This window comes from Tachypleus tridentatus, chromosome 12 (genome assembly GCF_004210375.1).
Source record: "Tachypleus tridentatus isolate NWPU-2018 chromosome 12, ASM421037v1, whole genome shotgun sequence".
In the NCBI taxonomy this organism is placed as follows: Eukaryota; Metazoa; Arthropoda; class Merostomata; order Xiphosura; family Limulidae; genus Tachypleus; species Tachypleus tridentatus.
In genome coordinates, this window is record NC_134836.1 from 88,777,126 (window position 1) to 88,899,021 (window position 121,896).

Sequence of the window (121,896 nt, forward strand, 5' to 3'; positions counted from 1 at the left end):
ACGCCATAGCTACTAAAACAAAAATTCCACGTTTTGATCAACTTAAAATTTGTGGCTTTACAGATTCCTTAACTGATCGTCACCAATTGCAATTAACTTAATCGCTGATGTTTATTTCCTTCACAAAAGAAAGATTAAACATAAGCAACTTATATTACATTAGTATGATTATCTACTTCTAGCAAAGTGTTTTAATTCCTTTTACCTCATAAACATCTTTCACACTGGTGATTTGATTAATAAGTGTCTATAATGAAAGACTTAAGTGATAAATTTATAATCTCTCTCAGTGACATTTTCGCAATCAGAATTAGACAAGCAGCATATATTTATTTCGTAGCCAAATAGCTCTTAAACAGATTTTTGTATGTACATTAAACAAAAAAAAGTTCTAATTATAAAGTTTTACAAGCTACGAAATGAACTGTCTGTCTCCTTGTTTAACTCACTGAATTAATTATTTTCATTGCGTAAATATACTGTTTTCCACTTTTCTGCATTCATACGACTGTAAAAACATCTACTCTCTAGACCGTAATTTTTTTTAAAGGAAATTACATACTTATATCGTAATATTACTTTATTACAGTAATAGTCTCTCATTATTTTTTCTTTTTTTTTCTGTATTTGGATCTGAAACCGCAACATATAATTACGATGTTCTACTCTGTAAATATTCGAATACTGACACATAACATTTCGCCCTTTCAACAGTTGGTATATTGTAATAGTGGTCAATATAGTCTATCGTTTACAAGTTCGGGACGACTAGCACAGATAGCCCTGGAGTGGTTTTGTGTAAAATGAAACTAGAAATCTGTGTAAATATAGAAAATTAAATATAAAATATAAAATTTTATTAATTATTCGTCTTCTTAATGCATCGTATGAATATTTAAAAATAGATTCTTACATATAAAACATAATTGTTTCCTTCTTATAGAAAAGTTATAAAATTGGTTATCTGCAATCGATCCATGACAAGAAATCGAACTTCAAAGTTTATAATATCGTAATATTACCAATTACCCACTGGTAAGCATTACAAAACTAATAATTAACTTCTGAATTAAGCCATTCTTAATGTTCAAAGCCTTCTAGTAGCTTAGTGGTGAGTTGGAGGCTTATAAAGCTAAAAATCAGGTTTAGATATCCGTGATGGGCATAGCACTAATATCCTATTCTGTAGCTTTGTGCTTAACTATAAAGAAACATAATTAGCAAAGAAAATGTTATTGTATTTAAAAAACATAAATACAAACTGAGTTTCAAAACAAAGAGGCGTGAAAGCATTCTTTGTTATTAAAACCCAAAACTTCTAGCCTCCTTTTACTGATCTTATTTTAGGATGTGAATAGATAGCTCGTTTATAAATATAATTCCAGCAATGTGCTTCTTTCATAAAGCACCTTAAAATGGCTTACAACTGTTCACGAAAACATGACATCTTACCTTTCTGATGATATGGCCCCACATGGCCAGATGGGTTAAGACGTTTGACTCGTAATCTGAGGGTCACGGGTTCAAATCTCGGTCGCATCAAACATGTTTGCCCTTTCAGCCATAGGGGCATTATAATGTGACAGTCAATCCCACTATTTGTTGATAAAAGAGTAGCCCAAGAGTTGGCGGTGGGTGGTGATGATTAGCTGCCTTCCCTCTTGTCTTACACTACTAAATTAGGGACGGCTAGCGCAAATAGCCCTCGTGTAGCTTTACGCGAAATTCAAAACAAACAAACAAAGTCTGATGATATAACGTCCAGATCTGATCATGCTGAACCTACATTACCTATACTGAATAACACAATGTTGTGTTTAACATAACAAAGAAATAAGAATACATTTTAATTCAATTTCAGGGAACACACTTAAAGTCGGATTTTAAAAATTCTGTCCCTATTTTCCTAATATATTACTGAAAATAGTGCACTGCCTAGAACACATTGTTGTTTTAAATATTGTGAAGTTTTATTTACGTATACATAAAAATTGTAGGGCATATATTTATATATAGGTATTTGTATTTTCTTATAGCAACGCCACAGTGGGCTATCTGCTGAGCCCACCGAGGGGGATCGAACCCCTGATTTTAGCGTTGTAAATCCGTAGACATACCGCTGTACTAGCGGGGGACATTTATATATATAGGAATGATTTGTTATTTTAACTCAAAATCAAGCTGAAACAAAAGCAAATTAAACAAAAAACGCTGCACCAATGGAAACGATTTCAAGCTACAACGCTGGATTATAAAATGTTCTGTTCATGAAGCGTTTTTTGTTTAATTCATTTTTGTTTCGGCTTGTTTTTGAGCTAAAATAACAAATTATATAATTGATCAGATGTTTGAATTTGCTATTTTTAACGCAGTCCTTCCTTATGATTTTACTTATTTTACTATTTAACTTCATTAAAATGTAATTATTTTCACTAACATGTATGAATGACGATGTATAATGGTACCTGGAGTACTATCGTTACCCACAATCTGTATGATTATACTTTACTTTCAAATTCTATGTAGTCATACTATCTTATCCATAGTCTTTATAATGATATTTTTATCCATGTAGTTACGTCATCTTATTCATAGTATGCATAGTTATATTACATTATCCATAGTATATATAGTTAACTAGAACTTTGATGTTATTCAACATAAGTTTTAGTTATTATCAAACCTCTTCACATTACTCAATTATTTTAGATAAATTGTCTTTTTAACTATTCTAATATGTTTGTGTATTTAATGGCTTTTATGTTATCATGTATTTTACTATTATATCGACCTTTTTATAATATAGACATAACATAAAATTAAACTTCAACTTATTTTAACTCCATGATAAATAGATTATGATATCCTTCTTCGTATGGTAAATGAATCATCATTTTTTTTTCAGTATTACTACTCACACGTATTCAGATATTTTTCTCCAAAAAAATTTCAATTTTTTACAAGATTCTATACTTACATAGAGAGTGATTTATGATTGAGACTGAATTAGTTCACGTTATATATCAGTGAAACTTTGTACTATTGGAAAATGCATCATAATCTGAATCAAATATCTCTAGAAACGGGCCTGTTAAGGCGTGCGCTTCGTAATCTAAGGGTCGCGGGTTCGCGCCCGAGTCGCGCCAAAACATATTTGCCCTCCCAGCCGTGGGGCGTTATAAGGTGACGGTCAATCCCACTATTCGTTGGTAAAAGAGTAGCCCAAGAGTTGGCGGTGGATGGTGATAACTAGGTGCCTTCCCTCTAGTCTTACACTGCTAAATTAGGGACGGCTAGCACAGATAGCCCTCGAGTTGCTTTGTGCGAAATTCCAAAACAAACAAATCCATAGAAACTGTTTCTTCTCGTGACTTGTTCATCCCTCTCTCTGGTGGGCCCGGCATGTAATTACACTTTGTAACAAACTTTTTACTTTTTCTTGTTCCTAGGCAGAAAATGTTACTTCCCAAATGCTTATGTCTAAAGTAAATGGAAAATACCTCTTTTTCTCAGTCAAGCTTTGCTTTTGTGACGTGGGTAATGATATTTTCAAATTTACCTATTTTCCAGAACATTCCAGGTAGATTTAGTACTAAATAGCTGATAGAGAATTTTCTCGAACTTAAAAGATCTTTCTAGAATGTTGTAGAACTTACAAGAATTTTTCAGAATATTGTAGAACTTACGAGGATTTTCTAGAACTTTCCATAGTAATATATACACAAGGACTCATCACTCATCACTTCAGTTTAGTTCTAGCTGCCTAAGTGAACACATAGACCTATCTGATTTTATCATAAATGGCATCTAGAAGCTGTAAGCATTCTCCAGAAACATTCTGCTACGTATGTGGCTAATTTATCAAGACAACAGCGCAAAAGTACTCTGTGACAGCATCTGCTAAAATATGTGAAGCCTACAAGGCATATTTTGGCATGCCTGTCAGGGATCAAGACACACCATGGGCACCTCATTTTATCTGCGAGCACTGCGAAAAAACTCTAGAAGGTAAGATGAACAATTTTTACTTGTTTGAATAGTAAGGTTTTATATTATACAAATTTTAGAAGTTTTAAAATTCGATGCATCTCAAAGAGGAATACAACAGCATCAAAACCTTACTAGAAGCCTTGAAATATGATGAGTATGGCTAGGAGGTTATTGGAGACTTCAAAATGGTGACATTCCTGATGGGTTTCTAAGGAGGCTTTACCAAGTTTCCCTGTTATTTTTGTTTTTGGGACAGCAGGGACACATCAGCCCACTACAACAGGAAGCACTGGCCGCAACAAACCGAGTTCTCTGTGGGGAGGCACAATGTCAAGTGTGAGCCATTAGTGGACCTCTAGAAGGTGTTGTTCTCACCATTGCACATAAAATTGGGTCTTATGAAACAATTTGTCACAGCTCTTGATAAGGAACCTGTAGCCTTCAAGTACCTTCGAGACGTCTTCCCTAAGTTGTTTGAGGCAAAGGTTAAAGTTGGTGTCTTCGTTGGACCACAAATAAAGATCCTGGAGCGCACAAAATTCCTCAAGAAGCTCAGTAGGAAGGGAAAAAAGCTTGGGGCAGCTTTGTTGCAGTGGTTTGAGGCTTTTTGGGCAATTACAAGAGCAAAAATTATATGAAACTGGTTGAGGATCCGGTGAAGAACTTCGACAAAATGGGTTGCAAGATGTTCCTAAAAGTCCATATCCTCAACGCTTATCTTGATAAATTCAAGGAGAACATAGGAGCCTACTCAGAGGAGCAAGGTTAGCGCTTCCACCAAGATATACTGGACTCTGAACGCCGCTACCAAGGATCGTATGACGAAAACATGATGAGAGACTATATTTGTTGGATGATACGTGAAAGTGATTTACATTACAGTCGCAAATCTCGAAAAACTACTCACTTATAAACATTTTTGTATAACTTTAATATTAACACATGTAAATCTTGATTCATATGTTGTTTTATTCAGGCTTTATGTGAATGGAAATGTGCAAATTTGCTCGTTTTTACAAAGAAAATAGGTTATTTTCTAAATTTCATTATCCAGTTTGAAGGGAATAATGGCTATTTTCTGTACTTTTACAACATAAGCAATTAAGAAATGACACATACTATTCAGGAACAAAATTTGTGTTACGTAGTGTTATTTATTTATCTAGAGTAATATTCGTCTTTGTTTATCACGTAAACACAACACATTTAATTAATTTACTTACTTATGTAAGGTGTATTACGCCCTACATGGCGAGGTGATTAGAGCGCCCTACTCTTACTGTTAGAGTCGCGATTTCGAATCCCCATCACACCAAATATGCTCGTCTTTTCAGATGTGGGGGCGTTATTATGTGAGGGTCATATTTTTTGGTAAAAGAGTTGACGTTCTGTGGCAATTACCAGCTGCCTTTTCTCTAGTCTTACACTACTAAATTAGGGTCAGGTAGCCCTCGTGTGACTTTCAAACAGCAAACTCGTCACGCTGGTGTATTTTTTCTCTAAGCTGAGGCTTCAGTAACCATGGTAACTAAATATTTATGAAACAAACTGTAATTAACTTTGTTTCTAAAGCTCATCCACTGTCAAAAGGAAAAATGCTTACTCTTTTCGTAGACGGCGACTTAATTTAACTAGAGATTTTTATCGAATTCATCATCTGTTAGCGCCATCTATTTGTAGCTGAGGACTATAAACTAGTCATTACGTAATTTTTGGCAGTTTTTGAATACTTGTGTTAGAAAGCATTCCTATACAAACAACACCTCAGACGCTAGATAAATCTAAACAATATTGACAAATTCTACACTTTATATTTTAATTAGCCTGTTCGCAATATTTCTGAAATTTCGGTTTTTTTATTTTACAGATACATATATATCGATAATTTTGAAAGGTTATTTTTTAAACAAATTGTGGCTAATAACAACAACTTAAATTTATTGTTTTCATTCTAAACGAGCATGTGTTCCCCTTAACTTGAAGGAAAGTTATATTAAACAAACAATGATACAATAAAGATAAGAACAAGCATTTTAAAATTAATGATGACTTCATTTATCGACAGTTAATATATTTAATAGATATGATAACATCAATGGCTTAAGTTCTGTTGAATGTTAGGATATATTTAAAACACCTAAGTTTATATCAACTGTTTAATATTCAGCAGATATTGACGCCAGTTACTTTACGCAGATGCTAACATACATTATCATAAGCAATATTTAGTTTCTTCTGCTCATCTCTAATACATCCGTCAGGTGTCCACAAAAAGACAATTCTAGAAATGACTATAGCAGAGGTTCTTGACGTTGTGAAGTAGTGGTGGTGGTGATCTCACGGTGTAAAATGAAACTTCTTCCAGGACTCGTGCTCAAGACGGAGACTTCCATTTGTAGCTAGCTTTCTTCGGAATGAAAAATACCTTCAAGTATGGAATCTTTCAGGTCATGTGCACGCTGTTTCACACTTATTATTAGCTTGTGTGCAGCATTATGCCACACATTCAAATAAACATGAGCAATTATTTTTAATGCAAAATAGAATATAAATTAATGGTGAAAATTTTGCCAAGTTAAAATAATTGTATGGATAAAATTTGCGTGTGTTTTCTTATAGCAAACCCACATCGGGCTATCTCCTGAGTCTACTGAAGGTAATCGAACCCCTGAGTTAGGTGTTATAAATCCATAGACTTAACGCTGTCCCAGCATGGGACGAATAGTTTGTACTGGATGTATCGTGTATCCACTCTTTTCCTAATACTATTTATGATAAAGTGATAAACAGTTATTAAAAAAGAATTTTCCCGTGATTAATTGTAACAGACACTGGTACTGCTACTAGTTTTCACCAATCAATACGTTTGTTCAAAACTACAACAAATTAACTACAATTATAGCCTCAGATAGCGGAATTATGTTTACAACTCCTTTGTGATACCGATTTTTCTTCTAATGAACCCTTGTTATGTGGGTGAGTTGGAAAATACAAGTTTTTTTTTTTTTTTTTTAGAATTGTTATGATATGATGCCTTTTCTAGCCTGGTAAAGTCTGATTATAATTAATTATGCTTGTTGAAAGACATTAATATTAGGTCTATTATATTTTTATACTACATTCTTAATTCAGCCCCTTATGGTTTATCAAGAAGAAAAATAGTGCATAAAAGTACTTCATCCACTCTGTGTCCGTTATAGTTGTCGCCGTCGAAGCGTTTCTTCATCTAGCTGCGACACAACCAACACAATAATGGTCGGAATATTGTCCAGATAAGCTATTTTTTACAATAAAAATTTTATAGGGAAATGCCCTTTCGAGCTGACGAAGCATGATTATAACAAATTATGATGTACATTACTGGAAACAGTACATTTTTATGTTCTTGCAGAAGTAATGCTCAAATTCCAATGCCGAAGGCATCAGTCTGAACACTGAACAATTTGTTGAAGCTTGACATTATAAGGATAGGTGAACTTCCTAGTATGTTCTTCAACTTCTGGGATGCCACCTGTTATGGTTGTTCTCATTTCATCTTGTTCGATTGGCCTTTCTTGATCAGGTCTGTCCGTAGTGCAGTGACTTCATCATAGTTTGAGATGAACTTCCTGTAGTCTCCAACTAACCCAAGGGAGAATCTAACTTACTGTTTGTCTCTTAAAGCTAGTGCATCTTGTACGAGAATTAGCTTCTCCTTTTCCATTGCTATTTGTTGGTCACTTACCATTTGTCTACAGAATAATTAATATAGATAGCACTGTTGCTACCACTTGTCTGAACAGCTTCAGGTAGTCTTACAGGCTAACTGGGTGAATCACAATGTCATCCACATAATGTATGATGTTGATGGTTTAGTCAACATCTTTCTCATCACCTAGCTGAATGTTGCTGCTGAGTTGATTGATCCAAGCGGCATCCTCTTGAGCTGGAAGCAGCTGTATGGTACCATAAAGGCTGTCTTCTCTTTAAATTCTGTATCTATCAGGATCTGCCAATAACCTTTACTGAGATCAGTCTTGATTAAAGAACTTGGCATAATCTAGTTTCACCATGATAACATCTGAATTGCTCGTAGGTCTAGAGTCGAACTTCGTTATGAAGTTTTGCTTCTTGAAATCTATGTGGAAGAAGTTTGAGTAATTTCTCTTCTTCACAATTACCTCTGGTGAATGACAGGTTAAATTCAAAGATTCCAGCTTCTAGCATTGTTACAACTGTGTGTTTGATCAGGCTTCACGTTGTATAAAACATCTGGTATGGCTTCACCTTGATTGCATCCTTGGTCATGGTCTTGATCTTGTGTTGCATAAGGTCTGTCTGGTTTATCTGTGAATTTGCATACTGGCACAGTAGATCTTGTAGCTCTTTCTTTTACTTGCTATTCAGTTCTGTACTCACATGTAGAACCTCTCGATAAACAAATCTTATTGACTGCAGGTACCTTTTCCAGTCACATGGTTTCTCCTGGTGCATCTTCTTCAGCATAATCTTTAAGACTCTACTGACTCTCTCACAAAGTCCATTACATCTGGAGTTGTACAGGGTAGTAAAGAGCTGCCTGATGGTGATGAATCTGCGCACCTTTCTCTGAGGTAAAGGTAAACTGGGTCACTCTCTCACTCAAAACTTCTTTTGAAAAGCCTACTCTACAAAACACATTCTAAGAGGTTTATCCTACTCTAACTGTCTCTATCTTCGGCAATGCTATGGTTTCTGAATAGCTGCTCTTGTCAGATACAGGCGCCAGTGGTTTGATCAAGTGCACGCCTACTGGGTTGAATGGTTCTTCTATGAGAGAAATCTCAACTACTGACACCTTAGTTATTTTCCCTCTAAGTATTGTATATGGCAGAAACTGGTCTCATTTCTAATGTGGAATCTTGGTGATTCTGTCTGCCATCTTCTTTGCACCCAGGTGTTCTCCCACAATCAACTTAGGTGCCAATTTCATCAGTTGCGTCTAGTATTATGTGTATACTATTATTTAAATTCACCAGTAGAATTGCCTTGATATATCCAATACAGCACCCTTTTCTGGTCCTGTATTCTATACGTCTTTTTATTCTTGAGCTTGTGCCAAACTTTCTCCCAGTTTTTGCAGTGAATGGTTTTTCTCTGTGCTTCCTTTTTAGGCTTCCATGGACTTGATATCTTGCTTGCTTTGTTTTTGTTGTATGCTTTTGTGATGACAGTAGATGTCTCACCAGTCTCCTTTCTGTCCTGTTCCTCCAGATTCCTACTGCCAAGTATATTGCCTATCATCAAATTTTATATAGGTGCCTTCATACACAGACCCTTAAGGTCTCCCATATACTATGGAGTTCCGCCTTTATTGTTGCTATGGAAAACTTACTCACTGTACATTCAATCAGCATGCACAGACGCACTTTGCCTGTCATCCGGTCATTAGATAGGAGATTTGTTGTCACTGATTCACCTGGTTTCTCATAGGACTTTCATTTTCTCCTTGACGTAGCTTTCACCTACTAGCGTATCGTGGTTTGTTGGCACCTCTCGATGTTTGTCGCATGCTTCAATCACCACTTGCACTGTTGAATCTGTTTGCTTGCTTGAGCTGACCGTAAATTTGTTCAATTAGTTTAGAACCCGATTGGAAAGACAAATTATTTCTTCTTTACTCTGTGATTACAATATAATATGTGGCAATTTACTTTAGAAATCGCCACTATATGCCCTTATGGCTAAGATCACAATCACCTAGTCTGGATCTACTTTTCTGTCTCATTAATTATGTTTAACTTTGTCTTTCTTAAATTATATTTTGGGTGCGTATTTATAAAATGACCAACTGAAGTCTAGAATATTATACACACTACCAAATTATATGATGTAACAATACTCGATCAAAACAAAAATAAAAACTTTAAAGGTTCTAGTGATATGATACAACAATACAACAAATACTAATTCACAATAAATAAACAACCCAACATACTCGTATGATTCATACACATTTGTAAAAACAAATCTGCATTAAACTGTCAGTTCTAAACGTCTAAATTTTACACTCTCACATTGAACTTAAATTAAAACAGTCATGTAAATATCTAACAGAAAAGTTGTTATTTCGTTAAAGATGATTGTCCAAACCCTGAAAAACAAATTTAATATATGAGTAGCACTTTTTCTAATATCATTTTAAAAATCTTTGAAAGAGCATTACTTATTCACAGAAAAATTTACCTATATACTGCAGTTTTACTCTATCAAAACGTAATACTTTGTTTAACGTATTAGGTTGTCCAGAAATAAATGTTTTTTGAACTGTGAAGTTTGGAAAAGTATAAATCAGTGTTTTAAAACATGCTTTAATCAAAATAAGCACAATTTCTTCAACACACTTTTACCAACGTGTAACGATGGTGTTTATACTCCTGCTGCAAGAATCAGAGTTTCTGTGGTCAATGAACTTTTTAAAAGCTTCTTGCAGCTGCCTGGTTTTGGAAGCGTCTATTGTTCAAAAAGTTGTCAAAGTGCTTGAAAAAATAAAGATCTGTAGGGGAAAATGGGAAAGGTCTGAAGAATAAGGTGGATGAGGCAGAACCTCTATTCCCAATTCCTTCAATTTTTGGAGCATCGTACTTGACAGGTCTCATAATGCCGATTTTGTTGATCTTCAGTCAGCTCATGCGGAACCTACATATCCAACTTTTTCATCTTTACAGTCACACTCAGATGGTTGACAATGCTTGATTTGCTTGTGCCTAGTTTTCCTGTAAGCTCACGTACTGTTGTAGGAGGGTCTGTCTCAACTGCTTCCTTTAATGTGTTTTCATCTAAGGATGGCTTCCTTCCACGACTTTCGTGGTCTTCAAAATTTTCATCTTCATGTCTAAACCTTTGGAACCAACGCTGAACTGTACGTTTATTAACAGATCCATGGCCGAATGTCTGGTTGATGTTTCGTGTAATTTCGGTAATTTTTCGTCCATGTTTGAAGTCATACAGGAAAATCAGATGAAAATCCTTCTTGTCCATGCTGCCTCGAGTAAGCGATAAACATTGGATCACACCAACCAACCAACGACAAGTTACTCAATATTCAGCTTCTAAATATCATCGTGAGAATTCCGACATGTATTTCTGAGCAACCTAATACATCCCAGATATTTTGCACATGTTAACTACACGGATATGATTTTTAAGTATGTGAATCTATATAAGATGAGCATGGTTACGAAAATGCACCAAATTAAACATTCCCTTGTTTCTATGAAAAAACACACAATTGGTTATGTAGTCAAGATCATACAAAATATTTTTAGAGGCCTTGACAAATGAATATTCTAATAACTTGTCAATTTTACTACAAAGAAAGAGTAGAGGTGTATTGATAAAGGCATAATTAAGTTCAATCAAACAAAAGAAAGTTGTTTTGAGAGGATCGTGAATTCAGCTTCCCCACCCCTCAGTGGCTCAGTATAAGTCTAAAGGCTTATAAATGTTAAAAACCTGGTTTTGAACCCGTAGTGCACCCAACACAGGTAGCTCATTCTGTAGTTTTGTACTTAACTACTAACAAAGTCCTATAGCTAATAAATTGCCGTGTATTATAAATTGCTACTTTTATGGTAGTAGTTTTGAATGCAATTTTCGCGATTTAAATGTATATGTGTTTTATTGTACATTAAGACAACCATGTTTAAAGTTTGATATAGTGTTTTATTATGTGTTATATAATAATAAGAATATATCATCACCTTACTAATAAACAATTTGCAAAAGTTGCTGGTGAAAAGTGAGGAAGCTTTCTGAGGTAATTTTATTTAAACATAAGTAGTTTTAAAATTATAAGAAGTGAAAAAGTATTTTTTACAGAATACAAAATTTATAGAGTGCAACTTTACGAACTTTCAAATGTATATATCATGTTTGCCAACCAATTATCTAATAATGTATGGCATTAAATGTAATAAAATACATAAAAATATACCAGTGTAATTTAACTTTATCCAGTAGTACTTATACCTTATTAACCTATTTGTGTATGCATATGGTTTTAAAAATAACGCTGTAACACTGTATTGACAAACAATCAACTACAGCAGTAAAAGAATTGTGCTATTGCGTTATTAATACTTGCATTATGTTCATACTTCACCACAGATTAGTACAAACTGACATAGAAATTCGTAACCTTATTTAAAAAAAAAATATAGCAGATAACAATAGGATCAGTATATACCGTGTTTCTCCGTAAATAAGACAGGGCTTATATTAATTTTCACTCCAAAATATGACACTAGGGCTTATTTTCGGGGGATGTCTTATTTTGATATATTAAAAAAATGAAGTTACAAAGTAAAACTATTAAACTAACCATTTAAAATAAACTATTATTAAACTATTAAACTAACTGATTAATACTTAAACAAACTAATTAACTAACTATTAAACTAATTAATAAATTTTTTTTTTTTATTTCTTTCCTCTTCCTGCCACTCTTAACTAGGGCTTATTTTAAGGGTAGGGCTTATATTAAAACTATCCCCAAAAATCACACTAGGTCTTATTTTATGGGTAGGTCTTATTATCAGAGAAACACGGTACCAAGACAGTATTGTTAGTTGTTGCTCTCTTTATTTTTTCAATGTCACTTCTACAGACAAATATTTGAACAATTTGTATATCTATAGCTAATTCGTTTTTCAAAGAACAAACAATAAATTATAACGCACATAGTGAAATGACAAGAAATGGCGTAAAACTGAAGTCATCAAAAGTGTTTGCTTGTTTTTTGATAAACACAAACCAAAAAATTGGAGCCTCTGTGCTCTGCCCTCTACGAAGTTAGAAACCCGCTTTTTCGCGTTATAAGCCTTTAGATTTACCATTGAGCCAGTGGGGAAGGGAGGGAAGAAAATGATAGTCTCTAATTATTCCAAATCATTGAACGATCACTTCGTACCCATCATACTTCACAATTAAGGGACAAATAAAATGGCTACACTTGTAAACAAGTGTCAATACAATAGCATTGACGAATACACAGTTCATTTCAGTATAAGGGTAAGTTATGAGAAACTTGTGTAATGTACTTGAATACCTCATTTCGTCTAAATAGAGAATAATAAAAAATCAATAATTAAAGAATATAGTACTAATTAACCAAGGAAATATAATACACTTAGAACAGTCTCGCGCTGCATTATATGCGTGTTTTAATTACACAGGCAAGGCAAGTAAAGAAATGAAATTTAAAAGTGTTTTAATTTCGTCTTATTTGTTGTTTTCATTTCCCTGATACATCCATTACGTCATCCTTTGTATAAGAAAGAGAAGGTAAGTTCAGACCAGTAGTATTAACGTTGTAGAGCAGTGGTTCCCAACCTTTTTTATGCCCCGCACCCCTAAAAAATTTTAACATGTTCTCGCACCCCTCACAGTAATTATTTATTTAATAATAAAGGTGAAGGTGGCCAAAATAAATGTTATCTCGCACGCCTGGTTGGGAACCACTGTTCTAGAGGAAGGTATTTTCTGGTTGTTGTTTTTTGTTGTTTTTTTTTAGTGTTGAGATATTGGTACGTAACTTTCATGATTTTATACGTATTATGTTATTAAATGCATTACAGCACTGTTCTTGTTAATCAAGTTCTACTAGTAAGATAATTTACACAATACGAGGTTTCTTCAGCCACAGTATTAATTCCAGTCTATTATATTAAACATCATTTATTCTGATGACTCGAATGCATTTCTTCTAACTAAAGGTAATTTGTAAATTATTTGTGCAGCTTGCAGATTAATCTAGGTTATTCTTTAATACTTCAGAATCTTTACTACAGCCATATTTACCCTAAAGTTTAGTGGTATCTGTACATTTATTAGTATCATTAATATAAATAATAAAAATAAAGGCCCATGAGTTGAACTTAGGTTTTTTGCTAGTAATGAGGGTTTAGTTGACTGTATTCTTTAAATAACTATTTTGCTTTTCCTTTGTGTCAATTTTTTATTATAAATTAAGAAAAATTATTCTATTAATAATAGTAGTCTTAACTAAAGAAGAGTATGCATTTGAACTTTTACAAGCTGAACAAATTTAGCTTAAAATTTTAAAATGCTATGCCCAGACTTGTAAACAAGACAACTGAACTCCATGGTTCTGATTCAAAATAATTTGACACAAAAAGGAGGAAAAAAGAGCAAGAAAGAAAATGCCTAACTTTGTAAATTTTCACAAGATTTTTTTAATACAAACTTCTAACTTCAAATTGAGCTTCAAACAATATCCAGTCTAATACTCCACATTCTCAAGCATTTAGCTTCAAGCCCAACACCAAGTTCTCTGTGTTAAGTCAGTTTATCCAGTAACACTTAGGAGAAACAGGTCTAAATTTAACATGTTACACTTTTTTTTTGTATAATAGATCACTTAAAATGTAGTTTACGACTTGTGAATAGTTTCTGCACTAGTGTAGGGTTATTAAATAAAACTCCATTTTTGAAGTAAATGCAAAGTAAAAGATTTGAAACTGATAGTTTTTTTACTATGACTACTAATGATGTCCATGGTTAATTACGTGGTTCATTTAAACCAACATTAACTATATCACTTATTTATAATTTAAGTACCTACAATTTCTTTGGAGGATAGTATGTCCTACTTTATACAGCACTTTCATTAGTAGTATCAAAGTTGTGTTTTGACCAAATTATCTAATCCTAGTAATTTGTCACAAGGTATTAGAATATTTTGGATGTTAAGGCTGTGTTTGCCACTCATCAGAGATTTGCTGAACTGTTCCTTTTTCACAAAACAGTACAAGTTCAGTACTGCACATAACTATCTTAAGCAGCAATTAAGCTTTATGGAGATGAGGAACAGTCTTGTATTACCCAACATATGTGACAACTATTGCATTTTGTTTAGGATGTTAGATGTGTATATGGGCTTTGCTCCTTCATAACCTGGGTACTAGTACACATTTTTGCAATTCAGATTACAGATATTGCAAGAAGCTGAAATCTGTTTATACCTTTAAAAATGAAGAGTTTGGGAATCAATCCACTAAACACGTCTCCCAACCTTACAAACTGGGTTTTAATGGCAGTAGAAGGTTTTACTAACTTTAAAGTGAAATGCTGTAAACTATGCTAAGATATTAAGAATGTGGATTATTTAAAGAAGATTACATAGGTTCAGTTCACCCAAGCAACAGTCATACTAAGTCTGGAATTTTTAAATTTTAAGTACAAAAAGAGTTTTATAATAAGATCACATTTCAGGATTTTTCATACATGTACTTACACAGCTGTTCTTGAACCCTAGTTCAGATGCAGCATTTGATTTAAAACAGGGGTTCCCAACCTTTTGGCACTCGCGACCCCTTACCTAAAAGTTTGAAACACATGTGACCCCCTACATGATAGGGCTTACTATCAGCAGCTTAATTTTTATTTTATTTTCTGTGAAGGAGAGGGAAAGAAACGTCTAAAAAAAATATTTAAAAATTCTGTAATTATTTATTAGCAAATTAAATCACATTGGTCCAACCTGAATTCACAAAAAGAACATATATTTCTTAAAATAATATTAACATAGGTTTGAACAGCTATCCAACCCAGCTAGTGAGATGCCTGATGTTGCATTTCAGCAGCAAGCTTTGAAATTCGTGGCTGAACCGTTTGTTATAGCCAGTCTCATGTCATCTCCAACATCCAATCTGTTCCTATTCTTTGTTTTTATATTGACAGGAGTGGAAAATCCTGCCTCACACAAGTAGGTAGAAGCAAATGGAACAAGGACATGTAAAGCTATCATGCTGACTTTGGAGTATCACTGATATATAGCGCACCAGAACTGAGTCACTTGAAGAGATCACGAGCTGAAGAGCTCTGGATCGTTCCTTAGATCCAGAAATTCATCTTGGATGTCATCTGGGATGCTGGATACATCAAGTTCAGTACAAAATGGGTTCCTTACCAGGGCCTCCTGTTCCTGTGATAGCTCAGGGAAGTAACGCTCGACTTCCTTTTCTAGAGACTGAAGATGTTCGGTAATCTCATCCTTGAGGAACTGATCCAGTTGGATCTGAGACTCGTCCGTCACTCCACAAAGTTTTTCAAACATAGCAATGCTTCCAAGATTGGTTTTCCGACGCCAGTTCTGCAGTTTGGAAACAAAGGCCCAAAGACTATTTTGAAAAAGGAGAACATGTGTTTCCCTTCCTTGAAGCTTCAAGTTGAGCTTGTTCAGCTGGTCAAAAATGTCGGCTAGGTACGCAACCCTTTTATTCCATGCTTCATCTTCAAGTGAGCTACAAGATCTTTTCTTTCTTGAGTCTCCAGGAATAGCTTTATTTCATCTTTCATTTCAAAGACACGATTAATACCGTTTCCTTCCGACAACCAACGTACTGCTGTGTAGAAGAGAAGGACTTCGTGGTCAGCATTCATGTTTTTGCATAATTCTTTAAATAGGCGAGTGTTGAGTGCTTGAGTCTTCACATAATTTACAATTTTGATTACAGATTCAAGCACTTTCTGCAGAGAGGCAGGGAGAGTCTTACTGGCGAGAGAGCATATCGGTAAATCATGCAGTGGATGCCCTTTGCTTGAGGAGCTAGCTTCTTCACTCTCGACTGGAATCCTGATTTCGATCCCAGCATAGCCGGTGCCCCATCCATACAAACCCCACACACATTTTCCCATTGGAGATCTTCGTCTTGAAAAAAAGTTGAAACGTTTTGCTTTGCACCGAAACAAAAAAAATGTAAGAGCATGAAAATGTAATTGATAAATAAAATTAATGTTATCCCGAGCTACTTCTAACAAGGCTACGCGACCCCCCTGGGGGTTGGGAACCCCTAATTTAAAAGTTTGGATAAAGGTACTTAAGTGACTTTGGTGATACAAGCTCTCGATAAAATACTTAACCACTTTGAGATAGTTGTTAACAGTTAATTACTCAATGAAGTTTTCACTCTTTGTTTGTGTCAGGCATGATAAGTTTAGCAGTGTGAGATAGGTTTTATTAGCTGGTTGTTTAACTTTGGCTTTAAATGAGAAATTAGGAGTGTTTTCTTTTTATTAATACCCAACCCCCTGTTGTTGAGTTTATTATTTTGAAGTGTTCAGTGTTAGGGTACTTTAGGTCTTTGCTCAGAAGGATATAAATTCCAGCATTGTTGGAAGGGTTGTTATGTGCATGTTTCTTAACACTGGTAGATATGGTTCATGTCATTAACTGAATGTAGACAGTCGCCATGCTTACAACATGAACACGTGTATTGATGCACCACCAGAAATTATTTTTGAAACATCTTGTCTTTAGAAAGGAAAAACTTAAATATTTATTTGTTCCATTTGAAGATCACTCTTAGGCTGAGTTTAGGAATAAGTTGATTACAGAATGTTCTTGATTCTTCTTTTTAGTCTGATGTTATGAGAACTGGTGAAGAGTAACACTAAGGTGATAAAACATTTAGGAATTTTAAAGTCTGGAATCTTTATATATTCACAAAAACTTTTGTTGATAAGTGCTAGAGGGAAAATATTTTAAATCATATTTTTTTAATACTGGAAACTCATCATGTAAATTACAATAAGAGTTAATAATTTTATACATTTTAGAATTAGATTGCTTATCAGATTGGTTCCATGACATTCAGGCATGAATGTGCTAAAATGACAGTGCAGACTAAAAAACATTGGTTTGTAGTAGTATGTGGTTTTAAACCTATTGTTCAGGTTGATGACCTCTAGACCTAAAAAAAAGAGAAAATTTATGTTTTTGTTCTTCAGCTGTAAACTTGATATTCTTATGTGTAGAATTTAAATAATCTTAAGTTTCTGATGTAGCACTGCTGCCTGAATATAATAAGTGTCATCAGTGTATCTCTTGCAAACTAAAAGGCTTAAATTTGGATAGCTAAGATTGTAACCAGTTAGTTTTGTGATAGGACAAAAATAAATTAGCTATAATTGGGAGTAAGTGACAAATCCACATCAATGAACATTTGCACCATGTGGAAGACTGTCTGAAAATGTTCCCACTAGTTTAGATGGAAGTGCATATAAGACACTACAAGGTCTGTTCAAAAAATACGTGGACTGTTTGAATTGTGATGCTCCAGTTGGTTCCAGGGGAATCTGCTTGGTGTCGCTAGGTTCGCACAGATCAGCTGATTATGACGCCATTTCCCAATTGCAGATATCTTTATTTGTGTATTAGCTACGCGGTTTTAAGTGAAGTGCGATTTTTTTTTTTTTTTCGTTTGGCGGATTTCAGAATGAATGACCTGAAGGAGCAACGACTTGCTGTGAAATTTTGTGTTAAACTTGGAAAATCTGCGACTGAAACTTTTGCTATGCTTAACACGGCTTACGGTGATGTTGCTATGAAGCGTACGGCATGTTTCAAGTGGCATGAACGTTTTAAGAATGGTCGACAGTCCATTGAAGATGATGAGTGTCCTGGACGTCCTTCCACGTCAACTGACGACCCACACGTCGACAAAATCAACACCCTGGTGCGGGCAAATCGACATCTGATTGTCAGAGGGCTTGCTGAAGAGTGTGGGATATCAGTTGGATCTTGTTACAAGAGTTTGACCGCAAAATTGAAGATGCACCCCGTTGCTGCGAAATTCAGCCCTCAGAACTCGTGAGTTTTTGGCCAAACACTCGATCACTGTTCTTCCCCACCCCACCTCCCTACTCACCTGACCTTGCTTCTTGCGGTTTTTTCTTGTTCTCCAAACTCAAAAGACCCTTGAAAGGAAGAAGATTTGAGACGATTCCCGAGATTAAGGCAAATGCAACGAAGGAGCTGGAGGACATTACAAAAGAAGCGTAACAGGACTGTTTCAACAAGTGGAAACATTGTTGGGATAAGTGTGTGCGTTGGGGAGGAGAGTACTTTGAAGGGGTCCCAGACCTGTAACTTCTAAATAAAGTACATTTTGTTTTATGACATCAGTCTGCGTATTTTTTGAACAGCCCTTGTATAAGATATCGGTTCTGGATCTGGAAACATTATTTACTTAAATAGCAAGTGCAATTGTGTTTAACTATGGAGATGTTGGCATATACATAAACAGTTTGATTACTGCTTTAACGTCATTTGAGCCATAGATCTTTCCCATTTCAAGATATACTAACAGCACTACTGGCCACAGACATATGAGATGTTAACTTTGTTTTTTACAGAAAATTCCAACTGTTTATCATGTGTAAAATTACAAAAACTATTTGTAAATGTAAATTTTATAACAGATTTAAAGGCTTGCATTCTCAAGACAGCTGGTATAGTTATTAAAACTTTAATTAAAATAAACTAGAGAACAATGTTTTGACCTTAGGTCATCTGCAGGTTAACAAAGAGTTTGCAACTGACCATTGTTGGACACGTCTTAGGGACGAGAGTGTAAACAGGTACAGGATTGTAGGAGTGTTGTAGGTGGATGTTAGGCTATTAATTAGTATAGGTATAAATGTGTTCCTTTATATTGGTTTAACTTTAGTTTTAGTTGTTGTACAAGTTTATATTTGTTTCCCTACTTAGTATATAGGTGTTTTTGTGGTTATATTTTGTTTATTCGATTTGCAGTGTTAAATGTCTGAAAGTTTTGTTTTTTTTTTGTGTGTGTGTTCTTTTAATCTTGTTTCCATTTTTCTTCTTTTTCCAATGTAGAAGTCATGGCAGTTATTATTAGTTGTATTTTATAAATAATGTTGGTGTTGTGTTTGTCAGTGTAGTTTTTACATCGTATGAACTTTAGTTTTGTACCTGGGTTTTGAATAAATTGGTGTTTATTGGAATGTTGTTAAGTGTTTTTCCAAATGTTTGTTATTTTTTCACTGATAGTGGAAATCAGTTTTTGGTGTTAAAACCATAACCATTATCTTATAAAGCTTTTATGGTATTTAGTTATCCCATGGTCACAACAAACTTAGTAAAATATTAGTTCATGAACATATTTTAAAAGATTAAAGAATATTAAATATTTTCTACTGATCTTCCTCCTCAGTTTTGTTTATTAAAGAGCTTAGCTGTTATAATTTTGTTTGTTGCATTATATTCTATTGGAAAACATTATTTTAGCCTTAATAATTTTAAAGACTATCTATCCAACAGTTACTAAAATGAAGCTATTTCCATTCGTGTAAGGAAGTGGTTTTATTTATAATGGAAGGGGTTTGGATATTTGTGACATGAAATAAAAAATACTAACAAATTATTCGTTTGTAAATAAGTTTTGAGATAGCTTGAGTGGGTAATGAAAGAAGTATTATAAGTGTATGACATTTTGACAAGATTGTCATCCTCAGTTGCAGATGGTATGTATGTATCTATAAATGTATAAAATGAAACATCCTCATCAAAATGTTTTTTAGTGTAAATTAACAACATATCTTAAAATTAAACGTTAATAGGTTTAGTATCTTTACAATTTAAAAAGCAAATTTAAAGTTGAAGTCTGTTAACTCTGTTTAACATAAAGGTTTAAATTATTTCAACTCTTTACTTGAAAAATAAGTGATTCCACAGCTGCTGCTACAAAACTGGAGCACATTTACTGCTTAAACCTGGCTTTTAATTATGCATTGTAAATTGTTGTTTGACTTGCTGGTATTAGAATTCAGATGATTTTTGTATTTCTTTTTCACTTATGTACAATTTTAGTTGATTCAGCTCCTAGTTACTATCACTGAAATATTTTAACGTGTAATATACAGATGTAGAAAGGTGTCCTGAATGTCAAGAACAGTATAATCAGAATAGACTTCTAAAGTTGAATTTGACCTAATAAACATTTGGTTTTTTTTGGGAGATGTAAAATATGTGGTAATTTTATATATATTTTGCCTATCTTGTAAGTTTGTCATCAACAGATTAATTAACTAAAGATAGCCCTAAAAAATAAAAATCTCAGGCAAGTGACTTCATAATTTAACCACCTAGGACCACCAAGTTTAATGTGAATATTTTATGAAGTTTTAAAGATGTTTGTGTGGTAATAATGCAGGAAGAATATGACAATTATTCCTTCTTTATGTATAGACTCGGCTTTGCTGTAAGAAAACACGCACACCTTCTTTATGTACAACATCATCTGTTGCTACATTAGCTTGTATAGTTTGTACCTAAATAACTTGCAGCTTAGATTTTATAAATCCATTCATGAAGGTAGTTTTATTTGATAGAAAAAACACAGCTTCCATTTTATAAAATTTTTCAGCAGTTTTAAGCTATCCAAGTACTATAGGTTTTATGTGTACATTGGATGTAACATGGCCAGGTGGGTTAAGATGTTCGACTCATAATCCGAGGGTCACGGATTCAAATCTCGGTCGCACCAAACATGCTCGCCCTTTCAGCCATGGGGGCATTATAATGTGACAGTCAATTGCACTATTTGTTGGTAAAAGAGTAGCCCATGAGTTGGCAGTGGGTGGTAATGACTAGCTGCCTTCTCTCTAGTCTTACACTGCTAAGAGACGGCTAGTGCAGATAGCCCTTGAGTAGCTTTGCACAAAATTCAAAAAAAAAAAAAGTATCTACATATCTTTTCTATATATAACGTAATTTCAACATAATGTTTAATAATATTTCACTTACTAAATCACTAATATGATGTGAAGATATTGATGGTTGGTTAACAAGACACTTACAATCCAGAAACTTGTGTATGTTTGAAGAGAAACAAAAATTGCACTTTTTGTATGTGCACACAATGCATCATTATGCTAAATGTAATGTAATTAGCTTAATATGCATGTATGCTAAAATAATATTTTATGATAATGTGTATTTTAATTTTCTCTATAAGAAAAAAATGTGAATACTAAGAAATTGGTTTGTTTATTTCAAACATTTTGGATACAGTATATTTATTAAGTTGACAGTCAGTATTGTACATATATATATTAATACTGTAAATTAAGACATTGAGCAGTCTATTGTCCCATCAAAGATGTGCTAATGCCCAATTTTTCCCAGAAAATGGAGAAAACAATTGCTAAGTCCAGCTGCAATTCCATAAATAATATTCTATTTTTTTTGTAAACTTGCAGCCTCTGCTACCCTGAATAAATTTGATCAAGTATGTAATGTTTAAATTCCAATACAAATACTGCTATACATTTCCCCAAGGATGTTAAGGATTGGATATGTGAACTGCCATTATTTTGTGTATGTGTGCTAGTCCTTGATTATTGGGCAAGACTGTTTAGTTGAAGAGTCATTATCTAAATTTATTTAGTGATTTGATAATTAATAATAATTTGTTTCATAACAAGTGTGTTAAAAAGTTGATTATTTTAAAAGCAATAATTGTGACAAGCTGCACATTGTGCATGCAATTTCAGGGTTGTACTAGGCATTAGTAATATCATTGACATTGTCTTACTTGAAACTTCCAAGTTTTTCTGGTTGTGTGTAATACTGTTGCTACTAGAGGGATAGGTAGTCCTATTTTTTTTCTGTTGTATGTTACAAATACATGGAGATGAAAATTAAGAAAGATAATGTTAGTTAGTAAAAGAAAACATTTAAGTTAACCAGTATGTGCATGACTAGCCTAAACAGATAGGAAAAATAATTTGTTTTAATCATTTGGGTTGTGAAGTAACTGAACTAATGTGTGAACATTTGATGAAAAAATTAGAATTATTTAAACCTCTGGACAAAACTGTGGTAACAAACAAAAGAAATGAAGTTGGAAGACATTAAGTTAATGAAAGTGAAGTTAAATTGTGTGATTATTAGTTTAGTTGTAACAGGCAATATTTTAAAGTGAGTTTTGCCTAGTCAAAGGGCATTCATTCTAAAGTAATTGAACAAGTCTGTGTGGGCTTTGAGGAAAAGGAGGCAGTTATTTAAAGTTCTGTCTACAATCCAGGGACATTGTAAGTAAATTTATTATAAACTGTACATCGAGAAAGAGAGTAAGACAAATCTGATTTGTCAACTGGGTTCTAAAATAAATGAACTAGCCTGTGTGAACTTCTGATAAGAAACAGACTTGAGCATTAGATATAATTTAGATATCCTGTAGTGTAAATAATTATTGTATGTATGTTTGACTTCTTTTGAATATATTATTTTAAAACAAATAGATTTTGTATTGTCTGTTGTTTGAATTCATTGCCAACAAGTCGCAGACACCTACTATAAAGCTCAGTTGTACTAAAATCCTAACACTAATATTACTCATCTTTTTAAGGGAGGTGATAAAAATTATCCCAGTAACTATAGGTGTGTTATTCTTATATCAATTGTTGGAAACATTTTTGAAATCTCACTTAATAAAGTTTATAATTTTATTGAATGATTAGCATAGTTTAAGATAGTCTTACCTTACAAATCTTTTGGCTTTCTTTTAAAAGGTTACTGTTTTTATGTAGATGATGGTAAGGAAAAGGTGATTTGGTGTATCTGGATACTCAAAATGTTTGAGAAAGTGTTACATAAGAGGCTTGTAAAAGAAATTTATATCTAAGTATGAAGGATAAATTAGATAACTGCTGGATGAAATAAAATGTGATTGTTATAAATGAAGTTCAGTCAAATTGGATTATTGTCACAAGTGGAGTACTTCAGTCTTAGGACTTTGCTCTTTTCTGATTTACATCAGTGGCATAGATGAAGGAATGCTAAATAAGTTACTGAAATTTGCTGATGATATCAAGGTCTTGAGTCTTACTGACTGCAAGGATGCTGCTACTTTACAAAATGACTTGTGTCATTTAGTGGCCTGGGCAAATAAATGGTAGATATGTTTTAATTATTAAAAATCAAGATAATGCATCAATCTTTGTCTTCTTACCATAAGGAAAACATTAAATTATTGAAAAGGAATCAAAGAAGGGTTATTAAAATGTTGCCTTGGATGGAGTGTATGTCATATGAGGAAAAATTGAAGTCTCAACTTATTTATTCTTGAAAAAAGACAAGTTAGAGGGGATATGATTGAGGTATTTAAGGTTGTAAAGGGAATTGGTAGTGTTGATGCATCATCTCGTTTCTCAAAAGTAAGAATAAGAGACACACATACATTTTGGCAGGGTGGGAGTCATCATTAGCTGAGAAGGCTCTATTTTTCTAACAGTGTGCCTTAGGATTTTGTAGGGGCAACAAATTTAAGTGAGATTAAGAGAATTATAAGAATGATAAATGTGAGTTATGAGTTTTCTTTAGTTTAGAGGATGGTATAACCAAGATGAATCAGTAGGTACCTTCTTGTTCTTAAACATTATGTTAACACTTTTTTTTTTTTTTTATAAGAATAATTGAAAATAAATTCAATATGCATACCAGGCCTGAATAACTGCTGTACTGTATTACAGAGGTAGGGCAAGTTAAACCAATAATAATGTAATTGCAAGATCAATACTGCCAAACCAAATAAAAGGAAAGAGATTATTAAATAATTAGTTAAAATGAGTAACCAGATAAATAGCTAAACTTACTTTGATGTATTGGGAAAATAAGTTGAAATATTATGGCAGCTTTTAACCCGTTTAATAAATTATGTTCAAATGATGTACCTGCATAAATTCAGTTTAAATATACTAGAATTACTTTACAAGCTGTAAGGGTAGCACTTTAAGATTGCATTTTTAACAGTTGAAAAAAACATCTGCAATATTTCATTTTTATAGAACTTTGTATATTTTACAGTTACCCGTACTAACATAAATGTTGCACAGAAGGTGGCTGTACATGCCCTATAAGCAGCTGTCTGTGCCAGTATCCAGTATTCATTAAACAGTGCAACAAGTGTACATTATCTGGGAAGTACTGTACTGGAAGTGTTTAGATAAATGCTCTTTATTCATACACAATCCCTTGCATTGCAATGATTCAATGTACAGAGTTCAATTTTTATATATGGGAAGTGCTACCCTTTACTGTACTAATTTACAAAGTACCTCAATAAGATATATAATCAAACAGTACAGCCCTTGTGAGAGTCAAGTTCTTGATGCAAGGAAGATTAGAACAGAACACACAATTTTAAATAAAAGTAAATAGTTATTTTTCTGATTGTGTAAAATTTTTATGGATGTTTGTTTATGATGCCATTCAATAGATGGCACTTCTGACATTGAGATCTGTAGTAATTTTGAACAAAAGGTGTCATCTTTCTACAGGGTGTTTGGAAAGTCACTGTGCACTTATGTATTTATCAACAGACATGTTTCAATATAGAATACAGGAGGTAAATATGAATGACAATTATAAACAATGTTGAAAGTGACCCCATGTTGGCATCAATACAGGCCTGGATCCTTCTTATTTTGTTTCTAAACATCTCTATCAGTTGCTGGCTTGAAATAGACTGAATGAATGCTGTTATCGCTGATTACAAAACTGCACAGTGACTTTCCGAACACCCTCCATTTATTATTTCAGTTGCACAGATAAATTGCCATGCCATTGCCATATTATAAATAGATTACATCAAAGACATACAGGAAATTACATGCGTGCCATTTTTCCGCTGAAACTTGGATTTCCGCGGTTTTCAAATGGCCAATGATCACCCACGAGATTCGTGTAAATTCGAGGAGAAAATATGAGCGATTTGGGGGCCGGGTAGGTGGTTTTTGAGGAGAAATCGTATATTTTCAATGTTTATTGCAGGAAAAAAAAAATCTGACCGCCATCTTGGAGGCAGTCTTGTTGCAGGTCTCGTGGTCTGGTATCGTGTACATACCAGACGATAAAATATTCTCTATGCTCCAAAGAAACAACAGCGATTTGAAATGTTTAAAAGGAAAGATGTTCATTTTGATCCTGTAGACAAGAGAATGTGTAAGGACATTAGATCAGCAGCTTCAAAGTATACCTCAAAGCTGAGGGAGAATCAGAAGAAAAGGGCAGAAAGGCTTGAGGCCTATGGTTCTGTGAAATCTGGCCCAGCCACCTTGGCTAAAGAAAAAGTCCAGAAAGCTGCAGAGGCACAGAGCTGCCCATTCAGAGAAGGAGAGAAAAAAAGCTCGGAAGAGAGCACTGGAAACCCTTGTCTCGAAAAAGAGGAAAGTAGCCAAGATTGATTAAAGGAAATTAAGTGATTTGAAATTTGACTGTAATTTATGCAGCAGAGCAGAAGTTGATATCAGTGACTGAAAAACATTTTATTATTATCTGCAGCATACAGTGCCAGTGGTTTATTTTAAAGCATATCATTAATTTTATTTTGAAGCAATGTCAAAGCTTTCCTTGATTTGCTGTTTCAGTTTGTATTATGAAAGAATGAAAAATATACTGATATTGAGGTACCAGTAATTTACTGACAAGATTGTATAGACGAACAAGTTTTACTGTAGGTAGTCATGTAGAGTAATTTTAAGTAATTTGAAATTTTAATGGAATACATGCAGCAGAGCAGTAGTTGTTGATGTCAGTGACTGTACAAAATTTAATTTCTGAGGCATATCACTGATATCAGTAGTTGAATTTTTAAGCAATGTCATAGCTTTCCTTCATATGCTGTTTTAGTTTGTATTGTCAATTTGTGAAAGAATGGAAAATTCACTGACATTAAGGTACCAGTAGTATAATGACAAGATTGCATAGATGAACAATTTGAATTGTAGGTAGTCATGATTAGTCAAAAGAGTAATTTTATGTGATTTGAAAATTGTATGGAATATATGCAGCAGAGAAGTAGTTATTAGCAATGACTGTAAAACATTTAATTGGCAGCATACCAGTAGTTGATGATGATGATGTTATTGATGACAAAAAGGATAATAATGAAATGATTTGTATTTGAAATATTTACTGAGTTATTTTGGCTTTATTAACTCATATTACTAATATATTTTGATTTAGAAACAAATTAAACTGAATAAATAGCAAAAAACAATCTTAAATTTCATTTATTTACTTTTTATTTTATTTGTTAATTTTAGATATTTTGATATATCTTCTAAAAAAATGAATGCAAATTAACAGAATAAATCAATCTGCTTAAAACTGTAAATGAAAGTTATAGTTTTTATTAGTTTGATTTAGTCTTTTAATTTCCTTTTGTTATTTTATATGATATATATTGTGTACTTTTCCAACATTGCAATGTCAAAAAACATAAAGAAATTATGTCCCAGATTGCAACAAATCACACCAAATAGCATCCATTTTTTTTAAATTTCCCGGGGGTGCATGCCCCCGGACACCCCCTAGTCAGGCTATATACCTTTTCCTCTTTTTTTCATAAATGTTATTGGCATGCCTAAAATTATTACTCTACAAAGCCATGATGGAATAATTGTGTAAAAATACAGTTGTTGTTATGTATGCACTAACAAATATATTGCAAAACAATATAAAATTACACTTGTCATGCAAATTGTATTGTTTAAAAAATGTTAATATATTTCATTTTCTAAAGTAAAAGGTATAATTTTACATTTTATTACAGCTTTGCTAGCTTGATTTGTGTAATTTTCGACACACAAATCTGTGGTACCTTTTTGCAGCAGTGGAAATTCAAGTAAAATTCTTAAAGTACATTTCCCAAATAGTAATTTTCTTTTTTGACTAGTTGTACGTATTATGACTTGTTATTGTGAAGAATGTGAAAGTTACTTGCATAAATCAAATTTTGTTCCTAATTTTTGAATATAAATTTATTTATACGAACATTCTAGTAGCATGATGGAAGTAAAGCCCAATGGAATCATTGTGACTGTACGTCTCATTCGTTCCTTTGAGCATCACAATGTACGTCCAGTGGTGTTTAAAAACATTGATCCTAATCAAACTGTCAGCTCCTTTAAGAACACAGTCCTGACAGATATCAAGAAGAGAACTGGTTTGCCACCACCAGTAAAAAACTATGATTATGACACACTTAAGATACAACATCAAGCCCATGGGGCTAAAAGCAATGACCCCATCATCAATACAGAAAGGGATGAGGAGCTGATTCTTCAAGATCACAGAACTTTAGCTGAAAGCAATGTAAGAACTGAAACTGAACTTTCCTTCTTCAAGAGAATGGACTACATCAAGTACAAAGAAAATCCACATTTAAGTTGGTGAGAAAATATAGTGATGGATGAAAGTAAAAATAATTAAATAAACAACATTACTCTGAAATTGTTAGTACTTTTACATAGGTAATGCCACCTTGAATGTTTCACTTTCTAAAATATCATTTCAGTTGATTAGCAAAACTAGTGTATTCTTTTTGTGATATAGAATTTGTATGAAATACTACTTATCTTTTAGCTGCATTGTTCTGTATAAGCTCCAGTATAATCTAATTACCTTACATTCTGAACAGATGGATCCAAGGGAAATCTTTTTGTGGCAATGTGTGGAGATCAATGTTTCTCAACTGCTGATCTATGGACCATTGTCACACCACATAATGGTTGAAATAAGAGGTTTTAAAGCATACAGGGTCTGGACAAAAAAGTGCCCCTTCCCCAAAACAAATAGTAATTCTTTTATTACATAAAAAATATGTAAAACTGTTTTTAGAATGCACTCAATGAGATCTGTTCAAATATAATCTCAAATCCTAATTTTAACACTGACTTTTTTAAGTACTTTAACTTATCATGATTTGTGTGTGCATGTTATAGTTGTAGGTTTTCTTATCCCAGTTACCATACAAAATGATTAAACAAGTTTCACAAGTGTATATTTATTTAGCATTCCCTTAGATTTCAGAACTGCTTCACATCAATGTGGTATGCTTTCAGTGAGCTTGTGCAGATATTTCTGATTGATTAACTGCCATACTTACTTCTTAAAGTTCGTCATTGGCTTATGATCTTTCATTGATTGGTTTAACTCAACCCATGAATTTTCAATTGCACTGATAGTAGGTGATTGACCTGACCATTCCATAACATCAGTTCTCTTATTTCTGAGATCTTTTAATGACTCCACAATTGGAGAAGCTTATTTTATCATTTTGTAGGCTAATTTAAATAAGACAACCTAAGAAACAACAGCAGGTGCACAACACTTTTTATGGGAAAATTTAACTCAAATCATGAAAAGTTCAGGTAGTTGCAGAAGCCAATGTTAAAATTAGGACTTGATCATATTTGAACAGATTTTAAGTGTATTCTACAAACACATTTTACATATTTTTCTGTTATCTAATAAAAGATTGTTTCAAAAGGGGGGGGTACCTTTTCATTTATCCCCTTTAAGTACAGAATTATATTGTTATACATTGTAATTATATGAAGCAATTAATAAAATTTTAGGATATAAACAAATGGCTCTCACTTGGGAAAAAAAAAAGCTACTAATTTAGATCATGTGACTACAGAATAACATGTATTGACAGCATGTTTAAAATACATCTTTTGGTTTATCCAGTATCAGATGCTTTATGTATACAGCTGTATATTAGAGTTTATCAATAAGAAACTTGAAAAAGAAAAGCAAAATCAACTTTTGTTTCATTTGAACAAATTTCCATAAAAAAACAAAACACAGAACAATCAAAGTAATGAATACTGCAGAAGCCCATGAGATAGAAATACCTGTAAAATTATTGTACTAAATATATAAAAATTCTATAGTTGGGATAAGTATGTTTAAAAGTATCACACAATTAAGTTTTTGCAATTTCATACAACACTTTTACCATGAAACACTGCAAGCTGTTTTAGTAGCTTCAAAACTATAGTAACAGCAACATTATAATAAAATTACTACAATTAAAAACTTGTCCTCAGAAAACTTATCACAATATAGATGTTACTAGAGAGAAGAAATCTAAATAGTTCAATATTTAGTCTGTATTGATTATCAAAGATGCTATAAAAAAACATTGGATATTCTTAATTTAGTGAAATGTTTTAAATACTGTTTTACATACATAATGCACACAGATGTGTTAATAAAACAATGTGGTTTCTGTTTGTCCAAACACTAATTAACTCACCTTCCTCTGTGTAACTTAACATTTAAGTTGGATGATTTATACAGTGTTCAGTGAAACTATATTGTAATGGTTTAAAACTTTTTTGCTTCAATGTATTTCTGCATTGTTTTTTAACAGTCAGATCATCTTAATTGAAAGTTCAAATTGGGATGTATAATTATTTTTTATTCATACATACACTGAAAACTTTGTCAGTATCTTTTAAAACAAGAATTAATGTGGTATAATTTGTATGACAGTTTAGTTGTGGAAAAATATCGTTATCTGGATCTTGTATTTTTTTTACTTTTGTTACTTGCAGTTTTTAATTGAGTGTTCTCTAACAATGTATTTTTGAAAGGAGCTCAGTACTAATACACAATGTAACAGACATCATTGGAGGAAATAATCCTGTATTTAATTAATCACATCATTTACAAATATACCACAGTTAAAGTGGATGGTATACAAGAAAATGTAAAATCTCATTCCTCGTACAAGTATTGACAACAAAATGTAAATTAAATCACAAGTAAAAACTGAATAAAGATATATACAAATACAGACCAGTACTACTAATGTATACTGTAATTGATATATATCAAAAACAAATTGGCAGCCTTCAAGAAAAGCATTATCACACACCACAATCAAATTACATGTAGTTGCAGTAGCAACAAAAAAAAAAAACTTTATTTAAAAACTTACTAATGAGCCTGATTTTTTACATTCGGAATGTTTAGTGTTACAGTGAACTAAACTGTAGTTAAAAATTTTAGGTAACTAAAATATTTGCAAAAAGGTTTTCCACTTTCATTTTCTTCTTATAAGTCAAGACATCCACTCCTTAAATGATCAAATTGAGAAGAATCCCAGCAGTGAGATTTATTAAAACTTTCTGAATTGTTTAAAGGGCTGGGACATAAATACAAGTTTTGAAATTCTGGTGTTTTGCACTAATTTCAACTTCACTGAACTTTGCATTGAACACTTGCATATATTTTATGGTTAAAAACAGTTTTTCATATTAAACCCAATAAAATAACTTCCACCAAACTCTTAAAGGACAAATTCCATAACCTTGGCTAATAAGAATAAAAATAGTGACCTCTTGTAACATTAAAAACGTGCTTGCACTTCAAACCCCATTAAGAACAGAGCATTACAGATAGATGTTATCAAAATATTGTTGCATTAATCACTAACTGAACAAAACCAGATTAAATTTAGTTTCGAAATAGTAATTTCTTCATTGTACAAAAATTAAAATATGCAAGCTATGTACAAAGTTTACCAATTAAATTTTCCACAGTTAATAATGTGTGTCAATCCATCTTCTGAAACCTTACAGTGAATTACAAAGTAATTGTTATAATTTGTGCATTTTTGTGGTCTTTCTGGTCACTACCACAAGTTCAAATTTAGTGTATTAACAAAATTGATTTTTATATAATCCAATTGCTTTAAAATTATTTAATGAAAACATTCATAAAAGAATGTAAAAACCTAACTATAAATAAGTTTGGAACTCTTTTTTTTTTTTAAAAGTATAATTTTATTGCATAGTAACACTACAATGAAACTATGCTGTTGGAGTAGCAATTCCAAACTAAATGACTTTACAGTACTGAAAAAAAAATGAAAATAATTAGAAAATTGTAGTAATATTTACACTAATCTTCAGATCACTAACACCAATAAAATGATAGGCCATTTATTACACAGCGTAGTTTGTAAAACAAGTGACACCAACTGTATGTACAATGTGAAGGGGAGTTCAGCACTAACTTTAGTGAATCTGAAAAGGCAAACAAAATATTTTTAACCTACAATACTGTGATCTACTGCAGAGTAAGAGCTGTAAAATTGACAAACTATTTATGACCTAAGTTGAGAAAAATGTAATGATCCTGAAATGTTACTAATGATTAGTTCTGATTCTTGCTTGCAAAATAACTGAGCATGAGCTCTGTTCAAGGGACTTACCTCATAACCATTTGTGCTTATTACAATTTATGCTACTACGTTTTAATGTATTAAGTGTATCTTCACAAAATTTAATACACTTTCAGTAAGTAGTAACTAGGCTTTTGCATACAACAAAATTTGATTTTTTATTGATATTTGTTTGTGAAATCTTACATTTTTTAAAAACTAGTATGAGTGTAAAGTGATTTTAAGCTTGAAAATACTTTTGTCTCAAAAATTTCACGTAACCTCTTAAATACATATATCTGTTTCTCTCAGTGAAACTATATTTTATGTTATTACGTTTATTTCAGCCTCTAGGCAACTCCAATATAATGAAAACAAAATTGTAATACCAGAACTAAAATGAGCAGCCTTTTTCATTATTAATCATATGGTGTTAAGGTATGAACCCTGAGCGTTCCAAATATTAAACATAGCCCATTAATATTCTGTTTATTTTACTTTTAACATCTAAAGTTGAAACCCACTGTAAATAAAGTTTATATCACTGACTGTCTTTGCATATGTAATAAACAAAGCCAATAAATGCAAACACAGATTTACAAAATATTACTCATCAGATGTTTACCTTAATTCTTCAGTGCTGTTTACAAAGTTTCTACTAGCACTGCTGTGTAACCTATGAAAGAACCTGCACATGTTGAAGTAAAAACAGTTTCACTAACTTTTACATGATAAAACTTTATGCTTACAATTGTTAAGAGATCTTTAGACTTTTGAATAACAATATACAAGAAAAGGAAACAGAAAATGTTAATTTCACAGAAATTAAAATATGAATATTTAACATTTTGGTTCGTACATTTGCCTTCACTCTAATGTTGTCTTCAACACAGAAAAATAGATTCAGATTACATTAAAGCCATCTCTGAAATATAATACACAAAGGCAAAATGTAGTATTTCTAAAAAAATATGTAAAAAAACTATACTATTTAAATGACAAACTATAAACTAAACTAAGAAAATATAATGTTCCTGATGTTAGCGGAAACCTTAATCGTATATTTTTAATGGCACTATAGAGTAGTGATAAAAAAAAAGGTTTTAAAAAGTAAGATATCTACTGACTGATACTGAAAAAAATTACAAGATGTATTGGTAACTGCTAGTTTTAGTCAAAAGCATGTTACTTTTGGTAATGATTTGTAAAGTAAAGCAATGCTTGATATCGGTATAGCAAGCACAATAGATGTGGGTGTAAAACTATAAAATTCTCTTCTAGGCATCATACAGCAATCATTATTCAAGATTCATCTTGTCAAGAACAATAGCCCTATATATCTCCTAAATGAACAAGTTAAGAAAGATAAAAATTTATGATAGTAATAGAACTTTTTAAAAGCAATTTATAATTTTAAAAACAAAATTGTAAAAAAAAATACTGCAGAAGTTAAAAGTTATTGATGTATATAATTTAAATTACAGGAAGTTCTTCACAATGCAAGCTGTTAGAAACTTGTGAATTAACAAATTTTCATGCCACCAAATTAATGTGCCAAACTACTAATTTGCAACCAAGGATAGGAAATTCATTTAGACATTCCTTTAATACAACACATATTGTTTTAAACCCATAACATCCACAAGTAAGATTTACCAAATGACAAATACCTTGCAGAGTTAACTAAAAGAGAGAAAACCAGTAGTGTAAAATGTATGTTTTATTTGAGTTTTAAACCTATGGACTTCACACATTTAGTTTCTGATGTTTTTTGTTTCTTAGTTTTTAAATACAGTGTATTTATAATATAATAACAGAAATGTTACCAATTAAATGTTTCTATTCATTACATTACTAAGGATTGTTTTTTTGGTACAGAGCTACACTAAGGGCTATCTATGCTATTCATCAAACCCTTGATCTTAGCAATTTAAGTATGTAAGCTTACCAGTGGATCCACTGAAGGATGATCACTATAGTATTTATTTTTAACAAAGTTCTTACATGATGTTTATTTGTTGTTGAGCATAAAGCTACACAATGGGCTGTTTGTGTTCTGCCTAGTGTGGATATCAAAACATGATTTGTATCATTATGAACTCTTCAGACTTACCAATGAGCCACTGGGAGGCCTTAAAAGAAAACGTACTTCTGAGAAGCTACAGATTACCAATACATATTAAATCATTTCTAATACTGCTCAATATATATGTTTAAGATTATTTACTGTCACTAGCTTCTCAAGTATCATGTCTACTGAGAAAACTAAAATTTCTGTAAACTTACATGAAGAGAAAATATCACGCACATTTTAAATAAATTTGAAAAAGTTTATCTATTTACATTTAATCATTTACGAGATTTAAAATTTGTTAAAACAATAGCTATAGAATTAAACAGCCAGTCCCATTATATTTATTTACATATATAAAGTCACAATGTAATATTCTGACCTTCTGCCACCTAATGTTTTTATTTTGAATTGTCTTCAAAATATATTGTCTTAAACCTTCCAATTGATTTTAATTAACGCGTTCAAGACTTTGTTTATATAGGTTCCCTGTAGTTGTGTATATGTAAAAATCTTATCTTTTGTTAATTCGATAAAAGTTATTATAACAACTTACTCTAACTGTAATTCCCTCTTGTATATAATGGTGTGTGGATCAGTTGCATTTTATAAAAGAATAGATTTATTAATTTTCTGCTCACCATATAAACTAACAAGCTCTACAATATGTTTATATTTCTCAGCTGCAATACTGCATCCATTCCACACACCACATTCATGTTGTCATTTACCTAAACCTATTAATGCCTCATCCATAAGATCATCATCTATATCGCATGGAGAGGGACGAGACATTGAACTTGTGACTGACTGATTAGATGGAGGAGTACGAACAATGCCAGGAGATTCAATTGGAGTAGACTGGAATGGAGACTTAGCAATAGTCCTACTTGGAGATGGTTCTGTTTTTTCTGTTGATTCATGTGTTACTGTAGTGTTTGGTGGCACAGACTCAGATTTTGGACTAGAAATTCTGGCCTTTTTCTCAGGAGACTTCTGAAGTCTTGGAATTCCAGGACAATCAATAACTAGGCCATCTTCAGGACTGCTCTCACTATCTGAGTTCTTTCTTTTAACCTTTCCACTTCTTGCAGGTATTGCAGATGGAAGCTTTGATGATTCTTCAACATTAGAAGAAGTACTTGTAACAGCATCTTCTGCCCGAATAGATGATGAAACTTCATTTTTCTTTTGATTTTCCAACATGTCTTGATCAGTGATTGATACAAGATCTGAAGGTGTTACAGGTGGCATAGATGGCTTTACATCTGTGCTACTTGTAACATAACTTTTGTCATCAGATACAGATCTTACAGGACTCACTCCTTTTGAATTTTCTGGTGCATCTGATGCTCTTGCAATAGATGAATTCTGTGAATCCATCTTTGTTTGAGCTAACAATAACCAAAATACTTTCTCACTCTCACTTTCATCAGCACTGTCTCTAGTTGGAGTGTGTCTCGGAGAATGCCTCAAAGGAGATTCCTCAGATCTTTTAGGAGTATTACCTCCAGTTATTCTCAACTCTGAAAGAGGCTTACTGCTTTGAGGTGGAGGCATGAGATTGGTACTTCCTGAAGTTGTTGTTGAACTTTTAATTTCTTGTTTACTTTCTGAAAATGAGCCCTTGCTCTCAGATACAAGTACAGAAGTTTTTGGTTTGTCAACTTTTTCAACCATCTTGGATGAGGAAGAGTTTTTATCTTTAGATGAGATGGAGACTTTAGTTGATAGTTTCACAGATGAACTGCTAGTAGAACTAACTTTAGAGGAAGAAGATGTTGATGAACTGGCAGATGTGAACAGACCTTTCTGGACAGATGAACTAGATGATTTTGTTACACTTCCTCCTGTAGCAGATTTATGAGATGTATTTGGACTGCTGGAAGGTGTATTTTTTTTACCAGAAGGACTAACATTTTTCTGCACAGTGTTTCCAGATGAACTTACTGGCTTATTTGAATTTGAGATGGAGCTTGAAGTTACAGCCATATTTTTTGAACCTGACTGTACCTTGTTCTTACTTGATGCTTTGTAGTTTCCATCACTTGAGCGTGTTTTAGTAACAGTTAATTTAATTCCTTGAGCACTTGGCTTAACGGTGAACTGATCAGAGCTGGAATATTTAGGTTTGGATTCCCCACTTCTTGAAGTAGAGCCCTCTCGCTCCTTTCCTGACTCTTTAACAGATCCACTATCCTTTTTGTCAGGCTTAGATTCTTTTCTCTCACTAGTGGTGTCAGGTTTACTGCTGCTGCTCTCTGCTTTACCTACAGTTGTAGCTACTTGTTGGGCATGACTTGCATTTACTCTCAATTTGTCAATTACATCACTCAAAGATCCCTTTCGAGAGCGAATTCCAGTGCTTGTGGATTTGTAACTGCCTGATAAAGTAGTGGAAGATGACTGTTGAGATTTAGCTACTGTTGTACTTACAGAAGGAGTTGAAGCTGGAATAATGGAAACACTGCAAGAGATGACTGAGGAACTTGTGATATTTGACTGGCCAACAGTTGAACCTGCTGAAGGCTTGGAAGCAACAGGTGTTATGGTTGTAGAAGCAGGCAAATTTAGATTTTTCAATTTGAGAATGGCTGTCCGAGGAGTGTTTCCTTTGCTAGGAGAAGACCTTCCTCCACTGCTAGATCCACTTCCTACTTGAGAAGATAATGCAGAGATGCCTACACCTCCTGATCCCCAAGTGCTGGAACTGTTACTTTTGGAACTAGATCCTTGTTTGTGCTTTGTTTGTATTTTCAGAGATGGTGTAGAGATGATCATTTTTGTACTACCTTCAGAATCAATATTAGTTCGTAAGTTTCCTGAAGTCTGAGACTGGGATGCTGGAGAAGATTTAATGCTTCCTTTTTCACATATCATAGAAACTTTATTTGAGGAAATCGACTTTGGAGTTGGACTGTTACTGCCACTTCCTGACCCAGAACTAGTAGATGACTTCTTGCTGGAAACTGCTGTAGACTTTGATGTTCCAGAAGAACTAGAAGAAACTAAAGAAAGGGGTTTCATGTTCAAGGTTATGGGACGAAGAGGTTGAGTTTCAGTACTGGCAGAAGAAACAACAGATACAGACGAGGTTTCTGATGAAAGTGAAGCTGGAGGAGGCATAAGAGTAGTTTCCAAAGTCAATTTGATAGGAGATTTCCGATCAATACTGTCAGCACTCTCAGCACGTTTCTTTTTTCGTTCTTTTTTAGCATCTCCTTTACGTTTCCCTGAAGAAACTGTAGGGCTCTCACCAACGCTGGAAGATCTACGGCTTTCCTTTTGTTTACTTTTGCTTTCTGTTTTGGATATCTTAAGACTATCACCAGATTTTGCTATTTTAAAAGAAGTACCTAAAGGGGATGGAGAGCTACGTGTAGCAGGAGGTGTTTTACAAGGTATTTCTGTATCTGACACAAAATATTTATCTTGCTCTAAACTTCCACCTATAAGTTTTTCATTTGTCTTTTCCTCTTCTGAAACATTATACAAATCCTTTTCACACTTCAACTCCTCTAAAGGAGAGTTTCTTGTTTCTGACTTTGTCTCACTGTCATTACTTTTTAATCGTTTCACTTTACGATTCTGCCTATCCATTGATGCAGCAAGTTTAGATGCCATTATAGCTGGGTTAAGATCCATACCAAATGTGCCAGCTTCTGTCAAATCCATGTCAACATCTACTCCTTCTCCAACAGTACCTCCTGTATTGTCCTCTGAACTTGTTGCTATAGTATCCAAATCTAAGGGACTAGATGTTTCAGAATGCTGTATTTTAGCTTGGTAATTTGTTCCCAGTGATTCAGCCTGTGATTTATAGCTACCACCCTCAATGCCTGAACTTCTTCCAGCTGTTGTAAATGAAATACCTAGTAATGCATGAGTTGGATCAGAAGGAAAATTTATACCTTCATCAGCCAAAACAGGATATGCTGGAGAAGTTTCACCTTTCACAAAATTACTTTGTGTACTTGGTGGTCTAACATACTGCTGTTCTGTGAAAGATGCTGACATATGAAAGTTATGTTCAAAAGACATTGATGTTTCTGTGCTTTCACTATCAGGAGTTGGTAAATCTCGACTATCATCTTCACTTGCTCTTTTCCCTCCCGATCTTCCTGGGCTACGAAGCTCTGAAGTTGTCTTCCGTTTTCGTTGCTTACGAGGTTTTACAGTTGTAGTAGTCTGGGATAAAAAAGGAAAAGAGGTAGCAAGAGAATTGGCTGCTGGCACATCACTTAACATATTCATTAACATTGCATTTGATCTACCCTGCTGTTGGTAGGCTTGAGTTGTAGATGGTAGGCCAGAGGCAATTAAATTTCTACTCAAAGGATTTGAGTCACTTGTCATTCCTTGTTCATGGCCAAAAGGAAAAAAATCCTGATCAGGTGCTGTGTTAATAGCCTGTGATCCTCCAATCTGCATGTGAGATGCAGGACTAAACCCCATAGATGTTTCCCCACTAGGTGAAACTGAACTTGACAAAGGATACTGTATTGCACTTGTATTTTGAATTGCATCTTTAGGTTTAACAGCATCAGGTTGATTATTTGCATTTTCAATCATCCTATCAACTACATTACTACTCATCTTATTTGTTAAATTACTGAAGTCCCCTGCTCCAAAACTGCTGTTACTTCCAAGGCTACTTCCAGCACCATAACCTGGTAACTGAGAGAAGTAAGGCAGTCCTGGCTCACCAGGAACAGGACCATAAAAGAAATCTCCTTGAGCTGAAGCTCTTGTTTGCTGTCGTTGCACATGTGCTTTCCGCAAAACTGCTCGCATAGTTACTGGGATGGACAAACACCTGAAAAAACAATATACTTTAATGATGATAACATCTACTGACTTGATATAAAAATAACTTATGAAACTTGTAACTTTTAACTTTAGTACTGCATCCAATTCTACAACCTACAAATATCAATGCTTTTATGTATATATTCTTCTGTTAATATATTTCTCCTTTTTTTTTTTTTGCATATTTCATTAAAAGTAACTAGTTACATTATGGCCTACTACCATCCCAAATAGTGCAAGTTTTCAAGTAATATTAAGTACTTAATAGACCATTACTTTATTGAACTATTATGCAAAACACTGTTGTAGAAGAAATGTCATACAGGATTCAAACCAAATTACATGAACAACTCTTATTAAGCAATGAAATCTCGTAATTGTCAGTATCATTTTTGCATTTAAAAAGGGAAATATGCTATATTAATTTTTTCAAAGAAAGTTTCAATTTGACAATGTTCAACCATAAAAAAAATATTGTACATTTGGGTGTAAAACCACTTAACACCAAACTGAATTTAAATTTTAAAAAAATATTGTACATTTAGGTGTAAAATCTCTTGACACCAAACTGAATTTAAAGCTCCGTAAAAGAGGCATGTCCTTAGAACATATTAGACTCAATTTCAACTGCATACGTATGTAATGTAAAATGCATACACACCGTTGCATCACTTTGCTTGTATATTCATCAGTGCAAAGCGGAGTGTCATTGGTCAAGGTGAAAATTTTGCACTTCACATTGGTAATATCTCGTAGATCAACATCAACTAGAAAAACCAACAAGGAAAAAAAAATTTTCAATTCACTGAATGTGTTCAGTCAGCCAGCACAACTTTATGTAACTATTGTATCAATAAGTTATGGAAATTTAAAAACTTCTACTTATGCAAAAACAGAAAAGACTGAAAACAATGATACATTATAATTTTTTTTCAAATTATGATTTTATTACTTAGCAGAAAAAGAATAAATTATAACTGGCATTTTTTTTTTCATTCAGGTAGTGCCTGATAAGCAAGTCCAATGCAGCAAAATGGTAACTGCCTTGTTCTAATACCATATAAGTGTTAAGAAAAAGTAAAACAGGTTACTTTCAATGAACAATAGAAAGTGAAGAAGCATCAATATTTTATAAATCTTCATATTTTGTATAACAGAAACTTAGAAGAAGTGTTTGAGTTCAGTAAGCAGTTAATATTTTGTGTCCCCTTCAGCTTTAATAACTACAGACAGGTTTTCATGCATTGTTATAAAATATTTAGTCAGTATCCTTTGTAATTTTACTTCAAATGTCTCTAATACACACACACAAAGTTTATTTGGAAGTAACTTGATTTGTTAAGTTTTTGATCTATCAAATCTCAGAACTGCTCAGTTGAGGTGAGATTGGGACTCTGTGTGGGCCATTGAATCATTAAAATGACTCCAGCAGCTCCTTTCGTAACTAAGTAATTTCTTAATAGGTTGGATGAGTGTTTGAGTTCATTATTTTATTGGTGGCAGAATTCTTTACTAATAATACGCAAACTACTGGTATACTATGACAAGTCAGTATCATGATATTTGTGTTGGTCCATAATTCCATCTATCTTACAAATATCTCCTGTGGCCTCAGCAGAAAACACCCCCAAACCATCACAATACCTCCTTTATGCTTTCTGTTAGGTGCTATGTGTTATTGTATCTTTCACATTCCTTCCACTGGACAAACAACCTACACTTTGAACTATATATTCTAAACTTGGACTTATCCATGCAATAATAACTTTTCCATTCATCAACAGTGCAGTTTTAGTCCCTGTCAACAAATTTAAGTCTCTTGTCGACAGTTATAGATCAAAGAAAAGGTTTATTAACTGTTACACAACCAAATATTCCATTAAATCCTCCCTCTTGGTACTCCAGATATCAACACTTTTCTGTCTTTTGGTACATGGTTGACTATCTTATGCTTGAGATCAGTGGCAGTCTTCCTTCTCTTCAAAAGGCTGCATAAATGAAGATACTTCACATCAGTATTATTGAGTTTAGATGTTCTTCCTCTTCCTATCCTAAGTTTACCTGTCTTGGTTTCATGATCTAGGATGTACCTAACAGTGTTTGGGGAGAATTTCAAGTCTGCAGCAGTTTATTGGAGAGTTCAATCAACATCATGTAAATATTTTATGCGAACTCTATGTTCTAGTGACAATTCTCTATGCTTTACAAACTATGACAAAACAACAAACCTTGATATATAGTATTAAACTCTGTTTTTATCAAGGTTTATTTGTGGAATGCTATTAAATTGACTTCTTGTAGCATGTAGTAATGGCACCATATGTCCATGCTTTGCTAGCTTCTTTCTATGAAGTTAAGACACTGCATGTGGTGCTATGACAGTTATTTCAGACCCTGAATTTGATCAGCATGTTCATTTAAATAGAACCCTAATGGAAAAATTAGCCTCATAAGATTGAATGACAAAATATTCTCTTCTCCTAACATTTTTGCACATTATTGAAAATTGTAATTTCCCCTATATAAAAAAAGCAATAAAAAGACATCTTTCTACAACTTTAATTTATGAGCTAGAATGCAACTTTAACGTAATGTAAATAATGGTACAGAAATTGAAAACTTAAAGACAATTATAAATAAATATTCAACAAACTTTCTTGAACTCATATTCTGGTTTCTTCTCAATTTATCCTTTTACCAAATTAAAGCATTTGAATTTATTGCTTGCCAGACAAAAAACCCTAAGTCATTTTTTTCTATTTTGTACCAAACAATATTTTGTACAGCTACTACCCAGTGTTTGTAACATAACCAAATTAAAAACTAATTAATATACTGAATCTGACCTACAGAATAACTATGAACTTTAGTGTACAACTAGAATTAAAAACTGCAACCTAAACATGACTGAAAACAAATTATAAAATACTGTGAATCTATCAATGAATTTGATCACTATGAACAAATTAAGACACAAGATTTATCATCTGATTTAGGCAGGCAATAAAAAATTAAAATATTGACTGTGATATTTTGTCATACTACTGTTTTTAAAACTCAGCAATTTTTTAACCAGTTTTTGTATATTTAAATTGGAGAATAGCAACTGAATAAATACAGCCACCTAAATCTTTTTGTGAGTCCTGAGACTGTTTGCAACCATTGGGGCACCTTACGTGTTAATCCATCTCTGGGTATTCTTGTGCAGACTTATCTGATAGTGCCCACAGATCCATTCCTAATTTAATAGTGAAAGACTAGAGGAAATGCAGCTTATTAACAACACCTAACACTACCTCTTGGGCTGTGTTTTTACTGAAGAATAGAAGAATTAACCATTAGGCTATGCTAGATCTCCTGAATCAACTTACCAGTAGCCAAAGATTCCTCAAGTGGATGTTCAAAGGAAATGCTGAGATGTGTGGTTGTTAGAACAGAAACTTCAAACAACAGGGGAGAATCCACATCTATAAAAAAATGTGTACAAAATTTTGCATATTTAATAGTATGGTATTTACAATTGTGTCACAGCATTAATTAGGTACTATTAATAAAATACGCTAATACGTTCAGACTTGATCACCACAACACAAGTTGAGAGTTAACTGTAAGCAACTAAGGAAAATAAACAACAATATAAATTTAAGAAATCTCAAAGCAAATTACTCAAATATGACTTGATATCAAATTTCTAGTCACTGTTACAGTAAACACAGTATATCTTGCTGTTAAGGCCAATAAATAGAAACATCATTTGAGACATTCATAAATATGCAAGTCTAGTATAAAAAGAAAAAGCTTTTATGTTTAATGTTTGTGTTTCCAACTGTTGAAATCCTCCATACCTGTTTTACTTGCAGGCCTGATACAGCTACCTATCACAGTATTGAACAAGACTTGCTGTCGTAGAAAAACCAGAATTTGGGGAACATGAGTAGGATGGGTAAAAGGGACCCCAGACACTAGAACTCCCTGAAGATCTGTACTGCTACTCAGATAGTAACAATGATGCTGATCTGGAAGAGTCTACAAGATAAAAACAAGCTTTATAATTCATGTTCACATTATTTTAAAATCATAAAAGTAATGGGATTTAAACACATTTTCCTAACAATGTCCTATGGAACTTTTTTATTTGTTGTAATACAAAGTTACAAAATAAGCTATATGCATTCTACCCACCACAGGGAACCAAGACCCAGATTTTACATTGTTAGTTCATAAACTTACCACTCTTCTACAAGTGATGATCTGCAGAAGTAAAGCATAGAATATTCTTCATAAGGTATATAATAACAAAAGCATGAAAATATTTAAATGCATACCAGGTTATCATACACTTGAAAATTCAGAAGAATAAGCAAGTTTCTATCACCATTATTTCATTTCAAGAGGATTTTACCATCAATGGTTTTAATGAGCACCAGGGAAATTGATCTGTTAAGTAAAGGTTGAAAAACACTCTAAAATTATCATTTGTGTTTTTCAAAAAGAAACAAGTTCTTTAATTACTGTACTTCTTAATTTGGTAGAATTAAAATTATGCAAGGAACCTAAATGAAAAAAAAATCATATTTAAATTTCCATAAATACATTATTTTACTAGAAACTAAACTGTAAGTAATATATTGATAATTTGAATTTTCTATTTTAATACTTAGGCAATGAAAAAGCAAAAACAAACATTCACAACAAAGGCTCTTTCTATGCTTTATTAAATTTTCAACATCTCTCTCATCAACAAAGCAAAAAATCATACCATCATAACTATGTTTAAAAAAAAGTCATGGAATTTTTTACAATTGTTAATATAAGATTTGTAAAAAAAAAAATAATAATAATAAAACTATGAAATATTCCCTTTAAAATGTATATTACAATGGAAATTTACAGATATACACAGATTTATTTAGACTATGACAATTATTCTTGATTTAGATGTTCAATGTTATCAAATCATATTTACAATTAACATAATTAATGATTTTTCAAAGTATTCATGTTTTTCAAAACACTTTATGATAACACACAGATTGTAGAAATGCTAATTACTCTGAAATTAAACATAGTTCAGTACATAAATATCATTACTGACCATATAAAAATGGTCATTTGCTAATCATGTAATGGAAAAAAACTGGTGTTAAAACAATAATCACTTCTCTTATTAAGAAATACTCAAATATTGAAGATAAAGTTTTTCAAACAGCTTTTGGTGGATTATTACATTTAATTTTTTGAGCACAATTTTTCATCTTTAAGAGTAAGATGTAGTTGCATACAAAATTCTTACTCTTTATATGACCGACTTTTGGTCAATGTTTGGTGCCTAGTCATTATTTTTAGCTATGATATTTTCAGAGAAATTCCAAAATTAAGTCTGTGCATTACCAGAAATATTCATTCTGATACTTGTTTTAAATGTACTAAGAAATGCTTACCACATAGAGACCATGACTGCTGCTATACTGAAGTTTACCCTTTGACGATTCCTTTGTAATCAAAGACAGTAATGACTGAGAAGTTGACATATCTGCACATTCGATGCCTAGACATATTCAATGTTAAAAAAAATGGCTTTTAGTAGCTTATACTCAAATATTGTCTTTAATAATTTACATATGCCACTACTTAACATCTGCAAACAACAATAAAGGCATACTACTTCAGAAGTTACCAAATTGGAAACAAAAACCAATTTTACTCATGAGCATGTAATAAACTTGACTCAACAAGGTGGACATCTTTTTTCGTGTATATCAATTACATTGCATGCATGAGTATTTTCAACTCAACTTACTCAATAACTGCATTTTACTAATCATGAAATAATATATATGAACAGTAAATCATTATACATACAGACTGCTGGTGCTGCTAAAATAAACTGAGAAACTCATAGGTCATTCCAGGCAACAGGTAGAGAAAACAAACAGTGATGGAATGACTCAAGGAAACACTGATGGCTACGGTAAAGACAAGGTGTGCACATGTTGATCAACCAGCAGTGCCACCACACCATGCACTTATCCATCACACAGCCTGTCATTTCTGTATAATGAAAACTGCCAAAAGGTGACTGTATTCGCAGGTTTCAGAAATGCTTCCTGTAAGGAAAGACATACAGGATGGTAGGAAGCAATCAATGCTTTGATGTCATCTAGATTAGAATGTAAACCTCAACAGTTCCATTGTATCCAGGTAGCCACTTTTATTTATGTGTAGGCAAATTGGATGGAGAGCCCTTCTGTTTACAACCACATCTTTTTCTTTATTATCTTTATTCGAGGGAGGTCTTTTGACCTCCATGGATCCTTCCCTGGGTCGAATGGGCAGGTCTTTGTTGTTGAATGCAGATTCCAGCAACTGAGGACGTGAATGAATGATCATTTTGCATCTTGGGGTGGGAGAAGAAGAGACAGAGAGATCTACCTGCACTCCCACTGTAGGTGGAACAAAGTGAAGCAACATACATCTGAGATGAAGTGGTGAAGAGAAACTTTCAAGCCTCAGGGTTAATAATGTTTTGAATCGTTTTCAAATGCTGCACCTCTTTTTCTTCCAACAATTTAGGGCAACAGCCATTGCAACTGATGCAATGAAAATCCATTTCACACTCATAGGCATTGTGGTCCTTGCCACAGCAACGAGCACACGTTTAGGAACCATGACATTACGTTTTCAAAGTGAATGAACTGCTGACACTGGAAACCTCTGAGAGGGTCTGGAATGTATTACCATACCTTGCAATTAAGATAACCTGCCTTGATAGTGGCAGGTGGATGCAGTGATGTAAATGTCAGAATGAGGACATTGGTCTGCATCATAATTCCATCTTTGAGAGTGGAGATAAGCCTCACTGCAGAAACTTTTTGGATGGAGAAACCAGAGAGAATCTCTGACTCTGGGATGTTCTTCAAATCCCTCTCAACAATAACTCCTCACGATGAATTCAAAGTAGCATAAGGCATAACCTCAAAAGGTATATCCCCAATTGCCTTTGAATGCACGAGGAGTTCACTGTGTTGAACCGTAGATATTTCCACCAACATATTATGAGAGCGAAGCTTCTTTACTAACTTTGGAGAGCCAGCAAGTCCCTCAAGTCGATTCTCAATGAAAAAGGGAGACATCTGCCCTAAATGTTTGTCTGAAAGTGAATGTAGTATAAGAAAATGAAGTACAACAAGTGTTACAGATGTTGAAGATTGCTGCTCAGAATCTTCAAAACATCATTTACCTATGGACTGTTTTTCACTATTTTACTTAAGTTTTTATTTGGAGGATCCATAATAAAAAAAAAGAATACTTAGGTGTCCACTGACCCCACCCATCATGGAGCCCTATGAAGGGATGCACTACAATACTAAATAAGGACACTGCAGCAAAACCATGGTTTTGTGAGCACTATACCCAAACACTAGCATCAAATACAATGTCAACAGCACCTGTTGAGAACATCCAACACTGGTACTGACCCAAGCCCAAGTGGACCAGCTAACTGACTCTAGGAGGGGCCACCCCAAGGCTGTCTGTCAACAGGAATTTAAGGCCAATGTAGCATGTTAGGGTTAGACCCACAACCACCAGGACCCTCTCCTCCCCTTCACAGGTCACCATGCACGGCAAACACGTGGGTGGGTGTTTAGATCCCAGAGGAGGTAAACTGAAAGAACAGAACCTTCCCTGGGAGATCCCCTCACCATGTACAGCAATCCACACCGAAGGGGGTTTAAATGAAAGATATTAAATCATATAACTTTAAATTATACCTAAAATGATGACTGTCACTTTGTACTGCTTTCTTACTATTCGTTATTTTTATTTTCAAGGTGAACTAATTTTTTGTTTTATAATCTCTTTTGAAAACAGTATGTCTGAAAATGACATAAAATTTTGCTTAAAAAAATTCTTTTTTGTGCTTTTTTTACATTCACTATATCAAAATAATAATTTTGTGGCAGAATTCATTATTTTTGTGGTATCTAAATAGTTATTTTCTTAGTGTGTTTTTATATACTATATACAATTATCAGGTTAATAAAACAAACTAAAACTTAAAATAGATGGACTTAGAAAAGAAATGTTGTTCTGATGTTCCACTCTCATTTGTATACAGAGCCATTATGTTCCAGCCAATAAGTGGTGCTTAAAGGAAAACAGAGCACGATTCACTGGTGAATCATGTGGGTCTTACTAGAAAACTATCAGGTCCCATCAGTTGGTTGTGTGGTAGCCAACATGTTAGTGATCAACCAGAACCATGTCTCATTTTGGAACCATATGTGGAGGAAAAAGCATGTAAAAAACCATAAGGTTATGCATGAACTGTACAAAACAATGATGAATTACACAGTAATTTTACAACTAGAAATGTAAGTAAACAGTACACAATATAAAAACAAACTATTAACAACAACTTTCAGTATCATCCAAAAAGTCTGTGATAACTGTGAACATCTTTTACTCAAAATATTATTGAAGGCCTTCTGTTCAAAGAATATGTTTTAGGTGTTTTACTCACTATACTAAACAAATAATGTGCAATGTTCTTTACCCCACTGCTCTAGACAAAAAAAATGTATGTTAGGTGCTTTATATAACTGTACTAGACACCAAATCAAGAGAAAAGAAAAGCAAATATCTTAACCTGCTCCCATGTGATCTTATTACACCAGGTATCAACATAGTAGCATTCCTCTTAACCCTTTACAACAATTCAATATCCTTCCTAAGGTAAAGATCCCAAGACTGAACACAATAACTCCAAATGTTGCCTAACAAGTGACAATGAAATTATAACTTCTTTTAAACTTGTATTTAATAGTTATGTTGATACAACATCCTTGGCAAATTATGCTTCACAATAATAGAAGAGCGAACATCAAAGGATCAAAAAACAATGTTGCCTAGAAGGCTTGGCCATCACTAGCCAGTTATCCTTATGGTAACTTTTCTGACATATCTTAATTAAAAGTACTATATTCAAAGGAATCAAGAAGTTATGTTAATACTTTCAAATGATAGAAAATTCTTCTTTGGCTCTGGGTTTCATGCTACCTGATTAAATCTGATGTATGAGGAATGTTTAAAACTGAAAAGATAAAACAGGCATCAAATCTCCATCTATAATAAATTTGTTTTATCTTTTAAGCAATTATTAAGACTCATTAGATTCAAGTTTAATTAAAAGATATGAATATAAACTAGGAAAGTATGATGCTAAATTTACACCAGATAATCAAAGACAACATTTTTCAGAAAGATGTATTATTGCTAATAACATTTAACTGTGATGATAAATTCTGCAAGAAAACAAACACTTATTTAAAATTAACTGTCTTACCGGTTAAACTTTGAATTTTGTCTATGACACTGTTTGCCATCGGAATAGGAGATGACAAACGTAACATAAAACTAGCTGGCAATGTAGTGCTGTTTAAATTACTAAATGCAGCAAAGGAAGGTAAACTGAAAAATAAAGCAGAAATAATATTTAGCATTTAAATTAACTTAAATTATAAATACATTGCACAAAGTCTTTAATTTATATTCAAACAGTATAGTGGGGTGTATACATTAAATAACAATGGCATTTACTCAAACTACTACATTTGCTACAGTACTATGCAAAAATGTTAGGACAAAAGAACATTTTATCATTCAATTTTATGAGGCTAATTCTTCCATAAGGATTATGTTTAAATTCAGGGTCTGAAATAACTGTCATGGTACCCCATGCAGTGTCTTAACTACACAGAAAGAAGCTAGCAAAACGTGGACGTATGGTGCCATTACATGCTACAAGAAATCAATTTAATAGCATTCCACAAATAAACCTTGATAAAAACAGAGTTTAATACTATATATCAAGGTTTGTTGTTATGTCACAGTTTGTAAAGCATAGAGAATTGTCAGTAGAACATAGAGTTCACATAAAATATTTACATGATGTTGATTGAACTCTCCAATAAACTGCTGCAGACTTGAAATTCTCCCCAAACACTGTTAGGTACATCCTAGATCGTGAAACCAAGACAGGTAAACTTAGGATAGGAAGAGCATCTAAACTCAATGATACTGATGTGAAGTATCTTCATTTATGCAGCTTTTTGGGGAGAAGGAAGACTGCCACTGATCTCAAGCATAAGATAGTCAACCATGTACCAAAAGACAGAAAAGTGTTGATATCTGGAGTACCAAGAGGGAGGATTTAATGGAATATTTGGTTGTGTAACAGTTAATAAACCTTTTCTTTGATCGCTAACTATTGACAATTTGTTGATAGGGACTAAAACTGCACTGTTGATGATTGGAAAAGGTTATTATTGCATGGATAAGTCCAAGTTTAAAATATATGGTTCAAAGTGTAGGTTGTATGTCCAGTGGAAGAAATGTGAAAGATACTTACCATAACACATAGCACCTAACAGAAAGCATAAAGGAGGCATTGTGATAGTTTGGGGATGTTTTTCTCTGAGGCCACAGGAGATATTTGTAAAATAGATGGAATTATGGGCCAATGCAAGTATCATGATACTGACCTGTCATAGTATACCAGTAGTTTGCGTATTATTAGTAAAGAATTCTGCCACCAATAAAATAATGAACCCAAACACTCATCCAACCTATTCAGAAATTACTTAGCTAAGAAAGGAGCTGCTGGAGTCATTTTAATGATTCAATGGCCCACACACAGTCCCAATCTCACCTCAACTGAGCAGTTCTGAGATTTGATAGATCAAAAACGTAACAAATCAAGTTACTTCCAAATAAACTTTATGTGTGTGTATTAGAGACATTTGAAGTAAAATTACAAAGGATACTGACTAAATATTTTACAACAATGCACGAAAACCTGTCTGTAGTTATTAAAGCTAAAGGGGACACAAAATATTAACTGCTTACTGAACTCAAACACTTCTTCTAAGTTTCTGTTATACAAAATATGAAGATTTATAAAATATTGATGCTTCACCTGTGATTTACCTTCTATTGCTCATTGAAAGTAACCTTAAATCCAATTTTTGACTTTGTCCTAACACTTTTACACAGTACTGTTCATGGTTATTAAATTTGAGGTCAAGAATGAACATGAGAAAATAATTTAGTATTAATTCTTTATATTAAAATAAAGTAACATTTTTATGTACAACAGAGACTGTGTTGCTCCAAGATCTCTCCTAATGTTCAAAACATTTTTATACTACACTAAAAATATTTTTCTTATATTTTGAGTTTACAGTTTTGTTTACTGTATATTGAAAATCACCATAATTAAAATACAATTTTCACAATAACACTAGCAAAAAATTAGAAAACCATAAAGAAATCAGTAAAATCACAATATGTAACTACTAATATTAGCAAAAACAAATCAGTCTGTGTATCTACAACTCTAATTTAATATAAAGAACTCCTTGTTGTTCACTGATAAGTATGAGGGCTTGTAACACTAAAAGTAGGGTTTCAATACTCATGGTAGGCACAGAACAGATAATCCACTGTATAACAAACAAACAATAATATGCTGAAATGCATATTTTTACACCATGCTTTACTCTGCTCAATGCGTTTACTTAAATTACTACCAAGAATTCCATGATGTTAATAACCTTAAAAGTTGCTGCACTCAACCATGGGAAGAGCAAACAAAATTATGCTCTGAACTAAGGAAAAATAATTAATGATCATCTTTTAATAATTATGAAGACACTAGCATGTGAAGATTTTACATGAAAACATTTCCTGAAATATTATTCAAGATTATAAAACAAACATTTCAAATTGTACTTAAACCTTTTAGTTTGCACTTCTATAGATATCAAAGTAGTTTTTCAAGCTGTTTACACTATCTTAATTTTCACTTATAAGCATAAAAGTAGTTTAAATACACATAATGAACAATTTCCAAATACTTTAAAAAGAAGGGTACATACCATTAGATTCACAATCCATTTCTTAAGAAAAAATATATAGCTATTTCAGGTTCACTGCCTAATTTTGTTTTGCAGACAATCAAGTTAACAACTTAACCAACTCATAAGATCACAATAATATTGGGTGATAAACAGATTTCTTATGCCTTCAAAAAAAAAACAAAAAACATGTAGGTTTTATTTACCATTACAGTGAAGAACTTCATATTTTTCTGTAAAGTACTGTTTTTAACCAATTTTTATTAATCATCAAAATATATAAATGCAGTATAATACTTCAGAAGTTATGGTTAAATGTTGAAAGCCAGCAAAATAGCAGGAAATGAATAGGCCTAAAAATGTTTCCAGAAAGAAAAAAAACTACAGAGTTTTGTTTTTGAAATGCCTTTTTTTTTCTTTTACAAATGTACAAGTTCAAGATACAATGGATAAATGAAATAAAGCATTATGCAACCCAACTGATGAAATCTGACACCAAATGAAAAATTTATTTGGCAGTGTCTTATGGCAGACTTGTATATCTGAAACATTATTTTTACACAACTTTTATTTCAAATCACAATACACAAATTGTGTAAGAAATTTCTTTCACAATTTTTAGGTCTATTTGTTTGCCAATAATTGTCAGATTTCAACATGTAAACCACAGCATAAAAATACACAATTGTTCTTAAGTTCGTTTGCGAAAATATGAGTTTTATACATCATTTTAACAAAAAAAAGAAAAAAATGTTGACTTTCTTTTTAAAAGTTTTGAATGGTTTAAGAGTTTACTGAGATGCCTGTATCACAGACAGCATGAACATTCGAGGCAGTATGAATACAACATCAGTTTTAAAATACTGTACTGTGCATTACCAATATTTCTGTGCCTGGACCCAAAATGGTTCCACTGGTTAAATTTAGTCTATTTCCACTCCCTCAATCATAATTTATAATGTATGCATTTCTCTGAATTGTCATTAGTTATGTTAGAAGTTATCTACAGTTGTTTTCAATGAGAAAAGTTTTAATCACAAATTAGACTATAACATGGTAAGCAGCTGGTAGAAGATGCAAAGTGAAGAAAAATTTAATTTTTTATTTCATTTGAAATGTTGTCAAAACAAAGAAGTTTTATTATTATTACAATTTCTTAAAAATGCTACATTCATAACCAAACATTTGACTTCTGTTACATTTGTATTCTATTTACCAGAGTTGATTATTAATTACTGAGGTGTTAAACTAAAATGAATGTAACTTTGATTTTAATGGATTTCAAGAAGGGTAGATGAAACAATTTTTTTCTTCTTTTTCTGACATAGTATTTTCTTGAAAAATTTAGAAGCACGCCATAATATTAATTAAAAAGTATTTCTTATTTGAGCCTGTGAAATTAAGGATGCATCTTGTGCCCCTGATAAATACAAACAAAAACAGATTGCGATTCACAGAGATGCCAACTATTTCAAATGACTGAGCGTAATGATTGTAGACAGAGCCCTTTATCATTTGCAGCTGCTAGGCTTGACCAATGTCTCTAAGCTGTTTATTATTATAATTATTATTATTTATTACTGCTATAGATTGCTCATTTATGACTGTGTTTTGTGTATTTAATAAATAAATTTAAAAATAATTTTTTTGAAATTCTTTTTCATATTCTGAATTCTTACTCATAAATGTCGTTACCTGCATCGTTTTTGTCTTCGCCTCAGCCTTTTGTTGGTGAGATGCCGATTTTGTATGTCCAGAACAGTAGTTTATTCTGCCATATGCCACAAAAAAATCGAAGTGACAAACTGTACAAAATGCATGACTGTCACTGACTTTTGATGCAATGACTGGATATTTTGCACTATACTCTTTCCTAAATTTTTGATTCACAGTTTTAGTCCTTTTAGATTTGCCAGAAACAAGACAATCTGGTGAACGAGGCATCTTTTTTTCCATCTTGTGAACAATCTTATTGGTGTTTCTATGCCGCTTAGAAAACAAGAAGTACCCATCTACGCGAGCGCTGATTGGCTGACAAGCACTGATGACGTAACTATGGATTCCCCCACATACCCAGTATGGAAAAACACCGCACCCAAAATATATTGGTAAATGTTGGAGATGCAAATATTTTTTATTATTTCAAGCACAAACATGATTATCGCAAGTAGCCATTTTGACTACGTCTTTTATTTATTATCAAAATTTATTTGTATCTCACTAGAAATTTTCTTTTCACCCCTTTCAAGCCCTGGGGGAACAATTTATCACTTTATTGTATAGGACTATATAATATATAATAATTTGGAAGTTGTAACAAGTTATAATATTTGTCTGTATAAGTGTATAGTCGTAATGTATACACCAAAATCGTAATGATTATGCTCAAATCGTAATGTTTGGCATCTCTGGATTTAGAAACATATCATGTAAAAATTAGAAATGAGTATCTCAGTCTCAGGCTTTAATGCTATGGGCCAGAAGGAACAAAGCATGCATATCAAAATCTTTCTTAGAGTTACGTTTGAAATTTAATTGAACTATTTTATAATCAAAGCATGTTAATAAAGTTGGGGTTAAAATGTACTTCATAATTAAAATGTTTATATTACCTAAGCTTTAAATTCTTAATATCAAAAATAAATATTTAAATAAATTCAGTTTGCACCACTAAGTCACATGACATGGTTGTGTTCTGCTTTTTCATTCATAAAATTTTTTTCTTCCCTTATAAAGGCTTCAAATTGTTGAACCAATCAGGAACGATTACTGTGAATTTTTTGCAAGCCAGGATACAAAATTTAAACCTCTATCTCTTCCCTTATAAAGGCTTCAAATTGTTGAACCAATCAGGAACGATTACTGTGAATTTTTTGCAAGCCAGGATACAAAATTTAAACCTCTATCTTTTTTCTTTACTGCAATATTTGTTCAACCTTCATGACATGCCCCTCCTGTATCCTTTCTTTCTTAAGACACATCAATAATTCTCTCCAACATTGCTTTTCAGCATACTTACTCATACAAGCTCAATAACCACGATACTCAACACAATGCCTGATTCACTCTTTTATCTTCAAAAACTATTTATCTATCCTACTTGACTACCTTTAAGCTTACTCCACTCTGACAACTATCTGCTACTTATAATCTGGCTCTTAATATACTATTACACTTTATGTCACATCCTTAAACTTTCCAGGTATTCTAGGCTTACATTATTAAACCTTTTTTTGTCTGAACATAATGTTATAACATTAAGACCTAAGCTCCCCCTAGCTAACATAAAGAACAAATTATGAAATTGTGATAAAAATGCCGAAGCATGAAGAAACTTAAACTTGAAGAAATACCATAAAAATTATTTTAGAAATAATAATAATTGATAAGTTAAATATTTTGAAAGATAAGAATAAGTAAACAGGACATTTTTCCAAACTTTTACAGAACTTGTATAATAAATATAGTTACAATTTTTCTCAATAGCAGTGACCAAATTCAATAAACATGTTTGTAAACTGACAAGGGGAGTAATACAAAGAAAGGAAGAGAATACCAATTAATAACATTAGATTATTACTTTTCAAGCTAACAACCTGTAAAATTCAGAAACCAACCTTTTCCCTTCAGATTTCTTTGACAGACTGCTAAGAGAATTAATCTGTAGTCGATGAGCTGTTGAACTTTCAATACAAACAGTCACAGAATGACCAAGCTTCCTCTCAGTTATAGCTAGAATAAATAAAGCATAAAACATTAAGTCTAATGTTCAACCAAACCACAATTGTATAGAAGTTATAAATACTGTTTTAGTTCATTAAAACAAAGACTATTCTGAGCATCAGAACTCAGTTTGCTGTTGTACAAAAAAAAATTTGTCAGACTCAAAATAATGTTAACTTCAAAAAAATTTTTAAAGAAAAATAATGAATACTATGTTACAATAAACCTGGTTTTAATCTCCAGCTAGGAATTACTAACTATTCACAATTTATGAAACATCCCTTTTGACAAATGTGATACAATACTTTCTATTTTTTGCACACAGCAAAAACGATCAGTCTTATGCCTGTATCCAGATCATTATTTAAGAAGTGTTTGTGTCTGTTTAAAACAGGAGAACTGCTCAATTGATTGTCATCAAACCTACTGGGTACTGTAACAGCTCCCAAGGGACTGAATAATTAGTTAAGTGTTTGTGTCTGTTTAAAACTGGAGAAATACTGAACTGATTGCCATTAAATCTACTAGGTACTGTATCAGCTCCCAGGGTACTGACTGACGGGTTTTATGTTATTTCGTATATATTTTGTATTTTTCCTTAGCTGGTCTAATGAATATTCTAATCTCAACATTACAAGTGTTTGCATCTTGCTGTAAATGTCACTAAGAATTGAACAAACTTAGTAAATCATGATGTCTGCAAACTTATTAGACGACATCTCTATCTCACATATGATGCACATGATAATGCTGCTGTTTTTAAATACAAATGTGTGTGATTATAATACACAGACACACACACAGTAATAATTATGATTTTTTTATGCTCAGCTTTTTATGGAAAGCAAGAATTTTTTTCAAATGACTTTGTAGGTTTTACATAACTATTTGGCCTAAACATAGAACTAAATCTTATATCACCATAGTAACAATGATATTTAGTTGTAGGCTTATTCATTCAACAAAAGTGTATTACAGATCAAAAATACATAAGCATTGGGATATTGGTGTAAACAGATTCTTATCCTAGGCAATATTAAAATCAGTTAGTCATATGTTAGTATTCTACATTAAATATTCATGTTTTAAATTGATGATGTGTAACAGTATTTTAATCCCTTAACAAACCTTTATAATTAAAGGACATATAACTATAAAAACTAGCACAAATTCAACTGAACAAAATTATCAGAAATCCTGAGAAACATTGTAAGTTCAATCAAAAAACAATCACAAATTCAGCAGGGAATCAGTATGATCTTAACTGAAAATAATCTAAGCTGTAGTATGTACTGCAATAAAGATACACAAGAAGGAATATACAAAACTTTTAGAAAGAAATGCCACGACTTTTTATAGGCTTTTCCCTGATAGTTCAACTTTTTATATGTATATAAAGGAAATTAGCTTTGAAATCACCATATTAACTACTTCAAATGAATTACTCACCTTATATAAAATGCATAGTAGTTAGCCATATAATGAATAGTTATTAAAGTGAATAATATACAATTCATGATTAAAGGTGATGTTGTGAAACACTTAAATGCTATTACACTGAATAAAACTTTGTTTATTTAAAAAAATTCTGGAAAATTTAAATTGAAATAAATTTTACAAACTATTTTTATGAACTTATATTAAAATAAAGCCTTTATTATGAATCTTGGTGAGTTATAAAATATTGATAAAATATTTCTGTGATGACAATTACACATTTGCTATCACTCACGTTTCACAAATACAAACCAAAACTGTTGTAATGAGATCAAACACAAAAAGCAAAATAATATAAGAAAAGGGAATATAAAAAAAAAGTAAACTATGCACCTAATTTGTTTTTTTAAAATAAAATACATTTTTCAATTCTGAGCAATGAAAATATTTCATAAACAATGTCTATTTCTATATTTTGATTTTAGAAATCAGGATATTTGGATCAACAAATTCACAAGTTTTACAGACTGATATTCATTTTTATATTCTTAATTGAAATAATATTTCAAGAATGTTTTTCCTCACACTTCTTGTAAAATATTTCACCAAATCAAGAGTTCCTTTGACTTCTAAATACTTTTTTGGTAAAATTTAAAGGGAAAATTCTAGGATGAATAAATTATATAAAAACCTGAAGGAAACCCTAGAAGATATGTCTGAATATCATTATACCTAAGAACTTAAGCATCTAATAATAATTATCTAAAAATAAGTAAAGAATCAGAAAAGCCAACTTTCGGTAATATGAAATGCAAAACAAAAATAATCATTTTATCAATAAACTGACACAGTTTTCAGTAAGTTTGTACTTAAGCTTTAAATTTTCTATAGAGTATAACAAGTCTAATGATTGAAAACACTTTAGTTGGATAAAACTTGTGAATATATGTAATTGTTTAAATTATTAGTAAAGAAAAATATTAAATCCTTGTAATTTCTTAGTTAGTCTCAATTTTCATTTAACTATCAAAACTTTATTAGAAAGATATTCATCTCATAATGCATACAAAAAATATACCACATTCAGAATTTACATAATCGTATTTTCTTTAAACACTTTGCCTCATGCAGAATGTAAGCTAATTTTTATGTTTATGTTGCTCTTATACGTATATAAAAATAGAACAAATTTTTTAAATAAATTAACTTTACCATCAACTGTGAATGGAATGGATGTTTCTGTCTCAGAGTCTAGAAGATCATATGGAGAAATGAAGTAAGTTAGCTTCATTGGATGACCTGGAATAAGCATCATAAATTCTATCTGAATAATTGTCTACACAAAAATAAAACTTTGTATTTAAATTATACTTGACCTTTTTTTTTGCTCCATTCAAAAATTCTAATAAATGAGAAAGGAGTCCCTATTATAACCTAATAATTCTTTATACTAGATAAAAGTAATCCAGCATTTAAAATAATCAAATTAAGACATACTGCATGGTGGTGTTTATAGGTTAGCCAGCCATGAACAAAGTCAAGAAAATGTATTTAAATTTTGTATTTACAGATGATGTACAAAAAACAGTAGACCCCTTGAAAATGTCATTAATTTGTTATAAATAACAGAAAAATGTATATAATATATTTTTTTAGAACACACTTCACAATATCTGTTCAAATGAGATCTTAAATCCTAATTTTAACAAATTTTATCCAATAAACAATATACCAAATTAATATTTTCAACAGGTGCCCCTTTTTTGTCCACACCCTGTACATATGTAGCAGTTGCTTTCAATACATTGAAACATGTGACAAGAAAATTATATGATCTCTGTAGAAGTTTTGGGGTTTGCAGAAATCAATAATTTGTCAACTCAACAGTAGTGCAATGTAATGATATATATATATATATATGTGTATATAGGCAAGAAAAAAATAAAATCTGCCTACAGAAGAAGGTGAAAGATTTAACACTGAGATCCAGGTAGACAAAATGCACCACTGAATTACAATAACTATAGAAAATGAACTTGGTGTTGTTCTTGCACACACACTTCAAAGATATATACTTTAGTGATAAAATTTATTCAAAAAATTTTTTATTTATTTAATTTTATTTATATATATAGATATACATACATACATATAAAATTTTTCACAAATTTTGATTTTCCCCTTATTTCAATAAGCTCTGAATGAAACATAGTGTTTATGAAATTCCCATTTTTTCTTCAGAACTTAGAGCATCATACAAAAAAAAACTAAATAGCTGATAAGATTCTACTGGTTTTTACCTTTTTACAATATCAGTATAATTTTAAGGATTTTAGTCAATCACTATTTCTTAACAAAATATTAAAAAAATGTTGTTCAATATTCACTTGTGTATGTCACGCAGCACTTACAAACTAAAAGTTGTTCAGTTTACATTTTATTACTTCTACAATACAAATTTAATGGTGCCTACCCAATTAGAAATTAAAAATTTCACTTCTAAGAAGCTAGAATATAAAATAAGAACATATTATCTTCTTGCTTCTTTGAGATATCAATATATTTAGTACTCTTACCAGAACAACCCATCCATTTTTCTTTAATCTTTTGAAGACACTTATTTACTCATGTATATCTGCCTTAAGTACATGTTTACAGACAACAAAAAAAGCTAATTCAGATGAAACTCGTATGGCTAGGAAATGTTAGAGTATACTCACTGAAGTTGTTGCTCAAAAGAGAAATGAATTATTCTCAATTTATTTACACCTTAGTTAGGAAGCCTGATAATAGTACAGTAGTTTTGTGATGACCTATTCCAATGAGTAATAAACCTTTTGTTTTCTAAAACGCATGTTTAAAATTTACATAAATTGTGTTCATCTCAATTTGAGAATCAACAAGACATAAGTAGTCAGCAACCACATATTCCAAGCAAAAGGAACACCATAAGTATTAGAAACTGTTTATGTTTATTTTTTATTCATTGTCATATGTTTTAATAAAGTAAAATTTAAGCATTTACTTACAAATAGCAATAATATGTATATGTATATATGTAATACACAGTAATCAAAGTGTCCTGATATTTGACAACATACTCATATGCCACTTACAGATTTGTACTTCATAGACCAGTTTTATGACTGCTGAACATGCAGGTCAACCTGTCCATTTTAGAGTTTATTTACCTATACCAAAAATACTCCTCAGTCATAACACAACTTTCCCTCAAGCTTTTTGCTTTATTGAGAAATAACTATGAATATAAGTAATCTGTAACTTGAAGTCAGTCCACACTCAAAAGGAAGTAGCTACATTACTCAATTTATTTTGTTTTTCAATCATTCTTTTCAGCCTACTTGGATGATAACTCTAAAGACATTGAAATCAGATATGCTGTTTGTGTACAAAGCTACATATAAATTACATAGTTACCTAAAGAAACTTTTAATATTCAATTGAGACTTCTTATACAAATGAGGTTTAGAAACTTTAAAATGTTAGTATCTGTATTTTCATTCCTATCATGAAGTTCGCCTTTCTTGAAAACTCACTCAGTGACATCATTTGTAAATATAGTTTATTTTCTTTAAATCTGATTTAAGGAATTATAGTAATTGTTAACTCTCCAGTCCAATGAACCAATATCATGTACAGAGGGTTAATACTTTAGAAAGGCATCACGATTCAAGTGATTGTCTACATACTTATAAGAGGTACTAAAAATCAACCTGTCAATCAGTACAGCTAATTAAATATAGCTTTCTACTTCCAAAGGTTAGAATATGCTATTTCATTAGATGGGTACCTTCACTATTATTAATATTTACAGTCATAATCCTAGTATCTCATGAAGTTTAGCCAGCTTATGGGATTTAGGGCAGTCTTAAACACACACACACACACACATTAAGATAACAAAAATATATATAATAAAGTATAAGAATACAAATTAAAAAAGTTATGAAATTTGAAATACTAAACAGTATAACCAATCCTGCTGGTGAAAGTGATAATATATATTACAGTATACCTTATGTTACATACTCAAAAATTAGTTTCAGGTACATAAATAAATCAATACTATATTATTTACGGGTATTTTGAAAGAGTTATTTTAATACAGTTTAGTAGGACCATAAAAAACATATTATTCCAAAAAATCCTCCACAAACATGCTTATACAATAAAACCTTTTGCCTTTATTTTCAAAAACTTTAAGCAAAAATCAAAAGACTGAACTCATTGTAAGATTATATGAAAAATACAAGATTATTTGCCCACTTAATATCAAAACGTATAACCATACCACTTGAATCATTACACAAGTCATGCATGCTATTTTCTATAAATGAACATATTTGTTCCTATTGTTACCTACAAGTAGTTACAGCTTGATGGAAACTTTTAGATTGTATCTGAACAGTGTAATATAAACAACTTTTTTCTTACTTCTGCTTACACAAATCATAATAAGTGAATAATTGCTCCCAATCTTTAAATTTTACAAATTTTTTAAAGGACTATAACAACATCCAATGCCATGTTAATTCTTGTAATATTTAACTACTAACACAAAAAGCAAATTGTTGAGTAATAAATATGAATAATCAAGTTTTACCAAACTATTGTAACTTGAAATTATAATTAGTATAAAAGATAACAAAACACTCAGGCACTTAAAGATGTTTTTAATCCAAAAAATTTATATACACCAGAGTATAAACACTATCTCTTGAATAATATAGAAAGAAGGCATTTAAATTTTCTTGCTGTATTTAAACTGTACAAGGTAATTCTAAAAATCCTATATAACTTGACATTCATAATGCATAGTGATGCAAGCATACCAATGACATTTATGAAAAAAAGAGGAAAGGGTATATAGTCTGGCGCCAGAGGAGCCACATCCACGCCTGACTAGGGGTCCAGGGGCAATATCTGAATCAAAAAACGGTTGGAATAATAATAATAATGGGGAATACTAATTTTGTTAGTTGATTTTTTGTTTTGGTCAATCACTTTAATCATAACTTTGATTATTCAATTACTTTGTATAACACTAATCCATGTTTACAGGCAATCAATTATACTGAACAAAAAAGTTGTAAACATGTTTCACTACCACAGCTAACTTGATTTTCATAATTTTCTTAATTTTGAAGTTGTATGTACACTTAAGTGTAATCAATTTTGTAGGATGGAAAAAAAAAGTTCATTCTTTCTCATGTAAAGTGATCAGTAACAATTCTGAAAACCAAATACTGATTAATTGGTTGTCAACAACCAGCCAGATGTTTTATTCAAGTGTTTAAGTTGCATAAAAAAATCAATTTATAGAAGTAATCTTTCTTTTAAATTGGAATCACACTTTTGACTGCATGAATCTTTTATCATTGCTCCATACACTATGTAACTTCAGACAGAGTCTTAACCATAAGTCACTTATGATGCCATATATTTACTTTTATCTTCAAAACAGTGATCAACACTATAACTGACAAGCTACCAACTGTTGCATTAAAAAACAAATTATATATATGAATGATCTCACCCAGGATAAACTTTTTGAGCATGACAGAAAGCTTGTGTCTGTCTTGCATTTAAAATTTTATTAAATTGCTTTCATGCTATACCATTTAATATAGCACAAAATCTTAGATAATAATCCATATTTTAGCAAGTTCTTAATATTAAAAAAAATTCCTGATTTTCACGTTCTGACATATGTGACACATTTTACCTATGCATCTCTATTTTATCTACCCACCCACCACCCAAGAAACTATAAAATTAAACACAAGTTATTCAGTATAAAATATCACTGCTCAGACAAACCATAATTTTTATAGCCTTTGATTTTGTTTGGTTATAGAGCTATGAGGTAGAAATTCAGAACCCTCCTGTCAAATCCTCTCTTTCAGGATTTGTTAATAGTTCTTACATTTAGTTATAAATTACCTATAAACAACAGAAATAAGGGTTTTCATCTATCAAGTAATGTATTGTATAAGATTGTGTTCTGAATAGATAAGCATTAATTTCACTTACAATACACACTTGGTTCCCATGGGAATCACAACATTTAGCTTGGGTGAATTTGTAACCACTCCTGTCACGTAGTTAGAAAGCCAGAAAATTTTGACAGTTAGGAGGAATTGTTTTATTTTTCATGTTCTTAGTTTATGTTCTTTGACTAATTCTTTGATTAGATAAAAATTTAGTACGTTACTACCATTAATATAAAAAAGTAGGCTTAACTGTCCTCAACAACTGACAGCAGAAAAAAAGAAGCTTGAGCAAGTACTTTATTTCATGTTTTTCATGTTTATTATGAAATTAAGTAAAATGTAAAAATAGGGATCTTTTGATGTTAGTTAAGATTAGTATATTATTATTTGTTTTACCAAATTTAATGTTTCACAATGTATGCACATGAATAACTCATGGGTAATGTAATTCAACAGCATAACATGAGCTACATGTTCCTCAAGTGATTTATAACCTATAATGGCATAAACAGTAATTAACCACTATTCCAAGGGCAACCACAAATTCAATAAAACATAAAAAATGTAATTATATTGTTATGAGTTTAAAGCTTATGAGTTTCATGTTACAATTTGAAGTCATTCTAGAATGACAAAAAAAAAAAGAGTACTTTAGATTTATTGATTTATTTCATTTGTTGTCATTTTTTTTGTGTGGTTATATGGTCAGTGAAATTGACTTGTCCTGTATTGTGAGAGGGTAGAAGAACTAACACTTAAAATATAATAAAGTTTTACTGATAAAACATTTGAAACATGTTTATGCATAAGACAAAATAAATTTGTATAAATATTTGTATGATGTTGTATAAATAAATGTTGAATATTTATTATTTGAATATAACCTCACAAGTGAGGTATCTTACACATGCATGTGATTTCTACTTCACAATTATCCAATTGTGAGAAAACTCACCCTATTCATAAGTGATAATTCTATTTACATAAAAACTCTAATATCCACTATCAAACATCTATATATAAAATTTGAATATTTATAGCCTAATTAGGCTACCATTATGTCACACACTCAGAGGATGAGCATCATTATTAATCCATATTTTTACAGCATTGTTGTACAACAGAGGAAGTCAGATAATTTAAGTAACACAACTCCAAGACCTTTGAAATAATGAAATGTCACAATCTACAGTAAAGCAAGTAATAAAAGTTAGTTTTAATATTCCAAATCTTGATGTCACTCGGTTCTTGGTCTCGGTCTTTACAAATTATGGTGTGTGAATGTTTGTTTTTTTTAATACTCCATTACTGAAAACAACTTAGTGCTTACTTACATAAGGCTAAGCATTAAATCCAGTAAGTAGTCATCATGAAACTTCCTATACAGATTATAAAGCTTGCCATTTAAAGATAAAAACATTTTTTTAACATTTCCCTTATATTAAAACTTTATTAAATTATGACTTCCAATTTAATTTTTTCAAATAAAAACTTTATTGAAACAAAACTACTAGACACTAATTTGATTATTTAAATTAATTTGGTTAGGTAAAATCATTTTGACATGAAGTGAAATAAGCACTCTAATTTGAACCACAGTTGAAAAGTAATTTTCTCTTACACCTATGGCTTGTAATGTCTGTACTTAGAGGATATTTGTAGTGTAGTTACTTTTAATAAAATTTACATAGTATGGAAATGAAGTCATTTGAACACAGCAGCCAATATCAAACATGTTTTGGCAATATAATCTAAATTATATTGATATTACATACAATGCATTCTATCACTGCAAATTTTGTGTTAAATGTAAATAAAGCATCTGGTGCATCTTCATTTCAGGCTCTATTTCTACTCCCAATAAATTTATTATAATCAATCACAAACTGTGTCTTTCAATAATTTTTACAGGCTTCACAGATTGATTGTGTGTCTTGTGCTTGTAATCCTATAGATGTAATTCTGAATCTTCTCCAAGTTCAATAGTCACCTACCATCTTCTACGTAAACACTTTATTAATGTATGTTCCAATATGTCAAAATCTAAATAAATTTGTTATTCATCTTTAATCCTTCCATCTCTGATCATACCAAGATTTCCATCCCATAGATGTAATATGCAATAATTACTGAAAACACAGTTATGAATATAAAAGAATACAAGTTCATAAAGTAAAACAAATGAATTACAGGATTTGCAACTTCACTTGTCATGAACAAGATAATGACCACAGTGATACCTTACCTCTAAGTAGTGTCTTTTGAACTGATCAATTACATTTACTCTACCACATTTAGGATAGACATTCATATGCTCTATGTTTTAAAGTCATTAATTAAAATATTTAACACTCACTTAATTTTAATAAATGTTTCAAATTACAAAAACTTTCATCATGGCATTTGAATCTGCAGCATTTTCATTCAGAAATTTACCAATCAAAAACTAAAATCACAAACATTCTTTTGAACTTTCAAATTTCAAATGTATCCAAAGAATTTAAATTAAGTTCAATAAAATTACTGCAGTTGAACTGAAGAAAAATATATTCTTCATTGCAAATTATACTTCTTTATAAACTATCATATCTACTATTGTGATAAAACAGCTCTTTGATTTATGGTACACACATTGTAGCATTCAATCATTTATGCCACCATCCAGCATAAAAGTAAATATATTGAATGTCCTTTTGAACTTCATTAATATATTTCTTAACCATGTCATACTGAATTAGATTTGTTGACATTTATGTAACCACATATTAGAAGTTCCATTCTGTATCACTACACTGCATCTTCTTCTATTTCTAAACATAACACTCATCAGTCAATTTCCAAGAAATAGCCCTATAAACACGGATTACCACTTATTACATAATAAACATTATTTTGTATCCCAATCTCTGACAGTAATTCCTTGAAAACTCAATATACAAACAAAAACTTTTAATAAGAGGAAATAATCTATCTTCCAGTTAGACTAGGGCAAAAAAACTCACCTCCTTGTCGAGGTTGTAAAATCCCAACAGGAGATTTGTGGACTAAATTGCTTGGATCATTAGCATAACTTGACAGAAAAACAAAACAAAACTTACTATCATTTAAATATTCCTTCATACCTAAAGAAAGAATTTGATGAGACAATTTTAATATAGTACAAAACTAAGAGAATTAGCAACTAGTATGCTTCATTTAAGTTTTCAAACCATGAGCAATACAAAATAAAAATCATTAAATACTGGTATACATAATTTCAATGCATTCTTTTAAAGTATTTAAACTTAGTTAAACCATGAGCAATACAAAATAAAAATCATTAAATACTGGTATACATAATTTCAATGCATTCTTTTAAAGTATTTAAACTTAGTTAAACCATTCTATAGCAGCCTGTATTATTTTAACATAATATTTTAAAAATAATAAAATAACAGACTAGTTACACATTAATTGTGTAACTCCCCAAATGATGTAAATAGTTTGATGGTATCAATGTTATAATGTTCATACAACTGTACAAAACTAGCCAAACTGTTATGGCTCACCTTTGCTGAACTTGTGCCAATGTACTTAAGTCAGTCTCCAAAGCTTGGAGTGCCAGGTATGCCTTAGTCTTCTGTTTTCTGTCCAGAAATTGTTAAATACTTTAATAGACTAACATTGAAACTCTCAGAATAGGATGTTAAAAATTAAACTGGTCATATTTTAAACAGATAAGCACATTGTAGAATAGCTCAGCCAAACATTATAGCAAAATAAATTACTCTGTTTAAAAACTCAAAATATAAATAAAACAATGATAACTGGAATTACTTTTTGTATTTTTAGTGTTCAAAACAAACATTTCACTGAAAATTAAAATATACTAAGATAGAATTCTAAACTGGCACAACTGAAAAATAATAAATTTAGTTCAAAAGTCTTGTACTACTTTGAAATTTCATCTCAAATGACAGTAATCCAAGAAAAATATTACATAATAATAATAAATAGTACTGGATTATAAAAGCTTTAAATAAATATCCACAGACAAAAAAAAAAAAGTTGGCTGTAATTTACAAATAAAATTCTCTTCCCCACCCCCACAAAAGAATTGTTTGCTTGTAAACCAGATGCAAAACAAACCAATATAATACACAAAACCAAAAAAATAAGAGAGACCACATTTGACTCCATAAACAACTAAAATGTTTTGTTTGTGAAGTGCGAGAGAAGTACCATTTAGAATATCAAGGAATGTACAAATATATTTTAACAATGCTATGGAAACCTAGCACTCTTTCAAGATATGAAACTGAAGACAATAATGCAAGGTCATCTCCTAAACAAATTCCAAATTCAAACAATGTATTTACATATATAATAACAAAGCTGTTTTTTAGCAAAAGATATTGGCATATCTATTTAATTTTTAAATATTATACAACACTAAACAACATTGAAGGAGAATTATTTTTATTTCTATCTAATATTTCACTTCGCAGATCTGTCTCACGTATAATAATGAACAGTAATTTTACACTGCATAAGAAATTGCTCTGAAATAGAGGTTTTTAATTTTAAAAATTTGACTGCCCAGGTATTATTACATAGTTAAGATATTATAATGAAGTACATAACATTTTATAAGAAATTCCATGCTTTCAAACTTTGTCAAAAGTCATCAAGAAATTATTATTAAATACTCTCATTACTTAAAAACAATTTTAAAATGACTTAATGATAAAATTAAAAACATAATTTAAAACAATATGTACTTATCAGCATTCAACTGGTAAATAGCTGACAGCCCTTCCAAATGAGAAGTGAATTCACCAAAGTTCCCTTGTCTGTATGAAGATGAAAAAAAGTAAAATCAAAACTAACAAACAAACAATAAGAAGTTACACTACTTGATCAGATTCATAAAATAGGACAAAGTAATAGAATTATTGTACCTGTTTACACTTCTTTCTGATTAATATTTACCCACTACCAAATTTAACTTTCCAAAACACATACAATGCTTTTATTCTGAGTAAACAATTACCTCTGATAACCTGGAGTGCAACCATAGGTTTAATATTTTTTCTATGAATCTCAGCACCGTTAAGATTATATTTACAAAACAATAAAAAGCAACAAGCTTACAAACTGAGGAAGTGTGAAAGCTATCATCAGAAACAAGAGAATAACTGTTGTTCACCTTCAGCTCAATTAACTTTAACAAAATGTGTGTTAAATAATATTTCAGGTTCATAATACTGTAAAAAATTATTAAATGTCTTAATGTTTGTACTTTTTACTTCACTGGTGTGTAATCTTATACTGAAATATTCACACAAGTTTGTTTTCAGGTTAAATTTTAAAATTTTCAAAAATATTAACACCAAAACATCTTTGAAATCAGGTCTTAAAGGAAAAGAAAAATACAGAAAAAAACTTTACAAATTTTTCATAGGTTTTCAAAGGAAGTAAGATTGAGAGTGAAAATCAACATTTATCTTCTCCTTATTCATCTTCTCAACTTAAGAGACACCAAAAATTCATAAACTAGAAATATTCTTAAACGAATTTGTTTTACCCACAGATAACTAAGCCAAGTTTTTATCAGCAGTTTCAAAATCTTTAGACCAAAATTCTAAATGCCTCATCAAAAACTTAAACTGTTAATATTAAAATAATATGGTTAATGACAGGAATGTTCCTGAAAGATGTGATATCCTTCACAAGAACTTCTACTACTGACACAATTGGGATTTCTTTCTTTTTTTAAAAAATATGGACAATATATTCCCTAACAAACCACGACACCTAAAACATTGCTAAACCTTTTAATTTTATACAACCAAACACTGAAACTCTGTTCTTCATAATAGCAGATGGTACACCAAATAACTGGCCCTTTTCTCCTGTCCTTACAGAAAATTACATGTAAAATTTTGAAGGTGCATTCACTACATCAGATTTTCACCACTCTCAACTATGGCTGCAATACTGTTTTCATCTTATGGTAATATAGAAAAGAAACAATATCAAAACTTAAAGTTACATTGAAATTACCTAACACAGGGTGTTAAAAGTTTGGTTCAAAGACCATGGTGAAAGATTCAGGCCTAACTTGGCCACCATGGTTACTACATTTAAAAGTATTTGCAATCTTTATGGTGAGTTCTTGAAATCAAGTTTCTAAGCAGATTTTTACCATCAGCACTACTTACCAATTAGATGAAACTTTGACTAATAAATAATCAAAAATACTGTTTAATGAAATGTTCCATTAATTCTAAGTCACACTGATGATGTATACTGTGTTTTTCATGGATGAGCTCCATAGTAATTAATAAAATAGAAAAATTACCAGGTATGTCCATTATTTTGTCCAACCATTACGATGTATGACAACAGTACAGACTACATATATTAAATTACTATAAACAGCATAAAAGCCTTACCTTAGTACTTTGGATAGTTCAGGACAGCTCTGTAACAAAAGAAAACTCTTTATCAGCAAAACTAGTTCAATATTTAATTACAATTTCTTTTTTCAATTAAATATATGACTTATGTTGCTTATAAAATTATACTAAAAAATTACATATTGTGAAGCACCTTTGTATTATAACAAATATTTTGGTTTTAAACCAAGAAAATACTATATCCTAGCTATGCGTACATTAACAATATTAAATTTCAAATATCAACAGCATAGTGTTTAATATTAAAGGTGTCAATACAGTTTAAAAGAGTGTATCAAGAGTAACCAAAAATTTCATACATCTTCAAATAATGATGACAAACAAGCCAATAAAGCCCTTTATAATACAGGCTTCTCATTCACTGCAATTCAGATGACTTGTTCAGAGGTCTGGATATCCTATTAAAACTGCCCTTACCAATACTCAAAATTGACTGTCCAGATACTTCCATTAGATTTACGAAAAAAACTGACAGAGGAAGCAGAGAATTAAGTGGCAGTGATTATGTCCTACTATTATATATCTGGTCAATACATGGAGTACATTTAACATTAGAGTACTGCTACAAAGATGATTTTCTCATTATGTAGCTAATTTAATAATGGTTTTAAACAACATGCTAAGGACTACTGTGATTTATGTAGTCATTACTAATAACTTAAAATAACAAATAAAACTACCTACTTAAATCATAACTAAAAATTATCCTAGTAAATTGTGCAGTTTATTTAATATACCTTTCCAAGTAAGAGTTCAAATATAAAATAAACACTGATAATGATCATAATGCATTGATTCATCGCTTAAATATCTTCACTGTTAGTGGCATTTTGCCATTAAAGTTTTGGAATTTGTGTTTCTAATATTACCAACCTATAACTATGGAAAATAAAACCTATGCAGATCGGACTAAAAAAAAAAAAGGAGAGGGATAAAGTAATTACACAACACAGAAACCATCTCCCATTCAACAAATTCAAGTAGAACAATAACAACATTGAATGATGCCACCATGATAAAAATAACTATCACTAACTCTGAGCAAAAACATGTTTGTTTTTTTGTTTTGAATTTGAATTTTGCACAAACCTACTTGAGAGCTATCTGTGCTAGCCATCCCTAATTTAGCAGTGTAAGACTAGAGGGAAGGCAGCTAGTCATCACCACCCTCCACCAACTCTTGGGCTACTCTTTCACTAATGAATAGTGGGATTGACCATGACATTATAATGCCCCCACGACTGAAAGGGCGAGCATGTTTGGCGCGACGGGGATGCGAACCCGCGACCCTCAGAATACAAGTCACACGCCTTAACATGCTTGGCCATGCCGGGCCTACAAAAACATGCACAAAAATGCACTGTTCAGGACTCAGAGCATACATGGTACACAGTGTGCCAATTTTTGCATACAGTTTTTTGTGTAATGTATGCACAGTTTTGCAGTAAAAATCTCTGGCTATAAAATTAATTGAGAATTGAACTTCTTAAAAAATTATTCTAAAATTAATATACACATTCAAGACAAAGGGGTCACAATTTGAAAGTCTGTAGTACAAAGAAATAGTGTAAGCTACTTGGTAACATCATTAAAATTTTAAAGTTAGAGTTTTACGAGCAAGAGTTAATGAAATATGATCATAGCATTTCTCTAGCACTGCATAACAAACAATTGAGAGTAATCAGTAAAAACATTATCTTATACCATAGGTGGTATAATTAAAATATTATTTAAAATGTAAAATGGCTGGCATCTGATAAGTTTATATCTCTGAACACAGTTGATGACTTGTTTAAGTTATTAATCATGAAAAACAGATGCAGAAAAGAAACTGCATTTCAACATTTAAAACTCAACTTCCAGAAAAAAACTATTTTGAAAAAATTTTAGTTAGTTTATTTTTTTCTATCTTATACCTAGTATGAGGAAAAGTCTATGAAATAGATTTAAAGGAAGTTACTTACATTTCACACAAGTGATCTGCATATGATAATACAATAATGTGTAAACAAAAATGTAATACCTGATTGCACAGCCAACACATTTTAAAACATCACGTGTGTAATTGCTTCATGCCAACATCCAAACCATTCAACATTGTAACACCTGGTAGGATATATAAATATACTACAACAAGGGATTTTTCTCGTATAGCAAAATGTTTAAACAAAATAAAGTTGAAGTTCACAACATTTTAAAAACAGGGTTCTTCAGTGTTCTCCATGTAAGTAGAACAACTTGCATAGTTCTTTATAATAGTTACAACTGTTTTGTAAATGAAGAGGAATGCAATAACAAAACCACAGAAATTCAAGAGAAGGCAAAAATACCCAGACCATGACCAAGTAAAAGCTGCAGTTTTTGAGCAATTTCAGTTGTTATCAACCCTGCTATGTGAATGGTAAAGCATCTAATCTAATTGGGCTTAATATGTTTAGAGTGTGAAATATTCCTTTGTGTAACTTCTATATACACACACCTCTTTACACTTCCATTCCAAAATATATCAAGCATCTAAGTTCATTGTACTGATATGAAAAACTGACCTGCCCATTACAAAACATTTCACTTAACTTCTACAACACCGGATATTATCTATCACATACCTACTAACTTAATTTTCATTGTTCTGTAGGAACTTAATTATCCCCAGACGATGATAAATACTCTTATAATATGACATAGTAGCCTCTGTGCACTCAAATATTTACCCTTGCTACCATCACTTACCCAAAAAGAGGCCACACATCACCTAGAAGGGGTTATCTGTTTTAGCTACTCACAACACTACAAAATAATGTGTTGTCAGTCAGTCAGCAGACACTAAAGTGATGTCACATAAGGGACATTTAACGTTTGAATTTGTATTGTTGTGACATTAGTAAAACTTGTGCATGCCATAAATCACAAGAATTATGCACTCTGTAAACTATGATACAGTATAACATACTAACTTCAAAAGAAAGAAATGAAAATATATTTTACTCTTAATTTTGGTTTTATTTATTATTGAAACAAAACACTTTCAGGTACTCTCTGAAAATACATCTAACTGTATCATCTATAATTGTCACTAAAACATACATAGTAGGATAAATAAAAACTAAAATTACATCAAATAGACAACAGAATATTATTCTATTGTCATGGAATTAGTATTTCCGATACTTATCGAGAATAATGAATTATTTGAAAATCATTCAAATATTTAATAAAAATAAAACCTCTATGAATAGCTATGAAAATACAAAAAACAAATACGTACCACAGGATCACCATGGTGAGCAATCTTTACATCCTTGACTTCTCCAGTGTTTTCTAAAAGAACTTCTACATAGAACATGTCAGAACTGATAAAGCAATCCATGCCACTAGGTCCAGCTGTGAATTTTAAACTGATATACAGAAATACATATTAAACTCTTACATATTCAAACTGGTTAAAAAATAATATATTCAAAACAATATAAAAAATGACACAGTTGGATTAGCAGTGAACATGCACATGAAAATAATGTGAGAAACTGGTTGTTTGATCCAGGAACCCAATACCTGACATCAATATTATGTCTGTGTAACATAAACCATCTTACTCAAAATTAAAACAACAGGAACCACTTCAAGCCCCATAACATCAAGAAATAGCAGAAGGAGAAGAACCATATTAATCTGCAAATACCTCCATCATGACCCACAACATGGATGGAGTAACAAGAGTATAAGTAAGGGAACAGAGATATCTATTATACGTATGTGAGAAGTTATGTTGATTGGTTCAGCATTAAGTTCAAAACCCTGCCACTAACAATCAAAGGGGTGAGCTGCAATTTTGATGGCACACTCCATTATTACATAGCAGAAGGTATCTCATCATCTACACCAACAAAATACCACTGCCCTGCTCTTAATTGAATAGTTTTATAATCATGTGCATATGTCCCAGTAATGCCTGGAGGAACAACAATATCAAACACTTTGCCATGGCACACCAAAGAAAAGAGGTGAAAATATATATTAACCACAGAAGAGCCAATAGGGTGAAACAAAGCTAAAAAACTATAAACAGGATAAAATGGATTGTATTAACAGAGGTGCAAAGGACATAAAATCAAGAATAGAATATGCCTGGTGGTAAACTGAGATAATAAGGAACTAAAGCTTGTACCAGGTCTCAAGAAAGAAAAAAAAGATAATTATGAAACAATGCCACGATAAGGTGAGAATATACTGTGAATATGTTGATAAAAAACTGAGATAAGCCTAGCAGATTCTACATTTCCCCACTGAGTAGCACTACATGAAGCCTGTGTAAGTGTGCTGATAGAACACAACAACCAAATTGGTAACGTAGAAATTCATAATGCAAAATGAATACCCAAACATAACAAATAAAAAGTATTTGTCATAAAGTAGTAAGTTCTGTAAGGAGATAGAAATACAAAATAATTTCTCTTTGAAATAACTGATCAAATTACAAATGTCACTATTATTAAAAAGAGTAAACATAAGAGAAATTAATGCAAAGATAAGGAAAACAATAAAAAGAAACACTTGAAGAGAGCACAAACTAAATGTTGCAACTCTAGTGCTGCCAAACAAGAAATAATAATAATTCAGCAGAATTTAACAGAAGAAGTCACATGCATAAGGAAAGTATTTTACACTATTATTGGCAGAGAGTTTTCACATACTGATTTGCATGCAGAATGCATTTCAATCATTTGATTCGAAAGCGAGTGGCAGTTTCAAGGTTTGTGGCATGCAAAAAAATTTTGCATCTACAGGACAGCACTGAATGAGAATGGTTATTCACATAAGAAAAGGTAATGCATCATATCAGAATTAAAATTACTAGTTAGCATGTATTATCATTTTTTATTTTAAATATTTAAAAAATCCAAACTTTTATAATGGCTAATAAATTTTAGACCCAAACTGCCACTAATAAATGTAAGCATTCTAAATTTTCCTTCTACCAAATTAAAACAAACTACTATTAAAATCAAAAGAAAATAAGATTTAAGAGAGTCCAAAATATGCTATAGCTATTACAGCAACTATTATGACATTTTAAATGCAACTATTTGAAAAAAAAAAACTTTTAAATCTATCTTTTGTTTGACTGATCACAGCTAACAACCTCAAAACATGCCTGAAGAGTATGTAATAATGTTAAGAAAAGTCAGTTCCATCTTAGTTCTAAATAAAAACATGGCACAACAAACATTCAATACTTAGAAACAGCATGTAATTGACTACCTACACAAAATTGACTACAATGCTAGGCTTTCACCAAATATATAAAAACAGAGTGCATATAATACTTTGTTTCTGAGGAAAGCTTCAAGTGTCATGAATGAAAGCAAAAACATTATTCATAACCATTCTGCTAGCATATCTTCTACTAATCTCTCACTCACCATTTGATGATTTCTTTGTTTTGTGAAGAGGTGAAGATGTAATTAATTTTGGAAACCAATATCAGTTGTTTTTTATTGTTGTTTTCTTTACAGAATTAATCTGAATGAAACTAAGTTCACATACATATACATTTTTTATATGAATAATAGATATATTTTGTATTTTTAAGTGTTAAAGATGTTTGTCACTAATAGCTTGTTTTCTGTAACTGAAAAATAAAATCAGATTAAAATCTTAAGTAATTTTCTATTCTTGTAATAAACAGCATGTTTCATAATAGTTTTAGTTATTAATCAGACAAAAGAGAAATAATTTGAATACAGGAATGGTTTGTTTCAGACAATTTCTGCAAGGGGAAAGACAGGGTGTTCGAAAGTCACTGTGCATTTGTACATTTATTAACAGACAAAACTGCACAGTGACTTTCCGAACACCCTGTATAATAAACCCTATGTGCATATTCTATTACAAATAACCTAGACAGTATGTAAACCTTTGTTGCAGTCTGAAGAATTTTCTTGTTCATGAGTAACTCTTAAACAAGAAAGTGTTAACCTATCTTATTCACACATTCCACTAAGAGCATTGATAGGATTACCTACTCTGTCCAACTGCTGAACTCATATGAAGATTTCATAATGTCATTCTGCAATTTATATTCATATACTCCATTACTTCTTATAAGAGTATTCTCTCATGCAGTTCACCATGTTTTAATAAAAATAACCAGATATTAGAAAATACAAAATAATAATCTGGTTAATATTGATATATTATCACATATACTCACCCCTGCTGCCTGGTTATACTTTCTAATCGCTCAACCATGGACTGCAATGATGTTACTAAAATAAAGTGAAATACATGCAAAGCTTAACCACTACAACAAATAAAATCACAATATATTTCACAATGCACATACATATATATATTTATATGCACATCTGCAAGCATTCTTTTGTACCAGTGATTAACAGTTTAAGTATGATCGTAAACCCTTCTGAAAATGAACTTCCATACAAGAGGATGAGCCACTCTTTTGGGGAAAAAAAAAAGTTTATTTAAAAAATGAAAATTTGCTATTCAAAACTTTGCTCATTAGGAAAAACAAAAAACATGTTTTGTTTAATGTAATGTAAAACACTAAATTGAAATTGTTGGATTCAACATTTTCTATAGTCAGTCTTCTTTCCATTGATTTTATAAAAATTCTAATACTTCAAATTCCTGAAAATACCATGTGTCTGTTTTTAATATGGATGTGAAAATATTACTGTAAAACACACATATACAAAGACATATAGAGGATATCAAATATTTTAGACTATTATCATGCCTTGTTTTAAACCAATTTATTAAGCCTGCACTTGTTTTAACTGTACAGCAAACTATTTTGTATTTATGTTATAAAATAACACATACATTTATCTTAATTCATAAGAGATACTAATAATAACACATTTAACTTATACTTTTAACTGTTAAATAACATTTATTAAAAAGCTAATTGTATACATTGTTTCTGTAATAGTAATTGCTATTTACACATTATGCAAAAAGAATATTATTTTGGCAAACTGTTTTTTAAAGATAACCTGAAACTGTCCTACTTGAAAAATTGTTAACACTGAGAGTACCGCATAGCTGTCATTTTCTTTGTTTCTAAAATATGCAGTAATTTCCCACTGATCTTACACAAATTGATAATCAAATAATGACCACATCTTACTATTACTGATGATGATATCACAATTTTAATTATGAATAATTAAGTAGCCAACTAGCCAATTCATTTATGTGTATTGTTTGTATATAATAAAATTAAAAATAATATTCAATAACTAATGAACTGAAAACTTTGCTAGGCTATTATATTTTGTATATAATAAAAGTAAAAATAATATTCAATAACTAATGAACTGAATAATTTGAATATTTAGCCATTGACTAATGTATTTAACTTAGCTTATCTTATATCTCTTCTCAAATAAATTTATGTAGCTACCAAACATAATAATTCTAAGAAAGTAAATAATATCTAAAGAAACTATCACAAAAAAGATTTTCAGCTCTATGATTTCTTTAAAAGTCTTAAAACCACCCCACTGAATGCCTTTGGTGAATGCTATACAAGTTCAACTAGGAACATTCCCACAAAACTATAAACCAATTTCATAAATTGAATTATTTACTTTACTATTATGTGATAATCAGGTTCATGTTGTATCCAATCATATTTGGGCTTTTTTTTTTTTTTATAGTTGTTTCCAAAGTTATGTATCATTAGCAAATGATCAAACCACTTAACACAACATCTTTTAAATATGTACAAAAACTAAGCAGGAGAAAAAATTTAAACATTTGAAAATCAAGAAATTAGTAGTATATTCTCAAGAGATGATAGCTTCTAAACAAATTTAAAGATATCCTCTGAGACTAAAAGAAATATTATAAAAACAAAATTGACTAATACATTGTTTACAAGTGAGAATAATTGGTAGCTCAAAAAAATGAAAGTAGTGGAAAATTTAATCTGTGAAAAGTATATGTACAAAAGATGAAATGCCAGAGGAAATCCTAATAGGCAAAGGTATTGTAGAATGTTTCAATTTTTTATAAAAAATTTTATGAAATAAAAACCAAATAGTTTTCAACCTCATATTACATACAAAGAATACTTAACAGTAATGAAATCCTATGATATTTTTACCTTTATAAAAGCTGGAAATAACAGTTTAATTTACATAATACAAACACACTTTTTCTAATAATAATAATAATAATAACTTTTAGGGTCAACAAACTCACACTTGCCACAACCATCTGTTACATCCTCTCTTTCACAAAGCAACAATAATCCTTTCAGACTTTTATCTCTCTTAAAACCAATAGAAAAATAAAGTTTTAATCTACTGACTAACATACTATATTACATTGTTTTCAATACAGAGTACTGTCTACTTCATTGTCAGTTGAACTTTTTTCTCATAGTGTTCAAATCAAGAATTTTACAGAATTATTTTAAGGTTTATATGTCATAGTAAAAGCCAGTTAACAGGGTGAAATAGGAATTACCAGTTAATAATAGATAAACAATAAATATTATAGTTGAAACCTCATCATATTTAGAACTTGATTATAAATAAAAGTTTCTTATGTATATTGAAAAACTGCATTAAAAAGACAGCAAGTAAACTAAAAATAGCATAAACAAGAATTAATTACTTAATTACAATTTAGTTTAATTTATCCTATTTTTGCATGTTAACATTGTATCTGTGCTATTATGTAAGAACAATGCAAATGCCATCCCTACATATACTTCCTTTTTAAAAATTACATTTTTCATGCTGAAAATATATTCCCAACAGGTACTTCCCTCCTCTCACAAGATTAGCTATTCTCTTTCAATGCTGGCCTCTATATGCAATCTCTTTTTTTTTTTTTACAAATCCCACAAGCTTTCATCAAATGATTCCAGCTGGTTTCTCTCTCATGCAACTCAACATGTATCACTTTTCTACCAATAGAAGCACAGTTCACTCCCATGGTATGACTCCCTCTATGTGTCTCTACCATACTACCACTAAGTTTGGCAATAACATCAATGTAATAAGACAGAATGAGGGGCAGCCAAGGATAAAACCAGAAATATCCCATGTATACCTACTGTGACCTACAACAGAAAAGGAATCAAGGAAGGAAGAGAGACAACCCAATCAAAGAGGTAAACTGCATTTTGACATCTCACTACATTTTATGGTTAATCACAAAATGAAATATATTACATCCACACTGATAAAACAGAACTGCCCTACTTTAAACTGAATGGTTATAGCTATCTTACTTGGAACCCATCCAGCATGGTGTCTCCATTGTTGACCATCCCATACTTCACTATAAGAAAAAAGATGGCTTACAATGCATTGGAGAATCCCTAGGAACATCAGCACCCAAGACAGTGCAATGGATGATCAAAATCTTCTTTTAATAAGCAGACCATATTGATTTATTCAATTGAGGCACAGCAGAGATAGAGAGCTACCACCTTCTGCTTTACCTGTGAAGTCCATGGGTGGCATGGTACAAGACAAGCCAATCAATGAAGCAAACATTGTGAGGTTATTCATCTACAAGCAATCTTATAAAACATCCCATCTCAAAAGTGAATGAGCAAAGACATGGAAAGGAAAGTGCTAGTCAATTTGACAAACAATGCAAATTTAGAGTTAAAAAATACATGTCCAGGTACCACTAGCCAAATAGCAGGATCCATGTAATGAAGATATGAAGACTTAATACATAAATTTATTAATAAATTAATAAAGATTTACTCAATCTTTGAGTCGCACCAAATTCTAAAATACAGCTACAGGTGGAAGGCAAAAACCCAAGAAAGCCAATAGCATGATATGATGTAAAGAATAGGAAACAAACTTGTTAGGATTGGTTAATATGTTCAATTGAAGGATTTCCTCAAAAACCCAGCAAAAATGAGAAGCAAGGGAAAAGATGAAGTGTCAGATATGATGAGAGGTAACAAAGAACAAAGGATGGCAAGAAGGAAACAAGGAGGAATAAGCCAACAGCATCAAATGGCAAGCCCAATGGTGAGGATAAAAAGAAGAGAACTCTAGATGAAGAGGATTACCACAAGATAAATAGACTGGAATAGGAACCACTGAAGAAAGCTGTGTGAACAATATAACAAATAATAAGCATACATATGACACAATTCTATACAAATAAAAACATGAGTAAAAATGACACACTTGATACGTTGATACAATTTTATGGAAAATGGATGGATGGATTAAGCCAAACAAAATGATACATGACAGAATAAACCAGATCTCCTTGCCAAGCACTGGACAAAAGCCAAGTGTGAAGATGGAGAACATGAAGTGTAGGATACAGAACTGTTGACTGGGTTGATAAAGGAAGTAGGGTAATAAGGGAAGTGGTACAGGAAGAAATAATTGTGATTGGGATAAACAAGAAAACCATGGAAGCAATCAAACAGAAGGATAAACATATAGGAATTTGTGTAACCAATCCCTGCTGAAGGTAACTTTAGCCAAAACAGGAGGATGAGGTACCATGGACCAAAAGAGGGGTAATTTGTGATTTTGGGCAGCAGCAAATACATCAATGTGAGGAAAACCTCATGAAAAATGACATAAGAAAGGAACTAATCCATCATGTAAATCTTGTCAGGGTGGAAAAGACAATCCACCACAAAGTTGAAGGCACCTGGAATTAGTTACAGTCCCAATACAGGAGATTCAATGTAATAAAACAGAGGGACTTTAACTGCATGCTGCCTCAATGCTTAACACAAACAAACATCATTGATTTGTTGGAATGGATCATTACCAAACAATATTTGGCAATGAGAAGAAAGTGATTCAGAGCTGAATGAACAGCTTGAAGCTCTAGGACATTGATATGTTAAACCCATTTATCTATAGACCAATGACTTTCCAGATGATTAATTCATGCACCCCAGCCCTAAAAGAAAGCATCTGTAAACAGCTATAAACCTGGGCAAGGAGGAAGATGCAGAACACCCACCACAGTGCAAGTCTTGCCCAACTACCATAAGAAATTGTCTACTAGAAAAGGAGAAAGCATTATATGAGCATATAAGGGACCCAAAGCTAGTTTCTACTGATCATGCAACATCCACTAAAGGGAGCACATGTGTGCATGGCTAAAGGAGATTGGTGGTATCAGAGAAGACCATCTCACAAAGATACAAAACCTCTCATGCAGAAAGTGAGGGAGCAGGCAGGGCATGGTGAACTTATAATCTCATAGAATGGAGTTGAAAAGGAAAAGGTGGTTGGGTCTAACTGAAATGAGTGTTGAAAAAGCACAAGGCATTAAGAACTTCTTCAATTTCATTAACAAGCCTACTTGAGTAGCTTCAGAATGGACCAGAAGTAACCAACTGCCCATACAAAAATGAAAACATAGCCCCTATAACATGAAGAGGAGAAGCAAAATCTCTCACCACTCAATAGAAAATGTAAGGAGCAAAAACCATCCTGAAAAGTAGGATGTGAAATTGGTACACCATCCCTTGACAGGCAAGCCAAAAATAAGGAGTAGACTGTTCTGAGACAGAAATATGCAAATAAACATTGGACGCATCCTACTTAGTCATCCCCATAGCCAGAGAAAATGCCCACCAAAGAGTGAGATTAAATTTTATGGTCAAACATTGGATGTGAACAAATCAATTGAAATGGAACAGATCAACGACAATCCTCCAGTTCCCAGCCTTTTTGGAAATCACATATAAACAGAAGTAAAATCCTGGTGAATGATGTAAAACAGGTTCAACAGCCTGTTCGGTGAGGATGTCTTGCACCACCTCTGACATACACTGGTAAGTTATAGGATCCCAAGATAAAAGGAAGGAAGCAGGTACCTGGAACAAGGGAGGTGGGGAAAGAAATAGAATTTCAAGAGCCCAAACAATAATGATGAAAGGATACTACCAATGAACGAAGGCCACAAGTTGAGTTCCCAACAGGTAGTTACTGAAAGTGTTGATGGCATATAATGCATCATCAAGGAAAACAAGTTGTGGCACCAAAAGAAGGAACAGGTAAAAGGAAGGGTGGAAAGCCAGAATCTTCACCATGCTTAGCTCCAACTGAGATAAACAGGCTACCAGATAAGAAAAGGTAGATTGTTGCTGGATAGAAGTCATGCAGAAAATTGGGTATGGGTAAGGTGAGACTAATGGAAGATTCAAGGGCCACCTCACGAACATGTAAAACCAAACCCAATTAGTCAAGATATGGACAGTGAGCCACATGATATGCAAAGGCAAACAGATCCAAAGCTCGTGGGGGATGAGTCATTCTAACACCATCACCCAACTAAGAGACAAATTATTTACAACGTGAACCCAAATGTCAGGGTTTAAACCAAATAGGGTTGGAAAGTATATTCATGCAATAACAAAGAAAGTGGTTAAAAACGTATAAAAGCAAGGGATAAAACATTACATAAAGTCCAAAGAAACAGTGGAAGGCCAAACAGAATAATTAGGAAGGGTATGGGAAGGCACAGCAAACTCAGGTGGTGGAAGAAAGCAATTAAGGTCTTCATTCAATTTTTCTTGGTCCACATGTTTAGGAGGAAGTGGGGCAATGTCTGGAGATGCAAAGGTTAACCCATATAACATTCAATCTCCCTATGAATAAATGTAAACAAATCTCTTCAGGGATTACCAGCACCTGTATCCTGTAGTAAAGCACCTGTCAAATGCAAGACACCCATGAAGGTGACCTTAACTTCACAATACATGTTGTACAACTCAACAAAATTATTTGAAGAAAGAAATGTGACTAGGATAAGGGTAATTGAACCTGAATACCAAAAAAACTGTGTGTGTTAAATTGAACCACTTCAAGAATTAATACAATCTAAAGCAGTAATTGAGATTAAAAAATAATGATGGCAGTGTGCAAACACTGCCAAATGAAAAGTGAGCTTGGTAGAGGACCATAGAGGGAATCGCATGCATCACGAGTGTACTATGCTCCTATTAGTAGAGAACTGATGCAGGATGTTTTACATGAGAAACATATTGGAATCAAATGATTCCAATATGGGATTGCTGTAGACTTGTGGCAAAAGAAGTAAATTATGCATATAGAGGGCAGCAATGAATAAGAAAAGCTAATCTTGTGAGAAGAGGGAATAACTGAATCAGAAAGTTTTTTTATTTGTTTTGTACAAGAAAGTGGAAGGGAAACTGAGACCCATTAATTAATTATGCATACATTATTTCTCACTGTAATAAGTTTAGACAATTCAAGTAAGAGCAGTTTTCTCACTTACTGGTAGTAAATGAATATTTTTCATTTTATCATATTACTTTAAATGTCATACTGCTTGTTTTCCTTTTTTCCTAGTCTCTGCTGGACTTATTATGCAGGAAATAATAAAAAAAAGTAATTTTCAAAAAAAAAAAAGGTTGAGAACCACTGATTTGGGGTATAAGTGTTACATGAGCATATTTACAAAATTGAAGATCCAAAATTTTGTTTAATTATTAATAATTATCATGTTCTGAAATTATCAAATAAAAGCTAAACCTGAAAATTCTATCCACTTAATCTACTTAACTAAGGCTATTTCATTCACACAAATTTTCAAACTTATTTGCACATTCTCCTCAATTTAACAAATTTAAAATGCATGTGAAAACATTTAAAACAAAACATATAAATAGTCAAAAAGATTCAATAATTTAAGAAAGTGGATGTTAATGAACAATACACTACCTCTGATTGACTTCTGAATGGTATCCAAACACTTCTGTAACTGGTTCCGTTCAACATTATCCATCACGTGTCTCTTGTCCTGATCAATAAACAATGAAAAATTATCCTATCAGGAGATAGTTTTAATTAACATGCAGCCTTCTCACAATAATACTAAGAACCTTTACGTCTTTTTAAAAAAATGTTTTACTTGGGCACAATTATTTTGGTGTTGCACAAGCATCAATATTTATGGCATAAAATCATACAATTCAAATATGTTTACAAAACAAGTAAAATCAAAATCTTTATTCTGTTTACACAACTTACTTCTGAGCACTTTGATCCTCCATAGCAAAGCTTAACTGAAAAGTACAAGTTGGTGCAATATTACTGAAATACAATAAATGTGAATGTATCATTATAGAATGCTGCTATTATTTTCACTGAACATAACTTATTTCAAACAGGGCATCTTAATCAACAATTATAGAGTGGTATGAAAGTGGTGGTTACAAGAAACATTAGCATACAAAATCATGTTAGAACTAGAAATTAAGGATTTCAAATTTGTCCTGACTATATTGCAAAAGATGAATTACTTATAATGAAGGGAATTCAAACTGACACAAAAATATAAATCAAGGTAGAAATAAAAATATAAGCAGAAAATAAAGAAATACAATAAAAAATATGATAAATAGTATCATTATAAAAAAAAAAAACATGTGATGACTGCCTATAATAGGTTCTCTTTGCCACTCTATGAAGAACACTTTCACACTCCTTTTTTTGGAAATTGTCAATAATGTACATCACTGCTTAGCAACAAAACTGTCACTTTACTGTTCTTAGGCCAACTGTCCCTCACTGGGACAACAGTAAGGCTACAAATTTAAAACCCTAAAATCAGAGGTTGGATTCTCCTTAGTGAATACACCAGATAGTCCAATGTGGCTTTGCTGTTAAAAAAAAAAAAAACACACACACACTCTCTTTAAGTCAATTATGATGTTTATGTTGAATTTTCAATATTCATGTTGATTTGTCAGAAAGGTTTTTCTTTATATTTTTGTTATAACTTTGGTGATATAACAGTAGAATAGTTTACTTCATTAGACTGAGTTGAAGTCAAAAGCAAAATAAAATTTATCAAGTGTTTCAATTAAGCTTTGTTATGCTTATGATTTAGACTTAATGCTCAAATAAAACCACAAGTAGGCTTACTATTACCAATATTATAGTGTCACTGTTCAAAAATGTTTAACGTGGTGAATAAATATTAATTATTAATTTTTTTGATATTTTAACACACATCATCTACTTAGCTTCAAAACAAAGAAAAATAAATTTTTATTAACTAGTAAATATCTTTTGTCTATTCAAAAGAGTTTAAAATTTCTTTCCGAACGTCCATACTATGTTTTCTACTTCCTCACCTAGAATATTGTAAAAGGGCTCAAAAGTGCTATTAAGTTCACACATACTTTTGTTCATGATAATTTCATTTTTTTGTATAGTTTTTACTAAAAGTAAGAAATTCAGTGAAAAAACTTCAGGTATGCACTAAGAAAATCGTTTTACAAGGCTTGAGCTTGAACTGGTAATAAAATTAGGTGCCTAGCATCTTAAGAGAACTTACTTTAAAGCAGGACCATCAAAAGAAAAAAAATAGGGAATACACTACAGTGGGATATGCTGATAAAGCTGTGGACAATCTGAGAATTATAATCATTCCAAGTGTATAGACTTGTCTTCAATCAAGGTTCAATTATGTTTTAGGCAGACCCAGAAAACTGGAGTAATACCATCACGGAAACTGAAGGTTTAAATTTACCTGCAGAGCATTTTTATATAACACTAAAAATGAACAAATCTGAAACAAGTAATACAAGCTCAGAATAGGAAGAATTCAAAGTAAGTGCTTAATGAATTGAATTAAAATTAAGGGTATCTGGGAGCTTGTGCATCTATATAGAAAGAAAAATGTATGATTTGTATGCTTGTGGAAATATCATTCTGCATACAGTGTAGTAATAGTGTGACCGATGAAGAGTTTAGGCTCCTTACTTGCATACTCACTGACCAAAAACATAGTTTAAAATATGCAACAGTGAAGAAGCTTCAACTGATTAAAACAAATGATTTTGTATGGGCACACAAGTGAAAGGATCATAAATTAGAAATAACTTTGGAGAAGTCTATGGACAAAAAGGAAGCAAAGGTGTTCCTTTGCTACAAATGTGCTACAAATGGATGTGCTACAAATCCTTCTAACATTTCAGTATGATGTGAAGCCAAGAAATGGAAATCAAATATGTACAATGAAATTAGAATTGATTCTGTCAGTGATAAAGACTTAAGTGATAATGAAGATTATTTGATTCTAGCATGTCTTGTAGATCAAGTGAAACAGATGATTCTTCCTCTAGAACTGGTTGTACTAGAATCATTTAATGTTGATAGATATTGCTAATGGAGATGTTTCTACTGCACACAGCATGTTTTTGTGAGGATAATAATTGAATATGCTACACTAACTAATAGTTAAGTGGATTACATGGTCTGAATATACAAAGTATATTTACTTCAGATTAGCTAATATTTTATGAGATGTGTATCTATACAAGTTTGTGGCTTTTATTATTTTAAACAAATAGTGGAACTGATATTTTATTTTCAAGTAAAAATTTTAAATACCATTTTATTCTTGTCTGTAAGTCACAAAAGAGTAAGTGTCATATGTTTCTAATCAAGATGTTATGTGCCTCATCTTAATAAGATAGTACAATTTTTCAAATTTCACTGTATATAAAAATTTTATTGATTGGCACTTTGTTTTATTTATTGACTTAATATACCAGGACTTAAATTTTCCATTTACTCCTACTTTACCCTTGAAATACAACCACAAGTTCACTTAACAAAAAAAACAAACACATGACAATTCAGTCAATTATCCCTGTTACATCCTCCATGTACTCTTTGAAAGAGACTTTTTACAACTCTTGTGCATTTTTCTAACATAAGGACCTATTACATAACACACCAATAAAAAAGTAAATATGAAGGATAAAGTGAGATATTGATATTTATTATTTTGTAATCCTAATATAGATAAGTTCAAAACTACCATGAGAGATAAAAATCTTATCTAACAAAGAACAATAACTTTTCTTAAAATCAACTAATTCAATGAAACTAGTTGATGACAATGCTGTATATGCATCAAAAACCATACTAAACTTTCACAAAGACACAAACCTTTTCAACCAACATCACCTAACATACTATTTATGTATAATACAACACACAGTAGTGGTATAAAATTCATAAAATCTGGCAATTAATGCCAGTCACTAAGTGCTGAATTGTGATAACAAAAATGTAACAGAACCTCTATTTAAAACATACATGGTTTTAACTTTGCAATGAACAAGTTAGGAATGTTTAGCAAGATATGTAGTACATCATTTTTTAATTGTAAATTTTTGGCCTGATGAATTTAAATGTTTTACTCACTTTGGCTTTTTACACTATAAGAAAAATTCTGTTTGCTGAAATAAATGAAAACCACCACAAATTCACTTATGTAATAAAAACATTGTAAATCCTTACGCATCTAGCTAAAAACAGCTGTAAACAAACACAAGCTTGTTGAGTCAAACAAAGTGTTACAGCGTTTTTACACATTACTCATTTCAAACAGAATCACCAAAATTATTCCAGTTCTCTAAGCTTCCCGTTAAAAGAGGTTATGCTTACTAAACAAAATAAGAACAGGACCACAGTCTTTGTGACAATCAAAAGGTATAGGTAAGTAACACACAACAAAACATGGGCAAAATTACTTTAGTAAGTCAGGGACCATGGTCTTTGTAACAATCAAACACTACAAGTAAATAAGACAAAACATTACATGGGCCAAGTTCCTTTTCCAAGTACAGGACCACAGTCTTTCTGACAGTCTAACGTTATAGGTAAATAGACACAACATAATATGGACAATTTTCATTCATGAAGTATAGGGCCATAGTCTTTGTCACAATCAAAAGCTATAGGTAACTAGACACAACATAACATGGACAAACTTCCTTTATGAAGTACAGGACCACAGTCTTTGTGATAAACAAAAGCTGTAGGTAAATAGACAGAACATAACATAAACAAATTTCCTTTATGAAGTACAGGGACCATAGTCTTTGTGACAATCAAAAGTTATAGGTAAATAGACACAACATAACATGGAAAAACTTCCTTTATGAAGTACAGGACCACAGTCTTTGTGATAAACAAAAGCTGTAGGTAAATAGACAGAACATAACAAAAACAAATTTCCTTTATGAAGTACAGAACCACAGTCTTTGTGACAAACAAAACTGTAGATAAATAGACAAAACATAACATAGCCAAACTTCCTTTATGAAGTACAGGGACCATAGTCTTTGTGACAATCAAAAGTTATAGGTAAATAACACTATAATATGGACAAACTTCCTTTATCAAGTACAGGACCACAGCGTGTTCCTACTATATGTTCATAAAAGTATAAAAAATGTTTTGATTATACACTCTTTTTCAACTATTCTTCAAAACATTTAGTGTGTCAAGAAAGACATGTGATCAGTAGTTAATATCAATTACTTTTATGATAATGTTGACGGAGTAGATCAATCAACACAATCAACACCTGGCAGTGTCTGGAATTGTACATCAGGTGCACAATAGAAAGAGCTTCAATATCAATGAAATTGAGCATGACATATTATCATGTTATACTGTGCAGATATAAGACTACGTATACCTGGTTACGCAACACTCACCACAGACAGAGATTCAAATATGCAATAAAGGACCCTGCAAACAAAAAATAAAATGAACAGAGTTAATTACCATCCACAGATGAACAGTAACAGCACTAATGATGTACCACAAAGGAATGTGCAGCCAAAGACATGGTGAGATGATCAGTTTGATGGGAAAAAAATAACCAAAAAAACATGAAATACAAGGTGAATTCAACCCACAATCATAATGGGGAAAATGTCATGGGAGATGTGAAGGTTTCATAGAAGAAACAAACAGACTTAGGAACAATGTAAGAAAGCACTTAATGTCATACAACTTCAGAGAGCCAAGACCAGGCAAAAGAGGCAGGTGGGATTGGACAATCATAAAGATAGGAAAAGGAGAGAAAGAAAGAAGGTATGAAGGGAAAAGTACCCTCTCAAGAAGTCAGTCTTGGGTGCAAAGTAACAATTAGATATACGGAACTAAGAAATAAAAAGTGTAGTGAATATCAATCATGAACACATCAGAATAATAATGTTTGCATGACAACAATATAAGGAACATAAAATTCGAGAAAAGGTAATTCAAAAAACACAAAGACAAAAGGTATAATGGAAAATAGAAAAAAAGCATGGAGGAGTACATGAAAGTACTATGCAGGAAGGGAAGCAGGGTAGGGAGGACAAAAACAATCATAGGAATGAAACAACATGTGTAGACTGATGACTGGAAAACACAAGCAAAGTTGGTAAAACAAAAAGTGGCAGATAATGTCACCCTGTAATCCAAAACAAAGAAAGTGAAATTCATTAAAAAAAAAACCAAGACAAAAAGAACACTTTGAGACCAAACACAGTACAAATACCACATACATAGGTAAATCACCAAGGAGAAAGAAAGAACAGGATGAAAAATGAAGAAAGGTTCATGTGAAAATCCAGCCACTTCAGACAAGTGACCAGAAAAAAACATGCATAAAAACAGGGTGCAAATATGGAAGGATGATGCATTCCACTGCGTGGTTGATGGTGGAGTGTCAGATAAAAAGAAAGAGGAAAGGAAGCAAACCCAAAAACTGGCACAACAATGGAAACTATGTGAGCCAGCCAGTAAGTAACAACCAGTAAAACACTAACATGGAACAGCCTGAAGTATGGCAAGGACCTGGAAAAGAAGATGAATAAGAAGATACACATACAGGTACCAACACAACCAATTCCCAATGAAAATAGTGACTTCTCTCACCAGAGGAAAAGGAACAAAAGACCAAAATTGGGAAAGTGGTGTATTGAGAAGTGTAGTAAAACCACATCCAAATCTGAAATGCTCTACAGAGCATATGAAGATTCAAAAAACAGGTAAATCAAAAGACCATTCTGGAAGAGAGAATTATGTCACGATAGGATTACTGATTTGTGACGAGATTCAGAGCTCCCAAATTATGGCATATTAACAGCAATGGGACAGCAGTGAGCCCAATACTGAAGATTCATTGTGTGAAAAATAGAGGTCTGTTGACCAAATACCCCTTGCCTGGTAAGGTACAAGATTATCATAAAAATGTTGGAATGAATCATCCTCAACTAGCCCTCAAAAGCCTGCAGGAAGTGAAGGATAGTCCGGAAAACAGCAGTAAGATCCAAGAGATTGATATGGAAAGAAGAATTAGAAAGAGATCATCACTCTTAAACCTACTGAATGTTAAAACAACCCCCACACCAAAAACAATATCCATAAAAGGTGACATCAGAGATAAGAAGGGGAAAGAGCAACACTCATAGTAGGCAAGGGGTAGGATAACAGGGGTATCTATGAGAAATAGAATAAAGTTCCATCAATCTATCAAAAACCAGCCATTTTGATGCATGAGGGTGCAAATAAGAGGAACAAGAAATTCAAGAGAAACCTAGGTTCCCAAAAGAAAAAGAATCTCTCATGCAGTAGGAAAAAGAAAGGATGAAGCATTGCATACAAGACATTTCATAGCTTGCAAATTGGACATGTAGGACCTGATAGAAAAGGGAGTTGAGAAACACCACAAGATGAACCAAAAATTCTGTGAGTGGGAGGAAAAATACTGCTCCACTTTCACAAGCTAACCCACCATGGCAGAGTCCTGTCAAAAAAAACTAAGGATGTAAGGCTGAGTTGTCTTGTAAGGAGGCAAGAAGTAGCCATATGTCCATAGAACACTGGAAATGAAGCCCCCCTTTAATGAATCAGGTGGGCAAAAAATGATATCTGAAAGAGGAGGTGAGAAAATATGATTGTGAGACAACTGGAGAAATGAATGAAAGCACAGGACCAAACTTAATAAAATGACTTTCATAACCCATGGAAAAACTACCAAGGAACACAGAATGTGGGCAAATTAAAGGATTCTTGCTAATACCTGCCCTGACCCATGAAAGGTGGTCAGAGCAAGACAGATACAGGAAGAAGGTACTTGAAATGTTGGGGTCCAATTCTCAAAAAGGGAAAGGCAATACCAAATATTATTTGTCCAAATAAGAGAAGTTAGAATGATTATAATCAAAAGCATGATAATCCACAGTGCATGAGAGTTAGGCATAGTAACTCCCAAATGCAAATGCTTCCAAAATTAAATCTCATGAGCCCCAGTATCCAAGGAAAAAGGAAACATTAAAATAGTAACCAAATGTCTAGTTTCTATAGAAGCAGGGGTAGAATATATGGAAAGGGAGGTAAGGAGAGAACATACCTGAATCATTCAGTCCATCAAAGGGAAAAGAAAGGACAAATCCCCTGAAATGACATGTGACTATGAACTATATTTAAGGGATGGGGTGAAGGCTGTCCCAAACCAAATCTTCTCGATCACTGAAAACCATGACAGGACAATCTTCAGTTTGTTCTGATTGCTGCATGATATTGATTAACTACAGACAAACCAGAATCATTATTTCACATGCTGAGAGTCATGGTTCCAACCCTTTGGATGTAACTGGTAATTTTCCTGCAACAGTTGTAATTATAACCACCTGACAATGAGTGCATAACTAATAATATTGAAAGGAGATAAATAAAATGATTCATAATTCCCTACAAAAAAAGACTGAAAACAGTAAAGAACACTAATTAAAGTAGAAAAATTAGAGGACAAAAACATTTGGATAAGGAAATCAAACCATGAATGAAAACAATTATATTCAATAAGACTGCCAACTGAGAAGTGATTAACAGATACAAGATTATAGACAGTGCTAGTTACAATAGGGGTAGTGTCATACTCCTGCTGGTGGAGAGTTACTGCAAAATCATTTACGTTAGAATGCAGAGATGAGTGGCAATAGCAAGGCTGATGGCAAACAAAACTTTGCCCCACTAGAGGGCAGTATAAGTGAAGAAAGCTTTTTCTGAGCAGAGGCAAGATACTGTGTCAGAATACTTAGTTTCCTTTAAATTTTTTTTATGTTGATCATAAAATTTCACTTTATAGACACAGTTTAAACTTGACTAATATTCATTAACATTTATTTTTGTAGTTTATTTTCCTGATTGTAATAAGCACCACTTTTCACTAAAAATCATAAAAACATTAAATACTCTAACAAAGCTTCATCAGTAACATAAGACCTAACTTTCCCAAATGGCATCAGGTCAGGCTAGATAACAGTATTTTTAGCAGTAATGTTTTTAATCTAAATTCAATTTATACCTAAATATGTGTACCTTATTTTCAGCTACTAGTTCCTTTAATTATATGTATCCATATTAAACTCTCAATAATAATATATGTTAAAAAAAAGTCTGCCAAGTCTGCCAACATATAATTAAAGGAACTAGTAGCTGAAAATAAGGTACACATTTAGGTATTAATTAATACAAAATTTTCAGATTTCCAAAGTATACACAAAAAAATGTTATTTTCAGTAAAAACTTCATATTTTGTGTGTTATTATCTTTATCTCAATGATATATTTGATTCTTCATCCTGTAAACAAATAAAAAAAAGTTTGTTGCAAAACCAGAAATGAAATGGTTTGTTTTGAATTTTGCATATAGCTGCATAAGGGCTATATGCACTAGCTATCCCTAATTTTGCAATGTAAGACTAGAGGCAGCTAGTTATCTCCACACACTGCCAACTGTTGGGCTACTCTTTTACCAACAAATAGTGGAATTGGCCATCACTTTATAATGTCCCCATGGCTGAAAGGGCAAACATGTTTGGTGTGACAGGGATTCAAATCCGTGACCCTCAGGTTACGAGTTGAGTGCCTCAACCACTTGGCCATGCCAGGTCCAGAAATGAGATTAGCTGCTGTGCCCCTTTTATTTGTTATTGGTCACAAACTGTAAGTACTTCTCTTGAGAGTTTGAATATATAAACATAACACATTTATTTTTTGTGTTTATTTTACTGTCAATGACTAAAGTAGAAACCAACTGAAAATAAAGCAAGAAATTGCTACTGGCGTCAGTAGCCTGTTACACACCACTCAAATACAATACCCTCAAAAGGCAACAAAGCACAGGCAGAGTGATAGCTGACTTAACTCCTGTTCCAAAAACAGGATGTTTAATGCATTAGATAGCTTACACCACTTACAAGGAACATTCACTAAAGTATTATACTGCACTTAGAATCAGTAAAAACATTTATGCCGACAATAGGATGTGGTATTAATTGAATTATGTATGCATCCTACAGTGTTTACAACAATAATTCTCCAAAGTAATGACAATGTACTATGAATCTGTCAAAATGTTCATTATACGGTTCCATGCCAACACAACAAACATCACAATTATCTGAATACTGGTAATCATTTCATAATGTTTGGAATTTAGTGGCATAGGTTTACAAAGATGTTATTCAAGTACATGCTTATAAAATGTATTCTCCTTTTCTGCACATTTATGTGTCAACCAATAAAAACTCAGATTTCAGTAATACTTGTAGTACTCCTTTTGTTTCAGTTTTAGTGACTCAAGTCTTCTATATAAAACATAACATTATTTCCCTTGTATTTGTAAACTATTTTACCTCTCCAACTGTTATAAATGAACCCATTTTTAAGTTGTCTTGTTCCTAATGTTGTATAATTTCCTTTTACTTTACTTAAGTTTAAACAATTAGAATAACACACCTTCAATAAGCATAGCTATGTATTGGGCTACAAAATACAAATCTCTAACCATTATACAAGTATTCTGTATCAGCTATGATGCATGTGTGTGTGTGTGTGTGTGTGTGTGTGTGTGTAATCTACCATTTACTCTTATATAAATATTTATATTTTAATTATGTTTCTTAAAAACACAGAACAACAGAGAAAACATACAGTGAAACATTTTGTAACACCAAGCTTAGCATGGCAGTAAGCCTTGTTTATTCTTCCAAATGGAGAGTGAAAAGATGTTAACTTTTGTACACTTCAAATACAAAGAAAAAACCCAGAAATTATGAAGTATGCACAAAATCCAAGTAATATAACAAGGTCCATAAAAGAACTATATGTGGTTTAAAAATTCCCACTGCTACTCAGAAAAATGATTTAGTCATCATACTTTAATAATTTTGGTAAAATTATCACTTACTCCTTCAAGCTATTTGCAAATGACTGTCAGATTTACAAAGAGGCTCTTTCTACTGGCTATAAACACATGCTAATTTGAAGTAGATGGGACTAAACAAGAGGTTTCAAAAAACAATAGTTGGAAAAGCCACTCTAGTAGATTTACTGAAAATATTGACAACACAACAAGTCACAGATGTGTGAGGTTCTTATTTTATATTGAACTTTTCCATATCTCAAGTTTGAATTTCAAAATCATTAGCCACTGCACACACTATATGGTAAGTGTAAGAAAATTTAAACCAAGCTCAAAATATTTGACGATATCACAACACAATGAGTCTTCAGAAATGTTTCCGTTCCATTAATTCATCAATCTCAACATTAGCTCTATCATTAGAAAGTCTTTAGCATGTGCTCCAATATATATTTTACTTTTGAACAATTATAAATCAGTATCACTTCACACAAACAAGCATACTAAAGTCAAATAAGGCAAAACATAATGCTTATACATGTATATTAATATTTTTATACCTTTTAAAATAATAACTTTATAATATTTCTCCCTCTGTAAATTTGATTTTATATATTACAAACTTGTGCATTTTATTGTGAATAAAACTGAAAGTTTGAAAAGCAGTGTCACCAAGTGATAAATGAAACTTTACAAATTTCTCGTTCATTACATCAACTTAGACAATAAAAACATCACCTTTTTGCTATCATGATTAAAAGTGATAAGCCTATTATTCTTAACTTCTTAACACTAATACAATAGCAATATAAGAAAAAATAATTGCATAAAAAAATTGTCATCACTATAAAAATTTAGTTTTAAGAAATACAATTATGTAGAACTACTGTTGAAATAACTTTGAGAATCTTTTCTTTACCATATACTATTAGAATTATAGAAACAATTAGCATGGAGTGCTGTCCAAATGTCACATTTACAGTTGATAATATCCTCATTAACCCTGTACAGATCCCATTGTCAGACAAACTTTTATTTATTTGTTCATCTTCACTGAACTACTACTTAGAGAAAAAGCAACTGATTAACAGTAATTGCCACCATTTATTATTATTATTATTATTATTATTATTACTATTGGTGAAAGTTAGGGGTAAACTGCTGACAAGAGAAAAGGCAACTAGCTGTAAATAACCACTGCCAGCTCTTTCTTTTTTTTTTTAAGCCAAATACCACTCCTCACAACTTTAACATAGACAACATTTAAGGTGTTGAGAACAGACATATGCACCTATATATCAAATTTTAAACAAAAATAAGAATTCTAACTATTTCAACAACTTTTACTTCAAAAATACTTCATAACTAATATCTGTCATTCTGTAACACTTGTTTAGAGTACCTTGCAAAGAAAAAAGAAACATCAAAATTGATTTCAATATAGTTGGTTGATAAAAAGGAATCATACTAAAACAGAACATAGTCCACTTTTCTGATTAAAATCTTAAATAGAGTTAAATATACTAATGGCCCTTAAAAATTTAAAAACACAACTGAGGTATACATTATCATTTTCACCAATGACACTGACCAACATCAAGAATGAACCCACTGTAAAAATATGTTTAAAATTGTGCCATTGCTCTCAATATTAATGCTGGCATGACAGTAAGATATGTGCTATTGTGACTTGTGTGCCACACATTGATGCATCAGTACCAGATAAAAAAAAATAGTGAGTTAAGAAACTCTGCCCAATGCATAGTCTAGCCAGAACAACTTCTTCCATCTAATCCTTACAGAAGCAAGATAGCCAAAGAGCAATAGAAGGTTTGATTTGGAAAAGCTTATTATCATGTTGCTCAATCCAAGTTTACTAGCAGCTGTCATAGAGCCGAACCTTGAATACAGAACCGTAGTCCATGTATGGAACAGGCATGGCAGTGATACTACCAGAGCAGACTGACTTGGTTGCAATGTTTTGAATATTGATGAGAATAGTGCGAGAACCAATGTGAAGTGATTCCAGGGTTAACAGAGAGCTAAGTGAATCAGTATAAATAGTACAGTTCATGTACCACAGAGCTTCCTTTTAATCCATGGCAAGAGAAATGGCAACTTGGCAGTGAACACAGAAACTGTAGAGGGGATTCTGCGTGCAACAACTGAATAGTGGCAAACCATGGCAGAGTCCACAGAGCCACCTGATTTCAAACCATCTGTATAAATCTGAATGGAAGGATGGTTTGAAAAATGTTCAGCAAATAGAAAGTGATGCTTCCAATCAGGAGTATCTGCCTTCTTCAGACGACTTAAAGAAAGGTCACATATGGGGATACTAATTAGCCATGGTGGAATAGGCTAATCTGTGGATACAGTAATGCCATCCAAATGCATCTGGATATAAAGGTTCAAAGGAACAATGGCAGTCTATCTATTATGAAAAAGCTTGGCCCCCACTGAGGAAGAAAAACACAACCACATATGGGATGCTGTGTTAAAGACAGAAGCTTTGAAGCATACATTAAAGACAATTGCAAATGACAAAGGTATAGAAAGGGTTCATGGGACTCATGTGTACAAACTCTGAACTGGAGAAGTGTGGAAAGCCCCTGTGCAGAGCCAAAGCCCTTGAAGGTGAATAGAGTCCAACATTTTTAAGGCCAAGGTCCTGGTAAAGCCATAAACCAGAGACCCATAGTCCAGTTTTGATCAAATAAAGAACGATAGACGTTTATCATGGAACATCGATCTGCTCCTCAAGAGGTGCAAATTAGGACACAGAGGATGTCAAGTGCCCTTCTACACTTGACACACAGAGGCTTGATGTGTGAAATAAAGGTCAGCTTATAGTCAAATATAAGCCCCAATAACTGTGCTCAAAAACAATGGGAAGCACAACTTCACTAATACGGAGTTCAGGTTCAAGGTGATTGGTTGATTTAGTGTTTTATGGCACAAAGCACCTAGGCTATCTGTGCTAACTTCTGATAAAAAGGTAAAAGTAAATTCAGTAAAATTCATAAAAGGATATTAAGGTAAAACAAAGTTAATAAATAAATAAATAACATAAAACCACTGTTTACATCTAGTCTACAATGTCAAGAGAAAAACTTCAGTAATTAGAGTTGTAAAGGACTTTCTTGTAGCATAACTATAATAATCATAACTCGCCAGGAAAATTAACAGGTAAATACAAAAATCACCATCAGTCACATGAAGTTGGCCTTTCCAGTCCTGGTTTTGAGTGACTTAATGTTACAATCAGTTTCTAATTTCAAAGTGAACTAGATGAACTGTGATTTTTAAAAGGGAGCCACATTAAAAAGGTGTAAATTATATATTAAAAAACTTGAACGGCATTAAAAAGATTAATGGTCTTAAAAAAACTAAAAACATTACCAAGGTGGACAGTGTCACCATCAGCAATAACACTGTCTAACATTATGAACAAACCTTGGGAGAGAACATGCTTAAAATGGTGCTGTCATTATGAATCATAACAATGACAAGAAAATAAAATGTGGCTTATTGTGATCTGAGTGTTACACAAAATACACACTGATGCATCAGTTCCAGATAAAAGAAAATGATGAGTTAAAAAACTGTGACCAATACATAGTTTAGTTAGAACAACTTCATCTTTCCATTCCTTACGGGAGCAAAACGGCCAAAGTTCAATATAGGGTTTTATTTGGAAAAGCTTGTTTTTGCATTGCTCACTCCAAGTCAACTGCCAGCTGGCACAGAGCCAAGCCTTGAATACAGGACCATAGTCCATGTATGGGACAGGCACCACAACGATGACAGTGCCAGAGCAAATACACTTAGCTACAGTGTTGGCGAGCTCATTCCCAGGAATACCAGCATGGCCCAGTATCCAGAAAAACTGGATACAAGTAGATGTTAAAGAGAAATGGGTCAGTCGGTTTTGAATATTGGCAAGAACAGGGTGTGAACCAACATGAAGCAATTCTAGGGCCAGTAGAAAACTAAGTAACTCAGTATAAATCATGCATTTCGAGTACTACTAAGCTTCTAGGGCAAGAGAAATGGCATACAATTCAGCAGTGAACACAGAAGCTGTAAAGAGGATTCTGTGTGCAACCACCAAACCACAACAAACCATAGCAGAGTCACACAGTCACCTGATTTTGAACCATCTGTATAAACAGGAATGGAAGGATGGTTTGAAAAATGTTCAGCAAATAGCAGACAGTTTTTCCAATCAGAAGTGTCTACTTTTCTCAGATAACTTAAAGATAGATCACAATTGGGGACTGTAAGTAGCCATGGTGGGATGGGCTGACCAGTGGATGCAGCAATGTTATCCAAGGACAGACCCAATTCATCTAACTGCGCCTGGATATGAAAGCCAAAAGGAGCAATAGCAGACTGTCTGGTCTGAAAAAGTATGGCCCATCGAGGAAGAAAAACACAACCCCAGGTGAGATGCTTTGGTAAGGAACGAAGTTTCGAAGCATATATAAAAGACACTTGCAAATGGCGGAGGTGGAAAGAAGGTTCCTGAGACTATATGTATAAGCTCTGAACTGAGTAAGTGTGAAAAGCCCCAGTGAAGAGACAAAGTTCTTGATGATGAATAGGGTCTAGCATCTTTAAGGCCGATGGTCTAGCAGAGCCATAGGCCAGTCATCCATAGTCAAGTTTCGATCAAATAAAAGTACGATATATCTTTAGCATAGAACGTCGATCCGCTCCCCAAGTGGTAGTAGAGAGGATGTTCAGTGCTCTTGTACATTTGACCTGTAGCTGCTTGATGTGTGGTATAAAGGTTAGCTTACGGTCAAAGATAAGCCCCAAAAACTTAGTCTCAGAGACCACAGGCAGCACAACTTCACTGATACGGAGTTCAGGATCAGGGAGAATACCCTGTCAATGGCAAAAGTGCATACAAATGGCTTTAGAGAGATAGAAGGTAAAGCCATTTGCTGTGATCCACTTCAGTAAACAATTGAGGGCATTCTGTAGCTGCCGCTATATATACCTCATATTCGGTGACTGACATGCGATGTGAAAGTCATCAACATGGAGCCCATTTGCAACAGTAAAAGAAGTTTTTCAGTGATGGCATTAATTTTTATAATGAAAAGTGTGACACTCAGAACACAGACCTGAGGGACATCAAGAATGGGAAAGTGTCGAACCCACACGAACTCCTGTCCATTAAAACATTTTTAATAAAAATGGACAAATGGCCAAGTAATCCATGTACATGAAGGTCTTGCAAAATGCCATAACTCCATGTTGTATCATACGCCATCTCAATATCAAATAATATTGATACAAAGACGTTGTTGTTTGAGAAATGCTTCTCTGATTGACGTTTTAAATCGAATCAGGTGGTCCATGGTGGAGTACTGTCATCAGAACCCACAATGGGTAAGTAAGAGGAGGTTCTTTGATTTGAGGAACCAAACAAGATGAGCATTAACCATCCTCTATAAACTCTTACAGAGACAGCCTTTTAAAACAATTGGATGGTAGTTTGAAGGAATCTTGGGATCCTTCCCAGGTTTAGAGAAAGGTAGGACAATAGCCTGGCACCAGGCATCAGAAGAAATATTCTCCTGCTAGATCCAGTTAAAAACAACCAGAAGGATAGCAACAGAAGCAGGAGATAGATGGTGCAGCATCTCATAGTGTATATCATCATGTCCAACTGATGCACTGCATTTTTATTTATGTGTTTGTAAATTCATTAGAGAACCCTTCTGTTTACGACCACATCTTTTTTCCTTACTTTCCTTATTTAAGTGAGGTCTATCGACCTCCATGGATCCTGCCCTGGGTCAATTGGGCAGGTCTTTGCTGTTGGAAGAGGATTTCAGAGACTAAGGACATGAACAAATGATTGTTTTGCATCTTGGAGTGAGAGAGGAAAATGGATCTTAAGAAATTCTTGTACCTGTAACCAAAGGATGTGAATCTTGGGGTTTTGTAGAATGTATGTTAGGGACAGAGGTAGGTGTTGACGTTGATTCATCAACTTTTTTAACCATGGAGGTCAAAAGACTTTTCATTTCGTTTGAGAACGATTCTTTTGAAGACACAGAGAAATCTGTCTGCATTCCCACTGTAGTAGTGGAATGAAGTGCAGCAACATACATCCAAGATGAAGTGGTGGACAGCAATTTTCAAGCTTCAGGGTAAATAATGTTTTGAATTGTTTTCAAATGCAACACCTTTTTTTCTTCCAACCATTTAGGGCAAGAACAAAAGTAAAATGGGTGAGAGCCAATGCAATTGATGCAATGAGAGTCCGTTTCACACTCATAGGCATCATAGTCCTTGCCACTGCAACAAGCACCCATCAAAAAATCATGACATGACATCTTCAAATGACCGAACTGTTGACACTGGAAACATTGCATAGGGTTTGGAAGGTATAGCCGTACTCTGCAATTGAGATAACCTGCCCTGATGGTGGAAGGCGTGGTGACGTAAATGTCAGAATGAGGACATTGATTGGCATCATAATTCCATCTTTGCGAGTGGATATATGCCTCACTGCAGAAACTCCTTGGGTGGTTTCCAACCTGGGATGTTCTTCAAATCCCTCTCAACAATAACTCCTCGTGATGAATTCAAAGTAGCATGAGGTGTAACCTCTACAGGTATATCCACAATTGCCTTTGAATGCAACAGGAGTTCACTGTGTTGAGATGCAGATGTTTCCACCAATATGTCACCAAACTGAAGCTTTTTACTGACTTTGGAGAGCCAGCAAATCCCTCTAGTCCCTTCTGAATGAAAAAGGGAGACATTTGCCTTAAAGGTTTGTTTGAAAGTGAGTGCAGTATAAGAAAATGAGGTACAACAGGTGGTACAGATGGTGAGGATTGCTGCTCAGAATCTTCAAGACATGGTTATTTTTCTATAGACTGTTTTTTCTGTATTTTATTAAGATTTTTAATTGGAGTAAAAAGAGGGATGGTAACTGCTCAATGAGGGCATCAAGGCTTGACTGATTATAGATCTCTTCAGGAGTCAGGTAGAGAGAACAAATAGTAATGGTATGACCCAAGGAAACATGGATGGCTACAGCCTCTGAGGGTTCATTAAGTGGTGAAGACAGAGTGAGCACATGATGATCAACCAGCAATGCCACCCTACTATGCACTGGTCCATCACATAACCTATCATTTCTGTACAAGAAGAATTGCCAATGGGCAACTGTATCTGCAGGTTTCAGAAATGTTTCCTGTAAGAACAGACACACAGGATGGTAAGAATTAATAAAATCCCTAATGTCATCTATATTTGATCAAAAACCTCAACAGTTCCACTGGATCAAAGTGGTCATTTTTATTTATGTTGAGGAGAATGTGGCATGAAGACCTTCTGTTTGTGATTGGTTTATCAACCACCATGCATCCTGCTCTGGGTTGAGTTGGCAGGTCTCTGTCTGTGAACAAAGATTCCAATGACAGAGCATTAATGAATGGTCAGTTTACTTCTCGGGACTATATAAGAGGATGGACCTGAAGGAAGTGAAACTGGGTAGTCACTGGAAGGAGTGTTAGGGACAGAGATGGAAGTAGACATAATTGCATCGACTTTTTTAATTATGGAGGGCACAAGATTCTTAAGAGGTATTCCTGATGACTCTGTTGGAGGCATAGAAAGATCTGTCTGCACTCCTACTGTGGCAGTGGAATGGAGTGCAGCAGCATATGTCCATAATGGAGTTGGGGACAATAATTTCTGAGCCTCTGAGTAGATGATATTATTAATATTCATCAAGCATTGTACCTCTTTCTCTTCTACCCATTTAGGGTAAGAAAGAGAGTAAGAGGGGTGTGGGGCCACTACAGTTAACACTGTGTGGTTCCAGGTTGCACTTATAAGCATCATGGTCTTTACCACCACAATAAACACATATCAAAAAACCACAACAGGATGTTTTTAAGTGCCCAAACCACTGACAATGGAAACATTTGAGAGGGTTAGAAATATAATGCCTTACCATACAATTCAGATAACTTGCTTTGACTTTGGTAGGGGGACATGGTGATGGGAACATTGACATCAGAACAACTGTAAGGTCCATAATTCCGTCTTTACGAATGAAGATTCGGCACACCACAGTACCACCTTGGTTGGAGAAACTGGTGAGGATCTCCAACTCAGGAATGTTCTTTAAATCCCTCTCAACTCTAACTCCTCTGGAAGAATTCAAAGTTTCATGGGAAGTAACTTCAATGGGTATATCTCCAAATGGCCTTAGATTTCAAGAGGAGTTTGGTATCTTATCCCTCTAATGCCTCATGAATAAAAAATGGAGACATCTGCCCCAAGAATTTCTCAGATAAGAAATGGATAATCAGAAATCAAGGTGCTGAATCTGGCTGTAATATTGACTGTACAACAGAGTTGTCCATGCATGGTCATTTTCCAGAGATCTGTTTGTTTGTTTTTCATTTTTATTTATTTTGTCAGAAAGAGAGGTATCCATAATAAAAAAGCTACATTTCAGTACCCACTGACTCCACCCACCATGAAGCCCTAAAAGGGAATGCACTACAATACCAAACAAGGACACTACAGCAATACCAGGGTTTCATGAGCACTTTACCAAACACCAGCATCAGATATAATGTCTGCAACCCCTTTGAGATCATCTACACTGATACTTGGTTGACTCTAGCCCAAGTGGACCAGCCAATTTACCCTAGGGAGGATACCCCAAGGCTACCTATCTACAGGAATTCAAGGCTAAAGCGGTGTGTTAGGGTTGGACCTCTCAACCACCAGGATCCTCTCCTCCCTTTCACGGGTCACCAAGCACAGCAAATACATAGGTGGATGTTTAGATCCCAGAAGAGGTAAATTGAAAGAACAGAACATTCTCTGGGAGATCCCCTCACCAAGTGCAGGAATCCACACCTAGGGGTTTTCAATACAGCTCCAAAGCATATTTTTGTTTTTTGCTGCCCATACTAAAGTAAGAAAGTGTATTTGCTAAGAAACCCATCATGTCTTGAAAACTTAATTTTCCAAGTCTTGTTTCATGAAACTTGTTAAAGCATATCCACTGTAAAAGAGAAAAAAAATCAGGAGATAACAGTAACATCCACTCCTGTCCAAAAATATTTAAACACAACTTCAAGGCAGTTGAATGGATTAACGAGATTCCCACTCTCCCTATCTACTATCTAGCGAAACCACAGCCAAGGGAACGGGCTTTGAGAAATCAGGACTAGAAACGTGGACCCAGCGGTCCGCTCTCCGCTTCACCGAGTCAGTAAAGAAACAATGTTAAGTATCCTGGTTAAGTACCAGGAATTTATGTTGTAAGTAGGTGTTCATATTACATAATTCTAAGGAATAGTAAGAACATACTTACCATTACAGCTAGACGAAGAGCTTTGCTCATGTCAGCCCACTGTTTGTAATGATTAGCCTTTACCCGTAACTTCTCCATGAGAGAATCCAGGGGATTGCTCTTTGACCCATCTCCAATCATCTGTAGACCTAAAAGTTAAACCATACCCATAAAAAAAATTAGTCTGAGCCACATAATATATGCATCTAAAATATAAGTGCAATAGTGCTAAAATCCCTTTAGAATAGTTATAGCAGATTTATATATTTATATTATAAATTTCAAACAAGCACGTATAAAATTCAGTTTTTTTTTTAGCTTCAAGAATTTAAGATTATCATTTTATAAACTCATTTGTATTTTCCTAACATCTTTACAAACTTTATAAAAACTTATAAATACATTTAATTCCTGATATATTCTTTAAAAGGGGATATTCACTTGATAGATTAAAATTATTTTCATTGTAATCAAGAACTCAAAAGAAAACAGTGTATGTACAAGTCTTTGTATTCTTTTTATATATATATATTAGTCAGTTGTATAATCTATATAAACATGCAGACAGCTGTTGCACATAATACTGTGCTATTAAAAAGATATATCTGGAAAAGTACTTCTTTTACTTTAATAACATAATACCAAAACAGAGTTAAAATACATCTATATACAAACATCATAACTGCAGTTGTGAATCAGTTTTTCTTTTGTTTGTTTGTTTTCGATTTTCACACAAAGCTACATGAGGGCTATCTCCACTAGCAATCCTTAATTTAGCAGTGTAAAACTAGAGGGAAGGCAGCTAGTCATCACCACCCACCACAAACTCTTGGGTGACTCTTTTACCAACAAATAAGCAGATTGACTATCACACTATAACACCCCCATAGTTAAAAGGGTGAGCATGTTTGGTGTGATGAGATTTCAACCTGCAACTCTCAGATTACAATAAGTGCTCTAATCACCTGGCCATGCTGGATGAGTTGTGAATCAAACTACTTTTATTTCTGGAAAAGTTTTCATTTTTTAATATTTTAAAAATAAGTTTAAACACTTTACCAAAGAATTTAATCTTAATTGATAGTTATTGTTGTTGAATAGAACTGAACATTTTAATAATTTACCTATGAGTAATTATTACATTGATTAGTGTCATGAAAACCAACTGATTATGCAATTAAAATTAAACGTATTATTGTCATGAAAATAACCAATTAAAGGTAAACTAATAATTCTCATTATTCCAATTATACAATTAACTGAAATATCTCTGCTATTAGTGGTTAGCACAAAGTTAAACAGTGAGGTGGGGCTCATGAATTGAGCATCTTAGGTTTGATTCCATTACCACTAAACTTGCTTGCCCCATCTTTTTATTACAAAGCTACACAGAGTACCTGCCATTTTCACTAATTCTGAACTACTGATAAAAGGCAAAGCATAAGAGGTGTAATTAACTGATGACGACTCAATACCCTGGGTTGAAACAGTAATGAGAAACAAAACTTACCTACTGTAAATGTTAATGTTACAATTACAATACACAGTATTGCTGCAAGAGGTGACTGATATGTGAATGGACTTTTTATTGTTCCTAAATATTCAAATGAACAGTTGTTTATGAATTCCAGATTACTGGATTTGATATCTTATGATGGCATTTCATTTGGCTTTTTATTTTCTTTTTTTCACAACTTGATAAATTTTTAACACACAAATTTTAATGTTAGTTTTATATGTTAACTCTAACTATACTTTAACAATTTAAATCAAAAGTAGTTTAGAATAAATATTTTGCCTTTTCCTGAATTTTGACATAATTCATGAAAACGAATTTTAAAAAGTTCATATTTTCACTCAAACAACTATAAAGAATTTTGTATGTGAAACGAAATGCCTCATTTCTCAATTATTTTAGAATATTTATGCAAGAAGTGACATAACTGGAGACTGCTGCATGCCTAATAAAGATATCTTGTTGATATTTCTTTAAAATTTCAGTGTTTTTACTTCTGAAGAGATGTACTATAGTTTTATTAAGATATTTGTAAATAAGGTTTATTTCATTATGTTCACTAAATCAAATGAAAATGATGTCAGGTAATTTTAGTCAAATTTAGTGAATATAGTAGGCAAGCACAAAATATTATTAACTTAAATCAAAACCAATGAAAGTGTTAATCTCACATTTTAGACAAACAATAGTGATATTAGAGGTTCTTTGCCAAGTAAGTAATGTCTATATTATCTTCAAAATAAATTTGTGACATATTTTTTTTGAACAAGAAATAAGTTTTTGCAAAATGTGCAAATGGAAATCATGAGAAGAGATCTATCATAGAAACCACAAGTAATTAAATAACTACTTGAAAAAAAATGAAATGAAAATATATTAATATCACATTATAATAATGGAGGAGTTGAAAAAGTTATGTAGTTAGCTCACCCCATCCATTTTTCTGCTTGTAAGGTGGGTTTCACAACTACACAGAATTATTCAGTTCTTAGTGTAAACAGTGGCATGTACTATATTTGGAGGTAGACACCCTTGCCCTACTTCAGATCAATGGATACATCTACTTGGTCTAGCAACAGTGAGACTACACAAGCCCAAAGTAAAACTCTCTATACTGACCTCCCAGCAGTCTTTCTTTCAGAAAGACTTTTGAAACATCATCCTCTACACTCATGCTCTTTTACAACAGGCAGTTGCTACCTATTCCAGTTTAGTCAGCACAGAAGGAAACAAGTGGTAAATTAAGAAAATCTCTTATCACAATTTTAAGAAAAAAAAGCAGTCTTAACACAAAATTAGCCTATCCTTGGGGTAACAATTTCAAAAGTTATTCAAGATAAAAATATCACAGCAACATTACCCAGAAATAAAATAAAAAACAAACATATTAAAAGAAAGAAGGTAAGGGAAACAGTTGACCAAAGGTTAGTTGGAGACATGTAAGACATCTAAGAGCTAAATAGATACTGCAGCTTGAAAGAGGAACTGGAAAAGAAGTGTGATTGAATAAAACACGCTGGGAATATGACCATAATAAACAGAAAAAAACAAAAGAATATCCCAAGAAGTAATCGAAGAAATAGATAAATAATTTTCAGAAGTCTAGGCAAAGAGTAAGATAAAGAAGATTCAGAAAACCTGAAGAAAGATTAAAAAATGGACCAAAAATAAATAAATTTTCCACCTGTAATGATAAATTGCAAGGATAAATTGCCAATAGTAGTGAGAAAGAAAAACCTATCCATGTTGCAAAAGACAAGACAAAATCCACACATGGTGAATGATGAATGCTTGAGGATGATGTAAAAAAAGATCTCCAAGAAAAAGACTGAGGCTTCAGGATAACCAAGAGGGAAAAAAGCAGAATCCATGACTTATTTGGCCAAAGAAAGGCAATATGCTACACCTGGCAGCTAAGTGTCCTGTGAATTACAGACAGCACCTTGGGTGTGTGTGTTTGTTTTCTTATAGCAAAGCCACATTGGGCTATCTTTTGAGGCCACCAAGAGGAATTGAACCCCTGATTTTAGCATTGTAAATCCATAGACTTACTGCTGTACTAACAGGGTACAGCACCTTGAGAAGAATTTAAAGAGAACAGACATACAGAAAGATGGTGGACCAATCCATATTCACCACAATACCACCAGAGCCACAGTTTGAAACTGGAAAACAAGAGTATAAGCTTGGTGCAGAAAATGGTAACAACTGCATCAATAAAAATGACTCCCATAGTCCACAAAAGTGGTGAAAGTGTATACCTGTCAATTGATCTTAAAAACAATAGTTTAAATGTAAAAATATATATATATATATATTATATATTTTTTTAAATACTTCTGCATGAAAAACAAGTTCCAAATACAGTTCTAAGATAATACAGAAATAAAGGCATCACAATAAAGCAAAACCCTGGAACAGAGAAACAAGTGAATCAGGAAACAGCTGAAAGGAAGAAAAAACTTGGAAGTCTGAAGAATACATTAGTGTATCCTACCCCTAGAAATCTATCAAGGGTGGTGATGTATAGCCTCAAAAAAAAGGATAAAAAGGTCAGCAAGTTAAGAAGGTGAAACCCATGTCCAAATTGAAGGTACCCCATAACCAACTGAGATACTGAATGGTGGAAATATTGTTCACCAATAGTGCAACTCCAGTTTCCATTGGAAAAAAAAAAAAAAAAACAGAACAGTGGTATAAATGAGAGTTTGAATCTTGGGAAATTTCAAAAACACAAATATAAAACTCAAAAAAGAACCACAAAACTGAATTGAAGACAACTATTAATATCATTATAATTTCCACCTATTATTTGTTATTTTATCCATAAGTATGATATGTCTATGGTACCTTGGCCTTCATTATTTTCATACTGTTTAAACTGAGATTAACTATTGGCTTCTACCTAAAGTCCATACACTGGTTAATGATGTTCTAAAGTTTCATAGTTTGATTAAGAAAAGAAATCATTAAAATAAAATAAGAAAATAATTCATCTCAAAAGTTCCAAGTTAAAAATCTATATCTTTCACTCTTGAAATCAAGTAAATTTCAGTAAAATTGCATTTCAAATGTTAAAACTTTTAAAATATGTGCAAAAATTCTATAAATTATTAATGGGAAAACAAGTTAAGTTTAAACAATTAGAATAACATACCTTCAATAAGCATAGCTATGTATTGGGCTACAAAATACAAATCTCTAACCATGATACAAGTATTCTGTATCAGCTATGATGCATTGTGTGTGTGTGTGTGTGTGTGTGTGTGTGTGTGTGCATGTGTGTGTAATCTACCATTTACTCTTATATAAATATTTATATTTTAATTATGTTTCTTAAAAACACAGAACAACAGAGAAAACATACAGTGAAACATTTTGTAACACCAAGCTTAGCATGGCAGTAAGCCTTGTTTATTCTTCCAAATGGAGAGTGAAAAGATGTTAACTTTTGTACACTTCAAATACAAAGAAAAACCCAGAAATTATGAAGTATGCACAAAATCCAAGTAATATAACAAGGTCCATAAAAGAACTATATGTGGTTTAAAAATTCCCACTGCTACTCAGAAAAATGATTTAGTCATCATACTTTAATAATTTTGGTAAAATTATCACTTACTCCTTCAAGCTATTTGCAAATGACTGTCAGATTTACAAAGAGGCTCTTTCTACTGGCTAAAAACACATGCTAATTTGAAGTAGATGGGACTAAACAAGAGGTTTCAAAAAACAATAGTTGGAAAAACCACTCTAGTAGATTTACCAAACATATTGACAACACAACAAGTCACAGATGTGTGAGGTTCTTATTTTATATTGAACTTTTCCATATCTCAAGTTTGAATTTCAAAATCATTAGCCACTGCACACACTATATGGTAAGTGTAAGAAAATTTAAACCAAGCTCAAAATATTTGACGATATCACAACACGAGTCTTCAGAAATGTTTCCGTTCCATTAATTCATCAATCTCAACATTAGCTCTATCATTAGAAAGTCTTTAACATGTGCTCCAATACATATTTTACTTTCGGACAGTAAGTCAAAATGGCACAAAAATCAAAATTTATTTTTGTCTTTATACTTCCTGTTGGATTAAGTAATTAAAACATACATAATGTTAAAATTTCAATTATAAACTACATTTTGATGACAATTTTATTGACATAAGTATTAATGGAGTAATTTATAAAATTTTGAAAATTATTATCCAAAACATTGTGATATATACACTAACTTGCCCAGGATAAAAGGGTTAACAGGAATGTATAATAAATAACACTACACAACAATTTTTTTGAAAAGTTTTGCTTCCTGAAAAGTTTTTGCTGATTGTGACAAGTACCTGATGGGTATGCACAAATATAGTTTTGGTTTTGCTTCATCACGTAGGAGCTCTGAAAAATAGACAGTTAATTGTTTACCAGCAATAAAATATTTAATTGCGTTTATGTTTCTAATATGCTATTAAGTTCAACACAAGTAAAAGTGTTTTGCTCCTGATTTTCATTTGTATTCAATGTCCGGTGCATTACGTTGTAGTGTCCAACAGTAGTTAGCAAGCATTGACAGATTCCAGTTGCCCTGATATCGTTTTTCCATTGTAGCAATGTCCTGGTAAAACTGAAAATTTCGAAGAAATGATACAGGATGGGCAAATTTGGATGTGATTTCGTGATCAGCAGTCAAAAAATCTTTTAGGAACACCCAACAGTGTTCAAGAAGCAAAAACTTTGTTATGCAGTGTTATGCAGTCTAATATCGATATCATCATATACTTGCATTTTAAACATGAGTATATGTGTGAAAAATTTGTTCAAAAGGTTAGTGCATGTGCATAAATGTTTCAACAACAGTGAGAGGTACTGACTACCTATTCTGTAAAGAGGTGAGCAGCCTTTCAAATAACAAGTAGCAATAAAACAATCTCTTATTAAAAACATTATCAACCTCTAGCTTCTTCCTACTGAGAATACTTAACTCAATAACACAGCAGTAAAGAATTATATATTCTTTATAAGTGACATATTGTACTAAGGTAAAAAGAAATTCACTGGCACATATACATGTATCAAGAAATGCATCTAACAGTCATGGATTAGTAGGCAAAGAAAATATGCTGTTCAATTATGTATTTTATAATTTGTTTATTGAAAATTCTGAAACTATTAACATGAAAATAATCAATACAATTATGCTACCTTACACAAGTGCCTGTAGAGTGAAAGCATGTTTGTAAAATCAAAATATTCTTTAAGTAAAGAATGTGTACTACTTAATTTTTCTCCAATACTTTTCCATCACCATACCATTAGGGTTTAATGGTAGTACTAGACACAGCAAGTAAGAAATGCATTAAACTTTTTTTATGTGCCACACTAGTCCAATTAGTAGTGGTGAATTAATAACAAGCATGTTTTATTTATGACTTTCTGATTTGATTCTCAGCTTTTCACATGGAAGTAGTGACTTCTTAAGCTAAGCATGCTCAATCTTTTTAGATCAACATCAGTATGCTGTTCTATTTGTTACTTAAAACAGTCTACAATCACAGTACCATACCAATCCAAACAATCTCTGGATAAAATTACAATTCTTAGTCTATTTAATTACTTATTAAATATATTAAATATTGTTTAAAAATTATACATATTTAAATTTTGAATATTTTAATGACTTAAGTATTGTACCTGACAAGTCTGTAAAAATAGATTGGGCAAATATACTTGTGTTTTTAACCATATACTTACTAAATCCTCAATTATCTAACAGAAAATATTTTCATTAGAATTTCACTCTCTAATCTTAATTTCTGACTGCCAAATAACAGCTTCATTTTTTAAAATGTACAAGTAATAATTACACCTTTAACTTTTAAAGGGTTTTTGCAGTACATGGTGGTCTACAGTTATAATACCCACTAACTTGTATCAAAAAGTTGGAACATAACAAATGCTTACTTTTGTATTTCATTTAGTAACTCATACCTACTTTTTAGTGGCTTCCTTGGAAGCAAAAATAATCTTGAATTGTATAATATTCAACAATTAATTTCTGAAATAAATCTGGTGTGCATATTGTTTTATATAGCAAAACACTTGTGTAATCAATCCAAGACTAGAAACTTAGAGTAAGTAACTAACCCATTTTAGCTAGTAGCTTAAATTTAATGTAAAACCTTGGCTATACATGTTAAATGTTAGTTTTCCTAACCTAAAAACATATTTCTGATTGATACTTACCTCTTCTCATTAAAAGCTAGAATTTAACACTGAACTGGTGAAAAGTCAGCAAGAAGATGATCCCCTCTTATGGAAGCACCCAAAGGAAGACTATGAGGTGTGATAATGAATTAAAAAATAACACATTAGTGGAAGATCACACCACTTCTGAGCCACGTATACTCTTTGACCTTTAGTACTATGTCACTGAAGGGTTCCCAAAAAGAAAGTTAGAAATAATGAGAACCTTGGTGGAGAGTGGCTACGGCATGACAGACCATGAATAGGAGTTCAATCTCAACCAATACCTCGCAGTGTCAGCCAGGCCTCCATTCTCCACCACCCCACCAGCTTAGGAACTAGTAAGTGGCAAGGATTTCCACACTCTACTAGAAGAAGAAGGGAAATAATGCATTGAAAAATCTGAACCATCACAGCACCAGAGATAGTACAATGTGTGGCCAAGATACCCTATTTTAAAAAGTAGAGCAATAAAGTAGATGGAGGGCATCTTCTGGAATTGTGCATCAAATCCATGGTACAACAAGCAAAATACACCACAGATTCTCAGAGGTGGGCAGTGATCTCTCTCTGCTTTGTCTCAGACTGTACACTCATGAGTAAATATATTGAATGAGCAAAGACTGAAATACATCTACTAGCTGTCCTGTGGAACACATCATATCAACAATGGACATAAATTACCTTTGTATCATGTTAATTTGTCTCTTTTTCTACATTTTATCAACACATAAAGGACACAATTGACAGAATCGATCAACCAACAGTTGGTGGCACCTAGAATAGTACATCACATTCATGGTAGAAAGAATTTCAACATCACAGTGATCTAGCATGTTCACAGGTCGTACAGTGCAGGTTTAAGACTAACTACACCTGAATAGGACACAATCACCATTGAGTGGAATCCAAATATGCAACAAAGGCCTCTGAAAAAAAAGAAAGACATAGATAAGTAGTACATTTTTGGGGGACATAATCAGTGCTGTAACAAACAGGGACATGGTAAGGTGACAAATCTGATGGGAAGAAAATACAAAACAGACAACAACAGGAGATTGGTTGGTTGGTTGATTTAGTGTTTATGGCACAAAGCAGCCAGGCTATCTGCGTCAAAAATCCAGAAAAAGTTAAAAGTAAATTTAGCAAAATTCATAAAAGGAAATTAAGGTAAAGCAAAATACATTAAAAAAAAAACATATGTAGCAAAAAACCAATGCTTACATCAAGTTAAGAGAAACTCTACAGTAATTCAAGTTGTAAAGGACTTTCTGTAGCATAACTGTAATCATCATAACTCATCAGGAAGACTAACAGGTAAGTACAAAAACCACCATCAGTCACCTGAAGTTGGCCTTTCCAGTCCTGGTTCAGAGTTATTTGACGTTATGGTCATTTTCAAAAAGAAAAGTAATAAAAAGGTTTTAAAAGACGTGTAGCAAAATTATAACAACTTGCCAGGATGACTAACAGGTAGTTTAAACGGATAGTTCAAAGAGCAGCGTTAATCACCTGAAGTTGGCCTTTCCAGTTCTGGTTTTGAGTTATTTGACATTATGTGCATTTTCTAATTTCAAACTGAGCTAGATGTACTTTGATTTTTAAAGAAGGTCTAATCTATAAATTTAAAAAAAGTTAAATAGCATTAAAAATATTAATGGCTTTGAAAAAAACTAAAAACATTACCAAGGTGGACAGTGTCACCATCACCAATAACACTGTCTAACGTTATGGACAAACCTTGGGACAGAATATGTTTAAAATGGTGCAATTGTTGAGAGTCATTACCACGGCAAAAAAGTAAAATGTGGCTTATTGTGATCTGAGTGTTACACAGACTACACATTGGTGCATCAGTTACAGATAATAGAAAACTATGAGTTAAAAAACTGTGACCAATGCTTAATCAAGTTAGAACAACTTCCTCTTTCTGATCCTTACCATAGTGCCACAGCAGATAGATTTAGCTGCGGTGTGGGCGAGCTTGTTTCCACAAATACCAACATGGCCCGCTATCCAGAAAAACTGCAAAGAAGTTGATATTAAAGAGAAATGGGCCAGTTGGTTTTCAATATCAGCAAGAACAGGGTGTGAACTAACATGAAGCAATTCCAAGGCCAGTAGAGAACTAAGAGAGTCAGTATAAATCGTGCAGTTTGAGTACTGCTTAACTTCTATGTGATCCAGGGCAAGAGAAATGATGTACAGTTCAGCAGTTAACACAAAAGCTGTAGAGGGGATTCTGCACACAACCACAACAAACCACAGCAGAGCCCGCACAGTCACCAGATTTCAAACCATCTGTATAAGTATAAACGGAAGGAAGGTTTCAAAGGTGTTTAGCAAATAACAGACAGTATTTCCAATCAGGAGTGTCTACTTTTCTCAGATGACTTAAAGACAGGTCACATTTGGAGACTGTAAGAAGCCACAATGGGATGGGCTGACCAGTGGATACAGCAATGTTATCCAAAAACAGACCCAATTCATTCAACTGCACTTGGATACTAAAGCCAAAAGGAACACTAGCAGATCATCTGTTCTGAAAAAGTATGGCCTGTCTAGGAAGGAAAACACAACCCTAGGTGGGATGGTTTGGTAAGGAAAAAAGTTTCAAAGCATATAGTAAAGACAGTTGCAAATGGCAGAGGTGCAAAGAAGGTTCATGATGTGTATAAGCTCCAAACTGGAGAAGTGCAGAGCCAAAGTCCTTGATGATGAATGGGGTCCTGGCAGAGCCAAAGATCAGTGATCCATAATGGAATTTTGAGCAAAAAAGAGCAAGATATATCTTTAGCATAGAACATTGATCTGCTCCCCAAGTGGTGGAAGACAGGACACAGAGAATGTTCAGAGCTCTTATACCTTTCACCAGTAGCTGCTTGATGTGTGGTATAAAGGTCAGCTTACAGTCAAAGATAAGCCCCAAGAACTTTGTCTCAGGGACCACAGGCAGCACAACTTCACTGATACGGAGTTCAGGATCAGGGTGAATACCCCATTGGCAGCAAAAGTGCATGCAAACAGTTACAGAGAGAGAGAAGTTAAAGCCATTTGCTGTGATCCACTTCAGTAAACGATTGAGAGCAGTCTGTAGCTGCTGCTCAATATACCTCATGTTCAACAACTGACATGAAATATGAAAGTCATCAACATAGAGCCCGTTTGCAACAGTGAGAGAGAGTTGTTCAGTGATGGCATTAATCTTTATACTCAAAACACATCCCTGAGGGACTCCAAGTTCCTAGAGAAAAGAACAAAAAAATGTCAAACCCACACGAACTTGGAATCTCCTGTCCATTAAAAAATTTTAATAAAAATAGGCAAATGGCCACGTAACCCCAATATATGGAGGTCCCGCACAATGCCCTACCTCCATGTTGTATCATAAGCCTTCTCAATGTCAGAGAATTTGATACAAGATGTCATTTGAGAAAGACTTCTCTAACTGACGTTTCAAGTTGAATCAGGTGGTCCATGGTGGAGTGCTGTTGTCAGAACCCACACTGGGTGGGCACAAGGAGGTTCTTTGATTCAAAGAAACAAACTAGATGAGCATTAACCATCCTCTCTAAGGTCTTACAGAGACAGCTAGTCAAAACAACTGGACAGTAGTTTGAAGGAATCTTGGGATGCTTTCCAGGCTTAGAGAAATGTAGGAAAATAGCCTGGCACCAAGCATCAGGAAACACATTCTCCTTCCAGATACAGTTAGAAATAATCAGAAGAATAGCAAGAGAAGCAGGAGATAGATGGCACAGCATTTCACAGTGTATATCATCAGGTCCAAGTGATGTACTTCCAGACCAAAGAAGGGCCAGTTTGAGTTCCACCAGTCAATTACAGTCATAGAGACAACCAGCTTGAAAGGAAAGAGGTGATTGCTCTGCCCATCTTGATGGCTAAGAAGGTGGAGGAAGAAGCAAAAGTGCTAGATACCAAGCAAAAGCTTTCACCTAGAGTATTAGCAAAGACAGACAGGTGAGAGCCATTGCAACTGATGCAAGGAGAACCCATTTCACACTCATAGGCATCATGGTCCTTGCCACCACAACAAACACAGTCAGGGAACCACGACATGACATCTTTGAGTGACTGAACTGCTGACACTGGAAACATCAGAGAGGGTTGGAAATGTATGGCCATACGCTGCAGTTAAGATAACCTGTTTTGATGGTTGCAGGTGGACATGGCAATATAAATGTCAGAATGAGGATATTGGGTCAGCATCATAATTTCATCTTTGCGAGTGGAGATACGCCTCACTGCAGAAACTCCTTGAGTGGAGAAACCAGTGAGAATCTCTGACTATGGGATGTTCTTCAAATCCCTCTCAACAATAACTCCTCATGATGAATTCAAAGTAGCATGAGGTGTAACCTCAATAGGTATATCCCCAATTGCCTTTGAATGCAAGAGGAGTTCACTGTGTTGAGATGTGGATATTTCCTCTAATATGTCACCAGATCAAAGCTTCTTTACTGACTTTGGAGAGCCAGCAAGTCCCTCTGGTCTCTTCTGAATGAAAAAGTGAGACATTTGCCATAAAGGTTTGTCTGAAAGATAATGAAGGATAAGAAAATAAGGTACAACAGATGGTACAAATGATGAAGATAGCTGCTCAGAATTTTCAAGACATGGTCATTTACCTATGGACTGTTTTTCCACTATTTTATTTTATTTTTATTTGGAGGATCCATAATTAAAAAAAGAGGAATATTTTGGTGCCCACTGACCCCACCCATCATGGAGCCCTATGAAGGGATGCACTACAATGCTAAACAAGGATGCTACAGCAAAACCATGGTTTTGTGAGCATTATATCCAAACACCAACATCAGATACAATGTCAACAGCACCTGTTGAAAACATTCAAAACTGGTACTTAGTTGACCCTAGCCCAAGTGGACTAGCTGACTAACCCAAGGAGGGCCACTCTAAGTCTGCCCATCTACAGGAATTCAAGATCAAAGTAGTATGTTAAGGTTGAATCCCTCAATCATCAGGATCCTCTCATCCGCTTCATGGGTTGCGACACATGGCAAACACATGGATCAATGTTTAGATCCCAGAGGAAGTAAACTGAAAGAACAGAACCTTCCCTGGGAGGTCCCCTCACCACGTACAAGAATTCACACCAAGGGGGAACTGGAAAGAAACTAGCTCACAGTACATACCACCAACTATTCTGTTGTTGTTTTTGGCAGTGGTGATGGTAAACTGCAGACTAGAATAACATCAACTATGTAGCAGTACCTGCCATTAATTTTGTTGTTGTTATTATTGAAGTACTGACTAGAAGGAATGAAACTTTGGCAGCACCCACCACAAGTGCTTTTGTCTTTTTTTCTTTACATGCATCATAGTTTCAGGAACATGACATTAACCAATTAATGAAGCTATTAATTGATTAGCAAATGCTATTAATTATCAAGTATAAATACATATTTTGTCATGATTTTTACAAACATATTTGTATCAGAAGTGATGAAACCAAAGATGTAGGAAGTTGTTGAAATGGGTAAACTGAAAAGTCATCAGATGAAAAAGCAACAGATACTTGGTAGCATCTTAGGTTTTTATCAGGAGTAATGGTATATATTCCCACTATAAAGCTTATGAATCTGATTCTGTTGTTAGCTTTTTTCTTTTTTTATTAAAATGTTGGTTGGAGGGTGCATAAGGTTAAGATTCAGCAAATCTGACTAACTCCTAGACAGGTACATTAGTTACAAATGTGAGTAATCAGAGGTCTAATGTCAGTATAAAGTATGTAATGAGAATTTACTGAATGTTCAGTGATAATAATCACCTTATTCAGTTACGTGATAAATAAATTAAGCATATGTCCCATATTTTGTACTGAAACAATGTAATTGTGCTAGATTTACTTGTGGAGTTTGTTAAACTGTTTAATTATGAACTTATGCTTACAACTGTGTTTAAGTGAAAATAGCCTTCAACAAACAGTAATGAAGAAATATGCTAATTTGTTATCATTGTATGGGCTAGGCTTTGCATTATTTCTACCAAATAATTCAAAAGAACTCACTCAATAACAAATACATTTGTCTGTTTGTTTTGAATTTCATGCAAAGCTATGTGAGGGCTATCTGCAGTAGCCATCCATAATTTGGTAGTTTAAGACTAAAAGTAAGGCAGTTAGTTATCACCATCCACCATCAACTTTTGGTCTACTCTTTTTACCAATGAATATTGGGACTGACCATCATATTATAACACCCTCATGGTTGAAAGGACAAGTTTGTTTGGTGTGTTGGGCATTCAAACCTGCAACCCTCAGATTACAAGCTGAGTGCCCTAACTACATGGACATGCCAGACCCCCAAATTGATAGATCTTTTGGTTTTTTTTTTCATTTTCTACTGTTTATACATAACACTATATTACACAATATCTGGAAGGTCATATTTTCATACTAAACATTCACTTTTAAGTGGTGTACAAAAGCTATTAAAGAGAACTAGAGTAACGTATGTAGTTTTATGATATCATTAATAAATATTTTGAAATCTTCAGTTGGCTAGATACAAAACACAATTACGATGAATTACTGAAGATGGAATTCTGAAGATGCTGAAATATTTATTAAATGCTTCTTTTTTTTCAAAAATGAATGAAATATTGTTAAAGAAATATTATTTTCAGCAAATAAACAATTGAAGCTCAGTGGCATTAGAAAGACTGTAAATACAAGTGTATAATCAATACTAGTTACTATGGTCTTCAAACCAAGATAAAAACATGTTTACACATCTTATAAGTAATCTAATAACGAACTTTAAATGGTTACCACAAATATCAAACTCATGAGATGCAAAATCAAAAACTAAAACAAGCAATAACAGATAATTTTGAAACTAATGACCAAGAAAATCTTGAAACCTCAGCTGAACAAAATTTAAAGTCATTAGTTAATGACGAAGGATGATATACCAGTAGCAACGTTTACTACCTAGCCTGTGATGATACAGCTAATAATAATACGAGTACTGTTATCATGTTTTAGTTTTTAGTTGTATATTTACCTGTTAACTTATTAACTATAAGTGTAATCGTTTATCACCCGAGTTAACTTTAATTCTGGAAATTAGAATAGAGTGACATAACTAACTGCATTACTAATGCTGATATTGACGTTAGTATAAGTATGATATTTAGTATTACAATAGTATTAATATAATATCATGAATTTACAAACGACAACACAGAATTCGTCAGTCACATTTGAAACCGAAAGCCAATGAACGTTGAATCAGTAACTACGAGGTAGGCAACTTATATAAATGTATGCATACTTATAACATAATTTTACTGACTGCCTTTACCTTTGGACCTAAAATAAAACAATTTCTTACTACTTGAATTGCTTGGTGTTGAATGACGATCTGACGGAATTGTCTCAATTGCTGCCATTTTCACCAGCTCAAACCCTATAAGTGCTGCTACCTATAGAAAAACAACTTCCTATTTCTTTATTTGAAGTCGAAAAAAAAGAGAGAAAGAAATTCAGATTTAAAGGATATCTTCAGAATAACTGTTTTGCATTTCTGTTACTTCATATATTTATACTATTATTATTGGTTGTTATTAAGCATTATAAGATCTCTTTGGGCCTAATTCTACTGTTTTACATAGTATTCACTAGACAAATAAAATTAAGTTTACTTGTTGAATTCAAGTGCACTTTCTTAGACCAATTCTATTAGGAAATATTAAAATAAAGATTTATTTGAAATCGTCATGTTTTGTTTTGCAGAGATCAATTGTTGTTGGTTTCTTAGCATAAAGCTACACAATGTGCTATACATACTCTATCCATCATAGGAAATCAAACCCTTGATTTTTGTGTTGTAAATCCATAGTCTTATTGCTAACTCACTATGCACTCTGTTTTCTTTTTTTGTTGGAATACTGTAATAGAGATTACTTTCATTTTAACTTACTCATTCCTTTTCTTGAAATATGTGCAAAAATAGATTCATATGAGAAAATCATAGATATATTATAACGTTTTACAATAGTATTAGCAATGAGCTTATTCTTTGGAATTTCGGCATGGCCAAGCGAGTTAAGACGTGCGACTCGTAATCTGAGGGTCGCGGGTTCACATCCTCGTCGCGCCAAACATGCTCGCCCTCCCAGCCGTGAGGGCGTTATAATGTGACGGTCAATCCCACTATTCGTTGGTAAAAGAGTGGCCCAAGAGTTGGCGGTGGGTGGTGATGACTGGCTGCCTTCCCTCTAGTCTTACACTGCTAAATTAGGGACGGCTAGCACAGATAGCCCTTGAGTAGCTTTGTGCGAAATTCAAAAAACAAACAAACATGCCCCCTAAAAAAAAAGTAAAATATAAGTGTTATTAGATTAAATCTGGGAGCAATTTTGCATGAAATATAATTTAAACAATTGAATGGATATTTACATAAAATTTTAAAACATTTAATGAAAATCTAACAAATCATCATTCTGTTGTAGCACTGCATAGGGAACAAAAGATAAAATAGTATGAACATGCACGTTTTGTTAAATAAAGTCATTTACTGTTCACACATAAAATAGTTATCAATTGTTAAATTATATTACTGATTTAAACAACCATGTACAACAATAGTATGTTAGCTGTACCAGTCATCAGCTATCATATACGTACACGTATGCACAACTGAAATAACATATTACCACACGTCATTCTTCTCGGGTGCTTTTCCATATAGTTTCAGTGTTGACGGCAATGTCGTAATGATTATGTAATAAAGCTAGAACACTCAATATACACCTCAAGAGGCTATTTAACCGGTGAATAGCAGATGGTGAACGTTTATATGAACATGAATCTATTGGTAGTGTGGCAAATAGTTTCGGTAATATAAAGATATTTGGTAAACTGAAGCAAGATTTAAGCAGTTATTCGTTACCTGTTCTGGAGAGGAATATAAAACCATCTTACCTTCTATCGATGACATTATTCATAAAAAATCTTAGGAACTTGAAAATCTTCCACATGAAAAATGTATAGTCTGTCTTGTATCAGAAATAGAAAACTCTTGTATGAGTTTTGATGGCATAAATTTCTGAATTGATGCTGTTTGCTTTACATGTGCATCAGATCTAGAGGAAAGATTACACATAATGTGGTCAAGGAAAGGAATGGCCATTGTTTTCTTAATGCAGTCCTTCGTAGAATTACATTCTACATTTGCAGTTTAAGTATATTAACCTTAATATTTGTTTTTTACAATATTACTGTTGTGATGAAAAATACGATATGAATAATCATCTACGTTAACTCTTATTGAAATGAGTTCTTTAGTGTTGTACATAGTCAGTTTATTATAACGTTGTAGTATTAGAGAAACACAAAAAACAGTCTTGACTTGAACCTTGCAAATTTACAGAAACTTTTTTCAAATAATAAAGATAATGTTTTAAATCTGTTAAACGAAAAATAGTTAAAAGAATTCCAGTATTTTACATAAGTTGTAGCTTTTATGTTGTCTTCAACAGATCAATTATGATTAAATATTTTAAAATTGTAATTTCCATACACAATAGCTTCACATTTTTTCAAATAAGAATATATGGCATGAACAGAACCTTTCCCAACCTCCAATATTTCAAACTGGTGTGAAAGGCACACACTAAGAACCAGCAGATGTGATGAAACTACTCCGTGCGTGATGCCCTTTTGATAGATTGCCTTTGATAGCTCCCCACGTTTAGGTGAAAATGTAATCCAAATTAATTAATTAATTTGATCGATAGTTTCATACCATTGAAATTGAACATGAATTTATAATAGCAATATCAAGTCAGTGATCTGTGCTACAAATGTAAAAGGCATTTCTTTGCATATTTCGAATTTGTTTTGGGAAAAAAATCTTTCGTCAGCTGTGGTGGATGCTTCATCATATTTTTGACCATACAATTAACTTACAGATAACACAACATCAATCAATATTTTTGTAATTGGATGTATAATATCTTTTGCTCTGACCATATTCAAAGCTCATAAATTCTTCCCTAATTTCACAGCTGTCATCTAAGAACCTTATCTACAAATGCATGGTAGAATTCAGCCTTTGTTACATCATCAATAATTTTTGCTTAAATTATATAGTATCCAACGACAGTGATAATGTCATTTTGTGAGTGAGGAGATAAATATGTAGCATTTTTTGTCTTCGAATGATGCAAATGAGCTATAAGTACAGTGGTACCTCGGTTCTCGAACTTAATCCGTTCCAGAAGGCTGTTCGAAACCCGAATCAATTTTTCCCATAAGAAATACTGTAAATTAAATTAAGCCGTTATAGACCTCCAAAAATTACACATTATGAAGTATTTTAAGTAAAAATATTGCTTATTTATACCTGTATAATAATACTTACATGCATATAGTCAATCACAAAAACTATAAATACAATAAAAAAACAATAAATGAATATTTAACTGCACTTTACCTGTGCTGAGAAGAGATGATGGCGTAAGTGAAAGGTGGTGAGGAACGTGGAGAATAGGAGGGTTATTATTGTTTGGAAGGGGAGTCACCTTCCATAAAAACGTCAGGTAACTCTCCTTCTGGGGTTCTTTCTCTTTTCTGTCTTTGCACCGCTACAACCTGCTTGAGACTCACTGGATCTAATTCTCACTAAAAACATGTTTAATGAGGTTTCTTTCTGCCCGCATTTTAAAATGTTTCTGAAGTAAGACATGGCATTGTCATTGAAAAGGTTTATGCTGCGGTTTGCTACAGCTTTATCAGGGTGGAATGTTTCCACAAAACTTTGTAACTCTCCCCATTTTCCACATATTTCCTTGATTAGTGAGCTAGGAACATCCTCCCTTCCTTTCTCCTCATCTGAACACACTTCCCCAGTTGCCTTCTGTTGCTGCTCCTGCTGTAGGTCTTGGAGTTCTTCCGTGGTGAGCTCAGTGTTGTGGTCTACCACCAACTCCTCCACATAATCACCATTCACATTCAAGCTCATACACTTGCCTAGTGAGACAATATCCTCGACAACAGGCTCAGCCTCAAAGCCTTCATCTGCTACTGAGTCTGGTCACAATTTCTTCCGGACTGAGTTCATGGTCCTCAAAGACACTTCCCTCCAGGCTTTGTCTATGATCCTCAAGCGATGGAGAATATTGAAGTGATTTTTCCATAACTCTCTGAGAGTTAACTCTGTGTCAGAGGTCACTTCAATGCACCTTTGAAACAGTGCTTTGGTGTAGAGTTTCTTAAAGTTCGATATGACCTATTGGTCCATGGGCTGAATGAGAGGAGTTGTGTTAGGGAACAAGAGCTTCACTATAATGAAACTGTACTCCTCCACCAACCCGTCCTCCAAGCCTGGTGGGTGAACAGGTGCATTGTCCATCACAAGAAGGGCATTGAGTGGCAACTATTTTTCCGTGAGGTAGTTCTTTACACTTGGGGCAAACACTTCATGGGCCCACTCCATAAAAAATTGTCTGGTTACCCATGCTTTACTATTAACCCTCCACATGACATTTAGTTTACTTTTCAATACATTATTTTTCTTAAAAACCCTCGGGTTCTCAGAATGGTATACAAGCAGAGGCTTAAGTTTTAAGTCCCCACTTGCATTACTACATAACAACAGAGTTAGCCTGTCCTTCATTGGCTTGTGTCCTAGCAGTGACTTCTCTTCCTTGGCGATGTAGGTCCTCTTTGGCATTTTCTTACAAAAGAGGCCTGTCTCATCACAGTTGAACACTTGTTGGAGAATAAAACCCTCAGCTTCTATATAGTCCTTAAATTCCCTAACAAATTTATCAGCCTGTGTCTTTGTTAGAACTGGCACCCTCCCCATGTCTCACCACACTATGCATGCCACTTCTCTTCCTAAATTTTTCAAACCACCCTTACTAGCCTTAAAGGCATCACTTGTATCAGCACTCGTTCCAGGGGTGTTTTTCACGAGGTGAGCATGCAACTGCTTTGCTTTCTCACATATTATGGCCTCAGAAATGCTGTCACCAGCTAACTGTTTTTTGTTTTTCTACCTCTTCCATTGTTTGTGATCTTTGTTTCGTAAACACGTCACTCCTTTTGCAACATCACCTCCTTTGATAATCTCTTTATTTTTCAGTATGGTACAGACTGTAGACTTCGCCATACCAAATTGTGTAAGAAGGTCAGACACGCGAACACCACTCTCATACTTCGCTATGAGATCTTTTCTCACCTCTATTGTGGCTCTAACAACTTTTCTTTTTGATTTGTTGTTCATTATCCTTTTTTCACCCCATGGTGGCTTATTTAATCAGAATATTTAGAAAAACAACAAAAAAAACAAAAAAAAACGAAAACGTTCACAGCAGATTTTAGCGGGGTGCGGACTGAGTGACAGGTGCGGGTAAAATGCTTTGGGCAAGCTTCGCGTGGGCCGAAAATAGTCGAAGGGTCGTTCGGGTCATCAGTCGGGTTATTTCGGGGGTTCAGGCCACGACAGCTTGGTTCGAAAACCGAGTTTATGTTCGACAGCCGA

At 32.9% G+C, this 121,896-nt stretch overlaps 2 protein-coding genes across 14 annotated transcripts; one reads left to right on the top strand and one right to left on the bottom strand.

The window, feature by feature from the left end:
• Nucleotides 1-12,463: 12,463 nt before the first annotated feature.
• Nucleotides 12,464-42,674, top strand: LOC143233932 (UPF0538 protein C2orf76 homolog). 10 transcript variants are annotated; one of them, XM_076470836.1, is made up of 4 exons: nt 12,740-13,020; nt 16,488-16,729; nt 27,622-28,011; nt 42,540-42,674. In XM_076470836.1, the coding sequence occupies exons 3-4, from the start codon at nt 27,626-27,628 to the stop codon at nt 42,586-42,588; spliced, it is 435 nt and encodes a 144-aa protein (XP_076326951.1). In that variant the 5' UTR covers nt 12,740-13,020; nt 16,488-16,729; nt 27,622-27,625; the 3' UTR covers nt 42,589-42,674. The 10 variants fall into 10 exon arrangements, with proteins under 10 accessions (XP_076326949.1, XP_076326956.1, XP_076326947.1 ...); XM_076470837.1 differs by lacking the exon at nt 12,740-13,020 and adding an exon at nt 13,134-13,293; XM_076470835.1 differs by lacking the exon at nt 12,740-13,020 and adding an exon at nt 13,542-13,724.
• Nucleotides 30,261-116,871, bottom strand: LOC143233930 (uncharacterized). Of its 4 annotated transcripts, none has more exons than XM_076470829.1 (17): nt 116,740-116,871; nt 101,620-101,747; nt 81,960-82,038; nt 74,444-74,498; nt 71,498-71,627; nt 68,209-68,237; nt 66,532-66,603; nt 65,320-65,397; nt 64,774-64,841; nt 56,970-57,056; nt 54,215-54,329; nt 48,026-48,150; nt 44,121-44,227; nt 42,525-42,705; nt 42,051-42,146; nt 39,341-39,446; nt 30,261-38,686 (listed from the first exon to the last, which is right to left on the bottom strand). In XM_076470829.1, the coding sequence occupies exons 1-17, from the start codon at nt 116,795-116,797 to the stop codon at nt 34,594-34,596; spliced, it is 5,607 nt and encodes a 1,868-aa protein (XP_076326944.1). In that variant the 5' UTR covers nt 116,798-116,871; the 3' UTR covers nt 30,261-34,593. The 4 variants fall into 4 exon arrangements, with proteins under 4 accessions (XP_076326944.1, XP_076326943.1, XP_076326946.1 ...); XM_076470828.1 differs by having other exon boundaries at nt 116,710-116,819; XM_076470831.1 differs by lacking the exon at nt 116,740-116,871 and adding an exon at nt 82,269-82,331.
• Nucleotides 116,872-121,896: the final 5,025 nt, after the last annotated feature.

What these genes read in the sequence shown, in the direction of transcription:
- LOC143233930 (XM_076470828.1), bottom strand. Translation starts at nt 116,797, where the DNA reads ATGGCAGCAATTGAGACAATTCCGTCAGATCGTCATTCAACACCAAGC. An exon ending in GTTTTATTTTAGGTCCAAAG is followed by an intron (nt 101,748 to 116,709) that starts GTAAAGGCAGTC and finishes TTTAACTTTTAG; the next exon opens with GTCTACAGATGATTGGAGAT. An exon ending in TACCAGTTGAATGCTGATAA is followed by an intron (nt 65,398 to 66,531) that starts GTACATATTGTT and finishes ATTTCTGGACAG; the next exon opens with AAAACAGAAGACTAAGGCAT.
- LOC143233932 (XM_076470834.1), top strand. Translation starts at nt 27,626, where the DNA reads ATGATGGAAGTAAAGCCCAATGGAATCATTGTGACTGTACGTCTCATT. An exon ending in GAAAATCCACATTTAAGTTG is followed by an intron (nt 28,012 to 42,539) that starts GTGAGAAAATAT and finishes TTTTACTTGCAG; the next exon opens with GCCTGATACAGCTACCTATC.